The sequence below is a fragment of the Botryllus schlosseri genome, chromosome 14, assembly GCF_051294905.1.
Source record: "Botryllus schlosseri isolate E-star chromosome 14, Bs_hap1, whole genome shotgun sequence".
Taxonomy (NCBI): Eukaryota; Metazoa; Chordata; class Ascidiacea; order Stolidobranchia; family Styelidae; genus Botryllus; species Botryllus schlosseri.
In genome coordinates, this window is record NC_137249.1 from 9,106,475 (window position 1) to 9,248,677 (window position 142,203).

Genomic DNA, 142,203 nt, shown 5'->3' on the forward strand with positions numbered 1-142,203 from the left:
CCCCAATAAATTGTAATCCGTGATTAGTAATCTAGTAATCAAACAACTGAAGCAACCGTGTTTACGACTTCGATTTCGACACGCTTGCGCTGAGGAAGAGCAGCATATTCCATCTCGACCAGACGAGCGAATTCCCATTCTCCTCTTAATTAAATTGTATTTGCGCCCATATTCGTTTACAAAATAATTTTTCAGTTAATTCCGTGATAGTCTCTTTAATTAAAGGCTTGGAGCGCGAAATAGGACAATGTGTTTGTGCATGCCTGCGAATTGAAAGTCTGCACATATGCACATATTACTCTGACAAGGCTTTGCCAACTCTTCTCGGGAAATGCAGCAATGCAGCTCAAACGTCGTTATAATGAGCAAACAATTGTCGCAATGTCAGACTTGGAACCCCATTGTGCTGTACGCAAGTTGAGTTAAGGAATTAGCCTACTGATTAGATGCGCGCTTTCTCGTTTGCTATCATCTGTAGGCTACTAGCTATAGTCTGCTTTATACACTCGTATTCCCTCGGTGTCACTTGTCAGTGTTTGCTTTGTTATTAATGCTGCGCATTGTGCAGTGCACGGCGTTGAACTACGTTGTCAAATATTGATGCAGCACGAGATTCTCGGTGGCGCAAATTCTGAATTTACTCGATTAGTTTGAACGGGAACCTTCTATGTTCCAATAAACGTCATTGCTGGACGGACTCTATCGAGCGCAACCATATCGCGGATCGAATTTCAAACCTTTGGGATATGTATTTTTATTGATAAGGTCGCGGCATGCGCCCATATTGCTCTTACTGGCTGATCGGGGGCTGATATTAACCAGCGCGTTGTCGGCATTAAAACCTCAGGTGCGTGTGCGTAACTAGGGAGTTCCTCATTTATATCTAGAAATCCCGTTCTTTTGAAATGCCGATGCTGCGTACTGCAAATTAGCGAGAATCATTTGTATGCGAAATGGGTTATCGATATCTCCATGTGCACTATCGGCGGTAGTTTTGATTTAGCGCGTCTGCATGCAGGGCTGCTACCGTTCCTAGAAACACTTTCGCCAAACAGTAACAATCTCTGTGTGTAATATTGTTTGTATTTATCTATCATTTTGATTAAAACTTATGCCGCGTCTGAAGAAATTGTGCTCGATGCCATTGCCGAATCTGAATATTCAGTTCTGACTATAGCGCACCCTGTAATTGTAATTATTGCAGGTTTGCGGCATGTCTGCAATTTCGTTATCAGCGCAACCTTGCCGGCTGATTGTGTACAGTCCGATAAAATTGGTCACTACTATGTATTTCGCACAGCGTACTGAGGCTGATTTCAGCAAACTAACGATCCTTATTAGATGTACAAATTCGACCTCATCGTTAGAAACGCAGATTTCATCGCGCGCTCTGAGAAACACCATCTTCTATCGCGATTTGACGAGCAAATATACGATCACCTTCTAAAAATTAAAGTGCATCATTTGCATCGATGAGGGCCGCAAGCCGCGTTTAAACTATTTTGTGAACCATTTTTGTGATGAATATTCTCGGAGCTCGGAGCGCAAAGTTGAACAGTGTGTTATCGCGTGTGCCTGCTAGTTGGAATTTATTCCAGTGCCCATAATATTAATCCAATTATGCTTTGCGAACGTAAATCGGGAAATGCAGCAATATAGTCAAAATCGATATTTTAATCAGCAACCAATTGTCGCGATGCGAGCTACCCAATACTAAGTAAAAACCCATTGCGTTGACGGTAAGGTAATAACTGATTGGCCGCGCCTTGTCTGTCTTTCGTGTTCCAGAATTGTCGCGCCGTGTCACTATAGAAATTAAACATGGAACGGCAACGACCGATTTTGCAGCTTCGTTCCGCTCTGCCGAGGCTGGAGTGGAGAGTGGTTTTGCGTAAGCGACTGTAGGATTTCTGGCAATCCAAAAGCTATCTTCCCGAGCACAGAAATTATTGAATATGGTCTTGATCGAAAGCCACTGTTGCACCGATTCCGAAAATATAAATTAAAATAATGATCAGGCACTGATCCACCTAGAATCCGTCCTCCAAGTCGAAATATCGGCATTGTTCGAACAATCGGAGAGTCGCAACGGGTCATTGTTATGGTCATTGTGTTGCGGTTACCCGATTGTTCTGAACAATGCCGATATTTCAGACTTGGAGGACAGATTCTAGGTGGATCAGTGCCTGATCATTATTTAAATTTATATTTTCGGAATCGGTGCAACAGTAACTTTCGATCAAGACCAGATTCAATAATTTCTGGGCTCGGGAAGATAGCTTTTGGATTGCCAGAAATCCTACAGTCGCTTACGCAAAACAATTCTCCTCTCCAGCCTCTGCGAAGCGGAACGAAGCTGCAAAATCGGTCGTTGCCGTTCCATGTTTAATTTCTATAGTGTCACTGCTCAGTCCAGCGACGAATGCCGAGTACGCGGCAATCAATTACCTAATTTAGCAATCACATCAGCGGGTGATCGCGTCGCGTTACATTGTACGATGCGATATGCGTGCACTGCACAGACGAATCTCGCTAATTATAGTCGCGGTCCCGCATAACAGTGATAATACGACTTGTTGAATTGCAACTGAATATTAGCGTCAGAATGGTCATTTCAAAAGGGCGGGGTTTTGCGTTGTAAAAGGAGGGGGTTTTGACACCCCCTGGCTACGCGCCTGCCGCCACCCCATGCAAGAATAAAAGAAGGCGTCTAAATGCAGATACGAATTTTCGGACCAGCTGTTGGTAGTCGGGTGCTTTGTGATAATCTAAAAAGTTTTATTTACTACATCTTGAGAGAAATTCCATGCAGTGACCTCCTTACTAATATGAAAATGAAATAGCAATCTTTCATCGGTATTAGAATCTGAAATCTATCAAAAATACCAGATTTAAGCTTCTCGTTTGATAGGGTTACTAGCTATACCCACTTTGTTGACTCGGCGGAAAATTATCAATTTACAAGTCAAAAGAATTGAGACGCATGAGTATTGTAGTTGAGCTTTTCAAGGATAACTTTTATAGCTTTATACCCCTTTGTAATCTTGGTAAAATGACCAATTGATACAGGAGAATATGTATTTCCGTTGTGAAAAAGTATAATTTTTAGGCTTGATAAACTGCTTTTTTGACAAACAAATATTTCGCATCAGGTCATGTTAATATTGATAGAATGACTGAGAACGACATGAGGGTTCTTCATAGTCAATTATCTATTTATGCGCAGCATAAAATCATAAAAAAATACGATTTTTCCCTACCAAGTGAAATATTTAGGGGTAAATACAGTAATTTTAGGCCTTTTATGGGTATAATTATCTTCTAAACAAGAGCCAGTCTGGCAAAACTAATGTGATATTCGTAATCAGCAACATCAAAAACCCCCGGTTACGGCTTTCAGATGTTCTGCCAAAAATTTCTTTTCTCATTTGGTTGACCAGGAACAGGTAAGATTGAGATTAGAACAGGGTATCGTACGGCCCGCGAGTCAAATCCGACGCGCGACGCGATTAAACCGACCCGCTAAAAGTGGCTTGGATTGTTGGACATAAAACCCAAAAACATAAAACCAATGGTTGCTGGTTCGCGTCCCGGTTCGGCAAAGTTTCTATGTGTCGGAGGTTTATCCTGGCTTCTCATCGCCGAACCTGCTGTAAACACAGCTTCTTAAAAAGCCCAGGGAAAGCGGCATCCGAAACTGGACGCAAGAAAGCGAGAGTGACTGAAAATTGTGAGTGAGCGAGCATGGAAAGGTAGGGACGGTGTGAACCTCTGAAAGGTTCAGGTTCGTGTGAACGCGAACCTTTTTGAAAGGTTCTGTGTGAACGCGAACGTGAACCTCATGACACCACGTGACGTCATATTGATAATTCCAACCTTGCAATTCAGTGAAGATATATATATATTAATGTTCACGACGACTCTGGTCAAATAATGTCACGATGCTGAAGTACATACTGACTTTTTTAACGTCGCCAAATGCATCGACAGGAGCAGTCAAATGATACAAATATTCCTATAAAATCAATATCTTCCGTCGCTTTGCCAACAATTTCGACGAGGCTTGCAAGCAATGTTCCCTCTAATTCCTCATGAGTCTGCGCGCGCGGTCCTCACTTCGGATTTTTTGTGCGCAGCTTAGATTTTCTGTGCACAGCTTAGATTTTCTGTGCACAGAGACCATTCAGCACTGCACAATTGCGCACGCACGGAGCTTAGTGGGGACATTTCTTGCAAGGGATTATAAGCTTACGCCTAACGGTCTAGACCAGACCTAATATTGTATTCGGCGGTTGAGTGTTGCTACGTTGCTATTGAGCAGAGTGTAAAACTTTTTTACCCATTAACAAGTTATACAGCAGTAGTCAACACCCCAATTGCACGCTTGGTAGATTTTTTTGCATCAGACAACGATATCAATTTTATTGATTGGTTGAATAAGTTTCATTCGCTGACTAACTATACCTACATGTAGCGTATTTCGCTCTTGATGTTGTGTGATTGCGGGTCAATCTCACAGCAGAGAGTCACTAAATAGAAATCTGGATATTTCGAGCAAAATTTTGTAACAAAGCAGGTAAAATTTTTGAGATTGTCAAGGCTCATGCTCGTTTAGTGTTGATTGTTTATGCTGTCCGCACCATGCGTAGAGTGGCCCGCAGTTGAAAATCAATAAATTTCAACCAAAGATGTTATAATGGCGTAAAAATTTTAATATATGAAAAAGGTTCACAGTGCAGAACCTACCAAGGTTCATTTGTGAACGTGAACCTCTAAATTTCCGAGGTTCACACACGGAACGCGAACGTGAACCTCATGTTCACACCATCCATAATTGAAAGTCCACAAGACCAAAAAGCAAAGACACTGAACTTCATAAAAATGCATTGCCGTGGCGCACAGGGCCTGGCCTGCACAGGCGATAAGCACCACTGTCGTTGTTGTGCTACAATACTACAAATAAAAAATGAATACTGCGTGAACTGAAATCAAATTCTGTATAAACTGAAGCCTGTTTATTTATGTACCATGATTACGTATGCGGTAAAAACAAAGAACCAATCACTGTTTTCATATATTTTAGTTCAAACCTTTTTTGTTGACATTGTTACATTGCGAATCACATGTTCTGTGTTCAAGTTGCAACTTGATACTTTTCCAAATCCTCGATTCGTAGGACAAGTCAATCGGTACTCGTGATTAGCAGTCAGCATCATCCATGGCCAAATTCGCCAATGGCCATAAACGATGAACGGGACAACGCGCAGTGGGCCTATAAAAAGGAAACCCGCGGGGACAGAAGCTCGACTGACGCTGAGGGAGGGCGAATTTCGGAAGACCTTCTGTTGAAGCAATAACATTTTTTTTAAATTAACAGTCACGTTCTCATCACTAAGGCGATTTTTTAACCTAAAAAACGGAAGGTTTTGACCTAAAAAAATCAAAATATTGACATTTTTTTACATTGAAAAACTTAATTTTGAGCAAATTTTGACCTTACGTATGCAAATTAACATAATGTTAGAATTGTACTACTTATCTTCCTTTCTGGTTTAAACTGTCTGTCCTCACGAAGTAGTTTGGCCCTAAAAAAACGTTTTTCAATCAAAAACTGACATATTTTTACATGAAAAAACTTTATTTTAACGAAATCTAGCCCTATGAAGAATTCCAGTAGTTAGATCACGTAGGGTTACCAAATTTTGGAATAGGGAAAGGGGGACACTTTTATCAAATCAGAAAAGTTAGTTGATCAAAACTGAGGGTCAATTTCGCTATTTTTGCTGAAAATTTTGAGGGATTGACTAAAATAAAAACAAAAAAGGTTGCCATTTCCGATCGAATCGATTTCGGATCGCCAGAAGTAAGAGATATCGGTATAGTCTTTGATTTCACAAATACTTTGGAATCATAGTTATGTGTAATGAAACTCAGAAACTGTAAGTGGCGTTATCGTTATTTTACGGATGAAACAGAGTTTGCGGCTCTTGATTAATTTTATGTAATGGCAAATGGGTTCAAATGCGGGTATTTTGATGCGGAAGGATGCCGACCCCGGTCTATACGAATCGAAGCTGAGTGCCGACCTCCGTACTACACAGTCTGCCGAGCGCTGAATAGACTTAATCGAGGACCTGCACAATTTAGCCTACAAGTATTTGTATTTTGTAATTATAGCTCTTTAATATTAGCATTCGAATCGCGCAATATGTCCTCGTGAATTGCCTTCCACGAAGATTTATTGAACTAGTGACTCTGTGTACCACGTGCGAGCCAACAATTGTCTGCTGCTTTAAATCACGTTTCCGTCCAATGATGATCGTTCAATCGCTCACCCCTGTCGTCACAGACTTCGAAACCCCGGTGCCAAAATAATCGATATTCATATCAACAATTGTAGATTTCTAATCGACGAAGCGTAACAATCTGGAATGAATCGGACTGACAAATGTCACTATTAAATTTGCCATACATAATAGTTACTCATATCTTGTTATAATTATCTTTAACACTCATTGTAAAAATGACATTTATTTTATGTTCATCCGTAACACCCATTTTCACGATGTCATATACATTGTACTCTATGTAATCAAAACCGTTCGGTCCACAGCACTTGTGTGTCTATATTGCTCATAATTACGGAATCGGGGCGGGTGGATATCTCGTAAAATAGTAATAATTGTTGGAAGTAGCACTTTGTTCGTAACCTATTCGCTGCGAGCTATATGACGGAGAAAGACCGGTTTCTTCTGCCACATACGACTATATAAAGCCATCCGAAATCGATTTGTAATGGATAATATATTATTTGGTCGGAGAAGCAGCATGGTAAGGTTGATTGATACCATTGTAATTAGGGTTGCATTTAAAACAAACGGTTGTTTAAAACACTTAGTTTAAAACATGTTTTAAACATTGTTTTAAACAATTGCCAATTAGAAAAAAACAAAATTGTGTTTTTTTTTCCAAAAGTTTTATAATTATATCGTAACCTGTCATGATATTTTCAAAAATCATATAGCACGAACCCTCGGACGATTTGCACACAAAATCGTCGACGCATACAATATGGTAGGAATGCCAATTACAGCCAATTACATTGAGCCACACCAATTCGTGTCGTGGATTTTGGATCCAAGAGCGCGGGAATGCGGCTTAAATCGGTCAGGGAGTCGAAAGATAAGAGACCTTGCGCTTCAACTATTCAATGATTTGTATCCTTTGCGATCGACTTCTCACGAATTTGTCAAGCAATGGATGGCCTATGATATGAAAACAGGTGTCTTTCATAGAGATAGCTCAGTTTGGGCACCCTGCATTACAGCAAACCCCATGATCTTTTGGAGTGACGTACATGAGGATGCACCGGGCATTTATATGTTAGCCAAGACCTTACTACCATGCTCACCGCACGTGGCCTCGTGTGAACGACTATGGTCAGCAGCAGCTGCCACCGTTACCAAGTCAAGACATATGCTAAGTTGCGGAAGACTAGAAATGATTCTGAAGAATAAAAGTCACCATTCGCTTGGAGAGTCTGACTGTCAGAAATCGAAAGACTTATTAAGGAAGTTTAATAGAATACTTGCGGAGGAAGAAGAATCTGAGAAGGTTATCGATGAAATCAGCGAAGCCGAGGAAGTAAGCAGCGGAACTGACGATGATGATACACACCCTACGACTCTTTTGAGTCGTGTAAATGGTATATTCAGTCGACTTGAAGGGCGGGACGATTTCATAACTCCGTCCATGATGCAGGATGACTTATTTATGGACAATATTGACGATGATGTCGTAAAAGTAAAGCAGTTGTGGCTCTATGCTACTCAGTGTGCCGTGGAAGTCACTCAGTAATTTTTTTTCAATAAAATATTCGTTTAATACAAGAATTTTCTTCGAGCATTCCATGCCGTGCAGTCGCAGTAATCACTGTATCGTCATTTTAGAAGGCATTCGTCATCATTAGGATATCATGGGTAGAAAAAAACAAATAAAACAATAAAAAACATGTTTTAAACATGTGTGTTTTAAATTGATTTTTGTTTTAAACACAACCCTAATTGTAATAGCCCTGGCAGTGACAATATGCTTCGCAAGAGCTGGAATTGTCAAACGAGAAGCAGGATAACACTGTAAAACTCTACCAATTCAATAATTTAAGACAGATCAAATATTTATTTCTAAACATAGCCGTGGTTTAAAACATGTTATATATATTATTTAGTTATGGTGTCACGAATTTTCAATTGTGACGTCACCAGATATTGACGTTGATGTATTGCTCCTTATCACGTACAATTGATAATATAGCAGTGGTCGGGAACCTTTTTCCATATTGCCATATTGACCCAATATTTCCAATTGAAACTCACAAAGAGCCATACAGGTCAATCGGCTGTTACGTCACAATTGAAAATTCGTGACGTATTGGTAGCACTAATATATAGGATTCGCAATGTGTGCCATATTTTCTGCCTATATGCGACATGCGTAGGTGGAGCCAAACTACAGCAGTATACCCACTGCAAGCTGTGATACGTCAGTGACGTGGGGTTAGTGGAGGAAAGTGAGGCAGTGCCTGACATGTCGTCAGGGATGAGCGAGGGATAATTGCGAAACCTTCAATGATTATTAGCATTTTTTATCGATGTTTATGAATAATTAGATTTTAAACATTTCTATTCCCAAAATCGTGGAATTTTCATATTTATTGCTCGAAAATAAAGCGAGAAAGGAGAGTTGACACACAGATGAGGCACACACGTGCCAAGCCGCACCTGTGATAGCGCAACTCATCGTAAATACCTTAGCATTTATCATCACTGATAGAATTCAAGTAAAATTGTCGCGCAGATTCCGAAAATCCAAATATTGATCGACTTCTAAATTATTCGGTGTGACATAACGCTACACACCTATGTTATCAATCAAGAACTTGGATAGCTATGGCGTTGTTTTTAATTTGAATTTGTGATTGTTAATGTCACTTCCAAGAAAGTTTATTTATCGGCGTAGACCAGGAAGACAATGTGTATTTGAAAACTACATTGTCCTGCAAGCGTCGCCATGTTAAGGTAGCGTGCAATCCAATTTAGAGGCGCGCGATGACGGGTAGATCGATTTTGCCAGTGGTGTTAGTCGCCGGCGCGACAACATCTTAAATTTAAGCATTTTGAAATGGGGGTACGAACCCCTAACCCAGGCCACCCCACTGTCTTGACCTCTCAAAAACATGTTTATGCTGCAACGAGAATAATTATTCGGGTCAGCATAAAAAATTACAAACAAATTTCTGCAATATTGATAAATTCAGTACAAAGTTGAAAATTTGTCAAAGAGTCATATCTTATACCCAAAAGAGCCCTATCTGGCTCGCGAGCCACAGGTTCCCGACCACTGTAAGATAGGGTGAACATGACTCCTTTGCCAAAAAAGGTTTCTGGACCGTCTTATACGGACCGAAAAATCTCCTTGACCAGAACTACATCGTCATGCAGCATTTTTACGGTCGGCGATCATCATCATCAGAACATCCATTGCGTTCAAGTGATATATCTACATTCTATACCAGGGGTGTCAAACATCCGGCCCGCCAGACGATTTCATCCGGCCGCGGAGCACTTCTGAGTAAATTGAATAATTCTTCTATTATCCAGCACATTTGTACACGGGTAGTTTTGCAGGAAATACTTTCATCAAATATTCCTTCAAGACAGCAAATGTAGAGCATATGGTCATTGGTCATATTGACTACATTGCTATACTATAACCAGGGATATCTAAAACTAGGGGAGTTTTAGATATCCCTGACTATAACTATGCGTGCACCGAGTCCGGCGTTGTGGATTCGCTCTCTTTAATTCGAGAAGGTAAAAAGTGCACACTGAGTTCAGAGCGTTTTGAAAAAATGGACCAAAATGTAGCTATTCACCGAAGCGAAAGCGCCAATGCGTAAATGCGCAAATATATAATTCAAATATATATGATCGCACTGATGTGCCACTCCAAACCAAAAGGTCCACAGACTTGCGAATAGGGCTGGGTACAATGATTCGATTACTCAAATCTGAATCGAGTATTAATTTCATTGATTCGAGTCGAGTAGTTCGATATTTTCGAGTACAGTATAATTATACGCTTCTCGCAACTGAAAGTTAATTTACTAACGAGAATTATAGTTTTCATGCTATTCTCCACCGAGGAAGCCTTGAAACCTTGATTGGCCGTGTCGCAGCATATACGAGACATAGTACAAATCTTCGAACGTTACTGGAAATAACATATTTCCGAAGTAATGATCATTTCACAATATTGTCAAGAAGTGCAATGAAATCGGTATGGTCGAAAACAAACCATAGTATCTTTAATGTGACGGATAACAGGCATTAGATTCTTTGCGGTCGCATGAAAGGTACATATTTGAACTTTCGCATAATATATATTATGTTATGACGTCATATTAAGTGATACTCAAATACTCGACTCGAGGCGTAATACGTGATTCAGAATCGAATCACTCAGGTACTCGATTTTGCCCAGCCCTACTTGCGAAGAGAAACCCGACTTGCGATTTAATAATAATAAACCAAATTCCAACGTACTCTTTTACATTTAAATATATTGTGTTCCCTACAACGCATACGCTGGGCTGACGGCAGATTACGACTACAGCAAAGGTAGCATATATAAATGTCATTGTAAACATATATCGTCATTAGCGCCACTGTTTTATCGGTATTCAATAATTGTTCTTTAGCCAATTCCACTGTCCGCGATTAAAGGTGTTTCGTCTTGCTTGATTAAAACCCCTGTGATCCGTGTATATATGCTTGATAAGAAAGTATTTTAATGTAAAGCAAGGGCACAAGGCGACATTTTGGAACCAGTTGACTGGTCCGGCCCGCGGGCGATTTGAAGGCTTGAATCCGGCCCGCGACGTAATTTGAGTTTGACACCCCTGTTCTATACATATATAGAGCTACGTGCTATAACTGTTCAACCGACGACGATTTCGAGGGTACCCACCATTGCATAGCGTATACGTTGACTATATCTAGTGCAAGTCGTCCGAAGGTTCACACTATACATGTTTTTTCGGAAAGTATTAACACAATAACGACATAATTATACAACTTTTGAAAAAAATATTTGTGTTTGTTGCAATGTCATTTGTTTACACCTCTTGTTTTAAATGCAACCCAATTATATATGTGAATATCATAGCCAAAAACTTTATTATAGATGTTTCCGTGGAAATACCGCCGAGAATATGTTACCATGGATCAGATACAAATACTACAGTATCGGCATGTCCCTACAGTGAAGTATGTTATTGGGACTTGTGAAGCGACATGCAGCTATATTTAGCAATTTTGTTCGTATTCCATAGAGAATGTGCCAAACTGTAATACGAATCAATGATGGTGAAACAACTGTCGACGCGATGTGCAAGCAGGATGTTGCCTGCATTAACAACCAGGATCAAAACACAGAAAATTGCATCGGTTCAAAGGCATTATCAAACGCGGTAAGAAAAGTCAGATATTTGTAGTTTTTCATATTATACATATATATACTATAAGTTCTTAATAAAACGCAGGCCTACTGTAAAATCCGCCATCCTATTCGTTGAATTGAGTATTACGAATCATACAATTTCACCATCAGTTCCTTTCTTTTATAATGGAACAAAAATGCCGCCAATTTCTTCAGGTACAATTGTGTCACTTTTGCTGTGAAGATGATCTGTGCAACAATGAATACAGTTTGGAGACTCTACTTCTGCGCGCTGGTCACGAATTTGAACCTTCTGTCATTAATTGATTTCGGAAATATATTGTTACAATCTCAGCAATTGCTTGATGCAGTGGTCGGCAGTCGCTGGTCCGCGGACCTGTGTCAATCCTTAGAGAGTTCGTTAACCCTTTTAATGGGGGGTCAGATTTTGCAGAACTGACTATCACTTTTCAAATTCATACCGTGACCTCACCAAGAGTCAGTGGTGGCCCTACGAACGGGGGGGGGGGGGTCTGGGCGAGACTTACCGGATTGCCCCCTATAAGTATCTATCCGCCCCCAGACCCCCCTTCCGCATCGGTTATTATTATCTATCTTTCACCGCCGCAAAAGGTTTGCCCAGGTCTTGGATTCGGCCATGTCTGTTTTGCATGTGTGCAAGGATCGACTACGTCAAAACTAAGTAATTCTACCGCATGCGGAGACGTGATGATTATCGGGATACGGGACTTTTCTAACAAATGCAGTGATTTGATGATGATTGACACATCTGTACGGAATCACATTCTTGCTTGGTACACGGATTTCCATGTTTATTCGTCATTCTCCTTGAAAAAAGCGCAAAATCCAAATAGGGGGCCCCCTTCGACCAGGGGGGACCCCGGGCGACCGTCCACCTCGCCCACCCCAAAAGCCACCACTGCCAAGAGTTTAATCTGAGCTCTTCCAGTTTTAAAGTGGGCGGAGTATAGCCTTCTACCGTTTCCGCCCTCGATCGACACTCCTTGACATGTCTAGAGTTTTTTATGAGACTGAATAAACAACCTTTTTCTCTGAAAAATCTCTCTCTCTCTCATTTTTCCAGACAGGCCCCCAGGATAGCGTCAGAGCATAGTGTCCTATATGGTGTCGACACAGGCAAATCTCACGCCTCAGTGAAATTGTATCACGTCACAATTTCCATTTGGCTACAGGCAATTTGACGGTCATTTTTGACCGGCTTGCCGAGCATTAATTTTGGTAAAACGGGTATCAATCGAAAGCTGACTCAGCACTGATTACGAAAATGTAAATTTTATTCCGCTCGCGGCCCTGGAACTTCCATAATCAGCCTCAAATTTTTCATTGTTATGGAGATTGGCATTGGGACGCAACAATGCTGTCTGGCGAAACGAGAGAGTAGCTCAAGAGAAAAAGAGCCAGACAGCATTGTTATGCATTGTTGCGTCCCAATGCCAATCTCCATAACAATGAAAAATTCGAGGCTGATTGTGGGAGTTCCAGGGCCACGAGCGGAATAAAATTTATATTTTCGTAATCAGTGCAGAGTCAGCTTTCGATTGATACCCGTTTCACCAAATTTAATGCTCGACAAGCCAGTCAAAAATGACCGTCAAATTGCCTGTAGCCAAATGGAAATTGTGAAGTGATACATCTTCACTGAGACGTGAGATTTGCTTGTGTCGACACCATATTCGACACCATATAGGACACTATGGTCAGAGAGTCAAAAATGATGCCTCAGTGTGTAGCCACCGTTGCCTGGTTTCAAACAAGCCGTCAACCATGACCGTAACCCGCCCGGCTCGCCAGATACCGTAAAATCAAAAATACATGAAAAATTTACACATGGGCGTGGTCAGTGAGTGGTCATAATGGTCAAGTTCAAGATCAATACCGAATTGGACCCCTACCGCCCAGTTAATGGCATGAAACAACGTGGTATACGTTCTCTTGTCATACACAACCATTTGCAGGCATAGTAAACCAGTTTGTTACTCATATTCCGTCACGAACTTGGACTTGAACTTGATTATGTTCTTGAAAATCACCGAAGCGTGACCAAAATTACCAAACCCACTCAGAAAACCCCCAAGAACAAAGTCTGATGTTTGAAACGATGGAAAATTCCACAGAATACCGTACAAGCCGACTTCTGATGTTCTGGCAGAATTTCCGACTATATTTTGTACTCGGAAAATATCTGGAAATTTTTGGCATGCGTATTTTTGGCCGAACTCCTTATGTCAGATCGTCGGCATTCGAAAATTGTCATGCCCTATACCTTCAAATTAGGTATCATATAAATCAGAAGATAGCTGGCTTTCCATAGAAACCAAAAGCAATCCGCTACGACATATATCTTTAGAGAATTTGAGAGATGAACTTGAACTTGGGTCACCAGTGACCCCCCCCCCATTAAAAGGGTCCGGGAAAAGCTCTTATACTTTTACAACCTTAATAAAGGTTCATAATTATAGTGGTCAATATCACTGATATATATTTTTGAAATTCAAGCTGATGTCTTTAATCGAAACATGAGTTGTCGTTGTATACGTTCTTGTTTGTGGTATTCATGGTGTTTGTCGACTACTATGGTCTGGTCATTTACACCAGGCCAATCAATGTTCTTCATTCTTATTCCGCAGCTGCCGGACTTGTAGCAAGGCCCACTTCTAGGCTTTTGTAAGACACGGCTTGCACGGATGAGATGGCCAGGAGGAGCCTAGATAATCCTCCAACACTTCGGTATAAATTTTCTAGTCGACCTCGGTCGGACTCGAACCCGCAACCCATCGATGTTGCAATCGTGGATTAAACCACCATGCTATCTCGCTAGCCATGCGTAAATCGTGTGTTTCGTTTGCCTCAAATTCCGTCTCTGTGTCAAAAGCACAGTCGCACACCTGTATCTATGTCGAGGAAGTGAATTGCCTTACCACCGCAATAACCGTGAAATCATGACAATGGAACTTAATAACGTTGTGACTAAACTAAGTTTAAACCTGAAATATGATGTTGTGATGTTATGATGGCTGCTGTGCAATGTGGATTCGCAATATAAGTCAACACATGTTGGAAGACTAAAAGATGGATGCTGCATTCAGGGATATCTAGGAGTTTCAAAATATCCCTGGCTGCATTGCTGCCGAACAAAAGCGACCAAGACGGAAGCCTGTGTCCGATTGAAAGAACAAGTAGCATAGGCTACTTTTAGTTGCTATCATGCTGCGTTTTGATAGCTGTAGGCTGGGCCATACTAATAAGTGTGCTAATTGGGTTGCTTTGTTTTGTAATGTAATGTTTATTGATTATTATTTTTATAAAATAGATGTGTAAATGGCAAACTACAGCGCTGGTATATTCTGTGAGGATTAAAACCCCGATCGTGCCATGATTAACTTCCTGGTGCAAAGTGGCGAGTGATACAGAAATTTATCACGTCAGAGATTACGCTTGAAAAAGCTTTACACAGTTTGATCACAAGTACCGTACGCTTTAGTTCCTGTATTTCGGCTTGAATTGTACAGTACGATTCTAGTTAGGATATGAGTTGATAACCAACTTTGGCAATGTCGGATGAACTTGTCGCCATAGACATTGATGAATGAATGGAGATTGCGTGAAACATATTGTTCTCTGTGCTAAGCCTAATATAGTATAAGTAATTGGTATACAGCAGGCAAGCTATTGCATATGCGAAACGAAACCAGAAAATTGTTAAACAAATTATATCCTCCCTGTCGCTTTTGCTATCATTACCAAGAAGGATGCGTAGTCGGTATATAGTAGACATTACTTCTTGTTATAAATTGTTTGGCGTTACTAGACCAGTGGGAGCGGAAGAGACACTGAAAAGCTATTCCGTGCTTTCAATGAAGCCCACATTTCTTGCGTTTGTCGGCATCTTTTATGTCACTGGTCTACTGCAGCCGGCTTTCTGTCAACGGTCTTCGAATGGTAAGAGATATATTACCTCATTTACGTGGAATAATAATCCAGGTGTTTGATCAACATTAGGTACTGTTAACTGCACGCTTAACAAGAACATCACTGACTCTAACTCGTGTACTGCCAAATTGCTGGATGCGTTTAAATCAGGTACCGTACATATATCGTTATCTATTTCCGTCTCTTCTTTGTTCCAGTGTGATTGTTGAAATAGCATAAGACTGAATTTATTTGATTCAGTTGGTGAAATTGAGGTTATCAAGTGCTTGATCGACAATTAGTGCAATATCGAAACTAGAGTTGATTACGATTGTAACTTACAGCGGCAGCATTACCATCAATCAGCGTATAAAAAGTTAAATATAACTGTATGTAATGCAAGAGAGTCAAATGTTTATTTTTATGAGAGCCAAACACGTTGAAGTACGCCCCGGATACAGATATATAGATGGCATATCGACTATGATGCCTATGCATAGGCTCTACCAGGAAGAAAACTTTGAGGCGAAAACCAGTGAAAACTTTCTTAACGTCGCCGGTCCATGGTGACGTAATGAACACAGTTGATTGACAATGTCAAAATGTAAAATAGAGGACAGAGGCTCCTAACTCACCCCGCTCTACGCTACCTGGGTTGTCACTTCCGCTTGTATCTGAATCGTCCTCATAGAAAAGTTTCTATTATATTGGTTCCGCTACCTGGAACGCTCTACCAGTAGACCTCGGAGATTTGCCCGATGACCTATTTAAAAAGCGTTATCGGAAATATATATCAGATAAGTATAGCCTACTGATTAAATGCCGATATTGCAATTACTATCTTGTGTTGTAAAGTACCGTGAAATCTGTACTATGGACTCAGTCCTGCACTGCAGTTTCGGAACTGTGATGTTTATAGCTCGTTGTATCCTTGTTAATTTTTTTTCTCTACATTTCCTGTAGTTTTTTTTATATATATTTTCATTTGTAATGCGCCATTGATTGCAATGTGTATGCTCCTACAGGTGGCGACTGTGTACTAAGGTCTTGCGGCCTCTCGTCGTCATCCTGGTCCGTACCGGATTTTCGCTGGTGTGACAAATACAATGATTGATTGATTGACCTGGGTATTTTAGAACCTGTCATTTCTAGTACCATGTGGAATCACAGGCTCCTTACCTAGCGTCTAAAATCGAAGGATATCACACCCTTCAAATCACTAATTCGCGCATATCGTTGCTCTGAAATCAAAGTAGCTGATGCCAATTTTACACATTTTTAGAAAATTTTCTTTCCTCTCTCCGATATCTCGGCCCTTGGTTAACTTTGAAACAATGTGTAAAACATAAACATGACCAATATATGGCCGAAAAAATATGAAAATTTTATCAGTCCACTAGCTACCTAATATCTTTCACGGTCCAACGGTCCTTAAGCGACCTTCACATATGTCTTGTTTCCCTGATGTTCCCTGATGCTGTGTTATATTGACGTGTTACTATCATGAGGTATATATCAAGATTGGAAGACGATCATTCGCGTACCATCGTCACAACCTCGTGATTTACGTCACGATATCAATCCATTGTGAACGCAAGTACAAACAGAGGCATTGCAATTGACCCGGCAATAACCCGAGCACTTCCCTGAAATATTTAACTGGAGAAATATGCCATAAACCAAGGGCGGGCAACATATACGGCCCGCGACTGGATTTTGAGCGACCCGCAAAGAGTTTCACCTCCAAGTGAAATTATAATCTGAAAGTACCGACAAATTTTCTGCATCACTGAATGAATTCAAGTTTGCCAACCTGAGAAAGATGAATATGAAACTACTTCTTCTGTTCGGGTCTGCGTACGCTTGCGAGCAAATTTTTCCGACCATGAACATTAACAAGACAAGGCTGTGTTTCAATAAAACTGATGTCCACTTGTCTACATCCGACATGCAGTTAGAGTTCAATGAACTTGTTGACAACTGATAGGCCGCAGATGTCTAATTGACTTCAATGCTATTGAAGTACATTCATTATAGGTTATTATATTCATAAAATACTGTTTTAGTCTCTATGCTTTAAACTTAATGTTTACATTGAATACGTTTTATTCCTTGTATAGCTGGATGAATACGAAAATAATGTATCGATTCTGTAATCCGGCCCGCCAGGTAATTAATTTTCCCCATATCAGGCCCGCCGAGCGGAGAAGTTGCGCGCCCCTATGCTATAATCACCATACAGATACATACAGCCCCGTGCCCTTGAAAGTGTTCTGTGGCGGCGTTCATACCAATTGGCAATATCCAATGGGTAGTCTAATACTCGCTAACTATACTGAAATCCTAATTCAACCCATATGATTTTCAGGAGCCAATTCGAGTGAAACACCATGCCAATGGTGTTACTGGAACTGGAACTTGACATTTCACAACGTCTCAGGTACTGGTCGTTGCATTTCGGGCAGCCTTATACACAGAGTTTCTTCAGCAGATGGATACATTTACAAGAAATCAATAATAAGCGAAATGCATATCAGAATGTTTACTCGCATATTCATACTGCGTCCACAAGGAATGGCTGCAATGATGCTATATATGCTGTATGTGTACTGTACGTACACTGTATAGGCGCGGACGGTATATTTCCGTTATACGATTTCAGTCCAATTGGCCTGTATATAGAGTTGCATTTAAACAATGTCCTTTTTTCAAAAAAAAACGTTTTTTTCAAGTTGTAAAATCATGCCATAATTGTGTAAATACTTTCCAAAAAACATGTTGTATGAGCATACGGACAATTACTACCCGATATATAGCCGACGGTGTGGGATGGTTGGAGCCCTCAAAATAGTCGGTTCAACAGCTATAGTACGTAGATATTTCGTCAAAGGAGCTATATTTACCCTGTTATTTCAATTGTCAATGTCATTCCACTATGACGTCACAATTGAATATTCGTAACGTCATGGATAAAAAACACAATAAAAACATGTTTTAAACAAGGGCCTTGTTTTAAGCATGTCTGTTTTAAATACAACCCTATCTGTATCAAATCGACGATTTTTGGCTACATCTGACACTTTGGAGGATGTGAATTTTCTCAATGCATATCGTTGTGATCATGACTCGGCAAGCCCACCGGGGGACCGATTATTCTGTTTGCGGGTATTGCTACGAATTTGAATGTGGGGAAAATCTATGTATTTCAGAAATAACCTGCGAATCGAATTGGATAGTGCATTACGTGTTCAGTGCAGCATCATTCCGAGGTAACTGACTGAATTATGCCCCTGAACAAAATCACAATCACCGCTTCTTTGTATACAACGGATAGATGTGGCTGAGTTCAAGTTGGAAAATGAGCAACAGCACATGAGAACGAAGTCGATCCTACAAGAGATCTCCGTTTCGAACATTTCGTCGTGTTATGAATCCGGATACGCAAACGAAGGCTGTGTTTTAACACCGAGGATGAGCGATTTCAGTGAGGCATCATCGTGGGTGAGAGTAAAATTTCGGCAGAAGGATCTCGATGATCAGCGAGCTGCTGTCGCTGCCGTCGGAACCGCGTCCAATAAAAAACGCGTGAGGATTATGAATTTCGCCAGCAATATTGGGAATGAATTTCGGTTCGGATGGAACGCGCCTATCGTGTTCGCTGTCGTGCACGGCCGCAATGAATCAACACCACAGGTCACTATTGAGATAGAGCAGGTCCACCCAATCGAATACATCGATTCGTCGATACGAATACTCAACGTGACGCCGGTGTGCGCTTTCTTCAACACGACCTACGACGCATGGGATTCATCAGTTTGTACTACGAAGGAAATATCGGCCGAGAGGATAGAATGCTCGTGTCATCACAACAGCGCATTCGCTGTTATATTCGCCCTGAAGACAATCGAAGTAGACAGTATTGTGACGCACATCTCTATGGTCTGCGAAATCGTGTCCGTTATCGCGTGTTTCGTCACTGTTGTTGTCTTGATACTATACCGTCGAAAAATGAGGAATTTCGACCGCGTGCTTGTTCAAATCAACCTATGCACATCACTGGCGATGGCCCATGTATTTTTAATGCTGTCCGGAGTGGCCCACGCCAGCAAAAATCTTCTGTTCTGCCAAGCTATCATCGTCGCATCTCACTTCTTCTTGATGACATCGGCAGTCTTCATGGTGATGGAAGGCGCACTCATGCTTATGAAGGTTTTAAGTAAGTTCTTTCATATACTTTAATTACGCGGTAGAAATCATAATTTTAGAAATCCATAGGTATATATATTCTCAGGCACTGAGATCCTGTTGCCTTCTTCCCTTACATGTTAAACCATGTTCGAGTAGGCAATACGATCGGGCGACTTCGGAGAGCTTTCGAGCATAGGATAATTTCCCCGTGTTATAGTGCTTAAATATAACTAATATGCCAATACCTAACATTGGCTAAGCAATTACATGCAATGTTCCTGTTTTGAGATGCATTCAATATATTCGGCCGCGCTCGTCAAAATTTAGATTTGATTACAACATTATTTAGCGACATTGTATACAGCTTGTGGAATAATTATAACATACTCGAACGTAAAGGAGAATAAGTTCCATTGCTATTATCAAGATCTACCTTTCGCTGACTTTTCGCATCGTAACCACTCATAAGCTGTCGCAAGAATTTTCAGTCGAATTTGAGTTGGCCTAATAAGCAATGTAGAGATGAATGGATACAGAGAGATTAAGTAAGGTTGTGATAGCGATTTCAATACACGAGTACTATAAGTAGAAGTATAGAAAAAGTGGTGACAGAAAACTACTCAAGAAAGTGGTGTGAACTATGAACTAGTAGATTGAGGCGAAGCTTCTCAGTCAGGCAATCGCCGGTGACGCAATTCAGTCTTGCAAGGTGTTGTTGTGAAAAACTACTTTCTGGTTGTCAACTTCTGTAAAATATAAATAGTTTGGCCTCAGACACTGATGAAGTTGAAGTAGAAACTATTTGAATATATAACTGCTTGGTTATGTAATGCAAGCAGAACCTATCTAAGTACTCCAAAAATACCTCGCTATTATATACTGGCCACATTCGCATGTATATAGCATATTGTATAGCATATTGTAATATATGTATACAATACATGAAGGGTGAGCATTTATTTGTTACTCTGCAGTTCCGAATTTCGGCGGATCGTTACATACCAAGAGGCGGCGTGTCCTTGGTTTTGTGATTGGATGGATATTACCCGCTGTATACGTTGCTGTATGTGCTGTAATCGGGTTCTACGATGGCAGCTACGGAAATTATGACGGCTACACCGGGAGATACGACGTGTGTTGGATTGTAGGCCATATGAATTTGGTCGTGATCGTTCCCATTTCTGTGGCGCTACTCATCAACATTTTTATTCTGATACGCCTCGCCGCAGTTGTCACAAATTTAAGCAGAAGAGCTGAGGAATTCAAACCGTCGAACGAACGCGATCACAACTCACTCACGCACGCTGGAACGGCCCTGAAAGCGGTGGCCATTCTTTCGCCGATTCTTGGAATCCCTTTCATATTGGGATACCTTATCAATACCGGGCCCCCTACCGATGCGGTGTTTGCGTCGATTCACGTGATTGTCAACGGATGTCAAGGGATATTTATATTCTTGCACTACGTAGTTTTCAACTCGGACATGAAGTCAAACATTAAAAGATCGTGGAACGTGGTGAAATCGGATGTTGTGATTTTGCAGCCGATTGCATATTTCGTGAGTTATGAGACGTTGATATCAGTTTCGAACTGCGTAATTTGTCGATACCCTCGTTGGCAATATTGCAGCTCTTTCCCAATTTAGTTCATATCCTACTATTATGATCATGCCAAGACGCATGGTCGGCAACCTACCGCGAACTGTTTGTTCGCTCTTGTCACAGACGTAAATTTTGTTTGGCTACATTAAAGAGGCTACATTAAAGAGGCGATGGGGAGCGAACATGTTAGGACGTCCAGTGAGATATATTTAATTAAAAAACGGCCAAAAATGCACGAGAATGCGGCTTATTCTGATTATGATGCGAAAAAGGTCAACTCCATGGAAAGTAGACGCAGAGACAGGTTTTCCTAGCACCTGCAACCTCGGAAAATGACCTTTTTTAATGGATTCACCACCGATCAGAGTTAAATGAATAAATTTCCCGTTTATATGTCCTCTTTTCGGAATCCGTGAATATGAGGGTAGAAAATTTGTCTCAAGTTTGATGGGGGGCGATGTGTCGAAAGAAGTTGGGAACCACTGGCGTACACACTCAGCTCAGAGATTGGTGGAAAATGTAACAAGTGGTGCGCACAGGCGAAAACGCCAATGCGAAACCGTTTTACGCAAATTACTTAGACAATATAATAGTCACACAAACAACCTAATGCAAATATGTGTGGTAAACTGGTTATACTGCTGAAGAATAACTTCCTGACTCAAACGGTCCCTGGCCTGCGTAGAAACCCGAATCGCGATTGCATTATATATAGAACCATATTCCAACGTCCGCGTTTACAGTTAAATCTCATGAAATAGAAATATAGTAACTTCTATCGTCGCAATCCACAAGTTAGAGCCACTGCGTCATCGCTTTATAGCTGTGTTCAATCGGCGAATCGTTGACTATTGACAATTCCATTGTTTTCAAATATATTTGTTGCTAGGATGGACCGTAATATTATGAATATAGGCTTGATAATGAAGCATTCCAGAGCTAAAGTAAGGTATACGTTTGAATGTATTATTTTGGCATCGTTTGGGTGGTCTGTTTCGCAAACGATCAATATCCGAAAGTCATGCTGTATCTAAACATTCACGCATTGTTGATTTATATATGCATCATATTCAGTAAATATTTGCGATCCTCTTCCCTTGTCAATATAATGACACACTAGTATCGAATGACTTCCTTATTTTAGCTAACTGGACTACGAATAGATATTATAGGCTATATATATTTATGTATTCAATATATGCGTTCTGTACGCAGTCTACATTTCTTATCCTGTCCATTCCTACACGATTCCGTAATATTTATTTCATCTTTGTATTTTTAGACCAATAGCAACCAAACTGATTCAACGAGCGACTTGAAGTTTGAGTGATGGAATTCTCAGTACTCGGAAAGCTTTTGCAATGACAATTGTGCACCTTTACAACGAATCCAGATTGGACGTGTATATAATTGTGAATTAGCCTACATTCAAACAATATTTATACTGAACTTCGAATGGTTTTCTCTTTATTGTATTATTTTGCACTGAATAATCACATGCGATCACCGTTAATATTAAGTAATTCTCTTGAACCATCATGCTTGAACGTCGAACGAATTAGAACAATACGTCTCTGATCAGCGAGAAGTGCGAACGAAATTTATATGTTTGCCATCAGCCTTCTCGGAGTCCGTGTTTTGAGATGTATCATATTGCAAGTTGTGATTGAAGATGTGTGCAGGTTTGTTTGTTATTATTATTGACACAACAACAGTGGCGCTTCTCGACTATTAACGTCATATGCACCACGACAGTAACTCGTGCAATATTTATTGCCATTGCTTTTCGTAATCTTCCCGGCGACTTTTCACACTGCCACTCTTTCATCATCGGCCTCCCTCGCTTGTCATGCGCCCGTATCTTCGTCTCTATACTGCCGACTTATTGGCTCGACTCACCTTCACTCTGGGCTTTTCACTGAGGGTAGCAATGAAGAGTCCAGATAAACCTCCGACACAAAAGAAGTTAGGCAAAACTGGGGTTCGAACCCACTTCAATTGGTGTCGGGGGGATGGCGGCACTCGCTTCCCAGGTGTCCAGGTAATTTCACACCTAAACTTAAATTGTCGGACTCAAACGTGTACGTACATCAAGGCACGAGGTATTATATCTGAATCGACTTGTGATGCATGCGGCGGAGTGTTCAAAAATAAATCTTTTTAGTCAAATTTGTGGCTACTTGTTAAAATTGTAAGGTTCCCAAAAAACGCTGCCTATACCAAACTTAATTCCAATCAGTGTTAGCATTGCTATGAGAGGAGAAACTATTGTATTCATTTAATAATAATAATAATAATAAAAATAAATTTCTTTCCAAATTTTACTGGCTATCAGTGTTATGGCATTAAGTCACTATACTTTCGATTCACAAATCATATCGAGACATTGAATATTTTGACCCCGGACAAGTCCTTGTCCAGCGGCATATGCCCATCATGAACTCATAGTACACATGCGCGCGTATACAGGCCTCTGTATGACTCGCACACACGTAGAACTGCTAACTACGTTGGAAACTGACATCCAAATAGGTGATAGTATACACTGGAAACATCAGAAAGTTGTAACATATATTGATATGATGCAATACTTAACCCATACCTACACATCCATGCGATACAATTTAAGCTTGCACCTATTGTTGACGAGTAATAAAAATGTATATCAGTCCGATTGATAGGAGCAGCTGAGCACTCTATAGCAGTGCTCTTCAACCGTTTTTCGTCGTGGTATACACCCTTTTAACGTTTACTCGAAACTCGTACATCCCTGACCACATGACACGTTACGTAGATAGCAGGAGCGGCCTACCCGATGCCCGAGAAAGTTTTGAGTGGCTCGCGGGTAATATTTCGAAATTACTCATATCATTGCCCAGGTGATCAACAGTGAAAAAATTCTCACCTTCACGCAGCTAGGTCACTCACATTAACTGTTATCTTGACATATGTTACCTATTTTAAAGCGTACTATAACAAGTTTTGTTTTTACCGTTACCTGTTTACCGGCCCGACCCTATAGGATGATTAAAAAATGTGTTACCGTTCAAGTGGCCCGCGCAATGTTTCGTAAATTTCATGTGGCTCTGTGACCGGAAAGGTTCGCCACTCCTGATATACGGTTACATTCCATACTTTGCCATAAGTTTCTAACTGTAGCAGCAGAACATTCCTGCACGCTTACTATATATGCACCATAATCGCGAGTACAAATGCTAGGAAAAGTTAACCAGATTCCTATTCTAGTCGCGCACAGGGAGAAACTTTTTTCACCTGGAAAATTAATTTCGTCGATAATATTGGATGTTTTATTACTGTCAAATATTTATCTTAGCTAATGGAGAGGGTGTCTTCGAAATTTTGGCACAAAATTAAAGATGATTAAGCTTCAGGTTTTTCTTCATCACTTTGTTGTAGACAAAATCACATATTTGGGGACCAATTCGATGATTAAAATTGCATGTTGGCGGCCGCCAACACATCACGCTAATTAAATTATGTGTGGAGGGTCGCACATTGGTTAACGGCTGCATGCGATCGTTTTCTTATGCAGGTTGACCACCGCAGGCCAGTTGAAATAAGTAAGAGTAAGGCAGCAACGTATTGGAAATGATAAATACTAATCAGCGCTCGAGGTCACCTGACCACCATCTAGCACAGTGAATTTCAAACTCGACCCTCGAGACCCTCTGACTACGCCCCTGCAATTATCTTGCCTATACACTGTGCTATTAAGCATCTCGGAGGAACTACCAATTCTAAACGTCTGAGCTCTCGCGTTGTTTTCCTCGTGAATCATTACAGACCGACCAGACATAGCAAGCTTAACACATGTCATCTCCATCCTGTTCTACTTCGAAATGAACCAGTCCTTTACCAACTTTTAAATCAATGGTCTCATCGGAACACGCGGCTCGCGAGAACATTTTGTGCGGCCCGCGAGTACGGCATTATAGATTTTCAAGTATTCGACAATATATTCAACTGCCACATATCTTTTTTAGTTAGTAAATAGTTCACAAAATATTTCGAAGTATAAGTAGAAGTAACGAAAAAATATCTGCTTGAGTAAGTACCAGAAGTAGAGGAAAACTACTCAAGTACTTCGAAAAAGTATAAGTACTTCGTTATAGTCCAACTCTGCTAGTTCACTACATCTCATCAGAGTCGGATGAAAAGTTTCATGTATAGCTTACATATAATTCGATAATATGAATATATATATATATTTTTGTGGCAGCTTACTAAGTTCTGTTTTGGTCGTGATGATACATATGCGTGGAATGTGTTTAGTCCCATATAGAATTAAATAGTATATTCATATTGAAATGAACCCGAATATTTTCGGCTGACACTCGTCAGGGGTAATCGTCAGCAACTAGTAGAGAATTGGAAAGAACATTGTATATCAACAATCGTATCACAAAATATGACGTCACCAGCATGAAATTTCGAATGAGAGAGCGTTCAATGTACTATTTTTAGGTGATACACGAACTCCTTTTGTTGACAGAGTTTTGGTTGGTGTATTTTGATAAAAGTTGATTCCAAGGCACACAAATGGAATTGTGAACGGCCTCGACCTACGATTCGAAATCGGTCGTCTCGATAATTATTCGCACAAATCGGATTATCCAACAGATGTTTGCCGATGGCAGAATTAATTGCCTTTGATCGATCAGCATCAATCTTAAGTGGATGAGTTAAGGGTGAGCTTTTCACATCGCGTGACGCACGTGTTCTGATAAATCTGGGGACATGTTGGTTTATGCGGTCCTGCAGACGTCTTGACGTTCTTCCCACGATAGCCACAATCACAGTGGCACCTATATTCGTACACTACATTACTTTGTTGAAGTGCAGGAAGCACGTCTTTGCGTGTTGAAGGGAGCAGTTGTGTTGTTGTAAAAATCACATTGGTTTTGACTGTATCGTAACATTTACCGACAGCAGAAATCAATTGTTTTTCAAAGCGGGTGGAAATGGGGCCAATCCAAGGTAGATGGATATAAACATCTTTTATTGTTCGTGCGGGGGGCTCTGTTCGTCAGGGCCGTAACAGCACTTCGTCAGGCCCCCCCAAAAAAACTTTGGTCTTGGGCCCCCGATAGGGTTATAGACTGAACTTCTGGGGGGCTTCGCCCCCCAGACCCCCCCTCCGGCGATACACTCTTTACCACTATTCATTTTAAACTTTGGGACTTTGTTTAGTGAATCAGTTTTTGTCGCCTAAGCGCGCGAAGCGCGGAAAATTTATGATTTCATCAGTCAGTATGATCGGGAATTGCGTATTTGGTATCAATTTTTATCTTCTCTCTGCTGACGTAATCAGATTTGCCGGTAGAGCTGAGTGAGGTGTGTTTGAAAAGGTAGGACCACTCAATAATAATTAAACAGCACCTCATCAGGCACCCATCACGTTGTTCGCGTTTGTCACGAAATTATCTGTACTGTATTGTGAGCCGAGCGAAAGCGAGGCGCGAAAATTTTCGATAATTTATGATAAAATCGGTTAATCAGATCGGTGATTGCATATATATATTATGCTATCAATTTATTGTCCTCTCTATTCACTTAATTAGATTTACCGGTTGAGCTGAGTGAAGTGTCTTGAAAACGGGAGGGCCCGTAAATATTGATTAAACATCTTCGGGCGGGCGGACCCGTTGATATGACTTCGTTATGGTGTTATTTCGTGACTTCCAGTCTGCTATATCAAAAAATATAGAATCGCCCAAACGTAGGCTTCTAAACTAAGAGACGCACACGATTTCAAATTGGTATTTCTTCACTGGCATAAAATTTTCCCCAGCGGGATGGTAATTGTCTCGTGAGGTTCAGATTGCAAAGACAGGAACATTCGGCGCCAGTCATTCAGGAGCCTATGGACAATTAAACCTATATGTATTTTGTATAGCCTATATAACGAAGTTTTCGGTCTGCATAAGGGCATAGACCTTTTCGGCCAAACTTTTCTCGCTACCGATCGTTCTGGCACACTTCTTGGAGTCGCATGTTATATGGCCTAAAACTTGATTGTATGTCTTGGTGGGCCGTGGCGCGGTAATGGCCCAATATCCAATAATATAGAAAAATGGCTGCTTGAATTCGCGCGCAGCGCGAAAAAACTTTGAAAAATTTGCATAAATTTTCAAAAAATACGCTATGATTTATGCTAATTCACGAAATAATTTTGGGCCCCCTTCGAGCTCGGCCCCCCCCCAATTGGGGGGTTTGGGGTGCGGCAGTTACGGTGCTGCTGTTCGTTTTTCTGCGTTGAATTGCGTTAATTTCCTCTCCATGCCGCGGCTGATGACGTGTTCAGGGTAACCGTTATCAAGTAAGATTTTTCGGATGTAGTCAAGTTCTAAACTCAGTTTGTTACCCGAACATATCATCAACGCTCTATGCACGAGTGTGCCTATGAGGTTAATTTTTCTGCGCCGAGGACTAAATGAATTCCAGCGAAGGTATTGGCCTGTGAATGTCGGTTTTCTGAAAACAGACGTTTCAAATTTGTTGGTATTGCGCTTTTCAACTAATACGTCCAGAAATGATAATGAGTTATTGCGTTCTTTTTCTATTGTGAATTGCAAGGCCGGGTGAAGCGAGTTTAAGCGAATGAGAAATTGGTCACACTCCGATTCATTCCTGAAAATGACAAATGTATCATCTACGTATCGGCGGTACAATAGTGGTACAATAGCGGTACAATAGTCCCCTGGGACCTATTTTGGCCAACATTTTCGTAGGGTACTACGAGGGCGAGCTTCTGTCCCAGCGTGAGTCCGCCAAACCACTATTGTACCGCCGATACGTAGATGATACATTTGTCATTTTCAGGAATGAATCGGAATGTGACCAATTTCTCATTCGCTTAAACTCGCTTCACCCGGCCTTGCAATTCACAATAGAAAAAGAACGCAATAACTCATTATCATTTCTGGACGTATTATAGTTGAAAAGCGCAATACCAACAAATTTGAAACGTCTGTTTTCAGAAAACCGACATTCACGGGCCAATACCTTCGCTGGAATTCATTTAGTCCTCGGCGCAGAAAAATTAACCTCATAGGCACACTCGTGCATAGAGCGTTGATGATATGTTCGGGTAACAAACTGAGTTTAGAACTTGACTACATCCGAAAAATCTTACTTGATAACGGTTACCCTGAACACGTCATCAGCCACGGCATGGAGAGGAAATTAACGCAATTCAACGCAGAAAAACGAACAGAGCCCACCGCACGAACAATAAAAGATGTTTATATCCATCTACCTTGGATTGGTTCCATTTCCACCCGCTTTGAAAAACAATTGATTTCTGCTGTCGGTAAATGTTACGATACAGTCAAAACCAATGATGTGATTTTTACAACAACACAACTAAATAGTATATTCATATTGAAATGAACCCGAATATTTTCGGCTGACACTCGTCAGGGGTAATCGTCAGCAACTAGTAGAGAATTGGAAAGAACATTGTATATCAACAATCGTATCACAAAATATGACGTCACCAGCATGAAATTTCGAATGCTGGTGACGTCATATTTTGTGATACGATTGTTGATATACAATGTTCTTTCCAATTCTCTACTAGTTGCTGACGATTACCCCTGACGAGTGTCAGCCGAAAATATTCGGGTTCATTTCAATATGAATATACTATTTAATTGTATATTGAAGTTCTGTACCTCCAAGAAGCTCTTCAAACAACACAACTGCTTCCTGCACTTCAACAAAGTAATGTAGTGTACGAATATAGGTGCCACTGTGATTGTGGCTACGTGGGAAGAACGTCAAGACGTCTGCAGGACCGCATAAACCAACATGTCCCCAGATTTATCAGAACACGTGCGTCACGCGATGTGAAAAGCTCACCCTTAACTCATCCACTTAAGATTGATGCTGATCGATCAAAGGCAATTAATTCTGCCATCGGCAAACATCTGTTGGATAATCCGATTTGTGCGAATAATTATCGAGACGACCGATTTCGAATCGTAGGTCGAGGCCGTTCACAATTCCATTTGTGTGCCTTGGAATCAACTTTTATCAAAATACACCAACCAAAACTCTGTCAACAAAAGGAGTTCGTGTATCACCTAAAAATAGTACATTGAACGCTCTCTCATTCGAAATTTCATGCTGGTGACGTCATATTTTGTGATACGATTGTTGATATACAATGTTCTTTCCAATTCTCTACTAGTTGCTGACGATTACCCCTGACGAGTGTCAGCCGAAAATATTCGGGTTTATTTCAATATGAATATACTATTTAATTGTATATTGAAGTTCTGTACCTCCAAGAAGCTCTTCCCATATAGAAACATAACTCTGCGATACATTCGTTTCATGTGGATAGCAAAATCAAGCACTTTAGTCGGCAGATTTCGATTTATTGCCGGAAGGAAGTATTTTGACCAACTTCGCAGAGGTGTTTGTTGGGTGCATTATCTCCCCTGCGATATATTTTGATCGAGGTTGATATAGTTGTCGCGAAAGGAGTTTGTAACCTTGGTAAGGATTCAGATCTATTGCGCAATCAAGCGCGAGTTGGAGTTGGACAAAAAAACACGTCAGTGTTTTAGTAATGTCGTTGATAAAAACTGTGGCACGAGTGTGTCAGATGACATGTGGCTATCGCCACAATTTTTATCGGGATGTACTCCTTGCGTCGTCCTACAATTTCACTCGATCTTCTCTATCACCGAACACTGTAAGTACTAATTTCTATATTTGGTAACTACGGTATATCATAAGCAACTATACTATGGAGATGGAATTAACGGTACCGGTATAGGTAGCCTATATGTTTAATAATATTTTCGTTTTCATATTGGGCCTTATGCACGGTATATAAGTTCTAGAATTGTACCAGGGTTGTAATGACTCGAGTTATGACTAGTCTCGAGTCGCAATTTTCTGATGACTCGACTTGACCCGAGTCATTTTCTTATAATACGGAAATGACTTGACTCCCTACTGGAATCTCGGTACGTTTTGCCTGATATCCACAGTGGAATTGGTGGCAACGTCACGTAGACTTTCTGTTTAATTACTTAATTATTCCATGCAGAAAAGCTCTCATCACGCAGGATTTATTTCAAAAAATGGACCGAGATTCCATAGGGGCCTGATATAACATGTGAGCAGCAATGATTTTCCGAGTTGAATTAATTTAATAAAGAATAATAGAAAAATGGAACAGTGTGACTACAGGACACTGATTCCATACAGGACTTGACTCGACATGGTTTCGGTCCAAGTCATGTGACTCGAGACTCAGACGGCCAAGACCGACATTTCATTGTAATTTTGAAAAATAGTAAAGTAACCACTATAACCACACTATCGGGATTTCGTCTATTGAATTTGGTACTTGAAAATGTGACAGAAACTGACCTGTTAAAAGTGAGGAAGATTACCGTTGTGTATTATAGAGTTAGAGTTATAAAAAGTGGGTTTAACAAGACTTTAATTGGAAACTGAGCAGTCGACACAATGACTTGGACTCTGACTCGAGTCATAATACCATGACTTGGACTCGACCCTCTGATCGCTGACTTGGACTCGGACTTGACTCTGTGGTGAATTGAAAAAGACTCGAGTCAAAACTATAAAAGTGAGATTGACTTGTGACTCGGAGCCTTGTGACTTGGTTACAACCCTGCATTGCAGGCTACATTGTGTGTCTTGAGTGGATTGAAGTACCGTATTACGTTAACCATTGATAACTGATTAATTTGATCATAATTATGAAACTTCCTCGTCAATATTGTTTTGAAATAGTATCAATATCCACGTGGTCTACTTGATTGTTTGGAATAGAGGTGCCTCTTCATATGTTAATTGCGCATGCCGCATGGTAGGAATTCTCCTCACGTGACAGCCGAATAGAAGAGTCAGCCAAGCGCCATCAAGACTACAAAACGATAGGCTATAAACTTACCTTCATGACAGTATTATAGCATTTGTTGTGATTACGTAAGCTGTACTTACCTGAAATCAATTTATAACATCTGTGGTAGGTTTGATGGCCTTTTTTATGGTCAGCTATGGTTGACGACGTTCATGTGATACTAGGCCTACCGCTACCGGTATGTGTAAACATCTTACACAGGTTGCCAGTAAACTCGCCCCAAAGTAAATTCGGCCCGTCGAATTCGGCCGTCGGTGAATTCGGCCGTCGGTGAATTCGGCCCTCGGTAAATTCGGCCCTCGGTAAATTCGGCCAGGGCCAGAGTAACAACAACAGTTACAATACCATTATCTAACCTGAACCCTAACCCTAATCCTAACCCTAACCCTAACCTAACCCTAATCCTAACCGTAATCCTAACCTAACCCTAATCCTAACCCTAACCTTAATCCTAACCCCAACGCTAATCCTAACCCTAAACCTAACCCCTAACCTCCAAATCACTTGATAATATTATAATTATGTAATATACTACACATTATTAGTTAGTAGTTATTAGTAGGTTTAGGGTTAGGATTAGCGTTAGGGTTAGGGTTAGGATTAGGGTTAGGTTAGGATTAGGGTTAGGTTAGGTTTAGGATTAGGCTAGAATTAGGGTTAGGATTAATGTTAGGGTTCAGGTTAGATAATATTATAATTATGTATTATAATACACATTATTAGTTCGTAATAAAATTTCACACAATGTTCTCCGAGGGCCGAATATACCGATTGAATTCGGCTGCCGGTAAATTCGGACCCGTAAACATCGGCATATATATATACATATATATATTTATACGCATACCCTGTTCTCCAAATCACTTGATAATAATATAATTATGAAATTAATTCACATTAATAGTTGGTAATACATTTTTATAAAAAATTCTCCGAGGGCAGAATTGACCGAGTAACCAGTGAATTGACCGGTGAATTCGGCCGTCGGTAAATTCGGTCCCCGTGAATATCCGCGCTATCTCCCGTGATTACGCGATCTACGCATACCCTGACATCCAAATCACTTAATAATAGTGTAATTATGTAATTAATTCATGTTAACGGTTGGTAATACGTTTTAATACAATATTCTCGGTGGGCCGAATTTACTGATGTAATGGCCGAATTTGCCTGGGCCGAATTTACTTTGGGGCGAGTTTACTGGCAACCCTTACACACTGCTCTTCCTTATACCTGGGATAGGCATTTCAAGCGAAAACTGACCAATATAGCTCTCCTCGGCCGTTTTAGTTCCTTGCGTGTCAATACTGGTACCACCGAAGTCTGGTTCTCTCTTTTTATCCGAAGGGTGTGACATAGGCTGTACCTCTGAAATATCTATGTTCTATCCTGTTCAATCTAGTCACTCCACGAGAACCGTACCATCCCTAGTTCTGGCTCTTTGCAAGAGAAGCTGTCTCCAACCCATACAACATATCTGGTCTATCCTTCCCTTCTATTTTCCCGTTATCCTTTTTGTGACTTTTGGCTGTTCCACGTGGCCTGTATCCTTCTCTGGATCTCTGCTTTCATCATGATATCGCTGCTATTGATTGATCATAAGTACTTGAACTGCTATGCGTGCTGCTCAAACGTCTATCAGACTAATAATGAGACTACCGGTATAGTGTTATAAGCTAAGTTGGAAATAGAGCTGGGCATGGACGGGAGCCAGATTGAATATCCGGCTGGATTTTCTCATTTTTTACCGGGGCCGGATCAGTGCTTTTTTACTAAAAATAGGAAAGCCTTACTCTTTTCCACCCTCGTATCAATAGTTGAAGTAAAACATTCATGGAAATATACCACATGCTAAGTCCAAATTCGCAGATAAGGGTTGGGCTTGTTCTTTGAGTTTTTAATTTCCAGTAACTTGCATTGTTTCAGTCAATATTCAATACCATCCTGTGAGTAGATAATTATTATCGGAGTTTTTCGACCAGATCACGGTCATTTCTAGAATCCGGCCTAGGAGTCTGACCACAGCTTTAAAATCAGGATCGGAGTACGACAGGGGAATTTGTCGATCCGCTCTGCACTAGTTGGAAAGCCATTCCAGGTGTCACACACCAGGTTGCACTGTGCACACCCCTGTCGTATATACGGAGATTTGGATGTACTCAGTAATGAAGTAGGCATACTACTTTTCAATGTACTTGAAGACGATTTTGCCTACTTGCCCAACTGTTATGATTTTAAACCACTTCTACTTCTACTTGATAGCTTTCAGTTTTTAGGCAAAACTTGGCCTAGAATACTTAAAACAGTGGATCCCAAAGTATAGTTTCGAACGATGTATGGTTAGCGAAGGGTATAAATATAGGTCGCAGCTGCACCATAGTGGCCCGTCAATGTAATTAATATTTTTCAGATTTCTAGCAAATAAAAAGTACGAAAACCTATCTTCTGTTTTGGGTACTACCAAATACGTGGCACATGCAGACAAGTCGTTTAGGCAATATGGCCCAATCATGAAAAGTGTGCCCATTCCTGTACTACACTTACACTAGCTGAACTTCAATTTGCGTCACTGCAATTCTTTTTGTAGATATGGAAGCGAAATCATTCTGCCATTATATCACCTTTCGAATTTGATGAAGTCCACGACATCCATGATGGTGACAGGGATGCTCCTCTAATATTACCAAGTAAATATGTATTAGAGCTGTTTTTTTTTATATAAATCTCTTTATTCTTCTTTTAACTTGTACCAGTAATTCCTATTGGAATAAATTTGATTTATGCATGTTATTTTTACTACTTATTGACTTTTCAACATTCATTATCCATGGCATTAGCTAATTTCGGTATCTTGTTTGACTTCTTGAGCTCTAACACTAATGAGTTCTTTCCACTCTATCCTGAAATATTTTTAGGTCAAGTCGGCCCTTGTCTTAGATAAATAAGTGTGTTTTTATAGGAATATTTATGACTCTTTGACTTTTTGTTTTGAATGTTCATGTTTAATTCACTGATCGTTATTCTGAATCTTTTTTAGACAATGAGGCTGAATTTGTGATAATCGGAGGCGGATTAATGGGTTTGTCTTTGGCTTTCCATCTTTGGAGAAACCTTGAAGAGCTCACTCCAATCAAAGCCTCCAAACACCTGGCTCCCGTTATCGCTGTTGTAGAAAGAGACCCATCTGTAACTATCTTATCATATGCATAAACACCTTGTTCTTTTTTTCTGATTTTATATTCCAGCTTTCAAAGGCTTCTTCATCATTATCATGCGGCGGTATACGCCAACAATTTTCTCATCCATGCAATATCAAACTCTCTATGAAGTCTACAGAGTATTTGAAGAATATCAAACTGGTCAGTTACTGTTGTTTTCCACTGGAATATATGCTATTTTCGTTTGACACTATTTTCCGATATTGGATGATCTGCACTATAAAAATGCTGTCTCTCACAATATATATATAGTATATTATGCTGGTAATATATTATTCTTTCAGCACCTGGCGACTGCTGGCCAGGATATCCCGGATGTTCAGTATAATCCTCAAGGATATTTGTTCCTTGCGACACAAAATGGAGCGGACCAGCTTATGACAAACTACACTACACAGATGTAAGTGAACCTGTTTAGTATTTGAATAACTGCGCAGTTCAAAATTATGTCGCTAAATTTGGCGTTTGATGGAATTTTGACAGTTGTGTCACTTTTAGTGAGAACGGTGCCAAAGTTATGCTGATGTCACAAAATAAGCTGAAGGAAGTCTTCCCCTGGATGAATGTAGATGGTATTGAGCTTGCCTGTTACGGCCTGGAAAATGAGGGATGGTATGATCCGTGGGCGCTAATGGAAGCACTCAAGGTACTACGGTACTAATTTTGTTTTGTAGCTTTGTATTGTTTGAATTATGCCTGTACTGCTTGATAGCATTATACCAATAAGAGCAACTGTTAATATATTATATTCCTGTTTTCACATTTTCCTCTAGAGCAGTTGCAGTGCTCTTCAAACTTTTTCGGTATGGTACACCCTTTTAACGTTTACTCAACCCTGTACACCCCAGTTCGAATAATACACAGAAACCTGTGTAATCCTAATTGGAATCAGGATAAATAAAGCTGGTACCAGTATAAGAAATGCTAGTACTAAATACTAATCATCGTCTGAGACTACTGGATGCCAATCTGGCACAGTGGTTCTCGATCGTCGGACCGCGAAGCATTTTCAGGGCCTCCGCGAAACCTTTATACTTGCAACATGATTATAAGCTAATTTGTTTTTTTGCAAGCTAGGGCAGATCATTTTACGTATCGCGATTTAATAACAACGACCCTAATTCTTATGTCCGCGTTTCCGTTGAAATCTCTTGTATTCCTCAAAGCGCATACGCAGGGCTAACGTCAGACCGTGACCAGAACAAAGGGAGCATAGGAATACGTCAACTAATATCGTCGTTAGAGCCACTGTTTTAGCGCTTTATAACTGTATTCAACCGGCCAATCATCGTATTTCTGTCAGTTTCGTTGCTTCCGAATAAAGGTGTTGCTAGAATAGAACCCTTATGACTCGTAATATAATGGAATATAGGCCTGATAACAACGCATTCATGTGAAAAACAATGGAATGAATGGGGAGGTGAACTTTTGGAATCATTTGACTTCTCCGGCCATCGTGTAATCCGAAGGTTTGAATCCGGCCCGCAATTCCAGTCAAGTTTGACACCCCTGCCCTAGGGTGTATGATACACCAGGCTGAAGAGCACTGCTCTAGAGAAAAGGTTATGAAACGCCGGTCCACAGACCAGTGCTGGTCCGAGGTAAGGTTTCTGCCGGTTCGCCAAATAGATCAGAATTTTATACCTCAATTCCAAAACGCAAGAAGTTGGACACTTTTCGATTATTGTAGAAATATGGCATCATTGTAGAAGTTATATCATATTTTTCTGCATGGTGTCGTAATAGGGAGTTCATGGTCTAATTTTGGCGTATGTCTCACATGACGTAAGTTTTGTTGGCTACGAAAGAGTTTAAAAGTAGCCCACAACTACAGAGACTTAACAAACAAACTTCGTTGAATTTCGCCTGCAATTGAGCAATCCTTGGCAGTTGGCAGTATAATAGAGGCTATAGCAAACACGCAAGTCGCATTTCTTTCAAAGGATGCTGAACAATCACCATGAAGTTAGTGGTCTTTAACAGGACTTCGCAAGCATCGCCATGCAGTCTAATGCAGAAACTTCAATAGAACTACATATAAATATCTTGTATCAAAAAGGTGGCATTGAATGATGTTTCCAATATTACATTTGCGTTCAAGTCATTTGATGAAATTTAATTTAGGGTTAGTTTTGTTTTAGAAGTTCAAACTTTAAACTTCAAAGTCAAAGTTGCAAATATTTTCCAGTATATTTATTTTCTTCATTTTCTCTGTTCCGATTCTGTGCTCCTGAAATTCTATGAGATCTCAGAGCAAAAGTTGCAGAGTTCCGTTTTACTCACAGATTAAGCTGAAAAGCTTTGGAGTCAGATTCGTAACGGGAGAGGTTGTCGGTTTCAAGAAGAAATATGCAAGTGAACAAAATCCTGCGGGCAGAGTTATTGCCTCGATGCCGGATGGGTCGCGTACGGAGATTGCAGAGTCGGTGCAAGGCACATATGTGAGTTATAGATGTCAAGCGTTCTTTGACATAAGTTTGCTCTAGTTACTGATTGCATGTCAGTGTATCATTGCACACAATGTTTGGTTAACTTCAAGTAATTACTGTTCACCACTACTTCTTTCAATGGTACAGTTCACGTTTCTGACTTATGCCTTCGTAGCCTTGCGTTTTACAGTCATTTATAGTAAGATATTGAGCGAGAATTCACATACTGGAGAAGTGTAGCTTATTCTTGGCCTGATGTCAAGATCAATAAGAAACAACTGTCCAGATGATTGAAGTGTGATACGCTTTTGGGCACTTTGCCAAATGTCTTGCTGGTGACGGGATTGGCTTCCTGAAATTGTTAAGCAATTAAGCACGAGTTTTGCTATATTAATTTCAATTTTGGTGGAAAAACTTTGAACATAAGCTCAACAGCTAGACGTAGGCACTGTTGGTTATAGTAATGAAATGTACTTTAGGTAGGTCTACCATATGCCCTCTTTTTTCCAAGAGATGTGAAATGCCCTCTGAGGACGTCCAAATGTCCTCGTTTTTCGCAATTCTGTACAAAGACAACTAAAAAATCTCATGAAGACGTGAAAACTGGGTTACGACGAAACTGAAGGAAATTTAGTTGAAAATCTATTGAACACCGGTAGGTCAACGTCAACCCCGACCGATTATATACGTGGGGACATGTCTTTCGGTAGTTGAGTCGGACACATGACCTTTTCGTATCTATATATAATGTTATGGTGCAGCCAGCAAAATTTGCAAAAAAATCTTTTTATTTAATATAACTTAACTTTCTCCTCCAGTAGCAATGCTTCTACTGGCTTTAATTGACCCAAATTTGGTGTGCTGGTGTGCAGCTTTTTTCTTGGTACCGGTAACCTAACGATTCCATCATGTATTCAGAAAAGTAGGAACAAATTTATTTCTGAACATCTGTATTGTACATGTGCTGTACATCCCCCCCCCCCCCCCCCACCCCCCCACCCCCCCCCCCCCCACCCGACCTTTGTATCTCAGCATTAGTTTTTGTAGATTCTGAATTTCTATTTACCAGTTGCCGAATTTAACACTGACATTTCAGATTAAAGTCCAAGATATCGATAAACCGGTTCTTGTAAAATCGCGGGGTGTGTGCAACTGCGCTGGTGCGTCGTCCAAAACGATTGCTGAAATGGTGGGTGTGGGCGTGGAGAATCCAAGTTGCGACCACCCGAGTGTAAAAGCTCCGGTAAGGATGTGGTTTTTCATGTTGCCTCGGTGACCTTATCGATTTAGGCTGACCCTGTATGCTTTATTTTAGTTGCCGGTGGAACCTCGTAAACGATATGTCTACACAGTTCACTGTCCCGATGGACCTATATTTGATTGCCCGATGGTAGTTGACCCATCCGGACTTTACATACGACGGGAGGGTTTTGGCGGGCATTATATTTGTGGCATGTCTCCGGAAGACGATGTAAATTTATGGTTGCAATAATAGAATGGTTTTGGTTGGACGTTTGTTTATGCTGTTTCAGAATTCCGTAGATCACTCCAATCTTGATGTGGACTACGACTTTTTTCACGAAGAAGTCTGGCCCAGATTGGCTCATAGAATTCCAGCTATGGAAAAGTTAAAGGTAGCAATTATGGAAGCGACGCTCTTTTCTTACAGTTGCATATTATTGAACAGAACCTGCCTTGCGTGCGAGGTCTTTCTGGTCACTAGAAATCTCTTCACAGGCCAGTAGCGGGATCAATGCATTTCGAGTCGCAGGAAATTTGTAATCAAGCCAAGTCAAATCATTTCATTTCATTATTTGTCAAGTCACACATTTTTACAGTGACTCAAGTAATCTAAAATTACATGATGTCGTGTCAATTTCAGTTATATTTAGTTTGTGTGATTTGATGTACGGATGCATATATACGGCATAAATTATTTCATAGAGAGGATAAACCATGCCGAAATATTGAAACTTGGTGCCATGCCATTTCTGAGCTACGGAAACGATATGTGTCACCTCTATTATTTTTAATGTAAATCGATGAGAATGCTCAAGACTGATTTGGAATTGACCCGATTGATGACAGCCTAGCTGCATTGGCGTGCACTTAGTCTACTGCTTCCATATTTTCAGTTGAAATCGGCATGGGCTGGATACTATGACTACAACACTTTTGATCAGAACGGTGTTATCGGTAAACATCCTTACTACTGGAATTTCAGTTTTCTAACGGGATTCAGGTGCGTGGTGGTGACTGTGAATTGTTATTGTTATATTTTTCCCCGGGCTCGCAGTTACAGTTTAAAATCTATTTTATATCTACATCCTATTCTTCTAGTGGACACGGCGTTCAAATGGCAATGGGAGCGGCGGCGTGTCTGGCTGAAAAACTGGTTACGGGACCCGGGGAGCTGTCCAAGGAAATTGATGTGACGCCCTTGGGCTTTGAACGTTTCATCATCAATAGGCCGGTCGTTGAGGCAAATATTGTGTAAAATTATTTTTTATAAACATAGCAACGAGTACTGAGTAACGGGATGCGATCTTTACTGCGGGCATCTTGGCACGGACCTTTCGATGTGATAATTTAAATACAGCATCGTACCGATGCTTGGATTTTTGTTTCTTCAATTTTTCTGCACACGTGCCCTTTGTTTTTACCCAGTTCAATTACTATAAAGTTTATCATGTCGGAACTTTTGTAAGATTTACATTGTAAGTGAATACTCACCTTTGATAGCACTAGTGGAGCAATATTGTACTATACAACCATGTTGTCCGTTTCAGCGTATATGAATTATACTTGTTATAGTCATTTATTTATGCTTTACCAAGTGATGTCAGTTGTCCAAGCTGCCGGCCACATGCCACGTTTCATGTTTTCACTAGGCAGCATATATATAAGTATGTGTCAGGCTATTTATTATTGACCGATCCCACCATAGATACGAGGGATGTGTGCGCACTGCACACTATTGCAAGCTCGTGTATGACAAAATATGCGTTTTCCTTTGCTTGGCAATATGTTATCTCCATATTTATCACACAACAGTTGATATTTCGTATTTCTTTGCTCGGCTTTTTGAACCTTGTCAAATTGCAAATTATGTTCCCCAGTTCGGCGTCAGCATTCTGTAGGCAGACGAGTTGTGTAACATACTTGATTTATCCACTTCGGAAACATACTTTTATCCGTTACCTGTGTGTTGAATGCGTTTACTTGATGGATTATACTTGTTGCTTTGTATCCACAATGGAGCAAGGAAAAAATTTGCTCTTATCGTTTCTAGTCTGAATGCCGATGACTTTTTGTGAGGAATATCCTGTATTTTAAATATGGTAATCGTTTTCCATGATGACATGGAAAGAGAGTACAAATCATTCGGTATTGGTTGGTTGTGACTTCTGAGAACGCTTGTTCTTGTATCGTACATTTTATAAGATGGTTATTTTCATTTGTTTAGTCAGTTAGAATGGGTTACTGGCATGTGAATCAATGATGATGTCGGTGTGTGTGACGGATGACGGTGTACATTTATACATTCTTTTGGATATGAATCAACTTCTCATACGTCGTATGCCATTAGTGTATGTTTGCTTCAATTGTATGGTATTTTATTATTGCTATATCAGGAGGTAATTTTCCAAAATGTTTGTTTTGCTACTATAACTGTGACAATATTACATACATGCCATGCACCAAACGACCCGAATTAACTTATTTGCGTCTGTGCCCTGTTTTCTCAGTTATTTCGAGATGCATTTATTGGAGTACGAAAACCAGATATTTTTAGAATTATATGAAGAAAACGCTCTTCTGGTCTTGTGCGAAGGTCTTGGTCTGGATCGTATATTGCTGAATTTGATTCGGCTTTACAGCGATTTAAAAGAGCTCGTGTTAGTCCTGAACACGGATGAAATCCAACAAAAATATTACACCCAGGAGCTTGGTAAGCTCGGAATTTCAAATTTACCGGTTGTCGTGACCTCCGATGTTTCGATACAAGAAAGACAAAGGATGTATGCGAAGGGCGGCGTGTATTTCATATCCTCCCGCATACTAGTGATGGACCTGTTGATGGAGCGGATCCCGATTGATCTAATAAGCGGCATAATTGTAGACAAGGCACATAAGATGATTGACGCGTGTCAAGAAGCGTTCATACTGAGACTTTACAGAGAAAAAAATAAGAATGGATTTATAAAAGGTGTGACTGATCATCCGACTATGTTTCTGGGAGAGTACGCCAAGTTGGAGAAAACGATGAAGAGTTTGTTCGTCGGTAAAGTAATGCTGTGGCCTCGTTTTCATGCTAGTATCCTGTCATGCTTGAAAAAACGCGAACCTGAAGTTGTAGAAATCAACGTCTCCATCACACAATCGATGAGCGCAATTCAGAACTGTCTGCTCGAAATCATTTCAGCATGTTTGCAAGAAATCAAGGCTTACAACCCGGGCATCGATACCGAGGTGTTATCCTTGGAAAAAAGTCTCGGAGCGTCGTTCGACCGAAGCGTGCGGGCCCAGTTGGATCCCGTGTGGAATCAAATCGGCAGCAAGACCAAGAATTTGGTCAAAGATTTACGGGCTTTGAGATCGCTCTTGCGCGGGCTGTGCCAATACGATTGCGCGACGTTTCTGAAAACGGTCGAAAATTTATGCGCCAACGAAAAGTCGTTCGGTAAGAATTCCGGCTGGATGTTCCTAGACGCGACCGATAAGTTGTTCTCGCACGCGAGATATCGCGTTTATGGTGACAAAAAGAAAGACGAGACACCCAAATACGAACCTTTATTGGAAAAACCACCGAAGTGGAAAGTTTTGTCTGAGGTTTTGGAGGATATTGCGAAAACAAATGAAAAGACGGCAGTTACAGGTCTTGGCACTGGACCTACTCTAATTTGCGCATCTGACCTCCGCACCATTGACGTCCTAAACCATTATTTGAAACACGGGGGCAGAGCAACGATGATTGAAAGGTACAGCAGACTCTACCAGAAACACCTTTTCCCTGTCAATTCCGGTAGCTCTACAGAACCAACAGCGTCTACAAGTGACAATGACGAAGAAGAATCTGACAGCTTGGTAAAGTGCCCGACTATTCCGGATACTTACTTACACGCGCTATTCGGAAACGCCGACAGATACAGCCTTACCAAAGCTTTAGAAACATTAACGCCGCGATACGTAGTATTATACAACAACAGTCTAAATTTCGTGAGACAACTCGAGGTATACAAGGCTTGTAAACCTGGAGTTCCACTCAGAGTGTATGTCGTAACTTACGAAATGTCGACGGAAGAGCAGGTCTACCTGTCGTCGGTGAAGCACGAAAAGGAAGCGTTTCATTCGCTGATACGGGAGAAGTCGACAATGGTCATTCCGAAGGAGATAGAAGGGAAAACGGAGCATGCGCCTCAATTGAGCCGGGATCCAACACCCGCATACCAAGACCCTAACGACACACGCAAAGCGGGCGGTCAGTCCACGAGTAACGAAGAACACAAAATTATCATCGACATGAGAGAATTTCGCAGCGAACTGCCCGGGCTTTTGTATAAAAGAGGCATCGGCATCGACCCGTTGACTCTGGAAGTCGGGGATTATATCGTGACTCCCGAAATTTGCGTGGAGAGAAAGAGCTTGTCCGACCTGGTCGGTTCGCTGCAAAGCGGACGCCTGTACACGCAATGCACCTCGATGTGTCGGCATTACGAAAAGCCGATGCTGATGATAGAGTTTGACGCGAACAAAGCGTTTTCTTTCAAAGTCAGGGGAATATTGGCCAACAGCTCGGTGAAAGAGCTCAACCAAAAACTCGCCCTTTTGCTGATTCACTTTCCGAAATTGCGTTTAGCATGGTGCCCGTCGCCGAATATAGCGGCCGAGTTCTTCCACGAAATTAAATCCGGCCGTAAGCAACCCGATGCCGCGATCGCTGTTTCTAAAGGCGCTGGCTCCGTGGAAGACGGGGCCGCTCATTCTGGTAGCTACAATTCGGGACCGTACGATTTTCTTCTCAAGATGCCCGGTATCGATTCGATAAACTGTAACCGCGTTCTCAACCACGTTAAAAATTTGAAACAGCTGACAGCTCTTACGGAGGAACAGCTGTCTACCATTTTGGACAGTAAATCAAACGCGCGTTCGCTATACGAGTTTTTACACCAAGACTACACGTATCGAGCCGTTCAGCCGGCGCCCAAGACCAGTAATTATAAGCGCGCCGGTAAGGCGAAATTCGCGCAGCAAGCGTCGAATTCAAACAATAAAAAACAGAGAGGGAAACACTAGCGTGTGTGCGGGTGGGATGACTTGCACGTCTTATCCCCAAGATTGGCGTTCCTTTTTGTTCTTCCTGTAACGTGTTAATTCCAAAAAACATGTCTGAATGGTCTTGAGTGATCGTGAATTTCAATGTTTGCTTGCGAGTCTAATTGTTGGCCGCGATTTATGATACGCTTCTTCCATTCCTTATATTTGTTGCTTTTCTTGTACACTGTGAAATGAGAGCTTGATATTTCCTGCCTATACGGAGGTCGGGGTACGAGGTCGACACCGGTAAAGCGAACTACTTTGATGAACTCGTCTGTTCGGGGTAAGTTGACCGCATTGCACGATCAAACTGCATGCACACCAAAATAAATGTGAAATAAATACAATCATTTTTGGTTACAAAGTCCATTAATTTGTGACATGTCTCCTGAATTTGCCATCGTTTGGCAGGGAAGTTGAGCGTGTGAAATCAGGGCTTGAGAGTCGTAGCCGCACTTCTGAATTTTACTAAAGTCGTGAAGTACGATATGAAGGCAGAATCTGGCTCTTTCCGTATAACTTGAGTAGACACTATTTTCTATGACATTTTGCAGATTATATTCGATCAAGATTCCGCGAAGTCGACTTAGAATAGCCATGAAATATCGTATTTAACCAGCGTTGTGATTTTATTTTAATTCTAAACCTCACTCAACCAGTATGATACTGCAACGAATGAATCGTCCCCCACCTATGGAGACCCTAACTTACGTATTTCGCATTTGTTATTTTTCAGTTGATTAGAAAAGAACTAGGTAAAATTATCAACGGAGTATGTGGTGTACATCACAACGATCAACGCGTTGCGAGACCGTACTATTCCAGGAAATAGTTCAATATACTACTTGGTAGGGATGGTGTGTACTTCTGAAAGGTTCAGGTTCGTGTGAACGCGGACGTGAACTTCATGATGTCACGTGACGTCATATTAGTAATTCTAACCCTAGGCCTACATTTCAGTGAAGTGATAGCTTATATTAATGTGAATTGTACACGACGACTTGGGTCACAATGCTGAAATACATATTGGCGTTATGAACGTCAAATGTATCAGTTGGGGCAATCAAATTAAATTAATAATCCTTCAAAATCAATATCTTCCGTTGCTTTGCTAACAATTTCGACAAGGACTTGCAAGGGGATATATATCATCATTTTCATCATTGGTTTATTAGCAATTTTATCAGTTCAAAACACCACAAAAAATGCGATATAATGAAAAGACAGGAAGATGTCGAAGCGACTTGGAGTTGTCTATGGCAGTGCTCTTCAACCGGGGTTGTCGTACACCCTAGGGTGTACCACTCGGATGGGGTGTACAGGGGTGTACCAGATCCGAATTACAATGAGCCGATGGCTAGCTATCACAAAGGCAGGTTTATGGGCCGGTACAGGTTGACGAACAGGTTAATGAGCAATACGGTACTATAGAGACTGTAGTACAGGGGTTCTCAACCCGCGGCCCGCGACATCATTCAATATAATCACTACTGGCCCTGTATTGTTATAGAAGACCGATGTGTCACATTTGTCGAAGAACGGTTGTTGTAACAAAGCCTAGAAGCCTGAAATGATAGCACGATAGTTTCATCTGGAGTTATACATATCAAACGTTGCTAGCTTGGTTTCAAGCCCAGCAATCCATATTTCGAATCATTTTAAAAATTGCCGACGACGTGACAGACGCATTGTTCAAAATTGCTTGGAATATCGCTAAACCCAAGAATCTGCTAGAGAAGGTATGACTTTAATAAAACATTCACGCACTGTGCGAATATTCGCTGTTTCCGGAACATAGCAGCAAGTGCTACATCACCTGACAAATTTCGAAGCTACAGTTGTCTGATTCAACACTCACCAGAAGAGTAACAGCGATCTCAGTCAATCTTTTATCGCATGTTCTGTAACACGTTGCCGCGTAGACTACTTTAGCCTAGCATTGGACCTATCCATCGATGCACACAGTGCACACACATTGCATAGCTAATTATCCAGGTGCTTTTTATCAGAGTGGGCATGGGCATATTTCCAGAGGAAATGCTGACGGGGCAAACGTGAGACGGGGACCAGGACACCAATTTGACAATGCTGACTTCTGTAACTATTGGTGTAGGGCTCCTGCCATGGAAGGAAAGGAGAAGACTTGATTGATTTGCTCAGAAATGACCCCTAACGTCTCAATTCTTCTCATATCACTGAGAGCTCAAAGTGATAATGACCTCAGTAACGAAAAAGTCACCTTAATTTTATAATTGCTTGCTCACGCATTGACACAGAGAGTTCGGTTCTCTGGTGGTGGAAGGGTTTGAAGGGTGCATATACTATACCGACATGGCAACGGATGGAATGTACGCTCCATGAAGGGATTTACTTGCGCCACTTGATGATCAATATTCTCACAAAAACAGCAACTGCAAGCTTACGAACGCTCTCCATTAAAGCTTTAGAATACATAGAAATGTGCTAAATGCCCGAATAAGACTGATAAATAGGCATAAATTTAATATTAGCCCACAAATACATGGTGATAATGTTCTGCGGCCCGCAGCGTCTTTTAGTGTGAAAATGCGGCCCGTTATACGAGGGAAGTTGAGAACCCCTGTTGTAGTACATCCTCTATAATGGTACGATGTTATCTCAAGTGTAATACTGTACACCGCTTGACTGTGATGTCATAAGCAAATATTCCTCCTATTCATTTAGCCGTCGGCAATAGTGTTGTAATGTGAATGATTGATGATTAATTGATTGTGCTAGACAGCAACCTTTAGTGTTGCCCCTTTTCGTTACTGTGCACGTGCTATTATGTAGTCTGGATTATTCCTTGTTTTCTGCTGCTGTGTGAGGAACTCGCGTTCCTGCCTTGACAATAAACCGGCTCACACTTGGTAGTTGTGGCGTGTCTGCTGTTAGAATTCAACAAATAGACCAATGGTTCCGTTTGGTGCTGGAAAGTATGCAGTTAACAAACACGTGTTCAGCTAGTCATTTGTCTTTTAGTGATTTTTTAGGGAACCGCCGCGATAGCTCAGACTTCTTGAATCGGTACTTCCTACCCGACGTTAATAAATACCGCAATGCACATAAATGAAGTGACGTAGCCAGCCTGGGTCGAAACAGCTTCCATGTTGAAATCAAAACCCTTTTGTTTTAAAATGCCGATTTTATGTCCAATATTTCGCCATACATTTGCAATCAAGTATTTTGTTATTAGTGATGCAAATTAGCGAAAAATAGACTGTGTATAGCGGCATACGATCTGAGGTTACTGACATCTCTTGCAGCCCAAGTGCTACTATCGACTGTGTGTGGTGTGGGGCAGGCCTGATACGTAGTAGGCTGGTGCGCCTGCTTTCATCGCTGATCTGAATTACCGCTTCTGCAGCAGTAACTTTACCTACTCTCTCCCCAATAGCCTACTGTTACATTTAGGTTGATTATCATTCGTAATGTCATGCTGCTTTTGGGCTGACACGAAATAAATTCCAATTTGCGTGGCGGGCGGCTTAACTGGCTGCGAATAGACTCTGTGACCAATACTATTTTATTCAAATCCAAATTTTTTGACGGCAATAACTCCGCTTCTACTGGTTGGAATTGAACCAAATTTGAAGAACATCATTTTCATGGACAACCTAATACTTTCATGGGTGAACAGAAAAATTTCAAATTTTTCGGTATTTATTTTATGTAATAAATAGAAACTTTCTTCTTCCGTAGCAATGCGACTACCGGTTGGAATTGAACCAAATTTGGTGTGTAGGCTTAAGTTAGGTAACCTAACAATTTTATCAAGTAGCCAGTACGATTTGAGAAAAAAAGTCACTTTTGAAGACCCCTAATGAACAGGGGTGTACGAGTTTTGAGCAAAAGGGTGTACCACGTCGAAAAAGGTTGAAGAGCACTGGTCTATGGAATCAGACACACACCTTGGCCTAGGCCAGGGGTGGGCAACATACGGCCCGCGGGCCGGATCCGGCCCGCGAAGGGATTTTGTCCGGCCCGCAGACAGTTTTCCATCTTACATGATCATGTGGCCCGCGGCCCCAGTCTGCCGAGATTCCCCACTACTTGTTTACTGCGTTTAATTTTAGTGTCTGTATGTAGCGTGCGATAGTAGAGCTAACGCGTAAGTTCGTCGTAGCGAGAAGACTTGCATTATCAGCATTTACGATGTACTCAACCCTAATGTCATTAGTGGTAATCGTGGTGTTCGTCGACTGCAATGGTCATTTACACCAGGCTGATATTTCTTAATTTTCATTCCGTAACAGCCGAATTGTAGCACGGCACACTTGGAGGCTTTTGTAAGGCACCGCTTATGTCAGGGGTCGCCGACTCAAAACGGCTCGCGGGACACTTTTCAAATATCGCGGAGGACGCGGGCCGCATGAATTCCATATCGAGATTAATCAGGCCACACAGTTGAACAACGACGCTATCTCGTCACCCACTCAACGCAAATCAATTGATAGCTTGGTAAATTTGGGGTATCGGGCCTATCGAACGCCTTGAAATCTTAATTAAGGATTGCACCGTGTGTTAATTGATCAGATAGTAGGGATGGTGTGAACCTCTGAAAGGTTCTGGTTCGTGTGAACGCGAACCTTTTTGAAAGGTTCTGCGTGAACACGAACGTGAACCTCGTGACGTCACGTGACGTCATTTCGCTAATTCCAACCCTTTCTTTCAATGAAGTGATAGCCTATGCCCTATATTAATGTACAGTGTACACGATACCTAGCGAAGATTCGGCCCACATAATGCCACAATGATGAAGTACATATCGGCGTTTTAAACGTCGCTAAATGTATCAATTGCGGTAATCAAAGGGTATAATAATTGCATAAAATCAGTACCTTCCGTCGCTTTGCCAACAATTTCGACGAGGACTTACCAAGGAATATAAGCTTACGCCTTAACGGTCCTAGCCAGACCGGACAATGTGTTCGGAGTCTGAGTATTGATTCATTGATATTGAGCAGAGTGTACAACTGGTTTCTATACTCGCTACCGATACCACAAACAACAAGTTATGCAGCAGTAGCAAGCACCTTAATCGCACGAATTTGGTTTCAATGATACAGTAAAGCAGTGCTTTTCAACCTGTGTGACGGTTCGCACTAGTGCGAATGAAAAAAATTTCAGTGCGAATGACGAGCGTGGTGCGAATGGTGCGAACGAAAAATCCGGATGAGTGCGAACGGCAAGCGTGGTGCGAATAGTGCGAATGAAAAATCCGGATGAGTGCGAATGAAAATTGTCCATGTTTCTCACATTTTCCGACGTGGAATAATTCAAAGAAACACGATATAAGTACAGTGAGCCCGTAAATTTTGTCGTTTGGAAGCAATTCTAAAAACTTGTTGGTAGCTAGGCTTTTCTAGTTCACAAGTGAGGAACGTTCCCGATGCGTGTATAATGCAAAGTTTGAGATAATATTTCCGCACGAGAGGATTACATCACTGCATGGAAAAAAGGAGTTGAATTGGTTTCAGTTGCTCACTTGCTCGGAAACGTCCACCGTGTATGGATATTGTATACGGGCCTTGTATGAATGTAGTAGGTAATAGTAGCTGATGCCAGTGTTGACATTTGGCATATTGGAATGCAAAATATTGGAATTTTGGCACACATTCATGTTGATTAACAGCAGAATTTAGCGTTTCTTCAACTATAACAATTAGCACATTAGATCTATAACAAGTGTTGTTTACTCGTGTACCTAACCAAGGATTAGAGGCCAGAGAGACCAGTGCCAAGGCCTGTTTGTAATGCGAACTCCACAATTTAGGCTTAGACACGCTTTCCTGTTCTTGGACTGATGATCTCAGGCCAAGTCTGGATCGTAAAGGCATAGGCCTATATATAACATATTTGTGATTCCCAGGCCGTGTTATTTTTGGCATATGCCAAAACTGCCAAAAATAACTTATTATTGGCATTTTTCCATTTTTATTTTGGCAGTTTTGGCATCGTCCTCTAAATAGATAGTTTCAGCCTCGAATTAGTCACAAAAACGCTTTATTTGGGCTAGTTTGTCAAAAGACACCACAAAATGTGCAGTATCCATCGGAATCGGTGCCAATAAGCAAAAAAAAAGAAAGAAAAGCCTAACAAACACGCTCAACAGCTGATTGTTACAGCTGTTGAATAGACTTAATCGTTTGCACTGTAACAGTGCTTCCAAACTCAGGTCAGCTAAGTTTCTCCTAAATTCATTTCTCGCCCAGCGAATCTGGGAAATATCGGCTTCAACAGTAGCCGTTGAGGGAAAGAATGTTGCCAGTCATCCACAAAAGGTTTTCAGAGCTTTAAAATCTTTGGAGGGCCGAACCGGCTTCCATGCATCATTAAAAGAGATCACTTCGCCAGTGCCATCGATCTCATCGTGTAAAGAATTTTCTTCTCGATCCTTTTCCAAGAGTTTCCTGTGTTGTCTCTCAACACATTCTATTTAGTAGCCCGACTATCATGTCTCCTTCAGTCTACCGATATATTTTCGGAGGACTTCTGTCACTTCAGGTGGCTTTAATATTACCAACTCGCATGGAAGAGTTCTGGGAAGGTTAGCTTGTTTAAGAACATTGACGCAACAAGACGGTCTGGCAAAACGAGACTATGCAGCTCAGAAATAGCCAGGCAGTTTGTTGCGTCACAATGTTCAACTCGATCACAATGCAAAAATCGTGGTTGATTTTGGGGGTTCCAGTTCCATGAGCAGAATATAATTTATATTTTAATAATCAGTACTGCGGCAGCTTCTCATCATTGATACCCGTTTTATCAAATTTAGTGCTCGACAAGCCGGTCAAAAATGGTCGTAAAATTGCCTTTGGACAAACGGAAGGTATGACGTAAACCAAATGCAGTCAGCCGTTCAATCTCGCTGTGCCCACACCATTTAGGACACCATGCTTTCACCCCTAATGGGTGGGCTGGACCCAGATTAAGAAGCCTGCCTTTCACAAACGCTCTTCTCGCTTGTAACGCGGTCCTGTTAACACAACACCATGAACGAAATACACTATTTGGCAGGCCGTGTTATTTTTGGCATATGCCAAAAATTGCTTATTTTTGGCATTTTCAAATTTTTATTTTTGGCAGTTTTGGCATCTGGCTCCTGAAATGCCAAAAATAACACGGCCTGGTGATTCCACTATAAGCTTGCCGATCCATAGGAAAAGTTTGCCTATAGTTCGTGTTCGTACCGCCTTTGTACTACAAACTTTGTAATACTCCGAACTCTACCCGTTTAACTTGCTGTATATCTTACGATATTTCTTATGCAGCCTAATTTAAGCTTAATTAGACTGTTGAACCTTATTAGTCTTTATGTATAAGGATATGTGGGAAAGTAGAGATAATTTGGCATTATTTCAGTCAGTTTTCCAATATTGTACGATTGACCTAAGAGCCATCCCGCCGTTGACTACCCGGGCCGATATAACTGTGTGTTAATCATGAATCTTATGTGAGTGATAATTATTCAAGGTGGTGAAAGTGTTGGCTTTGACAACACAAGGATCCCGAACGTTGTTATTAAAAGATATGTTGATTTGTGTACTGCATAGATAAGAAGTGACTGAAGCCTAAGCTTATCTATAAACAAGAGTCATCAATTACTCGGATTGTGTGGGTTTGTATAGCAATGCATTCCTGATTTTAACGCCCACCGTACCATCCAATAGTCTAACACAGGGGCGGCAACTTCACCAGTCGGCGGGCCGGATATAGGAAAATTAAATAGGCCTACTTGGCGGGCCGGATTGCTGAATCGATACAATATTCGCCCATTTATCCTCATATACAAGAAATAAATCGTATTTAATTAATGTATTTTAACGACAGCAATGTCACTTCAAAGCCATTTCTCGCCGATAAGTGACCAAGACAATGTGGATTTGAGAACAGCATTGTCATACAGCCGCCGCCATGTCTGCTTCTCTCTCATCAATGATCATTTAACACACGGTGCAATCCTTAATCAGATTTCAAGGCATTCGTTAAGCCCGGTACCCCAAATTACCCAATATATTACTTCATTGGGTTTGAGAACATCGTTAATGCCAATATTGCAAGTATCGCTTCGACGAACGCACGCAGCGCACACACGTATATAATAACATACAGTCACTAATACTTATTGACGTTAAGCAAGTATAAGTGCGGAATTTCGGCAGACTTGGGCCGCGGGCCACATTATCATATAAAACGGGAAACTGTCCGAGGGCCGGATCCGGCCCGCGGGCCGTATGTTGCCCGCCCCTGGTCTATCATTAGGGTTACCATATTTTGGAATCGGGAAAGAACGACACTATTTCAAAACTTTTGAACACAGAATATCAGTGGAAAATCGCGAAAAAGTGGTAAATTTCTACCACTTCGTAGTCGGTTGACTAAAATAATAAAAAAAGAAACGGTCAACTCTCGCTCAGCTCCCGAAATACCCACCGGAGCTTATTTACGGCATCTCAATCGAATTTTGATATAAATTTGACCAAAAGTCCTAAAAAAGAGGACAAAATCTCAAAAAGGAGGACATTTAGGCGTCATCGGAGGAATTTTTCAAAAACCGGAAAAAGGAGGACAAATCCTCCTAAAGGAGCACGTATGGTAACCCTATCTAACATACCTTAGTACGCGAAGCATCTTTTCGAATGTTGTCAGAACAATGAACCAAAGGTGCTAGTCGCAGCATTGATGCTACGAATCAAGTGCAGTTTCACTATTTTATAACATGTGGATTTAGTGGCAAAGTGATATGGTTGCGACTTGCGAGTGAATATTGTTCTTGGGTTGGCCCTTTAAGCTTCCAAGGAAATCACTGCACGATATTCCAGGAAATGAAACGAACTTCTCGAGAACAACGGGAGTGCGATATCTGTGATTTTTCTACTGCAGTGATTTTAGTGCTTGATTAGTCAATAATACGATACACTGAATGCAAAATAATGAAGCTCTGTACCTCCAAGAAGCTCTTCGCATACAAAAGTGATAAGTTTCTTCAATTTCTTTTCGTGTACTAAATTTTGGCTGACTGGTGCGAATGAAATTATTTTTCAAAAAAAAGTGCGAATGGAGCTCAAAAAGGTTGAAAAGCACTGCAGTAAAGATATGAAGTCAAGATTGACCCAGTACGACCGTTCGATTTTTTACATCAGAAGACGATATCAATGTCATTGATTGGTTGAATAAGCATCATTCGCTGACTACGTATATCGATTGCGGGTCAAGCTCACAGCAGAGAGTCACTAAACATTCACAAACGGAAAGCTGGATGTTCCGAGAAAATTTTGCAGCAAAGCAAGTAAAACTTTTAAGGTTGTCGAGGTGAATGGTGCATGCCCGTTTAGTGATGATTTTCTATGCTGCCAGCACCATGCATGGAGTGGCCCGCAGTTGAAATGCAATAAATCTGAGCCAAAGATCTTATAATGGAGTGAAAATTACAATTTACCAAAAGGTTCACAGTGCAGAACCTACCAAGGTTCTGTTGTGAACGCGAACCTCTAAATTTCCGAGGTTCACACACAGAACGCGAACGTGAACCTCACGTTCACACCATCCCTATCAGATAGTAGCAGACATGACGGCGCCTGTATGACAATGCTGTTCTCAAATCCACATTGTCTTCGTCATTATCGGCGTGAAATGGCTTTGAAGTAACATTGGTGTCGTTGAAATACATTCATTAAATACGATTTATTCCTGATATATGTGGATAAATGGGTCAATATCTTATAGATTCAGCAATCCGGCCCGCCAAGTACTTAATTTCCCCATATCCGTCCCGCCGACTGGAGAAGTTGCCCGCCCCTGGCCTAGGCGATGTAAAAAGGAGGCATGCACACTGAATGAAAGTAAAGAAGACAGTATAGAAAAAGAAAGCGACAAGAATAGGGCGGCATGTCATGTGAAGCGAGATCGATAGGTCAGTCGTGGTCCGGTAATCTTGAGGATGGACTGTATTTATTTAGTAGTAATTGCTTGTATTTCGACTTGAATGCGAACACCTCAACGGTCTATAGGCCAGACCGTTCAATGTATTCGGCGTCTGAGTATTGCTACGTTGATATTGAGCAAAGTGTAAAACGGTTTTCTACTAGCGCGGAGCATGGACCGGAGCCAGATTGGATATCCGGCCGGATTTTTACAATTTTGGCCGGACCGGATCGGAGCCGGATCAATACTTCATCTGTTACGGCCGGAGCCGGATCACTACTTTTTAGATACGGCCAGAATCGTTATGGATAAGCATGACTTTTATAACTAATTAGCTACCAACCAACCCCACGCAAGTAACCGTCAAGCCAGTGCGATCATAAACGAGGCATATTTATCAATTCACGGAGCCACCGTACCGTGTAGGGCCGGATTTCCTGGCCGGAATTTTTCATTTTTGGCCGGAGCCGGATTGGAGCCGGATCAGTGCTTTTCCTGATACGGCCGGAGCTGGATCGGAGTCGGACCAGAGAATTTGTCGATCCGCTCCGCACTAGTTTCTACTTGCAACCGATATTACCCCATTAGCAAGTTATACGACAGTAGCCAACACCCCAATCTCGAGGATTTGGTTTTTATGAAACAAAACATACGAAATCAAGATTAACCACGTAAGCCTGCTAGATTTTTTTACATCAGACAACGATATCAATTTTATCGATTGGTTGAATAAGCATCATTCGCTGACTACCTCAGTGTATTTCGCTCTTGATGTTGTGTCGTTACGGGTCAAGCTCACAGCTGAGAGTCACAAAATATTCGAGCAAACTTTTGTAACAAAGCAAGTAAAATTTTTGAGATTGTCAAGCTCGTTTAGTGTTGATTTTTTAATGCTGCCAGCGCCATGCATAGAGTGCCCCGCAGTTTAAAAGCAATAAATTTCAACCAAAGATGTTATAATGAAGTGAAAATTGTAATATCTTAAAAAGGTACACTGTACAGTACAGACTACAGAACCTATGAGAGTTCGTTTGTGAACGTTAACCTCTAAATTTCCAAGGTTCACACACAGAACGCGAACGTGAACCTCACGTTCACACCATAGTGTCCTATATGGTGTCGACACAAGCAAATCTCACGCCTCAGTGAAATTGTATCACGTCACAATTTCCATTTGGCTACAGGCAATTTGACGGTCATTTTTGACCAGCTACTCGAGCATTAAATTTGGTAAAACGGGTATCAATCGAAAGCTGACTCTGCACTGATGACGAAAATATAAATTTTATTCCGCTCGCGGCCCTGGAACTCCCACAATCAGCCTCGAATTTTTCATTGTTATGGAGATTGGCATTGGGACGCAACAATGCCAATCTCTCGTTTCGCCAGACAGCATTGTTGCGTCTCAATGCCGGCGAGCAGAGTACGTCTGCCGTTCGTCCGATGTATTGCGGCATCACGATGTGGTATATATTCAGTTCATTAATATTTTCATCATTTCAAAACAGTCCGATTTACATCGCGTTGGTGCAATAAACACTCTCTAATCGTGGAAAAGGTGTCTACAGCAGGGTTGTTATTACTCGAATTGCATTTTTTCAGTGATTCGACTTGAGTCACTTTTCGGATTGACTCGACTTGCATTCCAGTAACAGTGCAATGTGCATGACGCTACCGAGTCATGTAACTTGAAACCTCTTCGCGGGTGTCTCCTGTTCGAGCATCATCTCACAACCGACATTATTTATTAACATTTATATTTTGAGGAAATTTGGGCCACCCATGCCTGCAGTGATTATTTCAAATTCTTTGCGAATTGATAATATGAGTTTCGGGAATATTTTGAAGATTATATTGTAAGTAGGCCTACTCAAGTAGTTTTCCGCTACTTGCGATACTTACTCAAATAAATGCAATCTCTGACTGCTTCTGCTTCGTAATATTTTGTGATCTACTTACTTACTTTTCGCTATTTTCAGTTTGCCAAGTATAAGTAGTTTAATCCTCAGATCAGAAAGATAACCTGACGAATTTCGGGGCCGTTTTCACGGATTAGCAACATTTAATTTTCATAGTGAAGTGAATACAGAATTTTCGACGTGTTGCGCGCACATAGTTGATATGGAGTAAGGAATAATATGTTTTCGGTTGGATTTAGTAACAATTTTTATCAGTTCAATACACCACAAATTGCGATACAATGAAAAGATAGGAAGGAATGTGTCAAAACGACTTGGAATAGTCTTTGGAATCAGGCACCCACCCCGGCCTGGGTGATGTAAAGAGGAGGCATGCACATGGACATTGCACACTGAAGAAAGGTAGAAGGAGATCGTATAGAGAAGCAAGCAACAAAAATGGGGTGGCGTGTCACGGATGTATCACGGAATATAATTTAGGTAGCTGGTTGTGTGGTTCCGTTCACGCCGCATTGTTGCCCATATGAAATATTCCATCACAGTAAATATAGCCCAACGTAACGTTTGAAACGACTGTTTCGCAATAGCAGTTACCTACCTAATCAGTTTCATTCTTTTGTGTGGAGAACATACATATTGAAGTATAAAAGCGAGTGTATACTAATGCCTTTATTTTTCGACAATACAGCTACGCTATATGGCATTTTTACGATCCGTCATATTTTTATTAAGGTATACTAATCGCGCGCTAAGTGTTGACACCGTATCCGACACAACTTCGCCGTATTGCTCTTCGACTAAACTACGCCCTAATAATATGGCGCAGAGGGGCATGTCAGGATATTTTCTAAAACGGGGTGTTCGGGTAAAGAAAGGATTAGTATCGCATTTGCATATCCGGAATCTCATTTTCATCACATAATGCGGACGAATGCTTGTTCTGTCGAAAATTGATACCTCCGCTGGGATGCATCAATATGAATCAGGCTCTCTACATCTTCCGCACAGCTCAATTTGCAGCTTTTGACGGTCCATCCGAACGAATTACGACCGTTTTCACAACTATGCTCATTTACTCCAGTAGATTGAAAGTCAGTGAATTCTACTTCTACTTTAAATAGTTTTAGGTTATTGCTTTCAAAACTACTACTTCTACTCGTACTTATATTTTTAGTAGAATTTTGCGTCGCTACTTCTACTTCTACTTGAGTAGCTCTTTTGACTACTTTGACCACCTCTGATTGTGAGCTACACCTTTACCTCGTCGCCATTCAAAATTGCAATGCTTTACAAGATACCAGTAGACCAGTGGTTCCCAACCTGTGGTACGCGAAGGTCTGCCAGGTGGTGCGCGAGTAGAATCTGTTTTTTTTCGACCGAATGGAGTTATTAGTTCAGGTGGGGTTGATTTTGAGGTTTTTGAAGCCGTCTTTGTCGTGGATAAGTGCAATACCACCATTAACGACCTACAAGGGGAAGAGATCTGGTCGTAAAGCATTTGAATTCTTACCTAACAAAATTCCGTTTTGATATATTTGACCACAATAATTCCAAATCGATCCACTACAGAAATCATATACTACGTCTTAAAATGGGCAGTTTATTTTCTGTTTCGTTGCCTTCGGCAGCTCAGCACGGTTAAACGTTTTTGAGCGCTTTCGGCGCGAGTAACTTAGGTAGGTGGTACGTGACTGTGAGCACTGCATAAACCTCGAAATGGTATACGTGGGTGGAAAAAGGTTAGGAACCACTGCACTAGACACAGTATACAGGAAGTTTTCATTTACAGTAACGGGTGCATGGATTATATCATGCTTTCGGGAATAACATTCAATGATATGACAGATATAGTTTCAACAAAATAAACCAACACGGATCAAATTTTCACTAGGATTAGTAGACTAGTGACTGCATGAAGTCATCTGAGCCAAATTTTGAGTTCGTTGCAGTGCGTCGACTAATATTTGTTGTCTCTTGCTGTTTTGGGCTTTCATGCTAACTCTCTACGTACTGAGTCGACACCAGTATACGTGCATTTGTGATGTGAGGTCGATTTGAAAAAAAAAATGTTTTCGCGTCCCAAATTTTATTTTCTTCCGTAAACATATATGCATTCCTGTCTAACAGTCTCTCAAATTAAATCTCACACACGCGGCCCACGAGAACACATCGTGTGGTCCCCGTCGAAATTTTGAATTTTCAAGTGTTCGGCAAACAGATTTCTTGATTATGTAACTTTCTGGTAATTGATTAATGTTATGGTTCAGTGATTGGCTGGTGTGAGCTTTTTTCGGTGGAAGCTGATAGAATGTTCTCTACGTTTCTGGCTGCACGCGCAAAAATTAGATACTTCTACTTCGATATTCACCACCTCTGCCAATGTATATCTGCTCCGCGTGGTGCGAACATATACCATAATATGTATTTTTGTATTTTAAGCAAATATGTTTAAAATAAGGCCCCTGTTTAAAACATGTATTTTTTTAAATTTTTTTATCCATGACGTCGCAAATATCCAACTGTGACGTCATAGTTGATTGACTTTCACAATTGAAAATATAGGGTAAATATAGCTCCTTTCACGAAATATCTACGTACTGATAGCTGTTGAACCGACTACTTTGAGGTTTCCAACAATCCCATATCGTATACGTCGGCTATATGATGGCAGTCGTCCATAGGCTCATACATCATGTTTTTGGAAAGTATTTACACAATTGTGGCATACACATACACAACTTGAAAAAAACACAATTTTTAAAGGCATTTGTTTAAAACAGTACTGTTTAAAATGTGTGTTAAACAAAGCGTTTCAAACAACCATTTATTTCAAATGCAGCCCTAGTCTTGCGTTAATATAAGCGTTAAATATAGACCAGATGTCGCTTATATGGTCCGCCATTTTTTCTTAGTCACATGTCGTTGTTACGTACATGCCGATCAACTAAGGAGAAGGCTACTGTATCGATCGTAAATCAAATTTGCGTCACAATGTACACATCACTTATCGATACTTCTTCCTAGCCCCATCTTTGCAGTCAAATTTGTCTATCTATTTTCGAACTTATATAAACATAATCTAATGGAATGTCATGCGCAATGCTTTAAAGAGTTGTGGATTTATTTGGTTATCATCCCGTATAGTTACGTAGTAGATGATTCACAAAACTTCGGTTGACTATTTGACCGACACAAACTGGCGGACGAAGTCAAAAAGATTTCAAATTCGGACTATTGCATCACAGTCCCTGCATTTCTCGGTTCGCAGTGGAATTAGGCATCTCCACTATTAAGCGTCAATCAAATCTGAAATTGTTGTAATCAAAATTATATGTAAAAGCTAATTACTATATGGTAAAGCCACCAATGCCCTTAGTTAGATAATATAGTTTACTCTCGGGTTACTGGTATCACCGAAACGCACGTGTCGATTTATATTGGCGCGGGTCAATTCCTGGTACTATGTGGGGCAATTATTCAATGCTATGCACTAGTATTTACTCACGAGACCTTCTGTCGCAATTTTGGTATAGGTTGGTCGTCTTCGTCACTGCGACGCAATAAACATATTCTCTGTGACTTACGTACGGGTTAGGACATATCCCGAATGTTTGGCAATTTATATTCGTGACGAGCATACTATCTGTTGTTATAGAAGACTGCGTTTTGTATCTTTAAGGTGTGGTGAAAGCAAATAACACTCAACTTTATTTGCGACAGTGTATATTTATGGGCCCGTATATGTTTCGATGCATCCCAAGTTTTACTTATCTTTCGTCTCGATATCGCGACTGGCAGTTTGTACGGAGGATCATTGAAATCGTGTATCATTCGACAATATGAAGATAGTATTAACATCATTTGTTGCTTGCCTGTTTCTCTGTGAACTCGGTAAGTTTGTAATTGTACGAACAAATATGCTTGTCTGTACAGTTGTAACTTAAATGAACACCGTAAATGAGATATTGACTAGATTCTATAGATTTCTACTTCTAAATGCTTTCTGAGCACATCTTTTTTTCTAAAATATCATTGTTGGAGGGTAAGAAAAAATTGAATGTTTTGCACTTCGCGTAATAGTGCAGTCAAAACCTGTTAGATATGAGCGAATTATATCGTGAAAATTATTATTATTAGTATTAATCATGAGTTTTATGTGCTGGTGCGTATCGCCGTTTCCGGCCTTGTGCGCCGCGGACAAAATATGTTACCACATCATAAAAATAAAATCGGGAATACAGGGGTCTGGCGACTCATGTTATGTCATAATCTGTCAAACCATAAATTTTCTGTAATGAGCCTTTTAACCATTTCGGTGTGTAAATGCTAACGAATGTATGTATGTGCCCGTTGTACCTTCACCGTTCATGTTATGATAATTGCCGTGCTTTACAAATAATAGTTATGCAGCGACTTGTTACGCTTATGCTTCCAGTTTATCCATGAATGTCCCCTGCAATGTTTAAATCCATTTGGAAGTATCGGATACAGACCATAACAAATAAAGTTTACTGTGTTTTGACATATTACCTTTGGGTCGAATCGTCAGTCGTCACGACCGTCGGGTTCGATACGCTTTTATGTGTTTATAACGTTAATTTATGTATTCCATAGTATTGTGAAATCTTCCAAACGCTAAATAAAGAATAATTTCCACCATGGAATAGTTTGTTCCGACATCAGAGGTTTCGTGGTAGTTAGTGAGAATAATGCTCATCATCGTGTGATGAACTTTCTGGTATTATAAAGAGAAATATTGGTTGCTATAGAGATAGAAGCACTTTTCCGTCTTTTAAAATAATTGCTTTATTTCAATGTAATGTCATTAATGATCAGACATGGTGGGCGGTTATCCCTGCCCGATATTTTAACGACGCAAAATCTGCTATTGATTATTAGTAATTTCACCGGTTCAAAGTGTGTGCAAATTATGAAGGGTAGAACTGGAAGAACTTCGACAAAAAGATGATGTAGGGCGTCGTTACGACTGAGTCTGGCTATCGCATATTTCACTTTCTATTCAGCTCAGACATGGAGCAGTTTCGTTCCGGCGAAACTTGATTCCCAAGTCAATGAATAACTTATACACACGCACGTTCGCATCATTCAAACATATCTTAAGGGTGTGTTAGAAGTTTTGCGCAATAAGAATGAGAAATGCAGGGCTGACAATTTATGAGATTGTAAATTGAAAACTAACCCAATATTATTCGATGCGCATATTTACAAAACTATTCCCTTCTGCTTTCGTAATTTATGTGATGCTAGTTAATAGTATTTGCGTTGCTATAATATTAGAATCTGTGATTCTTCCTGGGAGACCTTCGTCCACAATTATACGACGTCGAGCTCATTTTCTGAGAAAAGTTGTAATATATACCTTCTATCCACCTACAATACATATATATAATATAATTATTTGTAGCCTGTTATGTATATCTGACATCTGGGTCAAGATTCGCTTTCTTTCAGCACGGCGTGTAATACGACCGCAATTTAATTATTAACCGAATTTATAAGTTGCCTCCAAATTGCGCTGTGGCATTATAAACAGGCCTATCAAACAGCACAAAAGTGTTATATTCTACAAGTTTATGGAACAGTAGTGATTTTCCAATAGGCTATTAATAGCGTTTAGTAGGGTTGCATTTAAAACAAAAGGTGTTTTATAACACTAGGTTTAAAAGCAGTGTTTTAAACAAATTCCATTTCAAAATAGATGATATCTTTTTTAAATTTGTATAAAAATGTCATAAGTGTGTGAATACTCTCGAAAAAAATATGCAGTATGAGCCTTCGGATGACTTTCACTATAGATGTAGTAGACGTATGCGACAACGAATGGTTGAACCTCGATATCGCTGTCGGTTCAACAGTTATAGCACGCGGTAGTTATGTATATCACTGGAACGGAATGGATCTTCTGATGATGATGATGACGATGATGACCGGCGACCGTAAACGTTCTGCATGACGATGTTGTCCAGGTCAACGATATTCTTTGGTCCGTTTAGGACAGGTCGGAAACTCTTTTCGTCAGAGGAGTCATTTTGGCCCCATATTTTCAATCGTTATTTCCAAGGAGCAATATGACGATCCACGTCACAATTGAAAATTAGTGACTTCATGGTTGAAAATAAATAAAAAAGCATGTTTTAAACAAGGACTACGTTTCAAACATGTTTGTTTTAAATGCAACTCTAACCTAGTATAGGCGAATATACTTGGACTATACTATTTAAATTGCCTGTTTAGGTAGTACTGAATTTCATATTTTTCTGCAGTTCATGCACAGGGAAACACTACGGCGTCAGGTATGAGCATTTCATTTGTGTCGATTTTGACTTTATGCGCTCGCAATTGAAATTGAACCTTGCATCATTTTGCGTGAACCTACTCAATATGCTTGTTGGATACTGTGAGCGCGTGGTAATTCAAACGTATTACTAGTTTTGAGAATATCTCAACATGCGATGCCGACACTGTGATAACGCACAGGGAAGCTAACTATTCCTCAGCATCAACTACTTATAGTTCAGAGCATAGACAATAAATGAATTAAAGGTGCGCACGACGTGAAATTAATCTTTATTGTTTTCTCCAAACAGACACCACCGGAAGCGGAGATGCAGAAACAGGTAAGATGAATTATTATTACACATATTAGTGGTGACTGGTGAGTAGGCCTGGCCTATGCACCCGTTAGCGTGAAGCTGGGTGAGGTAACTTGGAATTTTCCACAAGAATTACTGTGCTACCCAATGGTCGGATTTTTGAGATGAGAAACTTCGAAAACGATTAACTGAACAGGTTGTTATTGTAGGTAGGTAGGAACGAAACGACCAATAATATAGCCGCACATTTACAGCCTAGTGTATGTCGTCATAAACAGAAGATGATGATTCACTTATCTCTTCAGACAACTCTACGGCATCTCCAGCAACAAGTTCAACAGGTTAGATTTACTATTTGTGATATTAACATTGTTACGGCTGTACATGCGCACAAATACTCCACATACGGCCGGGAAATCTCTAGCGGGCCGCAGGTTGAGAACCACAGATCCCTCATTCCCTCAAGCTGCACCGTATCGGTTAATATAACCATAGTGTCCTACATGATCATGATGTCGACACAAGCAAATCTCACGGCTCAGTGAAATTGTATTTCCTTTTGGCTAAAGGCAATTTGACGGTCATTTTTGACCGGCTTGCCGAGCATTAAATTTCGTAAAACGGGTATCAATCGAAAGCTGATTCTGCACGTGAATCTGCACTCTGCACTCTGATAACGTAAATATAAATTCTATTCCGCTCGTGGTCCTGGAACTCCCACAATCAGCCTCTAATTTTCCATTGTTATGGATATTGACATTGGGACGCAACAATGCTGTCTGGCGAAAAGAGCCAGAGAAAAAGAGCCAGACAGCATTGTTGCGTCCCAATGCCAATCTCCATAACAATGAAAAATTCGAGGCTGATTGTGGGGGTTCCAGGGCCGCGAGCGGAATAAAATATATATTTATATTATATTATAGGTAGGTACGAACGAAACAAGCAATAATAACGCAACAACTTTACATCCTAGTATATCTTCATAAATAGACGTTGATAATTCACTTATCTCTTCAGGCTACTCTACGTTACCTCCAGCAACAAGTTCAACAGGTTAGATTTACTATTTGTGATATTAACATTGTTATGGCTGTGCACAAATACTCCGCACACGGTCGGGAAATCTCTCGCGGACCGCAGGTTGAGAACCATAGATCCCCCGAGCTGTACCGTATCGATTAATATAATCATTAAAAGCCTACAATTAGAACGAAAGCGCATTCCCCTAACCGGAAATTGGACTGTCGTCTAAGATAGCAATTTATAATAAGACAAAGTGTAATTTATTATTATTGAATAAATGGAGAATGTACGTTGCAGGCGACATGTATCGTTAATGTGGAATGGTGCAATAAGACCTGGTCTATCGCCCGACTTGTATACATTCGATGTACCATGCGTCAAAATTGCTGTATAGTTTCACGGATACCGTTAGATCAGGCTGTTGGAAAGGCCCTTTAGAATTAGATATACTGAGGTATCACTCAGGTATCGCGGGGATACTTGTGTCATACCTGAGTTATACCTGTAAAGGCTGCAATAACTGAGTGATACCTGAATGATACCAGCGATGCCTGAGTGATACCTGACCAGATTTATATCATTGATCTGACTACATCCATAGCGTCATTAGATGAGTACAGACTGCGTATTTACCGAGCTGGCTTTAAATCTGAAGTTTAATAGATGTGGCGTCAATGTTGTTATTGCTGTTCCTCAATTACTCAGAAACAGCGATTTCGAAATGTGCCAAAACTAGTAGCAGAGAACATAAGGTCTCAACGGTAACTAGATAGTTTCAACAAGCCAACGACGAAGCGTCACAGACTTTGGTTAGCCAATTGCTTGTGATAACTTCGCATAATCTGCAAAATTGTAGCATAAGCTGCGAAATTGATCTTCACTTCAAACGCTAGGTGACTACAGATTCCACATGCAAGCACAGTTTTAAGAAGTTTATTATGCTATGCCGTGATACTGTGACAACGTCGCCTGGTTATTATGACTTATATCTTATATCTCCAAACTACTTTTCTTCTTGACAAAATACTTAAAAAATTAAGTATTTTGGCTTCAAGAGCTCTTCAGGTTAAAATAGAAGAAGCGTTCAATAGCAACATTAGTGGAAGTCGACAAAATCTACTCGATTACTCTATATAATAATTAAAAGTACTTCGTTATACCGACCACTTCTCGAAATATGTATTGTGTGGAATAAATAGTAGGGATGGTGTGAACGTGACGTTATCGCTCGCGTTCTGTGTGTGAACCTTAGAAATTTCGAGGTTCTCGTTCACAAACGAACCTTGGTATAGGTTCTGCACTGTGAACCTTTTTCATATATTACAATTTTACCTTCATTATAACATCCTTGGTTGAAATTTATTGCGTTCCAATTGCGGGCCACTATATGCATGGCGCTGGCAGCATAAAAAAATCAACAATAAACGAGCATGCACCTTGACAATCTGAAAGATTTTGCTTGCTTCGTTACAAAAATTTTCTCGAATATTTCGTGACTCTCTGCTGTGAGCTTGCCCCGCAATCACACAACATCAAGAGCGAAATGCATTACATGTAGATAGCGAGTGATGCTTATTCAACCTATCAATGAAATTGATATCGTTGTCTGATGTAAAAATCTAGCAAATGTACGGAGTTAAGATGTTTATTGTATGATAAAAACTAAGTCCGTGCGATCAGGGTGTTGGCTACTGCTGTTCAACTTGTTAATGGGGGAGTATCGGTAGCAAGTATAGAAACCCGTATTACACTCTGCTCAATATCAATGTAGCAATATTCAGATGCAGGATACATTGTCCGGTCTGGCCTAGATCGTTCGGGCGTAAGCTTATATTCTCTTGCAAGTCCTCGTCGAAATTGTTGGCAAAGCGACGGAAGATATTGATTTCATGTGATTATTATATCATTTGGTTGCCCCAGTTGAAACATTTGGCGATATTTAAAACGTCAATATGTATTTCAGCATTGTGACATTATGTGGCCCGAGTCGTCGTTAGTTATCGTGTGCCACGCTATTACCTCAGTGAAATGTAGGATAGGAATTACCAATATGACGTCACGCGACGTCATCAGGGTCACGTTCGTGTACACACAAAGCCTTTCACAAAGGTTCGCGTTCACAGGAACCTGAACCTTCCAGAGGTTCACACCATCCCTAAAAATAGGATTCAACATCTATGTTGTCAAAACATACGCACATTTTCTTGTAAAAAGTCATAAATTTCCTGATTACGACATGCGATTGTTCATCAACAATTTCAATTGTTACTGTCTGGTAACGTTTCCCCGCAAAGACCGACAAAGCCCTACGAAAGATTGCAAATAAGCTCAGATGATATCGCGGCGACATTATCGCATTCATTCGTATCTGCCTCAAATGATATTTATTTGGGTCTTTAGACTAGGGTTACCATTAGTCCTCTTTTAAGAGGATTTGTCATCTTTTGTGATTTTTTTTGAAAGTGTTCTCGGAGGACGCCCAAATGTCCTCTTTTTTGATATTCTGTATTTTTTTAGGATTTTGGTTAAATATATGGCAAAATCGACTTGGATACAGTAAATCAGTACCGTAGTAACGCTCCGGCGGGTATTTCGGTAGCTGGGCCGGAAAGTTGACCTTTGTTTTAGTCAACCGACCACGAAGTGGGACAAATTTATCATTTTTCAGGATTTTTCTTCGGTTTAGCAAGTTTGAAATTTTGAAAAAGTGTCATCTTTTCAGATTTTCAAAATCTTGTAACCCCACTTTAGACTATAATAAGTAAGCGTTCGACCATAAATTATCTCTTTGTATACTTATTTATTTCAATATGAATATATTATTCAATTATATATTGAAGTTCTGTACTGCCAAGATTCTCTTCGTATTTGTTTATATTGCATCTTCAGGTAACTCTACTGTGCCTCCAGCGGCAAACTCGACAGGTAAAAATTTATCTTCTGGTATAGTGTCAGTGTCGCCTTGAATATATAGTTGACGACATAGCATTTGTAAAATAAATATTGTTATGTGTGCTGGCAGCTTTGTAGCGCAACCAGCAGCAAAACCTAACCACGGTCTTTCACAAACTAGTTTGACTCGTCGCCGTTTTATTGCACATCTTTTTGTGCAGTCCTATTTTGTGGATATATTCCGCCTGGTACATTGCAGGATTCGTCTACGAGTCAATGACTATAAAAATTAGTCCAAAGAATTCACCCATTTTCTTATGCAGACTGTGAGCACAATAGGTTGTACTGTTTTGGGTTTTAGGAATAACTTTTCAATGTTGGTTTGGATCATGACGTCCTATTACAGAGTTTCCAATGACCTGTAAATTCGGTTCGGTCATTTGACCAATTATTTTTAATAATCGATATAGTGTTATGCCGCATGCGCGAATCAGTTTGTGTGCAAAATTCTTAGGTCTTGTCTGAAAATGCCTAAAAAACATTTTTTTGCATAATAGGTTTCATTTATCCATGTGCTTCACTCAAATGATTTGTCTTATATAGGTACATCAGATAATGACACGGTGTCAGCCACGACCACCCCAGCAGCAACAGGTGATATTACTTGGAGTACGCGTATCAAATTGTTATTACTATTGATGTGCATGCGATGACAGGTGTTGAGTTGATTGCATCTCTGATAAATCATTGTCATTATATTTACAGTAACACACTTGTATTTCCAGTGAATCCATGCGCGGATAAGGATTGCCAAGAAAACGCGGAATGCTTTCCAATAGGAAATGGTCAATGCAGATGTAACGAAGGATTCGTGGAAGGCGAAGATGGAAGCTGTATTCGAAGTAATTATCATTTTGTATCATGTCGTTACAATTACTGATCAATAGATTACACGGGTATTGCATTACGATCATTCCAGTGTGCTGGTCAGCCAGAGTGAAAATTTATATACTTTTCTCTCAATATTCGTGCAGTGTGTGCAGAGTATTCTCGCAGCATAAACTATACGGATATATACTCCGAACCCTGCGACAATTCGACGAACGCTGCGACTGATGGCAGCACGATATCGGTTACCTTCCAGTCGAGTCAAGTGGGAACAACAGTTACGGCGAATGTGACTTGTTTACCGTCATGCGGTAAGACTTTTTGATAGATTGACATGTATAGCATTATCTCCGGAAATGTAAACAATCTCGGCATATACCATCCAAATATTATTTGAGAAACTAACTGATTTTCGCGGATGCGACAATTTATAGCCTACTTACGAAACCAAAACCGTTCATGTTATTGGTTGGTGAGAACTTATATCTTGGATTGAAGGAAGAAAATGTTTAGCCTAGGCGAGATGCGTCGTGGTGTTACACATCTAGATTACTAACCTAGCTATAGTTGCAGGTGCACACTGCACATGCACATAGAGAGAGAGGACTGTAGCTTTTAATTGAGTCAGCTTGGCTTGTCATATTTTTAGTTAGCTATCCTCCAATAAATCCAGGGATATTTCAAAAAATCGATGTTTAACATCCAAACTGGCAGCAATATTTTCATGTTCACAATTGAAACTATACTCTCGAACTGCAAAACACTTACGCATCCCTATGCAATATAGGGTTGTGGGCTATAAGGATACACACCCATGGCGCCGGACGCAATCATATGCTTGTACAGAACGGGTGCGTAGAGGAGACGTCGCGGATATATGTGAAATTCACAAGCGTAATGAGGTCACTCTGAATGTTCTCAGTTCTCACCTCTTAATGTGCGAAAGGCAGGAACGTCTACAATCGTCAATCGTCCGTCAAATATATCTATTAACTTCAGCCAAACAGAAAATTGGATAATAAAAATATAGAATCACTACTGTGATATCGATTCGCTCAGCCGCTAATGTTGCTTGGTACTATTCAACGAAGTCTTGCTTGTATGCCGTTCTTTTTGTTCAGTAAACAACGCAAATCGATCAATCGCGTACGTGGTGTGCCAATCTACCGGATCCTATTCGGATCCAACGTACATCGACTGCAGTGCAGATGGTAGTAGCAACGAAGAAATTTTAAATAATGCGATCGTGGATACCGCCAATCCAGACGAGATAACACAAGACACCGTCAATCAAACTGTTACAACGTTGGAAACTGTTTCGCAACAGCCTAATATAACTGCCGAGGTACGCATCGTCTGTGATTTCAACTTGGCCGTTGTATGGATATTTTATACTCCCCCGCCATCTCCGTTTTCGAGTGATGATGTAGCACTACAAGGTGAAAGGTGTCTTATATGCATTGGTCGGATTTATATTTTTGGTCAGGCACAAAAGTCAATTTTTTCAGCCGGTTCTGTTATGTAAAAATGATTAGCAGCAACCAAGAATTCTCACCGGTTCTCTGATTTTATAAATTTCGCGAGACGGTTTTATTGAACCACTGCGCACCGGCTGAATCCGACCACTGTATGGTATTGTCCAAATATACAGGAACTCTTTGAATGAATGCACTCTGTAAGTGGAATACTGATTACACAAATCAGTAATTGATTTCCATACGGCCCGCAGGCCGGATCCGACAGGGATTTTGTATAGCGCTAGTTAAGTTCCGTTCTGGAAGATTGTGACGCCACATGTTTTATTACGTCACAACGGATTTGAGTGGTCACGTCATGATGGAACTATACCTCCAGTGATCCAGCCTGTAAGTTCGTTCTTTATCCATGGCAAGCCCGCCGACTGGACAAGTAGGTAGACCCTATAACCCGTCCCTGCTATAGACTGTTGAAAGAATGCTATTTTGTCTTCCCGATCAGCCTGATAGTTTGAATGTGACATCTGTCCAACGCACGCCATTCTTGACTAAGAATATTCCTCCTTTTACAGAATGCAGATGATATCATGACAATCACAAATAATATACTTCTCGCAAATACAACCGGCGGACAGGCTGCCCTCGCAACCAATTCGGAAACGTCAGTATTTTAACCGGCTGAATATATTTCCAGATTACCCGGTCCAACTGATCTATCCTCGCGTAAATGGCTAGGCCTATATTTCTGCATTGGAAATACATAGGTGGTCAGTAACGAAGTATACTTCTACTTTTCGAAGTAGGAACACTTCAAGCAGATTTGGCCTTCTTGCACTGCTTCCTCAAGTAGTTATTATTTTAGACTACTTCTACTCCTACCTGTCAGTTTTCTAGACAAAACTAGGCCTTGAATACTTAGGTTTTAAATACTTGTAAACAGGGCTGTGGAGTCGGTCAATTTTACCACCGACTCCGACTCCACACGTTTTCAATGGACCGACTCCGACTCCTGGGTCTTTAAAACTACCGACTCCGACTCCAACAGTTTTACCAATTTACTTGGAAAATTATATGCCACAGTGACGGTTAAATGACTATCATATAACCATTAAACATATGCAAGCATATGATTAACGATGGCATGCCAAATTGTTTCATTGTTGCACAGCTCGAATTATTCACTATGTCAGAAAGATTGCCCTTCTAAATATTCTTCCATTTTCATATTTTATCAGTTTTTATAACATGGACTCTCTAATAACCTAATATGTATGAATCATTCAAACAAGACATATATCCCGTCCTGTATCAATAAAATGTAGATAAAACAATCGAAGTGTGACTCTTGTGTATGAGTCAGCAACTACTACAGAGATACATCTTATTAATTTTCTTATGACACACTGTACTGATTACAAGCACACACACTCTAACTACTAATAGGCATTGGTCATAAACGAAATTTAGGAAGTAGTCAAATAGCATATGTCTAGTCTACATGCACTTGATCAAGTATTCAAGGACTAGGACTTGCAGTCTTTCTTAATCATTTGTTCGACCCAAGCAGCTAAGCTACACTACAAATTTTTTTAATTTTGTCAAATTGGAAGGAGCGTTTCGATATCTTTACATCAATTTTACAACCAGACGATACATTTGCTCTGTCACAATATCACGTTATAATTCCAAAAATTGCATCAATTTGTGACTGCATCGCGAAGATGCATATTGCTTCTTTCTTCTTCGGTGCAACTGAATTGTAATTTGCAAATATTGTCTAATTTTATCTATGTCAGGGGTGGCCAACTATTTCGGCCAATGGGCCACGTGAGGTTTACGAACCATTGCGTGCGCAACTTGAATGTTGATAACCTTTTTTTAGTCGTCCGATATGAACGAACCGAATTAGGTAACATTGAAAACAAGACTTATATGACTACGCTTTAAAATTGATAACAATTTTGTCATGAAAACTCCGTGTGCAACTGTACTGGGCTGTTCAAAAATAGCTTTTTTTCGTGAATCTTGCTGGTTACGTGAATAAATCGTTAAGTTGCCTTAAAAAACGACGCACACCAAATTTTAATTCATTCCAATCAATAATCGCTGATTTCGTACAGTTTGAAAATTTTGAATTTATCCAAAGATGCAAAATATTTTTTTGTGAAATTTTTCTGTCAACCCCATGAAATTGTTGCGCTGTCTTCAAAGACGATGCAAAACAAATTTGACTCAATTCCAACCAGCAGAAGCGGAGTTATTTGAGTTTTTCGATGATAATTCTTGGTTTATCCACCGATCTAGGATAATCCCCGATTTATCGAAGAAAAATCAAATAGCTCCGCTTCTACTGGTTGGAATTGAGTCAAATTTGTTTTGCATCGTCTTTGAAGACAGCGCAACGATTTCATGGGGTTAACAGAAATATCTGACAAAAAAAAATTTTGGCATCTTTGGGTAAATTCAAAATTTTCAAACTGTACGAAATCAGCGATTATTGGTTAGAATGAATTAAAATTTGGTGTGCGTCGTTTTTTAAGGCAACCTAACGATTTAATCACGTAACCAGCAAGATTCAGGAAAAAAAGATTTTTTTGAACAGCCCTCAGTCATGCCCTGGTCGCGTAAGGCACGAAATTTTTTCAAAGGTAATGAATGAATTCGATCAATAAATATATATATATATGAAGTATGTATATATTGGAGGTGCCTCTGTATAGTAATGGGCTCATTTGGCAAGGACAGGATTATTTGGCGTTTCAGACATAGCAATATCGACGGTTTCGGTGAGCATGCCCCTGTCATTTTGTGCAAATGATTCATCGCCGACGATCTCGCTTCGAGCGCACAAGCGAAGTCGCATGTTGGACGACACGTTATCTCCTAATTGCGAGTATAGTTGGACTCAATTCTGTAAATTACGCTTATTTATAATTTCCGGGAGTGGCTCCAATACTAAACGCAAGAAATGTGACAATAAATCATGCAAAGTGCTAAGAAAAATTTCAAGTCAAATAAATCTGGTACGATGAATCTGGCTGGCACCTGGTTACGCCAATGCGCGAAACTGTTGTTTTAGTCATCATCAAATTTCGCAGTCAGGCTAATCAAACTTTGGTTGGCCTTGCCATTTTACCTGATATTATATCTAATTTCGAGAATTACGTCGCAGGCCACACAAAACCTTCTCGCGGGCCACATTTGGCCGTCCCTGATCTGTATCGTTACTAATAACAGTGATTGATGGTACATAAAAATCCTATTATAGATTAGTAAATTAAAGATGCCTTTGAAAGCAATTGTTTTCATGATAATCAAGTTGGAGTCGGAGTCGAAGTTAGGGTCATTTTCACAAAATCCGACTCCAGCCACCACAGTTTTCACGACTCCGACTCCATCAAGGGAAAATTAGCCAAACTCTGACTCCACAGCCCTGCTTGTAAATCGCGACTTCTACTTCTATTTGAGTCGAAATTTACGGCGATAGTACATCTTCTACTTTAGTACCTATGATAACTGCTTTGACCATCTCTGTGGAAATACGGGACAAGCTACAGCGATCTCGGTTACAAATTATTTGACTATATAGTTACAATTAATAAACTTCAACTATCGAGCGGTATATTTGATACAAATTAGATTCCCTTCCTTTCCACGATTATACTATAGTTAACTAGTATCTACTATGTACTGTATACAGCACCATTCTGTCGTGTTGGTATTAACGCAAGCACTTTAGCGCCCCTTTCATTTATAGTCGATCACCCAGCTGTCTTTCTAGACGTGTCTATATTCCAGGGGTCGTAAGGCTCCAATCTGTTTCCACTACGTCACAATTAGTCAAATGCTTCATACCACTGTTTTTCCGTTATTCCTCCCACTTCTCTATCGCACCATCTGATGTTCATCATGGCTAGGCCTATGACTTTATTGGATTGATTCGTGCATCAAAATACCACGAAATCGATCTAAGTATGCTATTCTCTCTCATTCATGATTGTGATATCATAAATGTATATGATATGCGACCCTATATGATCGAGATATATTACGGAGCTCAGCTAAGTGTTTGATGCGGTCTCCTTACTGTCCTTATTACTTTGACGACATATTTGACATGCTCCATGCCATTTCGTTCTATAAATAATAGCAAGCATTTTATGTTATGTTATCAACGATACGTCATAAAAATCATGCGTGTGTTATTAAAGGTATTTTTCGCCTATGTTACATCGATTTAGTAAAAGGTGATGAATGACTGATTTGATTAGTTGATCGTGTTGTGCGAATTTTTATGTGAATACTTCTTTACTCGTAGCATAACCACGTCCGTAAACAACATGGCGCAAAATGTGGAGTTGACGAACGACGGGAGTAATGATTACGGTTTCTATGACAACCAACAGCCCACTCTTGCTATGGCCGTTGTGGGACCTGCTACTAATACCGTAACGCGGTCGTTCACCGGTAATTGAACACATACGACTTCAATGACGCAGATAGCAGAAAACAGTCTTAACTCGCCTGTTTTAGGTGGTCAAACTTACCACTACGTTATTGCCGGAGAAGTCTCATCTAATCTGGTGCAATCGAATCCGACTTTGACTATCGTCACCCCGCCGACTGCCAGCTCATATATTTCAGCGACTTCAACGGGTTTGGATACACACGTTATTGTTACCGATTTGTATATACAGTAAAAATCACATTTCAGGCTCCAGTTCACAGAGAATAACGTTCACCATGTACAGTAATGTCCAGAGTTTGTTTCCGTACTCAGGCATCAACGTTATATCGCGAGATATAGTGTATTCAGTGAATGGAACTAATGTTGCGAATGGGTTCAAGATGAACTTTCCTATCACGTCTGTCATCGAGACACAGGTAAGGGATGACTGACTAGTGACTATTGATGCTTATACAATTGAAGTCACGGATTTATTTTCTTGGGTTACTTTGGTGCTATCTCGCACTCATTCTGAGAAATTGTATGTCGTATCTCGTATTTCTATACTTTGATTCTGCTGTGAGATCAAAATTACCACAGATGCTGACGTTAGACTTTTGAAGGGAAAGAGTGTGTCCCCTTGGGGCCTACGGTCCCCGTCTCTATCACATCCAAAGCTATTTATGAGTGAATAATGAATGATGATGCGAGTGGACGGTGAATTATTGTACATGCCATGTCAGCATTTACCAGTAGTTACATTAATAAACCGTACGGGGTCGTTTTGCTATCCCAGTATCTGTACTTTATTGCGGCGGATTGTGTCTTGTCGTGCGCATTTCATTGTATATTGTGTGTTCGGCGCTTATGAAAATAATAGAACCAATATTAACTATATGTTGGTCATTAAAAGACATCTCGCAATCTTGAATGATGTGGAGGGTTGCTGACAAATATATCATAAAATAATAGATATTCTATCTGTATTGAGAGTATACCATATAGCTTGTTAAAATGACGATAGGGCCTATATCGTAATATATTATGACAATCAATCCCAACATTACTTCTACTTTATGAGTGGTAACATAGTAGCTGCCTGTGCCTGTGCGTTGATTAGCCAGACATGTGACGCAGAAGTCGAATCCGACCGTGTACAGCAGGTGGCCGCATGCGGCCCGCCAAGTCATATTCTGCGGCCCGCGACCTGATTTGAGAAAACGGAAGAAAGCTAAGAAATCCAATTTCAAATGCTGAAATTGACTATAGTTTCAACATGTTGTTGTTGCTGTTTCAAAACAAGCTATTCTCCTGTGCCCAACATCACTATTCGTCACTAGCTATAACGGCTGTGGTGATGGCAACAGCATTCCATCGCGGGGGAATCTGCTGATATGAATGGGCAATTGGGCATATTGCCTTGACTTGCAATGGCCCAAAAACACTGCCAAGACCGAGACGCTTAGAAATGGCTTAGGGCAGTGGTTCCCAAACTGGGGAGCGCGAAAGCATCTGAGATGCGCTCAAATGCGGAGATACGCTCAAATGAAAAAATATGCACGCTCCGCGCGATTTACCTCATATTCATAGTTATTGCTCTGTGTATAGTCCGGAATTCATCTTATAGAATGCTCTCATCCACAGCCATAACCTTCTATGCCATCAAACCAGCCGTTGGGATTGCTAGCATTCTGGTTGCATTTTGTGATATGACGATTTTTCAGTATCATAAAGGGTGCATGTCTAAAAAAGGTTTGAGAACGACTGGATTAGGGCTTCCCCATAAGATCAAGCTTTACGTGGAGATGGTCTTTCAGCTAGTAACGTATCTCGCTGGTCCCAATATCGATTCCTTAGTCGCTGAAAGGCGTTCCTAGGTATCGTACACAGCTCACAGTTCAAAATAAAATAAAATTGATGATTATGATTTTTTGTTGTATTTGTATTCATTTAATAAAATATTATTTCTTTTGTGGTCAATATACCCATCGCCTATGTTAGGTAGCTCACCGTTTTACTAAAATAGAGTTTTAGAACGTGGCTGCCTATTTTACATCGATATCGAATTCATGCGGCCCGTGGCCTCTACGAAATTTGAAAAGTGGCCCGCGGTCCGTTTTGAGTTGGCGACCCCTGGTGTACAGTATAGGCCTACACTGTACACTGTATATTAATGGGTTGTATGTAACCTAGGCCGACCCCGAATGTTAGATATTGCGGTTTTATTTGAGGCCGAAAACTATGGTACAGATTTATATACTTTTGATTTTTCGGTTATTCGGATTGATTTAAGACAGAAATATATTTTGAACTCCTGCCGACCCGAAAGGCCCAACCTGACTTTCCACCTCTGCTGTAACAAGAGAGCCCAGAATGCGCAACTTAATTTTACGCCCTTCTTCATGTTGCAAAATAGCGTAGTGGTCTGCAACACCAATCAATGGGTGCGGGTTCGAGTCCGACCGGGGTCGACTCCAGAATTGCTACCCAAGTTATGGAGGTTTATCTAGGCTCCTCCTCGCCATCTCATCCGTGTAAGCGGTGTCTTATAAAATCGGAAGGGGGCCGTGCTACAAGTCGGCAACTATAGAATAAAGATGAATAAAATTGAGCTAGTGTAAATAGCCATTGCAGTCGACAATCACCATGAATACCACAAGCAACAACAGCAACTCCCTTCTTCATATCGATCGGAATCGGTTGTACTGATATTTTCAGAGCAATACTTTTGATGGGAATAATCAGTTAGACTGCATTCGATGGAGCGGTGATAGTTGGCAATCGACAGATGACTGCCACAGTTACTCTGCGAGTGGCGGCTACGCGTCTTGCACATGTACGCAATCTGGACAGTACACAGTCAGAGCGGTAAAATATAAATATCATGAATTGCTGATTTAGACTGAATCAAGCAAATATTTCACCTTCAGTTTCAGGTTGAGGTTGAAGTCACGGGCGACGAAAGTCTCAGTGGCGGAGCGATAGCCGGAATTGTGATCGGCTCCTTGGCTGGTGTCGCCATCATAGGAGGTCTCGTTTACTACTTTGCATTTAAAAGCAAAGAATACCACAGCACGGCTGACATGGGCTCTGCCAGTCAGTTGTAAATTAACATGCACCAGTCAATGGCTCGGTCGAATTGCGCTGGACAAAATGGAAGGAGTCAACTAAACTTTTTTTTACACCCAACCTATGTATACACACTCCGCTTTGTGATCCCGAAAATGGCACGAAAAAAATGGACGGACAACTGGACAGATTCTCACGAAAAATATCTTTGTGGTGTTATTTAACGAATTTCGGATACCGTCAGATTTTTGTGCTGGTAGGGTTTGATATATTTCTTGTTTGCATTCGATTTGAAAGTATATTTGCTTGATGACAAACGTATGCTACCTAATTAGCAACTTTACCGTACGCATTGTATTTGGTATATTATATAATCACGAAAATCTACATATAGGAGTTACGTTAACGAAATCACATTTATATGATAAGCGAAAAATTTAAATATAAGACTGTAATCGATGCAGCAACATTCATGTGATGTTATATGTGTCCAACATAAGTCTGATATTGCTTTTAAGGTTCGTGGGTTCTCAAAATTTCGGAAGGCTTGTTATGAAGTCGAACGCATACATGAAGTCACATTGCTAAACGATATATAACCATGTATTTTACTTAAGGTGACGCATTTATTGGTGATATTCCAGACATTGTTACTTCACGATTAAGAAATCGGTGCTTAGACGCCTTTGCATAAGACATATCATGAAAAGATAGGCCTTTGATTTACAGGGTAACTGATCACGAAGTCAGAGTCAAGCGTCGCGCTTTCAAATTTGTTGCATCAGTTTTAGATGCGCGAAATTCGATTTCAAGCATTTGGGATGCGGAGTCAGAGCCGCACTTTTTGACAGGAGATCATCGAGATCATGCAGACAGAGCATAATGACACTGAATTATTGCAATCGATTGCCATCACGGTTACATCTGCAATGTGCGATTACAGTTACAGCGAAATCTCGCCTGACCAATATAACAATTTTGTTATGGTGTCGATATACCAATGATACCGATTGACCGGTATTTTCTGCCGATATCAAAATGCGGCATATTCCAATCGAACTTCTGATATAGTGGCAGTAAATTGAAAACCACACCCCATATCTACTGCAAAAAACTAGCACTTCCACTCCGAAAGGCGTTATATAGTCGTTGAGGTAACACAGCTTTTCCTCATTTTCATCAAGAACTAAACTGTGCGGTCTATTTTTTATATCCTTTTTTTTTGTGGCCCCAGCGGGTGAAAATTTAGGTACAGTGATGCAATCGCCGCTTAATTTGTACGTACACTTTAGTTCCGGTCGCTTTTGGCCGACTTGAACGGAAAATCAATCGTTCGTTTCATTGTCACGAGAAAAAGCAGATAACGCTTTGAAAATACTATGCTGTTGCGTAATAAATGAATCACAGCTGCGCTAGACTACATGAGCAGTTGATCGCATAAAACGTAGCGTACAATAATTTTACTTACTGGTTTGTTGCATTGAACAGTATTTCGATATGAAACGATACAACAAATTCTGTTTACTGTCTAGCACAAATATGTTCGGGTTAAATGGTACAGTGATTCTTCAAGTTTTCCGATCTCGACTTCGCAACAAAATTACAGCGTATCTATAAAAGTGACGTGCGGTCAGCTTCATGCATGGTTTTGGTGAGGCGCTGAAGTAGTAGGGGTATCCTTAGTTGTTACGCACCCTGAGGCTATTTACGTTCATCGCTCACCGCTGGACTATCGCCATGTGTATTTGTGTTCATCGCTCGCCACTAGACTATCGCCGTGTCTATTTAGCACAGTGGTTCTTAACCTTTTTTCTTCCAACGCCCCCTTTCAAAAATAATCGTGCTCCAGCGCCCCCCACCTCATATAGTAACGACTGTAATTAAGACAATGGGCGAGAGGGAGGGCCGTTACAGCACTTCGCCAGTCCCCCTAAAAAACGATTGTCTTGGGCACCCACAACGTGATAAATCAAACTCATGAGGGCTTCGCCCTCTAGAATCCCGTCGCGTGATTTCGATGGTCAGCAAATTTTATGTGGCCTGGTCGCCCTATAGGAGTCAATATTTTCTATAATGCTTGAATGAAATAGGTTGTAATGGCATATATATGTAACTATTAAAATTTTATCCTCTCAGCCTACGTAATCAGATTTACCAGTAGCGGTGAGTGAGCTGTTGGATTGGAATATGAAGGTCACGTAATTAACAATTGAACATATTCGGGCGTGCCCGTTGGTACAATTAAATCGTTACATGGTTGTTACCTCTTGTCCGCTATACCGTCAAAAGATATTGAAACGCATACACGTATTAAACTAAATTAAGCACACGATTCAAAATTGGTATTTTGTCATTGGCAAATAATGTTTTCTCTTGGATGTTATTTGTCCTGTGGGGTGCGGTGCAGATTGCGACGACATGATAATTCAGCACGAGCGATTTAAGTACCTATGGACAATTAGACTTATATACATCGAAATTTACGCTCAACATATAGGGTAATCCTCTTCGGCCAAGGTTTTCTCGCTGACGGTCTTTTTGACACACTTCTCGGAGTCCCATATTCACTGGAACTTCATATGTCTTCGTGCATCGTGGCGTGGTATAATGGCCACCGCCGAAATGCTCATTTCTATATTCTATAATTATGCGTATTCTTCCGTGGGGGAGTCGTCAAAACATGATGTTTAATTTATGTTCATTCACCGAAATAATTTGGGGCACCCTTCGAGCTAACCGATTGGGGGTTCGGGTTGCAGCAGTTTCGATCTTGGTAAGAGGTCAAAGCTCAGTCGGTCTTTTTGGAACTTTGGTATTGGAAATATTTCGCGCTTTAAACGCGCTCGAGCACCATTCGACTATAATAAACCATATAATAATTGTGTGTGGTATATTCAGGGTCAAATCAAGGTTGTTATAACAACTTTTGGGTACGGTCTCACACCATGTGCTTCGAACCCTCCCGAATTCATATCGGCGATTGGCAACACGGGCAAATTAATGGTATTGGATTTTAGTGCTTTGTGTAACTATAAGTAAGTCAACTGAGAATGGGATGTATATATCTGCTCACATTGAATTTAGAGCTGTACCCAGTTCTTTATTTTAACATGAAGGTATTCCAAACAAAGCAACTAATATTATATAACGTTCATGTGAGGTTGTGAACCACAACACGAGATCATCCTTTATGATGCGATGAAGAAATATTCCGACAATTAAATTTTGTAGCTCTCAAAGTTATTCATTTCGTGTACAAAGCTTCAAAACTTATTTTATGTAAAAGGGGCTCTTACTATCAATCAAACGTGATTTACATCAGTGCCTCATTCTTCGATTTTCACACGCTGTGTGCTGCGGAATATATTACCCAATATAGGAAACATTTTGTTGAAAATAACCCTAGCAAGCGTGACGGCAGTGTTTTAAATAACGGGAAATTGGCGATCTAAAAGTAAGCGCAATTCGTTTTATCTGAATTATAATAACCCACTACATTTATGAAAACATATGTAGCAAACATCGTCGCGTATCGCGACCAAAATTTCGGGATTTGACATGTTTTGTGGAATGTTAATTTGTTCTGAATACTCATCAAGGATATGTCCTACTACTACATCATCTATGGCGAAGCCATTTTTCTTAAGCGCCCCCTTATCGCTCCCTGTGCCCAGCGCCCCCCCCCCATATCGCCCCCTGAGCGTTTCTGCCCCCTTCAAAATCGCTAGCGCCCCTTGGGGGGCGCTGAAGGCAAGGTCAAGAACCACTGATTTAGCACTATGTATTGATAATAACTTGCTTCCGAGAAATAAATAACATTCATCATACAAACGATAACTAACCTACACCTATACGGAATGGCTGTCTATAATGTTAATTGCATACAAGATCGAGTCTCGGTGATCTAAGCTCAAGATTTGAATTGCTGGTTATTGATATCTGGATACAAGAATGGAACTCGCGCAACCGACTTTCGAAATGTCCATCGCATGTGATTCCGAATACTACTATGCTTTCATTGATTGCGTGACTGAGTAAAACTCAATAAACTATAATATAATTGAATGTTTACGTTTTGGCGTCTTGCAATTGCGAAAGCGTACGCGTTAATATTACTAAGTCGCATTCGTCCTAAAGACACATAATAGAATATCTGAGGAAAGTATCATCTAACGTATAATGAATGTTTTTTATTTCTCGGAAGCAAGTTATTATCAATACATATAGTGCTAAATCAGTGGTTCTTAACCTTTTTTCCTCCAGCGCCACCTTTCAAAAATTATCGTGCTCCAGCGCCCCCCAACCTCATATTGTAAGGAATGTAATAAAGACAATGAGTAAGAGGGAGGGCCGTAACAGCGCTTCGTCAACCCCCCGTAAAACGATTGCCTTGCGCACCCATAGCGTGATAAACCAAACTTCTGAGGGCTTCACCCCCAAGAACCTGTAGCGTATTTCGATGGTCAGCAAAGTTTGTGTGGCCTGGTCGTCCTAGGTACCAAAATTTTCTATAATGCCTGAATGAATAGGTGGTATTTACATATATAAGTCGCTATAAACTCTTTATACTCTCGGCCCACGTAATCAGATTTACCAGTAGCGCTGAGTGAGCTGTTGAATGGGAAAATAAAAGGCACGTAATTAATAATTAAACATATTCGGGCGTGCCCGTAGGTACAATTAATTCGTTACCAGGGCCGTAACAGCACTTCATCCCCCATCGGATGATAAACCAAAATTCCGGGGGGCTTAGCCCCCAGACCCCATTCGGCTATCCGCTATTTGCTGATACTAGTCATCTAGATTAGCTGTCCATTTACTGAGGCAGCTATTCTCGGCTAGACGCGCGAAGCGCGAAAAATTTCACTAATCAATCATTGAATTGGTCAATATGATCGGTAATTGCATGTATATTGAGATCAATTTTTATCCTCTCTCTGCTCGCGTAAACAGATTTACCGGTAAAGCTGAGCGATGTGTGATTGAAAAGGTAGGACAACTCAATAATAATTATACATCTTCGGGCGTATACCCGTTGACAGGAACGAAACGGCACTTCGCCAGGCCCCCTAAAAACTTGGGTCTTGGGCTCCCATAGGGAGATAAACCGACCGCCCCCCATCACGTTGTTTGCTTTTGCCACGGAATCAGCCGTACTGTTTAGCGAGCCAGGGCGAAGCGCGAAAACTTTCGATAATTCATGATAAAATTGGTCAGTAAGATCGGGAATTGCATATATATTGCTATCAATTTCTTGTCCTCTCTTCTCACGTTACCAGATTTACCGGTAGAGGTGAGTGATGTGCAATGTTCCCTCTAAGCTGCGCACGTGTGCAGTGCCGACACGGTGTCTGCGCACAGAAAATCTACGTTGCGCACAACAAATCCTAAGTTATGGCCTTTTTTAGTCGTTACGCACTGTTGTCCAAGGGTCAGCGCAGTGAGTTGTTGAGTGTGCGCAGACTCATCAAAACTAAAGCGACCATTGTGAGATGTCTTGGAAACTGTAGGGCCCGAAACTAATAATTAAATATATTTAGGCTGGCGAACCCGTAGGTATGACTTCGCTGCATGATGTTATTTCGTGACCTCCTGTCTGCTATATTAAAAAATATAGAATCGCCAACAGGGATACCGCCCAACGAGAATATCTAGTTTTAGAAATCCCTGTCGCCCAATCGCACTAAACTAAAAGACGCACACGATTTCAAATTGGTATTTCTTCACTGGCATATAATTTTTCCCTGCCAGATGGAATTTGTCTTTTGGGGTTCAGATTGCCAAGACAGGAACATTCAATGCCAGTCATTTAGACGCCCATGGCAATTGAACCTATATGTATTTTGTAGGCTATATATAACGAAGTTTTCGGTGTTAATTAATTTGCTCTGAATACTCGTTAAGGGTATGTCCTACCACCACATCATCTACTGCGAAGCCATTTTTCTCCAGCGCCCCCCATACCGCCCCCCTGAGCCCAGCGCCCCCCATATCGCCCCCTAAGCGTTTCCGCCCCCTTCAAAATCGCCAGCGCCCCCTGGGGGGCGCTGGGGGCAAGGTTAAGAACCACTGTGCTAAATAAACACGGCGATAGTCCAGCGGCGAGCGATGAACACGAATACACAGGACGATAGTCTAGCGGTGAACGATGAACGTAAATAGCGTCAGGGTGCGTAACAACTAAGGATATCCCTACTTCGGCCTACTACTTACTGACCCTTTAGAGTCGGATTTACAATTTTAATCCCAATCTGGTGGTTGATTCACTTAGCGACTTCTTCCTTAACACGTCAGCACTCGTGACACCCAGCCTAGGCAACAAGGTACTACCATAGGGATGGTGTGAAAGTGAGGTTCACGTTCGTGTTCGTTGTGTGTGACTGTGAACATCAGAAATTAAGAGGTTCGCGTTCACAAACGAATCTTGGTAGGTTCTGCACTGTGAACATTTTTCGTATATAACAATTTTTCACGTCATCACAACAACTTTGGTTGAAATTCTTTGCATTTAGCCTACACTTCTGACAACTCTATGCGTGGCGCTGACAGCATAAAAATCAACACCAAACGAGCATGCAGTTTTCCAATCTCGAAAATGTCACTTGCCTTGTTACAAAAGTTTGCTCGTAACATTCAGCTTTCAGTTTGTGAATATTTAGTGACTCTCTGCTGTGAGCTTGACCCGTAATCACACAACATCAAGAACGAAATACACTAGATCAGTGGTTCCCAACCTTTTTCGACCCATCGCCCCTTTTTCAAGGTCAACACCGATCATCGCCCCCCAAATTTTGTGTACAGAAAATTGGGCATACAAACTGTAATCACCAGCGCGTTGACTAAAAAAAGGTCAAATTTTCGGCTCGATATCTAATTTGACACACTTTTGTAACTCAATTTCCGTGGGTTGACTAAAAAAAAGGTCAGCCGTTTTATCGCGTCATCGCCCCCTATCGCCCCATTCGCTATTTTGGCCCCCGTCACCCCCTTTGTCCATTTTCGCCCCCTGTCGCCCCTTCGTCATTTTTGCCCCCCTAGACCGCCAAATCGCGATATCGCCCACGTTGGGAACCACTGCACTATAGATGTAGGTAGTCAGCGAGTGATATTTTTTCAAGCAATCAATGAAAATTATATAAAAAAGACATCGCTGTCTAATGTAAAAAACAAGCTGGCGTGTATACGGGATCCATCTTGATTTAATATGTTTATTGTATCATAAAAACCAATTCCGTGTGATTGGGGTTTTGGTTACTGTATAACTTTGTTTATGAGGTAGTATCGGAAGCCAGTTTTACACTCCGCTCAATGTCAATGATAGCAGTCAGACGCCGAATACATTGCCTGGTCAGGCCTAGATTGTTAAGGCGTAAGCTCATATTCCCTGGCAAGTCCTCGTCGAAATTGTTGACAAAGCGACGGAAGATATTGATTTTATGGGATTATTATAGCATTTGATTGCTCCAGCAGTTGATACATTTGGTGACGTTTAGAAACGCAGCATGTACTTCATCTTTGTGGCCTGAGTCATCGCTAGGTATCGTTACATTAATATATCACTTCACGGAAATATAGAGCTGGAATTAGTAATATTGCGTCACGTGACGTTATAGATTAATGTTCGCGTTCACACAGAAACTTTCAAAAGTGAAGATGTATGCATGGAAAATACATAACATATACACAGATGTGGTCAGTAACGGAGTACTTCTACTTTTTTGAACTATCCAAGTAGTTTCCCTCTAATTTTAGTACTTAGCCTATACCCAAGTAGAACTAATTTTTCGCTATTTCTACTTACACTTCTCTCACACTCCATTGAGAGAGAGAGAGAGAGAGAATGAGACGGAGAAGTTTACGGACTTTTTTCGCGGAGTACCAAATATAATTTTAACTATCACAAAAGTCGAGGAAAGTACAGAATCTTCGTCGTTCTTCAAAGAAATAGTTATTGAGCGACAAGTACATTTTCACGAAAGTGTTGGTCAGTATCATTCAGGTAGCAGCCTTTCATACCGTATTGTCGCTCTAATGACATGTTTCTTCACGGTCGATATGGCCCAGAAAATATATTTGGAACTATCTAATCGTAATCAAGCATTCTAGCCGCATAGCGAGTGTTCAAATAGGGAAAAGTGGGACTTGACTTTTTAGCGTTAGACCGTTGATCGTAAACCACCGTTGAAATGAAACTGCCTGGACAAATAACATGAAGTATATTCCCCCTTTTAAATGTTGTGGTTGTATTTCTCTTTATGCACGGTATTATTACAGAGAGGTCTTGCAATTATTCTGAGTTCTTTTAAAGTAAAATTAAAAGTAAATGGCGTTTTACGAGCCACCATATTGTTGTTTCACGCAACAATCATCGCGCAAATCGGTAATGCGGTTCTCGATACAACTCCGTATTGCTTTTCAACTAGGGTTACCATACGTCCTCCTTTAGAAGGATTTGTACTCCTTTTTTGGACTTTTGAAAATGTTCTCTGAGGACGCCGAAATGTCCTCCATTTTGAGATTTTGTCCTCTTTTTTTGGAGAATTTTGTTAAGCATAGGGCAAATTCCGACTGGGATACAGTAAAACAGCACTAAACTAACGCTCCGGCGGGTATTTCAGAAGCTGAGCCGGAAAGTTGACCTTTTGTTAGTCAACCACCTCATAATGTATAGGAAAACACTATATTTTGGGCGCTGAGCGAGAAGTTGGGAAAAATTTACCATTTTTCAAGATTTTCCTCCGGTATTCTAAGTTTGAAAATTTTGAAAAAGTGTCATCCTTTCCCGATTCCAAAATATGTTAACCCATTTTCACCTAAAGTACGGGCCTTATTACATTATCAGAAATGGAGCTCTGGGGTAAACAAAAGTTAAGAGCCGCTTCTCCAAAGCAAATCTATCATTTGCATCCCACGATGCGGTCTAATTCTTATGTGTGTACCGTCCGAGGGGCTCAGTTTACGGCTTTCGACAGCCCACGAGAGCGTATCACAGGTGAGGCTTGATCAATCCATGCCCCACCTCTCCTTTCGCGCTATATTTTCGAACTATAGGCTATATATGTAAATTCCGTGATTTTGTATGTAATAATGTTTCAATATTAGCCCGGCCACCAATCGTCAATACGCAACTGCTACGTTTACACCCGAAGAATGTTACTCAAGATGTCATGAAAGCATGTTTCCACGACTATATGTTTGAATGCCACGACGGAGCTATCGAGATATATACAGATGGGTCCAAGACCTCAATAGCAACCGCTTACGCTTTCTATATCCCCTCTCGTTCGGTATCGGTTAGTAGAACTTGTCATGTTTATCATTCCGTATTCCATGTTGAACTTTTAGCGATTCTTCATGCACTGGCCTGGGTTTCCGATTATGGATGCAAAGAAGACAAATATGTGATTCTTTCAGACTCGCTTAGTGTGTTGAACACGATATCCAACCCTCTCACTGCGCCGACAGATATCTTCAACAAATTTTTCCCCTTGCTTGAGCGGGTTACTGGAAGAGGTATAGAGGTAGAATTTGGATGGATTCCCAGTCACAAAGGTATCCATGGCAACGAGATCGCCGACCGCGAAGCAACATCCGCGGCTTTGTCTGGCCAGAATCGTCAGGTCCCTGAGGTGACCATCGGAGAAGCTAAGTCACTTGTCCGCCAATATTCGCGAACTCTCTGGCAGGAACTGTACGCATGTGAAGATAAAGGGATGCATTATAAGCGTTTCCATAGTTGCATTTCAAATAAATTCCCGTCAATGCATGCATGTCGGCAATTCGAGGTGATCATGTTCCGTCTGCGCTCCGGCCATTGTAGGCTTAACGCTCATTCGTTCAAAATAGGATGTTCAGATACTCCGCTATGTCTCCATTGTAATGTCGCCGAAACCGTCGACCATTTTCTACTGAATTGTGCAAGATACGATTTTCAACGGTCCTTTCTCATTGAGTCTTGCCGTAATCATGACATCCCATTCACGACTTATAACCTATTAGTCCAGCCCGAGCTATTAACCCCTGTGGCTGAATTCGTGCTGTCATGTCGTAGAATCCTTTAAGATTTGATTCGTATATAGATTAGGTTGAAATACATTGCAAGGGTACTTATACCAGTAGGTAACTTCAGACCGTGGTGCACCAGACCCTTAAGGGAGATAAGCGCCACTACAACTTTTAACCATATTAATAATAATAATAATAATAATATGTAAATTCCGTGATTTTGTATGTAATAATGTTTCAATATTAGTCATTGATGAACATCAATTGAAAATGCACTGCACATGCACATAGTTTTTGGTATTATAATCATTGAAGATTTCTCAGAATTTATTGTACTCATCCTGACGTCAGTGGAGGCACAAGTCAATGGGTTGCAGTCAGTGATATCTAGAACTTCTACAGGGATATCTCTGGAACTTCTATAAATCTCTGGCTGCAGTTTAATTCCATTGTCAAATGCGTGAGCGTGGCGCGGTCATAAACAGTTCGAAGGCCAAATTCTTGATGTTATTCCGAGGCAGCGATAGCCTTTGGTCTTCAAGCTCATTCAAAATGATGCGGTTAAACCGATATATCAAATCTATAAGCAGCATTTCTTTTCCGGGATAGATAGCACTGTATTTCTATCTATTTAATACGTGATAGATTGCATCAATTTATAATCACTAATCAGGTAAAACCTTTCTAGCAAAAATACAAAAGGCCTGTGCTCACTTGCTCAGCAATCATTGGAGCAGCAATCAAAGGCTCAAAGAGCCGCATGCATCATGCGAGCCGCAGTTTGCCCACCCCTGATATATTCAGTAAAAAATTCGATATTAGATACGTTGCAGCTTATGAATGCCACGATTTTATGGTGTCCCAAACTCAAGATTGACTAAATCTGAGTAATTGGTTACACTCGCCCTGTTTAATCCGAGACAGTCTCCTTTTTTCTAAGTTAGGGTCGAAGTGCGGCACTTGTGTGTTACGGACCACCGGCTGCAGACACCTGCTTACAAGATACGAGTACGTGTCGTTTGCAGGATCGAATCAGCACTTCGCCAGCCAACCCAAATATATATATATATATATATATATAACGTTGGTCTGGGGCCCCCCATAGGGTGATAATCCGAACATAATTACACCACTATCACGATATGCTTTTTTTATTTCATTTTTCAATTTTTTCAATTCAATTTATTGCTACAATTTTCATCATTTCAATACATCACAATATACATCACTGCGATACAATAAAGATAGAAGGGTGTCGAAATAACTAGCAGATAGTCTTCGAAATCAGACACCCACCTGGTATAGGCGATTTAAAAAGGAGGCATGCACACTGAATGAAAAGTAAAAGAAGATAATATCAAAAGACAGGTGACAAAAAAGGCGGCATGTGTCGGAAGGCGAGATCGATATGTCAGATCGTTGCCGGTAAACTAGTATTTATTCAGATGAAATTGTTTGTATATTTCGACATGAGCAAGGCACTTGTTTATCTAGGAGGCTTTTCACCTCAAATCCCGTACAACGGCAGTTCGTGTCACGCTGATATAGTGAGCGGTTATGCCTGCAAACCTGGTCACGCAGAGCGATCATTGCGCAGAGCAATCTGCTTTATCGAAATGCACTGCACGTTTTGTCCCACTTAGAGATGACTCTTACACGTGTTATGAACTACAAATAAGATAAGTGACTTTGGTCCCGGACGAGTAAAATATAGCTGAGAAGAATGCATTGATATTCTGGTTAAATGTAACCAGAGGATGGTCAGTAAGTACTTCTACTTTTTGAAGTACTAGAAGTAGATTTTGCCTACTCGCACTACTTATTAAGTAGTTATGATTTTAGACTACTTCTACTTCTACTTAACAGTTTTCAGTTTTTTAGTCTCAAAGTCAAGTCACTACCTTCGAGTCACGAGTCATTTCGAGTCATTACACATTTTGACTCGGGTCAAGTCAAGTCAATCGATTTCACTGCTCTACCCGATTTTTGCGCCAGGACTTCTTTGAGTCAATTATAACTAATCTGGGGACATTGAATACGAATCTGACGTTATTTTTGCTCCATCACACCACGTTGTTGAGATATTATATATGTTAAATATTTCTACTTTTTTGTGGTAATCAAGCAGATTTGGGCTACTTGCAGTACTTACTGAAGTGGTACTGCTTTACAACTACTTCAAAATCCACCTGAACAGTATTCTGGATGAACTAATTACATTTGCAATTTGGTTTTTGTAAAGTAGAAAGTAGTTCAGAATAATATTCCACCACTATCATGAGTTACATTGTCATAAGAAACGCGTGAAATAGCCTCTGAATCACGGTAACTGAATATATTTTTCATAGATTCTACCCACGGGTGGTGTCATAGTAATTTTGTGTTAGCTACAACGATGTATCTTGCGATTTCGTATGTAACCGCCTCCGTCTAACTGTTGAATGTATACGACCACCCTCCCACCGACCAAAAATACTTGGATATTTACTGACTTCATCAGACCTTTCATTTCGTATTCCACTTGAAATAGTTTTCAGGTGTCTTGGAAATTATTACTTCTACTTGTAATTGGTAGAAGTGTAAGGCGATACTTGTGCTACACATGGTATTTGGTGTAGGCCATAAAATGTCGAGACGGATCGACGGTCCTAGAACCGATGCATATTTATTTCTATTGTGAAGTAACACGCACTTCAGGTTTCGTGTTGAGCTGTTAGTAAGCAGTCTCCATTGATCTGGTTGTCTATAAAAGACAATGCAAAAGAAGCCCTTTATACCATGGCAATAATCCAAAATAAATAAAGCGTTCGGAAACAGCTTTCCTCGATTCCGATAAAATGTAACAGAATATGAAAACTGGAGAAAAAGAATTAGCATGATAAGTACAGGCGTAGATTAATGATGATAAGTTATCACGATAAGCCCTTTTTTCTTTGCAAAAGCAGACATCCTGTTTCTTCTAATGTTTCAAAACAGGCTTAAGAGCCACATATTTGGGTCAATTACCGGAGTGAACAATTCTATTCTGCATAGTATACCAACAATACAATGTTTGTTGTTTGCAACCTTCTACGTTTTACGAAAGAGCAGAGTGCAGTCACAAAATGCATTGACCGATTAAGTCTGCAGGACAGATGTATAAAGACAAATTACGTAGGGAACTGACTTAGGTTACTAGCTACTAATCACAATCTTTAAATGAAGAGTGTTAGTTGTTAGTTGCTATATGCGTCACTAAAATTGCTTTTAAATATAATAATAATAATAATAATAATAAATGAAGAGTGGTATATAAAGATGATGACTAATACCGACTAAAATTAGTTGCATCCAAGTATAAACTTATTGGTCGAAAAGAGGTCCTGATCGAAAGAAGATAGAGAACCACTGGATTCAAGTTCACCGAAAACTCAGTCAATCTGTTCTACAACAACCCAGGTTTCATCATTATAGATGATTTCGATAACAATATTTGATTTGTTGCAGTTGTACACTCACCGTAATGTCACTAACGAAAGCCGAAATATGATTAATTTACTAATTGGGGAAAACTTCATATGGAAAAATTTTGACATATGATGGAGAAATTCTGAGCACAGAATCGGATTTAACTACCTTAAATTAGCCTAAATCAATCATTAAAATTTTTGGCGCAAAAATTTTTGCGAAGTTTGTATGGATCAGTGTTTTCGAAGTCAAGTCCCTCGATTTTTGGAGGTGGCTCGAGTCAAGTCGAGTCAAGTCAAGTCAAGTCAAGTCAAGTCAAGTCAAGTCACGAGTCAAGTCACAATTCAAGTCAAGTTTCCTTTTTGAAGTATGAGGATTGCTTACGTCATTGCATTTAGCTAACTGTCTGAAATACAGATTGAGTGGTCATTGATTCTAAACCGCTGAACGAATATAAAGTTAAATATACACGCAAGAAGGCGCTGTAACGCTCACATATAAGTAGAACTGGGAAATGCTAAACTACGTAAGTAATTGCATAGCCTCAGTAGTGACCAGCTAAATTGGAGAATATAGACACGAATTGATAAGATGCAATTCGAGCCTGCGCTAACAGTTGAGGACTATATAAACTATATTCTAATACAATTTCAATAAAATAAGAGGTTTGGTTAAGGTAGGAACGGAGAACAGAAATATACATTTTGGTATTAAATTACTTTAACATAGTTTACGACAACGTAAGCTGTCTGTTTGTTTGTTTGTTTGATGTATTCATGGTGGGTGTCGACTACTATGGTCATTTACACCACGCCGATATTGCTTATATTTGATTCCGTATCTGCCGACTTGTAGCATGACCCACTTCTAGGCTTTTTGTAAGACACAACTTACGCGGATGAGGTGGCAAGGAGGAGCCTAGATAAACCTCCAACACTTGGGTATAGGAATTCTGAAGTCTACCTCGGTCTAACTCGAACTTGCAACCCATTGGTGTTGCACTTGCATCCGCGGATTACACCACTGCGCTATCTCGCCCCAGCGTAAGCTGCATAAGCTTCGATCAATTCGTTTGCGGTCAATTTATTTGTACGGTTGAATAGTATATTCATATTGAAATGACATCCGAATATTTTCGGCTGACACTCGTCAGGGGTAGTCGTCAGCAACTAGTAGAGAATAAGTTGCTGACGATTACCTCTGACTAGTGTCAGCTGAAAATATTCGGGTTTCATTTCAATATGAATAATATACTGAATATGAATATACTGAAGTTCTGTACCTCCAATAATAGGCCTGGGCAAAGTGCGGTCCGCGGGACAAATCCGGCCCGCGGAGCGATTCTGTGCGGCCCGCCAAAGGTTGCTTGACATTTACGATATAAAGCCTACTTTTTAATGTTGCTGCGTGGACTAAAACCATAGGAAGTATAAACGGAACCGGAAATTCGTTTAACTATAAAGCCTGTTCATTAACATACCGTGTTGTCACATTTCGCATTACACGGTCTGTGTTTCAAATTGTTACGTGATGTGTTTCCAAATCCATAATTCGTAAAACAAGTGAATCAGTGCTCATCATTTCTATGAATATATCACCATCCATAAAGGATGTCCCAAAAACGTCGAAAGTTGATATTCTAAGATGGTTAATAACTGCAACCTTAGCTAAACAACGAGGCCATTTCGGCAAGCTGCACAGTGCACACGTCTTGGAAACCAGCTACCATGACAATACGCTATATATTGTTCTCAGGACCGTAACTCCCGCACCCCAAACCCCCCAATTGGGTGGCGAGCTCGACGTGCGCCCAAAATTATTTCGTGAATGAACATAAATTATAGGGTATTTTTTTGACAATTTATGCAATTTCATTCAAATTTTTCTCGCGCTCCGCGCGATTTAGAGATCAACAGTTTTTAGAATAGGGCATTTCGGCGTTAGCCATTACCACGCCACGACGCACCAAGATAAATGAACTTTATGCCAACACGGGATCCCGAGAAGGCACTGAAAATTGCAACTGCTGATCAAATTAACAAAGTAAAGGGGAAAAAAGCTCGACAGCGAGAAAACCTTGGCCAAAAAGGACTGCCCTTATGTTGACCGAAAACCACGGAGTCCAATTGTCCATAGGCAATATTTGCCAGTGAAGAAATACCAATCGGGAATCGGGTGCGTCTTTTTAGTTTGGTACGCTTTGGCGATTTCAATATCCTTTCACTCAGCAGACGAGAGGTCACAAAATACCAAACATGTAACGAAGTAATTATACCAACGGGCCCTCCCGAATATTTCCAAGACAGTATCTCGCTCAGCTCTAGCGGTAAAACTGAGTAGGCCACTACGTGGGCTGAGAGAGGTTAAAAAATAGCAATATATATGCAATTACCAATATTATTGACCGATTGAATCATGAATCAAGAAAAAATTCCGCGCTTTGCGCGATTAGGGCATAAACGTTGCCAATTAGTGTACACAAGACATCTCGTGCATCTCGATGGGGCTGATCTGGAGTCGAAGCCCCCTGGAGCTTGATTTAGAACTCTATGGGGCCCAAGACCAACGTTTGGGGGGATGAAGACGGGTTGTTTCGGACATTCCAAATACATTTTAATGTATTGATAGAAAAACGCGGATAGGGGTTTAAAGAGACTTTAAAATGTCTCATGCTTAACATTGTTTAAAAATATGATGGCAAATAAATTTTTTTGGGGTAATTAACCGTCACTTTTTCATTCCCCAATATCAACACATCCACTGAGCACCAATTCTTATAATTCACTGCTCCCAATTAAGAAATAAAATCGTTACGCTGTATAGTGTATCTTCTAAAATTTCTGACTCGGCCCGCCCACATATTTCTGTTTCTCATTTGAGGAGGGTTGGTGCGATGACATGCAAAATAAGGTCAATAACATGCAAAATAAGGACAGTCGCGACATGCAAAATAAGGTCAGTCACATGCAGAATAAGGTCAGTCCGCGCATAAATCCAAATCTATACTTCAATTACAAATCCAACTCTTTTTCTTATAAAAAATAAATTAAAAATATCTTTCCTATATTAGTAGCCTATACTTTCAACATTGAAATTCCGTATCTATATATCCTAAATCTTAAGATGTTTCAATCAAAAGATAACCAGACGATTATTTCGATTTCGAGGTCAGTCGCATGTGGAATATTATTATCAGTCCGCGCATAAATCCAAATCTATACTTCAATTACAAATCCAACTCTTTTTCTTATGAAAAATAAATTGAAAATATCTTTCCTATATAGTACTTTCATGATTAACATTCCTCATCTATATCCTAAATCTGAAGAAGTTTCAACATAACATAATCAGACGATTATTACGATTAGGCCTACGAGGTGAGTCGCATGCAGAATATTATCAGTCCGCGCACAAATCCAAATATTTTCTTCAAATCCAACTTTTTTCTTATGCCACTGACCTTATTCTGCAATCAGCATGTAGCGACTAACCGTATTTCACATGCGACTGACCTTATTTCGCATGTGACTGATCTTATTTTGCATGTAGTGACTAACCTTATTTTGCATGCGACTGACCTTATTTTGCATGCGACTGACTTTATTCTGCATGTAGCGACTTACCTTATTTTGCACGTGCTTTGTCTTATTTTGCATGTAGCGACTAACCTTATTTTGCATGTGACTGATCTTATTTTGCATGCGACTGACTTTATTCTGCATGTAGTGACTTACCTTATTTTGCATGTGACTGACCTTATTTTGCATGTGACTGACCTGCATGTAGCGACCGACCTTATTTTGCATGTGACTGACCTTATTTTGCATGTCGCATAAGGTCAGTCGCCAAATGTACAATAAGGTCAGTCACATGCAACATAAGGTCACTCGCACAGGAGAAACGTTGAAGTACAGATTCAGATTTATGCGCGGTCGCTGACATTTTTTATGTGACTCGATCTGCATGACTTACCTTATTTTGCATGTGACTGACCTGCATGTAGCGACCGACCTTATTTTGCATGTGACTGACCTTATTTTGCATGTCGCATAAGGTCAGTCGCCAAATGTACAATAAGGTCAGTCACATGCAACATAAGGTCACTCGCATGAAAAACGTTGAAGTACAGATTCAGATTTATGCGCGGTCTGACATTTTTTATGTGACTCGATCTGCATGTAATAGCGACTGATTTTATTGTGCACATCAACGCTGCTTATATTGAAACATCTTCAGATTTGGGATGTAAGTAAGGACTCTTACTCTAGTGTTGAAATCACTATAGGAAACATTTCACATTTGATTTTTCATAAGAGAATGGTTGGATTTGAAACTTGATTTTTCGTAGGCCTGATGTATATTTGAATTTATGCGCTGACCGACCTTTCTACATACGACTCACCTCGTAATCGTAATAATGGTCTGATTATATTTTGTTGAAACTTCTTCAGATTTGGGATGTAGATGAGGAATGTGAATCATGAAAGTACGATATAGGAAAGATATTTTAAATTTATTTTTCACCAGAAAAAGAATTGGATTTGTAATTGCTATGATTGAAGTATGGATTTAGATTTATGCGCGGACTGATAATAATATTCCATATGCGACTGACCTCGTAATCAAGTAATCGTATGGTTATCTTTTGATTGAAACATCTCAAGATTTACGATGTAGATAAGTAATTTCAATGTTGAAAGTAGGTTAACTATAGGAAAGATATTTTGAATATATTTTTCATGGGATAAGAGTTGGATTTGTAATTGAAGTATAGATTTGGATTTATGCATGGACTGACCTTATTTTGCATGTCGCGACTGACCTTATTTTGCATGTGACTGACTTTATTTTGCACGTCGCGACTGACCTTATTTTGCATGTTTTTGACCTTATTCTGCATGTCATCGCACCAACCCTGTAGTCTCATTTGACCCGCAGAGAAAAATAATTGCCCACCCCTGTCCAAGAAGCTCTTATTTGTAGAGAACAATGAAGGCTAAAACGGAAGATCATTGAACGATTGGTCGCTCTCATGAGATTACACCAGCGTTTCGCGAACAATTCGACCCAAGTCATGACTCGAGACTCGAGTTATCCCAACACTGCCTTGGATTGCAGATTTAGCGACATGTTTTAGCGCTTTTTTTCAATATTTAGCGACATCTAGCGATTTTTAATACCAGATTTAGCGATTTTCCTTCATCCGGAGTTGGCAACACTAGGTTCACCGTTTAGTGTTACTGAATACTGATTGATTACGCGGTCCGCCGCCGTTTAGAGTTGGCGATGGTGAGTGAGGTCTGAGGTGATGTGATTATTATAGATAAAAGATAACGAACATGGGGTTGGATATCTAACCTTATAACATGCGTAGGTTAGTTATGTATAATGTGATACTGCCTGCATGAAAGCTGTGCTCTACTGCGCGGGTTTTATAATTCTAAATCATCGTGAAGATTGAAGATAAACTCTTATATTAAAACAGACACGCAAAACCACAACATCAGGTCCTCCGTATTATAGCCAGTGCCCAAAGGAACCAGGATGTGTGTCCGACAAATCACTGCTCAGAAAAATTGGGTGTTCTAAACAAAAGATATGCAGAAACTAGAAAGTGCAAAGTTTATATATCAGTTCCACTGTGGCCACTGCCCCAAAAACTTCAACTTCTTCACCTCAGTATCAAAAGTGCATAAGTACGACACACGCGCGTCCACGTCGTCCAACTATCATATGGTTGACAAAAAAGATCATCGCTCTATCAAATATGCCGGACCTGAATTGTGGAACAGTATCTCGCCAGCTATCCGACAGTCGTCGAGCATGTCCTGTGTCCACATTCAAGTCGAAATACAAGCAATTTCTGCTGAATGAATACTAGTCCGCCCTCACCATTTACCGGACCACGACCTGACATATCGATCTCGCCTTACGTCACTTGCCACTTTATAATCTTCTTTTACTTTCATTCAGTGTGCATGCCTCCTCTTTACATCGCCTAGGTCCAGGTGGGTGTCTGATCTTAGGGCTACTCCTAGTCGTTTCGGCATCTTCCTATCATTCATTGAATTGCAGTCTTGTGACACTTTGAAGTGATGAAATTTTATAAATGAACTCGAACTTGAACTACGGTACTCCAGAGATGAGCGGATTTGGATTTTCTATGACCTAATCCAATCCAAAGCTTCAAATCCTAAGCCAGAACTTTTGAATATTCAAATCCATGTCCAATCCTAATCCTATCCAATGCAAATTTATGCAAGGCAGGAATTGGAAATTTTTCTTTTACAACCAACAATCATTTTGATTTGAGATAACTTAACATAGGGCTGCACCTCTCATGTTTATTGGCACCGAGTTTACCATAGTGTAGTGTAGGCTACCATAAGTACATTAATAACTTCTGAATAAAGGTTGTTGCCGACGACATATCGATCTCCCAGAAAATCGGTAAATGTGAAAATTCAAATCCGTTCAGAAAAAAGTCCAATCCAAATCTGACAAAATTTCACAAATCCGTTTTTTTCAAATACTAATCCATGCTCATCTCTGCCATACCTCCATCATGTTGATGTGCAACAACTGTCGTAGCGCAGCTGCGCAAAAATGCTTGGTTACGAGTTAGGACCATATATATTTTCAACTTATTGCATTGGATTGTATAGTCGTTCAGTTATAGATTTGTGTCTGCAATGAATTTGAAGATTACAAAATATTAGACAACAGAAGTATAGCAAATAACATCACTGAGACTTATTCTGGTGCTGATGGATAATGGCGAGCCCCAAGAAGACACAAATGAAGCAGAACTCAGTCAGGAACAAACTGAAAATCTGCTACATTTTCAGGTTTGTCTGTGAAATTGTTAACCTGATATCCTGTAGTAAGTATTGACACTATCAATAATCCAGTGACAATTCGCAAAAGCACTCTAGCCCATATTATACACTAGGTCCTTGCAAGTGATCATTTATAGTGCCAATATCACATAACACTAGCCATGAATGTCGGATGTATGTCATTAGTTATGTTGCAGAACTTACATTTTTGCTGTAGCTGCACATTGTGCCTTTCTGGCGCAATTTTGAATAGTTTTGAAGCAACTTCCATCTCAGCCACTGGAGATGGTGAAGGTTGCAGAGTGTCAAACACGATCACCAAGCTGATTTGATGCCTTTTCTTCAATCTCCAGCAAATCACAAACAACGATGACTTGGAACAGTGCAAGAGAATTATGAGGGCACATCATTGGAATGTTGAGTTGGCGGTACAGTCTACACTTCCTGGTTTTGCCGAAGCTCCGCGATCCTCTGCTCCTCCAGCTATTGTAAGTAACTTGAGTTTGAGTGCAATTTTCATGGATTTCATTTAAACTTAGTATTACCTGAAACGTTGATCTGTTTTCGATTGAAAATTTTGCAGCCATCTTTATCATCGAGTTCAGTTCACGGCCTGCGGCATAGAAATGTAGGCTTGCAGCCTCATATGCACCCTCTTCTCAACACGCGTTTTTATGAAGCGAGAAGTTCAACTAGTCTGGTTCGACCTCAAGGGGCAATTGGCTGGGGCTACTATCTATTGTCGGGGCCATTTCGGTGGGCCTGGATCACATTTTCTGGTATTGTAAAGTAAGTGTGACTTCTCTGTTTGGGTGATATCGGTATAGCTATTTTGTATTCCAATTGTAAGATAGAATGCTACGGTACATATCTAAACATATCTGCCGTACAATCTGAAGACTCAGATTTGAGAATATTTAATGATCATGGAGAGAGATAATACTCAGTTTCACCAAGATGCTTTGACGACAGAGATGTGATACAACAGTAAGGTGACCTAGTCTGTACCCCCATTTTTCTCTCCTCCGTGGATGCTGATCCTAGCAGGAAAGCTGCGGATACCAGTTTTCGAGTTCTGGGCTCCAACCCACGACTTGCCGATCAAGAAGCCGGACGTTTCAATATTATACTATCTCGCTCGGTCTCTTGCACGATCATGGTGCATAAATGCGAACATTAATTGTGTTCGTTTTGACAATATACAGGCAATATTTGTTTTGTCAATATGCAGGCATTAGTTATCTTTGAGGAGTTGGTACTCGACTAGCAAATTCTTTTTGCCTTTAAATTTACACTTAAGCGAATTCTGGCATTCACAATCTATTTTATTGCTATCGCCGCAGTCATTAAAAAAAATACAGTGACAGGTTGCTTGTTATGATCTTAATTAATCTTTGTGGATTCCGGTATTACAAATACTTTCGACTATTGTCTGTTCGTACTGTAGGTCTGTCTCACTGTTGTAAATGTATTATTGCTATTTACAGCCCACTCATTACGCTGTTCTTACACATGTCGAATAATTTCATTTAGATTTTTCATAAGGCTCTTCGTAACCGAACCTCGTATGGCAATAGTCAACCCCTTGGGAGACGTGCAAGATTTTATCAAAGAGTACGAAGAATCATTCGGATCAAGTCATCCAAAGTTTGTCCAGGTGGGAGAACTTTATCGCTATGCCAGGAAACACCAAACACTCATCCTACTGCACATATAGCTATGATTTAACAGTAAAACTATTGATTTTATTCCCAATTTCATTGATCTCAATTGTCCCTTGGCGATATGGCTGAAAGAATACAAAATATTGATTAGATATTGACGAATCTAGTTGACTATTTCAGTATGAGTTAAATCACCCGATTCATGCCAAATCAGTTGCAATGACCATTGACAATCCAACTTGAGTATTTTAATTCTGATTTCATACCTACGGTAATGAAAGCAAAATGATTTGGACAAGCATTTCACACTAAAATTTGAACATAAAAAGTTCCGTAGAACCCGATAGACTTGTAATCAGATGAACAATGAACATGATCGAGATCAATCCACTTTTTTTCGCGTAACGTAGTAGCAACCTACATGTAAAATAGATTGTGAATTCTTTCCTAAAATATATAGACGATGCTCTTTCAGCTCGCACTGAGACCCGAAATGCCCTCACTTGTACAAACATTGACTGTCTAGATCAGACCCAGGCATTGTGCGGCCCGTGAAAAGCTGCTTGCAATTTAGGCAATGAAATATATTTAATAATGTTAATGCTTGGAATAAAACTATAGGCTGTATAAACTGAACCGGAATAGCATTTGCTTTGAAGTGTAGTATATCCATGTACCGGTACCGTAATTACGAAACCTATGTGTGTCATATGAGTATTCCAGATTCAAAATAAAGCCTATATAGGCATATAGTAAAAGTATGCCATAGCAATTGAAGTTGCAAGTCGCTGTTTCCATATTCAAGCTCATATCTTTGTTGCCATTGGTACATTAGGAATTACGAGGTATTTTATTGAAACTGTTACGTCGTATGTTTCCAAATCCTAACTCATAAAATAATTATAGAGTGAACAATCATGACATGATCAGCGGTCATCGTCACTCATAAACGTTATCATATCAAGCAATGAAAGGTGCAGGCTCCAGGCCGACATTTAAAGATTTGGAGCACTAAAGATTTGTCAGCTGTCAACCCGTCTTTCTAGTTTATGATGAGCACATACCTGTGTTTAAGGAATATAATTTGAAAAAAATCCTGCAGCAAAATACATAACACTCGTCCAGGCGGAAAACCTGTAGCGACGCTAGCAAAACGGCAAGGCTATTTTGCCAAGCCACACAGAGCTCGGGATGCAGCCTTATGTTCGGACATCCGCATAGCAGCATGTGTTATCCATGTAATCAACTAATTTACGGATAGAGTATCAACTTATGTCTCGAACTCAACCACGACGGCCCGCCAACGTATCTTCTGCTTCACATTTGGCCCGAATGGAAAAATAATTGCCTACCCCTGGTCTAGGTTGAATTTCAACACCAAAACGGAACATACACTTTGTCATTAAAAATAGACTCATTGTTCTCAGGGAACGTACGCGGACGCACAAAACGAAGCTCGCAGGTCGTTGCGTTTTCTTCTTGTTTACTTGCACGACCCGGATCACAGGGATACAGAGAGCTTCTGCAGAAACACATTGTCGAACACGGACGTGATAGAATTGATTGACAGAAACTTTGTATTTTGGGCTTGCTCAACACGTAAACCAGAAGGATATAGAGGTGAGGCCGCTTTCATTTTTCCGCAGAAAGATTGCTCAGCCTAGATATCTCCACAACTAAGATTTTCTAAATTTGTTATTATCATTTTTTCAGTATCCAAGTCGATGCGAGAGAATACTCATCCGTTTCTGGCAGTTATATGCTCGATACGCGGAAAATTAACAATCGTAGGGAGATTGGAAGGTCCCCTGACCTCTCAGGTAGGCGACTGGGTGTCTACTTTGCTTGATTCAAAACTTTGCTTCATAGGAATTTCGCTATCGCTTTTAGGAATTTATGGAGCAAGCCAGCGCGCTCATCGATCATTTTGAACCTGCTCTAGAAGCGGCGAGGGCCGATAAAGCAGACCGGGACATGACTCAGATACTCAGAAATGAGCAGGACGCTGCTTACGAGCAATCTTTACAAGAGGACAAAGAAAAGGTAACGCAAATGGTGAAAGTGAAATGATAAGCTGTCAAAATCGGTTTTAGGAGGAAAAGCGGAAGAAAGACGAGGAAATGAAGTTGATCAAAGAGCAAGAGTTGGCGGAAAAAAATAGGATGAAAGCCGATGAGGAAGAACGACATTTGACGAGAAAAAAATCCTGCAAAGAAAGTACGCGATCCTATCCTGTAGAAATTCTGATACCGATCTCACAGTTACCATATGTTTTACTGCAGTGTTGCTGGAGGAACCGGAATCCAACCATCCTGACACCGTGAAACTGCTTATTAAACTGCCTGATGGATCTCGGCTGACACGTAATTTTCTATCCACACAACCGATCAAGGTATACTGGTTCTTGAATTTGAAAATCCTTCTGGAAAATAGCGAAAAAATATGATTTTCATTGGTTGGCACAGAACTTCAGTATCGAAGTCTATGCTATATAATATTCACACATAATCAAATATTTGGGTTCATTTCAATGTGAATATGTTATTCAATTGTACCCCTTTCTTGGTATAATGAAGATAATGTTGCTGGTATTTGGAAATTCAAATATTCTATACCAATGCTGGCTTGCGGCTCTGCTCCACATAATGATTTTGCATTGTTTTTCCAGGTAATCCATGACTACATATATTGTCAAGAAACAGCGCCTCGTCGATTTCAAGTTACCACCAACTTCCCCCGAAGAGTTATTCCGGGCTGTAGCACGACCGAAATTCTTGCCACAGAAGCCGACATGCCCATCAAATCTGACGGCCCGTCAATGTTTCAAGAAATCGACACATCAAACCGTTGTCACGATTGTGATTTGTCAATAGCGCAGAGCGGTCTAAAAAACTCGGAAATGATTTTCGTGCAAGCAATTGACGACTCCGATGACGAGGAGTCCTGAATGTTGGTGAAAGCCTGTGATATTCATAGATTATTATAAAGCAATGCAACCTCTTTTGGTGATCATATTCAGCCAAGAAGTCTGTTTGTTAAAGTGTTTTTGATGTTGTTCTTTTCCACCGAGGATTTAGGGGTCCCGTGTTATGGATATTGTGTGTCATTAGGGTGGACAAATGGACATGATGTATTCCCCATGTCATGTGAGCAATCTCTTCAAATAGTAGCCAATTGTTGGTTAATTGTTCGGTATGCTTAATTGCTTAATCCTAAATTTCTGATTGACAAAGCTTTATGATCATTTTGACCAACTCATATTCACGTGTGGTCCACATCTCCTAAGATACTGCACTGATGGTTGTTTGTAACAGGTCAGTTCGCTTAGCTGCTGCAAGATATAGTTACCCTTACCGCCAGGTCTTGACCGTACTTTCAAATGTATGGTTTTCTACTAATACATGTTTTATGACGGATGTTTGGTTTATCAGCTTAATTGTCGATCTACCATAAACGAGCGATATACTGAAATCCACAACCTAACTGATTTGGTTTGTTTGTCAACTATGATGTATTGAAATGCAATGTTCCCTCTAATTTTTGACGAGTCTGCGCACGCTCACCAACTCACTGCGCAGACCCTTGTAAAACAGTGCGTAACGACTAAAAAAAAGATCATCACTTCGGATTTTTTGTGCGCAACTTAGATTTCCTGTGCGCAGAGACCGTGAAAGCACTGCGCATTTGCGCACGTGCGCAGCTTAGAGGGAACATTGTTGAAATGTTTCATCAGCTTGACATCGTGCCGGCAATCGTGTTCATAATTCCTAATTTGTGTCATGGCCTGTCTTAGTTCAGACTTTTGTGGGACAATGCCTGCGCATGTCGGGCGATTCTAATAAAAATGTGGATGGGTAGTAGAAGCAGGGCCGTAACTGCTGCACCCCAAACCCCGCAATTTGGGGGGCCCGACCTCGAAGAGAGCCTAAAATTATTTCGTGAATCAGCATCAATTATAGAGTATTTTTTTAGAATTTAATCAACTTCAAAATTATTTCGCGCATGGCGCGATTTTAAATCGCCAATTATCTTGATTATTGGGTACCCTTCCCCCACGAAAAAATACGCAAGATTTATAGAAATGGGCGTATCCGCGTTGGCCATTACCGCACTACGACGCACCTAGCCATAATGTTTTACGCCATGTAACATGCGACTCCAAGAAGTGTGCCAGAACGAACGTCAGCGAGAAAACCTTGGCCGAAAAGGACTGCCCTTATGCTGACCGAAAACTTCGTTATATATACAACGTACGGTCTCGGCAATCTGAACCTCGCAAGACAAATACCAACCCGCAGGGAAAAATTATATGCCAGTGAAAAAATACCAATTTGAAATCGTGTGCGTCTTTTAGTTTAGTAGTAACCTCCGTTTGGGCGATTCTATATTTTTTTGATATTTCAGACAGGTCACAAAATAACATGTATTGGAGTCCGACGGGCCCTACAGTTTCCAAGACAACTCCTTCAGCTCTACTGGTAAATCTGATTACGTAAGCAGAGAGGACAAGAAGTTGCTAGCAATATACCGGTACGGTATATGCAATTCCCGATTTTATCATGAATTTTCGCGCTGGCTCGCTATACTGTACCAATACAACTAATTTCGTGGCAAAAGCGAACAAGGTGATGGGGGGAGGTTTATCACTCTATGGAAGCCCATGACCTACGTTTCTTTTGGGGCCTGACGAAGTGCTGTTTCGTTCCTGCCGACGGGTATACGCGCGAAGATGTGTAATTATTATTGAGGGGACATACCTTTTCAAACATCTCACTCAGCTGTACCTGTAAATCTGATTACATGAGCAGAGAGGATAACAATTAATAGCAATATATCTGCAATTCCCGATCATATTGATCGATTGAATCATGAATTACAGAAATTTTTCGCGCGTTCAGGCGAGAGAAGTTGACGCACTAAACGGCCCCTAATGTATAAGATAATTATCGGTAAACAGCGAATAGCCTGAGGGGGGTCTTGGGGGCCAAGCCCCCCAGAAGTTCGGTGTATCATCATATGGGGGGCCCAAGACCAACGTTTTAGGGGGGCTGGCGAAGTGCTGTTACGGCCCTGAGTAAAAAGGAAGTTCCTGCTGTCGACTTGGTCGGCGAGATTGTTATATTAACCTGCAAACCGCAAGCTACCATTGATGCGTTTCTTCCTATTACGTCCTTTCCACTTGATCAAACGCTTCTTACCAAGTTATATAGTTTTGAATGTCTATAACAGTAACCAAAAGTCAGAAGCCAATCCCACTTTTATGGTTTTGACTCGAGTCGAGTCATTTTCAATTCACTACCGAGTACAAGTCAGCTAGTAAAGGGTCGAGTCCTTGTCGGTTTTGACTCATGCCGAGTCCAAGTCATTATGTTCAGTTCCCTCCACTTTTTTCAACTCTACTCGAGTGATTAAGAATGATTCGAATTAGGAATATAGTAATTTTCCTCAGTCTTGACAGTTTTTGGTCCTACTTCCCAAGTATCAGGACTGACAGACGAAATGATACGATAACTTACTATTCTTCGAGGTTACAATGAGATGACTGTCTTGGCCGTTCTAGTCTCGAGTCCTACACAATGAGTCGAGGGATTTTACACATTTGAAAAAATGACACCGAGTCACCAAAAATCGCCAATCTGAGTCATTACAACCCTGCTTTATCAGTCTCCGGTGCGACATCAGGTAGTAGCCGTCGGTTAGTCTGCGATAAGTATACGGCAAGTCCGTGGTCAACGGATATCCGCTTACAGTTTATACTTAACTGGCACTTCCGCAGTAGCTGACACGAACGTCCTGTGTTCTGTGTAGTTCTTGACTGTAGTTCAATAGACACAAGCAATTGCCTTTTCCAGATATATTGTACGGGTTGATAGTAATTTGGATAGTTTAAGCAGTAAGTACAGCGTACATGAGTCTCGTATAAATCTCAGTCAATCTTTTATATGCACTGGGTTATAACTATGCGATAAGTCACGTGATATATCATTATACCATAACAGATATAGGAGAGAGAAGGGGCCAGAGCTCCACACCGGTCATAGCCTCTGTAAATGCGATGTTGCAGCAACATACTTATTAAAACTAATAGTTCAGTTCGGTATATATCGTTGAATTTTTATTCAATTTATACACCATTAGATTGCGATACAATGAAAAGTTGGGAAGGTGCCGAAACGACTTGGAGTAGTATCTGAATTAGACAATCACCTTGGCTTATGCCAGTGGTTCTCGACCGTTTTCAACAAGCATGGTTCAAAATTGTTCCGCAGTGGCAAGAAAGAAAGACAGAATGGGGTGGCATGTGACTGAAGATGAGGTCAGGTAAACTCAAGCTCTGAGCCTCTGACTAGTATTTATTCAATAGAGCCTGCTTGTATTTCGATTATAATGATGGCATGCTGGTCGACTGTCGGATAGCCGACAAGAGACTGTTCCACACCACAGGGCCGGCTTACTTGATTGATCGATGATCTTCGTAGAAACTATGGACTACTGCAAATAACACTTTATTGGACATCATTAGATCATAGCAACGCTGGAAATTGCTATGATTAGATCTTAGATTAGATCGTCTTTAAGGCGCCCATCATGCAAGCTCAATAACTAGTACAATAAGTACAATAATAACTATACACTCTTTCATATGATCAGCGCGAATAACGGTAGCACACGAAGCTCAATGGAGCTAACCGCGACCAATGATATATATACCGCGACCAATGCGGTCGTTGCCCCGAATATTTCAATGACTTCTTTACCTCGGAATCAAAAGCGCACAAGTACAACACACGCGCGTCCACGTCGTCCAAATATCATATGATCGACCGAAAAGATCATCGCTCTATCAAATATGCCGGACCTGATGTGTGGAACTATCGATAGTGGAACAGTATCCCGCCGGCCATCCGACAGTCGACGAGCATGTCCACATTCAAGTCGAAATACAAGCAATTACTACTAAATAAATACAGTCCATCCTCAAGATTACCGGACCACGACTGACCTATCGATCTCGCTTTCCATGACATGCCGCCCTATTTCTTGTCGCTTTCTTTTTCTATACTATCTTCTTTACTTTCATTCAGTGTGTATGCATCCCCTTTACATCGCCTAGGCCAAGGTGGGTGTCAGATTCCATAGACAACCTAGTCGCTTCGACATCTTCCTTTCTTTCATTGTATCGCATTTTTTGTGGTGTATTGAACTGATAAAATTGCTAATAAACCAATGATGATGATGATGTGGAACACTGGAACGGTAATAAAGTCAATGACTCGTAACGCAGCCTAATTCTCAATGGTCACTGAATGACCCGAGAAATCAACAAAATGTCGAGCTGACTAACTCTCGCCATCGAGTTGAGTGTTGTAGCTTGTAGTGAGTATGTTACTTCTTTCTCTGATACTAACGTCAGTAATTGCGGTTAATTCCCGGTACGTATCGAAGCATGTTGAGTTGAATCAGGTTAGAGTTGACGGCGGTATTACTATAGCCAATTTACTCTGCAAATCACTATCGTGAGAGGCTGGAGTTGGAATCGGTGGCAGGTGCTCACCTGACGGCTTGCCGGGTGCCTTGCTCACTGCTCACAATGTTCCTCATGAATCGGCGCCCCGTGCTCACCTGACAGGGAGGCTCTTGCTCACTGCTCACTGCTTGTCTTACCTACGCTATTCTCTCTATAGTTTTTCTTGAAGATCACTCTCGACAAAAAGAGATAGGGAGGATTTTCCTGCGAGTAAATCACTATTGTGTGGGTGGCCTATGTATTTCTTATTGGCAATGGTGATTTTCTCGCAGGAAAATCCTCGGTGTCTCACAGGGAACGAGATTGTCTCACAGCAGAATCACCTGTGTCGAGATAGTCTCACAGCAAAATCGTCAGTGTCTCACAGGTAACGAGATTGTCTCACACCAAAATCGTCTGTGCTCACAGAGGAATCTTCGATGCTCCCCTGATATATCAGGCAAAACGTACCGAGATTCCAATCAGATTCCAGTGGAGAGTTGACCACCTCGGTCCTACAGGGTTGGTTCGATTGGTTTGAAATAAGGATAGTCATGTTAGAAATGAGGACAGTCTCATGTTTGAAATGAGGACAGTCATGTCAGAAATAAGGATAGTCATGTTTGAAATAAGGATAGTCGCTATATTCACTATAAAGTCAGTTGCAGTACCAGGCAGGACTTTCCAGTGGGAACCCATAGTCCGAACACATCCCAGACATGATGTCCGAACACGCCCCAGACACGATGTCCTAGTGTCAACTCAGATCCGAAAACAACCCACACACCATGTTTGAATGACCGAACATGCCCCAGACACGATGTCTGATTGGCAGCACAGGCCGAACACACCCCAGACATGATGTCCAAACACGCCCCAGATACGATGTCCGGGTATCAACACAGGCCGAACACGCCCAAGACACCATGTCCGAATGGCAACACAGGCCGAACACACCCCAGACATGATGTCCAAACACGCCCCAGACGCAATGTCCGATTGGCAGCACAGGCCGAACACGCCCCAGACACGATGTCCGGGTATCAACACAGGCCGAACACGACCAGGACACCATGTCCGAATAACAACACAGGTCAGAACACACCCCAGACATGATGTCCAAACACGCCCCAGACACGATGTCCGAGTATCAACACAGGCCGAACACGCCCAAGACGCCATGTCCGAATGGCAACACAGACCGAACACAACCCAGATACCATGTTTGAATGGCCGAACACGCCCCAGACACGATGTCCGATTGGCAGCACAGGCCGAACACACCCCAGACATGATGTCCAAACACGCCTCAGACACGATGTCCGAGTATCAACACAGGCCGAACACGCCCAAGACACCATGTCAGAATGGCAACACAGACCGAACACGCCCCAGACACCACGTTTGAATGGCAATAGGACAGGCCGAACACGCCCCAGACATGATGTCCGAACTCGCCGCAGACACGATGTCCGAGTGTCAACACAGGCCGACACGCCCCAGACATAATGTCTGAATGGCCACACAGGCCGAACACAACCCAGACATGATGTCGGAACACGCCCCAGACACGATGTGCGATTGGCAACACAGTCCCAACACCCCACCAGACACGATGTTAATAAGGTTAGTCATGTTTGAAATAAGGTCAGTCTCGTGTTTGAAATAAGGATAGTGATGTTAGAAATAAGGATAGTCATGTTTGATATAAGGTTAGTCTCATGTTTGAAATGAGGATAGTCATGTTAGAAATGAGGATAGTCCTGTTTGAAATAAGGATAGTCGCTATATATTCACTATATGAGATCAGTTGTAGTACCAGGCACGATTTCCCAGTGGTAACCCAGTCCGAACACATTGCAGATCCAGTCCGAACACATCCCAGACATGATGTCCGAACTCGCCGCAGACACAATGTCCGAGTGTCAACTCAGTCCGAACACAACCCAGACACCATGTTTGAATGGCCGATCTCGACCAAGACATGATATCCGAACACGCGCCAGACACGATGTCCGAGTATCAACACAGGCCGAACACGCCCAAAGACACCATGTCCGAATGACAACACAGACCGAACACGCCCCAGACACGATGTCTGATTGGCAACACAGGCCGAACACACCCCGGTCATGATGTCCGAACACGCTCCAGACACGATGTCCGAGTTTCAACACAGGCCTAACACGCCCAAGACACCATGTCTGAATGGCAACACAGACCGAACACGTCCCAGACACGATGTCCGATGAGTGTCAACTTAGTCCGAACACAACCCAGACACCATGTTTGAATGGCCGATCTCACCCCTGACATAATGTAAGAACACGCGCCAGACACGATGTCCGAGTATCAACACAGGCCGAACACGCCCAAGACACCATGTCTGAATGGCAGCACAGGCCGAACACCCCCCAGACATGATGTCCGAACACTCCCAAGGCACGATGTCCGAACACGCGCCAGACAGGTGTCAACACAGGCCTAACACGCCCAAGACACCATGCTGAATGGCAACACAGACCGAACACGCCCCAGACACGGTGCCCGACTGTCATCTCAGTCTGAACACACCCCAGACACCATGTTTGAATGGCCGAACACACCCCAGACATGATGTTCGGACATCGTGTCTAGGATGTGTTCGGACTGGATCTGGGATGTGTTAGGACTGGGTTACCACTGGGAAATCGTGCCTGGTACTACAACTGACCTCATAGTGAATATAATAGCGACTATCCTTATTTCAAGCATGACTATCCTCATTTCTAACATGACTATCCTCATTTCAAACATGAGACTAACCTTATATCAAACATGACTATCCTTATTTCTAACACGACTATCCTTATTTCAAACACGAGACTGACCTTATTTCAAACATGACTAACCTTATTAACATCGTGTCTGGGGGGAGGGGGTGTTGGGACTGCGTTGCCAATCGCACATCGTGTCTTGGGCGTGGTCCGTCATCATGTCTGGGTTGTGTTCGGCCTGTGCTGCCATTCAGACATTATGTCTGGAGCGTGTCGGCCTGTGTTGACACTCGGACATCGTGTCTGCGGCGAGTTCGGACATCATGTCTGGGGCGTGTTCGGCCTGTGCCATTGCCATTCAAACATGGTGTCTGGGGCGTGTTCGGTCTGTGTTGATACTCGGACATCGTGTCTGGGGCGTGTTCGGTCTGTGTTGCCATTCGGACATGGTGTCTTGGGCGTGTTTGGTCTGTGTTGATACTCGGACATCGTGTCTTGGGGGTGTTTGGACATCATGTCTGGGGTGTGTTCGGCCTGTGCTGCCAATCGGACATCGTGTCTGGGGCATGTTCGGCCATTCAAACATGGGTGTCTGGGTTGTTTTCGGATCTGAGTTGACACTAGGACATCGTGTCTGGGGCGTGTTCGGTCTGTGTTGCCATTCAGACATGGTGTCTTGGGCATGTTAGGCCTGTATTGACACTCGTACATCGTTTCTGGCGCATGTTTGAACATAATGTCTGGGGTGTGTTCGGCCTGTGCTGCCAATCGGACATCGTGTCTGGGGCGTGTTCGGACATCATGTCTGGGGTGTGTTAGGACTGTGTTGACGCTAGGACATCGTGTCTGGGGCGTGTTCGGACATCATGTCCGGGATGTGTTCGGACTGGGTTACCACTGGGAAGTCGTGCCTGGTACTGCAACTGACTTCATAGTTAATATAGCGACTATCCTTATTTCAAACATGACTATCCTTATTTCTGACATGACTATCCTCATTTCAAACATGAGACTGTCCTCATTTCAAACAAATCTGACCTTATTTCAAACCAATCGAACCAACCTTCCTCCCTCGGTCAGATATTGCGGGATCCGGATGAATACGCTGAATGGCACGGCGTTAATTTACAGGAGAGATAGTTTGACAGTACTTAGAGTCACATTTTGAACCTTAACTTCGCACTTTGACCGTACGGCTAGGCCATATTCATTCGATACATACATTAATGATATATAATTCAATGTTGTTGAGGTTGAGTTGAATTTGGAAATATCCATTGATCGGCCACTGTCATTGTAACCATTCACGCCAAGTGTCTGCCTGGCACAACTCAGAGTACGCCTACCCATCTACCGACCTTTCTGCATCTTGGTTACGGTAGTTACTGAGCGTTATTAAGTTTGGACGTACCATTTAGTCATTCACAACATTTAGAATGAAGTTGAGATCTGCAAATATGAAGTAAATATAGACGACAATCATACCATACTTTGGCCGTTAGGTTTGTTATACAGTATAACTTATACTCATGGAACTAGAACTATATATCCCTGGTTAGAACTAGCATATGTCCCTGATTATACTATTACCTTTAAAAGTCAAGAAATGATTTTTTAATAGATGATACTATCAGTTTAATATCCTTAACCGCCGCAAGCACAATTACAATATTTGAAGAGCTTCTTGGAGGTACAGAACTTCAATATAGAATTGAATATTCACATTGAAATGAACCCTAATATTTTTGGCTGAAACATGTTAGGGATAATCGTCAGCAACTAGTAGAGAATTGAAATAATGTACAATGTTCTTTCCAATTATCCACTATAGTTGCTGACAATTACCCCTGACGAGTTTCAGCCGAAAATATTCGGGTTCATTTCAATATGAATAAACTATTCAACTATACAATCGTTGTGTTCTTTCCATTAAATTCTATCAATAAATCACATATTACAGATTTTATACTTCCATATCCATTTGACTAATGAGCCAATAATTTGATGAAATTACTCTTGCGTGTCATTGGAATCAGTCAAAATGAATCCGTCTTATAGTCCGCTCAGCACTGAGGAGGTGGGCACACCCGAGTCTCCCCAGGATGCAAACGGTTTGAATCTGCAGCCCGGTACTTCTGCTGTCCAAGTTTATCCATCAGTGTTGTCAAGTCCCCCACCAGTATACGACGGGCAAGGCTGGTCCTATGCGCCTGAAACGGCCGAAACACGAATGAGCTCTAGTACAGAAGCTCTTCCGTCTTACGATGCTGTCACTAAGCTGCCTACTTATGATGATGTAGAGAAGCAGAAATTGGAGGAGGCTCGTATGGAAATAATTGATGCTTTCTTTGGATCCCCTGCTGAGGATACTCAAGATGATGAGCCACGACTTGATGGAATCCTTGTTGGAACGGATTGCATGTTTTTCTTTGCATTTATTGTCGCCTTCTTTTTCAATTGGGTCGGCCTCTTCATTGGATACTTTTTCATGTTCAACCTCGCCGGACGTTACGGAGCTTTAGCTGGTTTCGGTACGTCGATGATAAAATGGCTTGTTTATTTGAGATATTCCAATTGCTGCCAGGATATATCGTTCAAGGATAATGTTTACATTTATATGGCACTAAATTTTCTGGCTTTCTTCATCATTTTCAAAGGAGTTCATTCCTGGCTTAGAGTGCGACCTTACATGAACCAGTCTAACGGCATCACCAGCCGGCGATCTACATCTTTCCAATAAGCATGAAAATTTGGCAGTAGATCTCAAATGACTAAGTGACTCATGGGAAAATCAAGTTTCTCTTTTTGGATTTATGTATACGTTAAAATGTAAAATTAAATCCCACTTTTTAATGAACTGCAATGTTTTCAAAGACCTGAGCTAGTACAATGAATATTAATAGGATGTATTTTATGCCTATATCTGCGATTTTGAAGCATCCTCTTGGTGCCATGAATATTTTTGTAAATATTTCTGCTGGTTCATTTATATTCATACTCGCGATTTCTGGTGACTATCACAAATTCAGCACTGCACCCTGCTGGCTTAGACCTAAATACCAACCATTCCAATTCATCTTGAAAAAATACATTAGCAAAGCTACTGGTAAGTAGGCTATGCCTACTTTGTACCATGACTGGTTGGAGTCCATTGATGAACCGTTTGAGTGGTGCAAACAGGTTATGAGCGCCCCTATTGACGTGGGATACGAATGATTTTTCTACGTTCAGTGTCTTTGAAATAGTTTGTTTCTGTGTTTATTGATAAAAATATTGTGTAATACAGCCTTTGTAGTTTGTGCTGCCTTATTATTTGTAAAGTATATAGCATAACCTACTATAGAAGTCTTTATGTTCTCATTACTTATGAAAATCTTACTATTTCTTGAAATTGTTGTGTAGATTTGATTCACATTGCGATCCATTGAATAGACTCTTCTTAGTAGGCTCTATAAGTGTCCTGTTGTTTACTGAGCATGATAAAGTCAAAAAAGCTACTTTGGATTTGCGAATCTGATACAAGTGAGATGATGTATCTTTGTGTGGATTGGATATACCAGGTTGTTTGGTCTATGTTGGTTTTAATGCCTATCTACAATGCGCTACTGGATTTATTGATAATCCTAATCTCTGAGAAGATTTTGTTTTTCGATATCTCATGACGGATATGATGTATATACAGCAAAACTGTAAATATTGAAGTACCTATGATGTGATATTATATCTTCAGATATGGTTTGTTGATTTTGTTTGGTTACGTTACTCATAATTAGTGCAGGGATAGATAGGCAAAACAGTCAGCTGTCATTCAATTCTTAGTCATAATAGGGTTGATGAGTAGGGTGTAGGGGTGCTCTGCTTATACTATTGTACTGATCTCTGATAAAATGGCTGTGGCATTTTGCAACTTCATTACGGTATGTTACTGCCGATATTGCCGCAATCGGTAGACAGAGAGACAGGGTCTGATGTATTTTCTTCTTCAGCATCGAGATGCTTTAGCAATGGAGATGCGACACAACCTGTCTGTGCTGTGTGGCGGGGGAGTTGAGATGATTATGCGGTACTTTCGATTTGTGCATCCGATCTGACTGCGGAAATGCTACGGATGTGAGTTGGGCGTAGCCGAAGCAGTATTGGGATCAAGTCACTTCCTTATCTTTGAGCAATTTAATTGTTGAGTGTATGTTTCATCTGGTAACGTGTCACCGGCGGGGACCAATGATTCATTCAAGCAACAGTTCTTACACGATCATAAATAATTCTGGAGAATGCGAATTTTATCAAGGTGAGTAACACTTGGACCAATGCGTTGATGGCGACCCTCGCCTGAAAGCTCGTCTCCAGTGAACATTTTTTCTTTCGATGAACCTACTATATGTCCTTCGAGAATTTGCATATTTACACCAAAATCCCGGACGTGAACACTATAGTCAACCCTCAAGTGTACTGGACCACGAACTTACATAGCGATCTCGCCTCTCGTCCCGTGCCACCTCGTTTTGTCGCTTGTCCATTTGCATTATCTTATTTTTCATTCAGTGTGCAATGTGCATGCATGCCCCCTCTTTATTACATCGCCTAAAGACCCACGTGGGTGTCAGATTTCAAAGACTAGCCTGCTTCGCGTCGTTTCTAGAGCTGGGCAAAATCGAGTACCTGAGTGATTCGATTCTGAATCATGTAAAATGCGTCGAGTCGAGTATTCGAGTATCACCCATTTTGACGTCACAACAGAATGTACTATGTCAAAATTCGAATATGTACATTTTATGCCACCACGAAGAACATAATGCCTGTTACCCGTCACATTAATGATAATTTGGTATTTTTTCGACCATTCTGACTTCATTGCACTTCTTGAACGATCATGGCTTCGGAAATATGCTATTTTCAGTGACGTTCGTAGCTTTGTACTATGTCTATTATGCTGCGAAACGGCCAATCAAGGCTTCAAGGCTTTCTCATTGGAAAATAGTATCAACACTATAATTCTCGTTTGTCAATTAACTTTCATAGTTGCAAGGAGCGTATAATTTCAGTACTCGAAAAAATCGTCTTTTACTACTCAACTCGAATCATTAAAATTCAGATTCCAGTACCCGAATCATTGTGCCCAGCCCTAGTCGTTTCGACAGCTTCCTATCTTTTAATTGCATCGCGGTCTTATGATGTTTTGAAATCATGAAATCCTTGATAAAAACTAATAGGCCTACTGATACGTGTTGGTAACCCTATTTCAGTTAGCTAATTGTCAAAAACTCGCACATGCGATTGGCTAACAGAAAGGTGTGTTTATAGCATAACAACATAACATCGTTGGGTTATATTTTTCATCTGAACAAGTCACACACAATGTACAATGCGATAAGACACAATGCGTGTGTCATTAGAACCGCTCACATTTGTAGTTATCCGATTATAATTTTGCGGTAGGCTATTACTTGTAGACAATGTTCCCTCTAATTTGTGACGACGAGTCTACGCACAGCACACTCACTGCGCAGACTCTTGAATAACGGCGCGTAACGACTAAAAATGGTCATCACTTCGGATATTTTGTGCGCAACTTGGATTTTCTGTGCGCAGAGACCGTGTCAGTATATAATGATGATGATCACATTTGGTTACCCAACTCTTCGATGTCCTCGTGAGTTAAAATACACCATTGATATAACCGCGGTTTCCCCCAACTAATCATATGGTGCCATCAAGGCCAAAACATCACTTTGTCAGCCTCCCATCAAACGCGCTAATCTTGTCACCCGCCACAGGATGATGAACGCCATAACACCATTCTTCTTCGGTTATTTCCACTAACCGTTCTGTATCCGAATTAAACTCACGAATTCTAGTGACACTAAATCGTACGAGGCGTGAAGAAAGACTTCAAGTTGAATCAATCTGATCGCAACTACATAACGAAAAAATGTTCGAGTCCCCCTTCAAGGGTGGGATGCAACAGGTACGATCCTGGATGCGATGGTTCTCAACATTTTCGACCTTCAAAGAGATACCCATCACCTCATCAAAGAGGTAAAAACCCACCCAAGCACTGGATCCACTTCATAGCGTTTCAACATTTCAAAGAACGGTATAGCATGGGATAAGTAAAGTAGGCTAGGCCTATATCTAATTTCCGTGTTAAATTTGTGCAAATTACAACATCAAAGATTGTTACCATAGAAATGGTAATTTGCTAAACTCTATCGGACTATCCCAAAACCCTTTTACGTATATCAGATCAAGGACGAATTCAAGGAAGAAAACGAAAAGATCGAGGAAGCCTAAAAAGATTGGATGAGAGACCGGTCTTGCCCGTTTCGGCATCCACCTATATCTGTTCATTACATATCATTTGTATCTTTTTGTATGGCATGATTGTGTTTTGAGCGGATAGAAATAATAGTGCCGTCGATTGATTGTTTGGTTGATTGATGTGTACTGTGTAGTCCGATCCGGCACCCCCGCTGAGAACCTCGCATAGCCTATCCACATTATCCAGTGGTTCCCAACATTCTTGTCGCATGTAGCCGCATTTCAAGCTTCATAATTCAGAGTATACTGGTATTGAGCCACATGAAAGTACTCAAGTATAGGCTCCTTATTTCGACCATTTTGAAGCTTGTACCTCACCAACATTCCGATCCGGTAATTCAAAAGCATGCACAGTAGGGCTGTTCAAAAATAACTTTTTTTTCCCGATTCAAGCCGGTCACCTCTTAAATCGTCAGGTTGCAGTAGAAAACCTTGCTCACCAAATTTCACTCGATTCCACCCAGTAAAGGCCTCCGCAGATCCAATTAAAATTTTTAATTTATTATGGAAAATTGAAAAAAAAATTTTCCAAATTTTTCTGCCAACCCCATGAAATTGTTGAGCTGTCTTCAGAGACGTTGCAAAACAAATTTGAGTCAATTCTGACCAGTAGAAGCGGAGTTATGTGAGTTTTTCGATGATAAATCGCGGATAATCCTTGATCGGTGGATAATTGCACAGCACATTGCACCTTGCATATATACAGGCCTTTCTATTTTAGCATTGATAGACGCAAATTGGCGAGTGCTATTCATTTGAAACACGCTGAAAATGCATATCATTATTAGAGCGTGTCGTTACGTGATAGGTCTTATTGAACTCTCACATAGGCTACACTGTATACTTATTGAACAAGTTTTGGGGAATATAGGCTGAGTAGTATAGGACTTGACTATTAGCACTTATTTTGATGTTAGTAAAATTGTATGTGCTCGAGACAATCTAAAACGGTCCTATCACTAGTAGAACTCAAGATCAATCCTAATGTGGCGGCCGGATATTCATCCTTGCGTTTGACGCTATCTGCAGGAATTCTCTTCTCGATTTTCAGAAGCGGCTTAAAAATAACTAATATCCATTCTCTTAGCATTCATATGCGGAAATGGACGAGGACTATTATTAGAAACAAACAACAACTGTCTATTATACTTAGGATTGCATTTAAAACAAAAATCAATTTGAAACAAAATCATGTTTAAAACATGGACCTTGTTTAAAACATGATTTGATTGCGTTTTTATTTAGCCCGTACGTCACGAACCTTTAATTGTGACGTCACAGTGGATATAACTTGACGATTGAAATATAGTATAGATAACTAACCTACGGATAGATGGGCAACACGTGATTCACGGTCGAGAGCCCAGATGCCGTCAGATTTGTTGTCGCTTCATAGCATGAAGCGGCAGGTTTTTGGCCAGATTGATGTTTGGTGCAGATAGGATATAGGGCAATCACAACAGGTTATTTAGTGATACAGCACACAGGCACTGGCGCGGCTATCATTGCATTAATATCAGGAGGATATTTCATGAGCAAAATAAGTCATGATATTCACTTTATTATTAATTGGTTTCAATATTGATTTCGGCTGAGATTTCCTTGAACTATTTTGGTTTGTATAATCATTAGAGCGGCCATGTTTTGATATGTCAAAATCGTAGTAGTACAAAAGTTGCCTATTTCTGAGCCAAAAACGTTTTTTGATGCTTAACTACTTCGTTAGGACAGCTATAGTTCCTACCAGAAATGAAGATCCAAGAAGTTGGCTACAATTTTAACATTATGTGGTCAAAAAAAACGCCCTAATAATCAGAGATAGGTTTTAGTATGTATTGCTAAATAAAGACAATATGTTTTCATAATCCAGTCATAATTGATATTGAATAATTATATTTCGAATTACTGACTGAGGATATCATGTGTGCGTAGGGCTTGGCACAATGATTCTCGAATCTGAACATAATATGATTGCGGTGGAGGATACATCAACGAGTCACGACTGGAGCTATTTCACTTCAAAGTCAGCTGTCATAAAATAATCCAGTTTTTGGGCAACATAGTCTTCTTGCTTTGCATGTTGATACTGCCTAGCCATGCAAAGATTCCTCCTATGTAAAAAAGAGGTAAACCAACACTATGGCTGAAACCTTGACGTTGGTGTGTTGGCTTTTGTCCAATATCAGCTGGCAGTCCACTTCGCAATGGTGACATATCAAACTGACACATATATCCTCAGTATTTATTATTTTCAATATTTAATATTATATTATGTATATTATTCAATCGACTTTCGCTTGGGTATTGGGGATGCATCGTAGGGCTTTGCCGATCTTTTCATTGCCTTTGATTGGGTGACATGATGGATGTCGTACGCTAGCTGTGAAATATCCGGATTTGTCCGTCTTCTCCCCATTTGTCTCTGCAATCACAATCCCAGTCAATAATCTAACGCAGGGGTGGGCAAACTACGGCCCACGGGCCGCATGCTGCCCGCAACACCGTTCTGTGCGGCCCGCGAGAGTCTAAATAAACTTTTTAATAATATTGATACAATGCGTACTAAAAATCGAATTAATGCAGGGACTTGATCAACTTTTTCTTAGTGTATTTCACCTTGATAATTCTTAGACAGTGCATCTGAAGAGGCGCGCGCAGCTGAGCTCGACTGAAAAATGCCTCTAGCACATCTTGCGTGAACGTTCCAAGGGCCAACTTGGGCATTTCATCGATGAGACGATCGCATATACCCACCATATTCCGTGACGTGAAAATTAGGCCTTCCATTGTGGGTTTTGCCATCATTCGTTTTGGCTCACCACGACTTGAAGCATATTTCTAAATTACATGATGACCCGAAAATACCTCGAATAATAACTATGAGGAACTTACCTTCCAACTCAATAATCGATCCGCAAATTCACCCAGCCATGCAATTCTTTCATCGTCCAGGCTGCATATCGGATAACTAATGCGGCATGTGACGACATTGATTATTGAACCATCTGTTTTAGGTCATAAAATCAAGCCCCTTGTTATATAAGTGAAAATTCGTTACTCATACCTTTCCATCATCAGAACAAAATCAGATGTACCGGTTGCTCCCATCCCTTTCAAACAATCTCCAACTTTGTGACTCAATACACCCGTAGCCAAACTGACATTCATCTGGCATGAAAAACGGTCACATTTCAGCCCAGTGAATGATTGCAAGCGCATCATCTATACCAGTGCTTCTCAACCTATTTCAGTTCGCGTCCCACTTTCCATCTAAATTTCATTGCGTGGCCCACCACACACCCTTTCGCGACAAACGTTCAAACCACTACAGACAATAGAGCGAATAGCTGTGGGACTCATGCACTTTGGGACCAAAAACACATTTTCTCCATAAGGCTGTATTGAGTTTAGTCCGAAAGTGCACGAGCCCCGCAGGCCCGTCAATTACATGTTCCAGAATCATCATCCAAAAGTGGAAGAAAACGTTGAAAATATTGACATTTTTCGACTTGGTCTTCGTGGTAGAGAACAGATCTACAAATTGGGATCTATCATCGTTTCTTAAAATGTCTTCGCGGCCCAAGTGGGCCGCAGCCAACCGGTTGAAAAGCACTGATCTAGACCAGAGGTGTCAAACATATTTTTTGCCTACTTTAGATCGTGGATTTAAATTAACATGGGCCAATGTAAATCCGGACTGGTAAAGTGACAGGCTGCGCGACTCCACGACAGACAGTTTTTGGATATCCGTCCATAATATATCTTGCCCTCTCCCATTCATGTTCATGTATCGAGATCCCTCTGCTTTCGATGAATAGAGAGTTCCGTGTGGCTGTTAGGATATAAGAATATATCGGGTATGGAATTTCGGGACTGTTTTCACATGGTAGGCCTACTAACATTTAATTTTCATAAGTCAAGTAATACCCAAAATTTTCGTTGCGCTTCGCGCGCAGTAGATACGGCGTGACAAATATGTTTAAACGAAAGTATCACAGTAAGTATACCCCCCCCCACCATAACATTTGATACTATCGTTTCGCAATCTAGCAGTAACATGACGTGTCCAAATCCGGAAAAGTGAACCTTTACTTTTTTTAACGTTAGACTTAGACCTGTTCTAGCAGACCACCGTTGAAACTTTCTGGACAAACGACACATTATATATTACCGCTTTTTTTGTATTTTTCTTCAAATTACGGGCATTATTGTAATTGTTTCAGTTATTGTGTAAACATTTTGAAAACATACGAACTGCCATATTTTTAATTAACGTTTACTAATCGCGCAAAGTGTTGAAGCCGTATCCGACACAACTTGTCACCAATGCTCATTGACTAAACTAGGCGCCTTATAATATGAGGGAGGGCACCATGCCATGATATTCTCTAAAACGGGGTGTTCAAGTAAACAAAGAATTAGTAGCACGTTCCATATCAATACTATCATTTACATCCCATGATATGGACGACTGCCTATTCTGTCAAAAATTGACCCCGCCTGGGATGCATCAATATGAATCAAGCTCTTTACTCCTTCCTCATAGCTTTTGGCAGTCCATGCGAACGAATTACGATAGTTTTCAAAACTACTTACTTGAGTAGCTTTAAAGTCAGTCAATTCTAATTCTACTCCAAGTAGTTTTAGGTTGCTTATGGAAGAAGTACTTCTACTCCTACTTGAGTAGATTTTTTCATCGCTACTTGTACTTCTACTTGAGTAGCTTTCTTGACTACTTTGACCACCTCTGGTAGTGCTCACCGTACTACAATATAATATGATCTAAAATTATCAGGTAAAGCTACCTTGAGGAGATGCTGAGGATCGGAGCATAGAAAAATTGGCCTTTCAGGAGCCTACGGATTTGGATCAGTAATGAGTCCATCTAATGGAATCTTCTTTGTCCCAGCAATAACCTGGGCCTAATTTTCACGTCACGGAATATGGTGGGTCTATGCGATCGTCTCATCGAAGAAATGCCCAAGTTGGCCCTTGGAACGTTCACGCAAGATGTGCTAGAGGCATTTTTTGGAAATTTAGTAAGATACTTAAACGTAATAAGGCATTAGATTATTGACTGGGATTGTGATTGCAGAGACAAATGGGGAGAAGACGGGCAAATCCGGATATTCCACAGCTAGCGTACGACATCCATCATGTCACCCAATCAAAGGCAATGAAAAGATCGGCAAAGCCCTACGATGCATCCCCAATACCCAAGCGAAAGTCGATTGAATAATATATATAAGATAATATTAAATATTGAAAATAATAAATACTGAGGATATATGTGTCAGTTTGATATGTCACCATTGCGAAGTGGACTGCCAGCTGATATTGGACAAAAGCCAACACACCAACGTCAAGGTTTCACCCATAGTGTTGGTTTACCTCTTTTTTACATAGGAGGAATCTTTGCATGGCTAGGCAGTATCAACATGCAAAGCAAGAAGACTATGTTGCCCAAAAACTGGATTATTTTATGACAGCTGACTTCGAAGAGAAATAGCTCCAGTTGTGACTCGTTGATGCATCCTCCACCGCAATCATATTATGTTCAGATTCGAGAATCATTGTGCCAAGCCCTACGCACACATGATATCCTCAGTCAGTAATTCGAAATAAAATTATTCCATATTAATTATGCCTGGATTATGAAAACATATTCTCTTTATTTAGCAATACATACTAAAACCTATCTCTGATTATTAGGGCGTGTTTTTGACCACATAATGTTAAAATTGTAGCCAACTTCTTATCTTCATTTCTGGTATAGGAACTATAGCTGTCCTAACGAAGTAGTTTAGCATCGAAAAACGTTTTTGGCTCAGAAATAGGCAACTTTTTACCACTACGATTTTGACAAATTTTGACATGTCAAAAAATGGCCGCTCTAATGATTATACAAACCAAAATAGTTCAAGGAAATCTCAGCCGAAGTCAATATTGAAACCAATTAATAATGGAGTGAATATCATGACTTATTTTGCTCATGAAATATCCTCCTGATATTAATGCAATGATAGCCGCGCCAGTGCCTGTGTACTGTATCACTAAATAACCTGTTGTGATTGCCCTATATCCTATCTGCACCAAACATCAATCTGGCCAATAACCTGCCGCTTCATGCTATGAAGCGACAACAAATCTGACGGCATCTGGGCTCTCGACCGTGAATCACGTGTTGCCCATCTATCCGTAGGTTAGTTATCTATAAATATAGGGTCGACGACAAAGTCTTCTGAGCCTGTCGTAAACTGTCCAAAATCTATCTTTGACCACCACTACATCGTCTTGCAGAATTTTACGGTCGGTCGGCCGCCCGCCATCATCATCCTCCCAATCCTAGGGTTGCGTTGCCACACGTCCGGAATTTCCCCGACATGTCTGGAATTGCGTCCGGGAATAAATTCGAAAATATGCCTAAATGTCCGGAATTTGAAGGCTTCAAGTAGGCTCATAATTTTTTCATAAATCAACATAAACAATATTATTTTGGGGCCACGTGAAACTTTTCTTCGCGCCGCGCGCGATTTAATATCACATTTATTTATCGAATGTGACTATGGAACGGAAACTCCCGTTTTCCCATTGTTAAGTCACGCTCGACTGAATCTAGCGACTTTGGTCAATCGCAGCGCAACAATCGGACAATTTGCCTTAGGTTAAATGGCATATCACGCTTGTAGATAATCGACTTTGATAACGAAATTACTAGACTAATCAATCAGTGGTAATCTTGAAACTTTCTACAGTGTTAGATGACATCATCAAGATATACAATTCAGAAGCTAGTCGCTCATCTGGGTATGCAACACAATCAAAATCAACATAGACCGATAGCGGCTTTTGCGAAAAATCCGTTACGCGCTAGGCTGCGCGCACCTATATACTCGACTGCGATAACGAAATTACCACCCTAATCAGTTAGTGGTCATCTTGAAATTTGCTACAGTGTTAGATGACATCATCAATATATATAATTCGAAAGCTAGTCGCTCATCTGGGTATGCAACACAATCAAAATTAACATCGACCGATAGCGGCTTTTGTGAAAACTCCGTTACGCGCTAGGCTGCGCGCACCTATACATACTTATACTCGACTTCGATAACTAAATTACCACCCTATTCAGTTAGTGGCAATCTGGAAAGTTGCTGCAGTGTTACATGACATCATCAAGATATACAACGCGAAAGCTAGTCGCTCATCTCGGTATTCAACACACACCGATACCGGCTTTTGCGAAAAATCCGTTATTGGCTAGGCTGTGCGCATTGCGCACAGTGCGCAGCTAGTACATACTCTACTTCGGTAACGAAATTACTGATTCAACTGTGTAAGAAGAGCCTTTAAATTTCGCACAGAGTTAGAACGCATAATCCGAACAATAGATACGAAATCTCGTCATCTCTCCCGCTATGGAAACACCTTCAAAATATATAGAGCAACACAGGTTTTTGCGTAAAATCTGTTCCGCAGGCAGCCCTGTAGGCTGGACGCAGGACCGTAACAGCACTTCGTCAGGCCCCCCAAAACGTTGGTCTTGGGCCCTACATAGGGTGATAAATAATGGCCGACGCCGAAATGCTTATTTGAAGTTGCCTGTATTTGTATATTGCATATGTTTGCGCAAAGTAAACTATCGCACAATAGATTTTACACGAGTGTATAGGTGCGCGCAGCCTAGCGCGTAACGTATTTTTAGCAAAAGCCGGTATCGGTCTATGTTGATTTTGATTGTGTTGCATACCCAGATGAGCGACTATCTTCAGAATTGTATATCTTGATGATGTCATCTAACACTGTTGCAAGTTTCAAGATTGCCACTGACTGATTAGTCTAGTAATTTCGTTATCAAAGTCGAGTATCTATAAGTGTGATATGCCATTTAACCTAAGGCAAATTGTTCGATTGTTGTGCTGCGATTGACCAAAGTCGCTAGATTCAGTCGAGCGTGACTTAACAATGGAAAACGGGAGTTTCCGTTCCATAGTCACATTCGATACATTTATTGATTTTAATATGGGAACTACCGCCCTCGCAGAAACTGCATTCAAAAATAAATAAAAATAATCTTCACTTAGTGAAATAAGTCCAATTTTGATCGCATGAGAACGGTATATTCCTAGATCGGTTAAGGCCGTTTAAATGCTTTATTCAAAGATAGTGGTTCTAAACATGGGGGTCGTTTGCCTTTATTCTGGGGTTCGCGAAGATGTTGAACGTAATCCGCTTCTAAAATAGGCCGCGTGTAAGTCTGGGCAAAGGTGCTGACCTTTTTTTAGTAATCAGCTTATCATATGCTGAGCTGGGCCACGGAACATTTTCAAATTGACAACCCGTGCGGATGAAAAAAATGCAGTGCAGATGGCAAACGTGGTGCGGATGAAAATTCGGATGGATGCGACTGAAAATCGTAAATAATAATTGATACTTTTTTGACGTGGAGTAATTCCAATAAACCGAATAGGAAATTCAAGTGCAGTGGCTGTCAAACTTTTGCCTGCGACGCACTTGTAAAAACTTGTTTGATCGACTTATTACCACTTAGCACACACCACTAATCGTAGATTTTGTAAAATCTTTGCATCACACCAGTCTTAGTGAATTAATATTTGAGCACTATGATTCGAAAGCGGGTGTAGTGCCAGTCATACAGTGAATCAGCCGTCTGAGCCTGCGACACGCGGAAAAATGACGTAAAATATACTTTCGGCTTTCTTTCTCTGAACAATCATCATAATTATTTCCGTAAAAACGGTTCGATTAGCACGACGCACGAAAATAGTAGTAAATACCATCATTACAAAGTCACATTGGCAATTAACTGCGAATCCAATTTTCCCCTTTAAGGGTTCTTAAAGTATGGGTCGCAAAGGTAACAATTTGGAGTCGCCACGGCACCAGAGCGATTTCTTAATATGTATGCAATATTCCTATTTGTTTAGTGCAAAATATTTCTTCGCGCACAGGATATTTTCAAATAGTTGAATAAAATTGTTTTTGTGCTGGGCATAATTTGTCAAAATAATGAGTTGTAGACACCAAGCGGAGGACAAATGTATCGTAAAAGCTGTCGCGTTATAATAGAGCATCTAGTGAGCATGTGACGTGCCACAATTATAGGTTAGAATTTACCAAAGATTAATTCGGCTCTGCCATGTTTCTATGTGTCGGAGGTTTATCTGGGCTCCTCATCGCCGATCCCGCTGTAATACAGCGCATTGAAAAGCCCAGACGAAGAGAGAGCCGAACTCGTGAAAGGAGGCAGCAAATGACCCGAAAAAAGACTGAAGTTCATGGAGACATGCCATTATGCGATTATGAAATTTACTGTGTGGGCGCAAATAACCACGAGTTGCAAGCGCCAATTATATGCGTTAATAAAAACAACAACAACAACCAAAGATTAATCTGATATCAGAGCATTTGAGCAGTGTAGCCTAATCCGGGTTTCTGGTATACTCCTGACAAGTAGGGTATTGATCACGTCAGAGAGGGATAGAGAGAGAGAGAGAAATGCTTTGTCGACGGAGATGCGATACGGCCTTTATAGTACGGTCATCTAGTCTGCACCAGTGTTGGGATGACTATGACTTGACCCGAGTCAGACTCGATTCACCTATTTCGTATGACTCGAGTCACTTTGCTAAAATGACTTGACTTAACTTGACTCGGCGTATCAGAAATGTGAATTGACTCGTGACTCGGAGCAATATTCACGAGTCAATTTCAAGTCATCAAGTAATCGGTGTCGAAAACAATCACTGTATCTTGCATATGTTCGGATATTTCGCGAAACGCTGGTGTAAACCGTGAGAGCGACCAATTATTCAATGATCGTACATTTCACTGAGCCTCCATTGTTCTCTCACAAATAATTGATCGGAAACGAAGTGATCGATGCTTACAGCGTACGCTGTCATAAACTAGTAGTAAAGTAATTTAGTACCAAAATGTATATTTCTGTTCTCTGTTCTTACCTCAACCAAACCTCTTATTTTATTGAAATTGAATCCGAATATAGTTCATATAGTCGTCAACCACTAGCGCAGGCTCGAATTGTGTCATATCAATTTGTCAATGGGTAATGTATTGCATCTTATCAATTCGTTTTTCTATTCTCTATTTAGGCTGGTAACTATAGACTGATGCTATATGCAATTACTCACGTAGTTTAGCAGTGTGTATATGTGAACGATACAGTGCTTCTTGCGTGTACTGTACGATTAACTCTTTATTTGTTCATCGGTTCGGTTTCAATGACTAATCAATGTGTATTTCAGAAAGGTCGCATAATCAATGACGTAATCATGCCACATACTTCGATAAGGCAACTTGACTTGAACTGTGACTTGACTCGAGTCAAAATGCGCAATGACTCGAAATGACTCGTGACTCGAAGGTAGTGACTTGATCCCAGCACTCGTGTGCACCCACGTTTTTTTTTCAAAATGCTATCCGTAATCGCTGACCGCCAAGCGGGATAGCCGCGGATGCCAGTTTTCGAGTCTTTGGTCTGACCCGGCCGGGGATCGAACCCACAACCTACCGATCAAGAAGCCGGACGCATCACCATTACACCATCTCGCTCGGTCGTTACCGAAGTCTAATCACATCGCCGTGCGATTTGCCTTTAATTAGAGCTGAACAATACCAATTTAAATATAATGGTTGTGTCATGGCAATAGCAGTGGTTCTTAACCTTGTTAGCGATCGTACCCCTTGTGACTCCAATAAGATGCTTCGTATACCCCCTGTCCATTTTCAACATAATTTCTGATGGTACCTATATCAAAATCAAAAAGCCTATCCACTTAGCGCAAATAATTTTTAGTTGAATAAATTAGCCCATAAAATATTCCACTTTTTGCTGGTTTGCAAAATATTTTCAAGCTCTAGATAGCATAGGCCTAATTCCACAATGCATCTCGTACCCCGTGATGTGGTGCTTCGTAATCCGAAGTGGTCTACGGACGCCTGATTAAGAACCCTTAGAATAGAAGTGTCCAATCTCCAAATAATCCGTTGTTGTTACAGCTGTGGAGCGTATACCACTACCTTATACCCGCCACCAGCGATAAAAACATGGATAAAGAGATCAAGATTACCTCACCCACATAATGCCAATAGTTTCCATACTCACCTGATTAGATGGCAATATACTCTATAGACACGTATACGCAACGCAAGCTACGGTCTTATGATGTATTGCTATTCGCCATGACAGTTTGATAGTTTGTTACGTCAATGGTCGTACCAAGTCACGGCGTTCCGAGTCACAAGTCCTTCTCTGATTTTACCGTTTGACCCGACTCCTTTTATTAAATAACCGAATTCCGAAGTCCGAATTCGAGTAATTTTACGAAGGGTCGCGCACAAGCCCAAATCACAATTTTGAGACATAAATCATCAACGGGTCATCATGTTTTATGACCATGAATTGGTATTTTGACACAATAGCTGATCTTCCACTGCATGGGGCCCTTAGAAAGTGATGTGAATACGTGATAGTGAAATTTGATGAGATTTCAGGTTTCTGGAGTACTTCTAGAGCGAACTTCAAGTTCTCAAATCTAAAAAAAGATATATGGCAGTTGAATATATTGCCGAATATTTGAAAATCCAAATTGCCGTCGCGGGCCGTACAAAATGTTCTGAGCCCTGGCCTAAACCGTATAGTAGCCTACTTGTTGCACATCTGAACAAAATATTGTTACATATTTTCATTTTCTTTTAGTGTAACAATTTTCGGTATAGGTTTGTGCGGATGAAATTTTTTATGCAAAAAAGTGCGGATGGTACTCAACAAGGTTGAAAGCACTGAACTATGTGATAAGAATAATTTATTCAAAATCGCATATAAGCCGTCTAATGAATGGTAATTGTATTTTTCTATATTCAGTCTGTAGGCCTACTATAATTAATATTGTTCTGAACAGAGGTGGTCAGTAACGAAGTACTTCTACTTTTTGAAGTACTTAAAGTAGATTTTTCCGACTCACACTACTTTTTAAGTAGTTATGATTTTAGACTACTTCTACTTCTACTTGACAGTTTTCAGTTTTGTAGGCAAAAATAAGCGTAGAATACCTACTTACTTACTTACTTGTGATCCAACACATCTACTTCTACTTGAGTAGAAATTCAGGCGTTACTTCTACTTCTACTTGAGTAGCGACGGTGACTACTTTGACCACCTCTGGTTCTGAAACACCACCTCTTTGGTCGCCCAGTTCTCGGAAGCGAAGAGCGAGATTCGAAAGATCATCCATTCCCGATGCTTCACAGAATATAGAAACAATGCGAAAGGAAGTCGAAATTTCCAAACAACCGTATTCGATCAAATATCGCCAATGCAAATATTGCGCCGACCTGAAAATATTTTGTTTTGCCTTCGTTCCGGTCATTGCCGCCTAAAAGTGCATCTATTACAAGTTGAGTGTATTGATTCTCCTTTCTGCAATATCTGTTTTGTACCTGACACTGTCGACCATTTTCTTTTATCATGTTGTAAATGCGCGCATCATGGTCAGATAGTAAAGCAGTATTGTGAGTGACTAAATCGCTCGTGCACAACTTATAACCTGTTAGTTGACCCGCTACTTCTTTCCGCCACCACTTCATTTTTACCATCTAATATTAATCTACTTCATTAATTTCTTACATTAAATTTTTTATTTCAATTTAAAGTAGTTTTTATGGATCTTTAAAATCATTAAGCTATGCTAAGGTTACCTGTGCCTGTGACGCAAAACGACATCGCGGCGATTTTTCAGATGCAAGAATATCCTGTACTGTATAGCTAGCTTGTTAATGTTTATACATGGTGATATGTAAAACTTCTCCAAATCAGTCATAAACGCGGCACAATTGGATTCTTTCCCGTTTAATTACTGCAGATGATATCCAATATTTTTCGGAAGGGTTGGACAACCCGTGGCCGGGAGGTTTTGAGTGGGCCAACACGGTAATTTTTTGAAATTAGTTACATAATCAAAAATTGAATTGCCAATACGTGATTTATTGTGAAATTTCAAAGTAGACCGGAACTTTGATCAGCCTGATCGCGAAATGTGGGATGTTGATGCCTTAAAATGCAATTTCGACGCATTGGCGTAGGGTTAGCGAAAGGGGTCATGCCCTACATTTTCGCAAATCTTTGTAAATTAACATGAATGAAGTAGAGTATTTTGCAGCCGATTGATTCCACTTTATTGTTTTTCGCGCTTCGAGCGAATATGTCCCTCTGGATTTCTTCATTTTCGCAACCCTCCCGAAAAATTTAAAGATACGCCTAACTCTAACATACACGAGTCTGACTGTATTTGTAATTATTAGAGAACGAAATATCCCTTGGATCACTTGAGAGGCCTTTGGGAGACTTCCGTCTATTGGTGTGCAACCCGCGGTCAAATACTCTTGTCATTGCAATTTGAGCCCCGCGATACAAATGTGACCCGCAATACATGCAGTATATGTAAGTCAGGAATTTGGAGCAGCCGTAAATTTTAAACTGCTCCAGCTCCAGCTCCAGAGCTCTCTTCTATGATGAATTAGCTCCAGCTTAAAGCTCCTGAGCTCATTGATACCACTACTCCGATCCGGCAACTATGGTTCGGTTGTAGCCGTCGCAATGAACCATCAATTTGTGGGGGCGTACAAAGTCCTGTGACGTGATAATTACTTCGTGTCGTCTATCGATGTGGTCATATCCGTACGAGAACGCAATTTACTCCATGCCATTGCATGTACATTTTACACATGATGCAGCATTATAACAGTGTCGTGTTGCTTCAATACCAGCACTGCGCTCGTTAATATCAAGCCATAAAATCTAATTTAATCTTGAAAAGGTGCGATTTGTTCAGATATAACTGCAGAAATGAGCGCATGTCGCGACCTTATCAGCAGAAATCCACTATTTACCGAATATACCCAATGGCTTCAAATTCTATATTGGTGCGCTCGTTACCAGTCCGTCCGTCGTTGATCAAGTTCAGTGGAGTGTAGAAGGTTCCCCTTCAAACGAATCGAATAAACTCAAGATTAGTGTCACTGGCAATCTGGTGGTGCATCAACATTTGAGAACTTAATTCAACGTCATGCACTGTACAAGTCAGTAACTAATTATAATGCAAGCTCGCCAGTGACATTGCGAGACTATTCAAGAATACGACAAGCAGACAAGCATGAATACACAAAATTGGAAAGCGCGCATCCGATCACTAATTGCCGTCTTATATTCAACACCGATGAGGATGAATTCGCAAATCGTTACTGGAGTAAACGATCGTGCGCTTGAATGAATTTCAATTCATAGGTAAAAACGATGACACACTATCCAATTTGGCGCTACAATTAAAAACTATCAACGAAGAATTTGCTCGTCCAAGTCAGAAAGGAGACAATGTTTCTCGGCGTGTGACATGCGCGCCTCTAAATCAACATGTGCCGCAAGGTCGTGTTCATATCCAGAGGTGGTCAAAGTAGCCAAGAAAGCTACTCCAGTAGCAGCAGAAGTAGCTACGAATAAATCTACTCATGTACGATTAGAAGTACTTCCTACATAAGCAACCTAAAACTACGTTGAGTAGAAGTAGAATTGATTGACTTTAAATCTACTCAAGTAAGTAAGTAGTTGTGAAAACGATCGTAATTCGTTCGCATGAACTGTCAAAAGCTGCAAATGAAGCTATGCGGAAGATGTAGAGAGCTTGATTCCAATTGATGCATCCCAGGAGGTGTCATATTTTGGCGGAATAAGCAGTCGTCCACATCATGGGATGTAAATGATAGTATTGATATGGAAATACTACTACCCTTTGTTTACTCGAACACCACGTTTTAGAGAATATCATGCCATGGCGCCCCTCCCCCGTATTATAAGGCCGCTAGTTCAGTCGAAGGGCAATACGAAGAAGTTGTGTCGGGTACGGCTTTGCGCGATTGGCATACGTTAATTAAAAATATGGCAGATCGTAAGAATGCCATATAGTGTACAGCTGTTTTTCGGAAAATATAAGGCATTGCTGCACTTGCTTGTATACTTCAACATGTATGTTCTCCAGACAAAAGAATCAAAACTATAATTAGAACTCAACGTTTAAAACTCGTAATTGAAAGAAAAATACAAGTACTACTTCTAAAAAGCGGAAAATATATTTCATGTCTTTTGCCCAGAAAGTTTCAACGGTGGTCTGCTAAAACAGGTCTAACGTTTTAAAATGTCAAATTCCACTTTTCCATGTTAGGATACGTCACGGGCTGCTATAAGTTTATTAGGTATTTGCTAGATTGCGAAACGGTAGTTTCAAACGTTATGGGGGCCATACTTACTGTGATGAAATATTTGATATAGGCGACAATGCGGTGTGAAGGGAACCACGAAACCCGTCATCTAAATTGTATTCAGCGATACTTTCGTTAAAACAAATTTGTCACTCCATACCTACTGTGCGCGAAGCGAAACGAAAATTCTGGGTAATACATGACTTTTATGAAAATTAAATGTTGGTACTATACGTGAAAACAGCCCCGAAATTCCTTAGTTTGACTGCTTCTACTTGACAAACTGAAAATCGCGAAAAGTAAGTAAGTATTTCACAAACTATTACGAAGTAAAAACAGAAGTAACGAAAAAAATATCTACTTGAGTAAGTACCAGAAGTAGAGGAACGCTACTTTAGTACTTCGAACAAGTAGAAGTACTTCGTTACTGACCACCTTTGGACTTACATCCTACGGAGTCGCTTATATATTCGTCTCATTACTAATTAGGTATATTGCTCATCTCACATAAGCATCAATCCCGTTTTGTGACATGCATGGTTTTCATTATTTTTCGAACCACACAATTGGCCACCGAATTCACATAATTTTACGACATTCGTCCGAAAGATTAAGAATTATTGCCTCGTTGACACCACATTTTCTAACTAGCCAGTAACCATGTTCATGTTCACACATAGGTTCCAAACCTGGGTAGGCTGGATTTGTCGCGCTTACTCTGTAATTACTGTATTATAGGTATACCCGCAAATTCGTAATCAGCACAACACCGATGGCCAATTGTCTGGTTCAAAAGTAATGGAAACCATGCATGTCACAAAACGGGATTGATGCTTATGTGAGATAAGCAATATACCTAATAAGTAATGAGACGAATGTACAAGCGACGCCATAGGATAATAACCATGACATTGCAGCCCAGATCTCTATTATAGTCCGCACAGCCTACAATTGCCGCGATGCGAGCGAGTCAATGCGGTGTCATTTAGACTACTCCTTGTCGCTTCGACATCTTCCTGTCTTTTCATTGTATCGCATTTTTGTGGTGTATGGAACTGATAAAATTGCTAATAAACCAATGATGATGATGATGTCCCAACCTTGCTATGGTGTTGAATATAAAAGGGCAATTAGTGATTGGATGCGTGCTTTCCAATTCCTAATCATCAATTTTGTGTATGCATTCTTGTCTGCTTGATACACTCGTTTTCTTGAATTGTCGCGCAATGTCACTTGCGAGCTTCCTGTATAGGTGGTTACTGACTGACTCGTACAGTGCAGTGAGTGCAAGATATTGAATTACGTTCTAAAACATTGATGCGCCACCAGATTGTCAGTGACACTAATTTCGAGTTTATTTGATTCGTTTGAAGGGGAACCTTCTATACTCCACTAAACTTGATCGACGACGGACAGACTGGTAACGAGCGCACCAATATCGAATTTGAAGTCATTGGGTATATTTGGTCAAAAGTGGATTTCTGGTGATAAAGTCGCGACATGCGCTCATTTCTGAACATCTGAACAAATCGCACCATTTCAAGATTAAAGTGGACTGGATGGCTTGGTATTAAGGAGCGCTGTACTGGTATTAAAACATCACCTTACTGTTCTAATGCTGTATCATTTGTACAATGTACATGCAATGGCATGGAGTAAATTGCGCTATCGTGCGTATATGACGTCATCGACAGACGACATGAAGTAATTATTACGTCACAGGACTTTGCATACCCCCATAAAATGATGGTTCCTTGCAATGGCCACAACCGAACCGTAGGTGGCGGAGCCGGACTTGGAGCCGGAGCAGTGGTATCAATGAGTTCCGGAGCTTGGAGCCAGAGCTAGTTCATCATAGAAGAGTGCTCCGGAGCCGGAGCTGGAGCACTTTAATATTTACGACTGCTCCAAAGCCCTGTATAGAACCGACTTCAGATCAGGCTCCGACTCCGGCTGCTCTTGAATTTTATGTAGAGCTCCGGTTCCAGCTCCTGATCCGCTGAAAATGCACGGCTCCGGCTCCAAAGCCCTGATGCAAGTACCGATATTATTGACCGAATTCATTCGTAAACTTTGAAATACGCACACTGATTCTTCAGAACATTATCAGCGATTTTGGTACATAGTAAGATAAGCCTTACCTTCCCTAATCTCTCTCTCGCTAAACAAAAGGTCATCCGTGGCCCAGACAGTGGTTTGCAAAATCGAGAGTATCCCGTTGGCCAAAAAGGTTGGCCACCCCTGATCTACATGGTCAAAACGGCATTACTACTTGCGGTCCACTATCAATACAAACGCAATCAGTTTCAATATACGCGATCTCGATACTATAGCTTACGTTAAAGAACATCGGACTACGTTTTTCATGTACCGGCCTATAACTGGTCGCAAACAACATATTGCCTCATTTTTCATTGCTTGTCCGTTTACATACTGTCGTTCTAGATTTATGAACTGAACCCTCTCAGACGCGGTGCTACATTAAAAAATCCGATCGTGAAATAACCCGGAAATCACCACGGATCAAGATATTCGGGTATAATCTCCTTATTCGGATATTAGACACAAGAAAAGGGCAAAAAATATACTAAGGACATATTCTGCTATATGTAATTTTATTCGACATTCGACACAGGTGCGCAAACTAATGCGAGGAACAGATTTCCTATATATTTGGTTGTATTTCAACGAAGTAAATGATATCGGCAGTTTCTTATATGATTGACATATTCCAATACCATCTATCTTTTCTACCAAGATTCATCAAACAAAGCAGACAAAAAACGTGATGGATGAATTCGGCCTCTATAAGTCTCATAGTCGACACGGGTCAAACTATCCGCATGCGGTAGCTCAAAATATCATCATTCTCATCCTAATGTTTTGAATTCGCTTTCTGTTCTGGCGTCGATCGCAACATGGGACATCTCTCTTTTTTCAATGCTCGACGGAAGAAAACTTAACAAACTAGGGTGACAAACCGGATTGAAATGCGTTTTATGGTTAACAAGGGTCGGCGACGAGCTTGGAGATCTTGATAGGTTTTGGGGGTGCAATGGAAATATCGACGGAAGCACCGGCCGCGACCTGGGTGCGTAATTCAATCCACGTTCATTTAGATCCCTCGATCTCTGCCACGCTAGCGATGCTGCCGCGAGAGCAAGCGGGTTCCAACATAGTCTAAACGGGAAATGGGATGCGTGTGGGCTTGCAAAAGGTTGTTGCGTCGAGTATTTTTCTGTTCTTGGTTGAATCGGATTTCTTTCTGTTTGTTTCAAGATACGGTCACGGTGGGCGACAGTTGTCGGATTCCATAGGGAGGACACAGCGGGATACAAGCCCATTAGACGCTCGTAGGGACTGAGGACGTCCGGATCGATATATCCGGCTCCGAACGCCCCTTGTTTTTCTCTTTTTCGCCATTTGGCTCTTCTATTCTGGAACCAAACCTGTCACGGAAACAGTTGCAAATGAAGAAGTCACGTATTAAAATATGTATTTCTTTGTATAACGCTACTGGCGCATGGCGATATATGTAATGAAAAGATGTACGCGGCGTGTTTGTGACAAGCCAAGATGGATGCGAATTGACTGCGGTATGGATCATGCATGGGTCAGTGCGAAACAAATAAGCGAGTTCAGGACACTGATGAGTTGGAAAAAGATTTTGCTCCGTATAGCCTGCATGCAAAATACGCCATCTCCGCCTTCCGGAACATTGCGTCGTTGTGTGTATTCAATATGTTTCTATGCATTAATTGACGTCACATCATTGTTGAAAAATTTCGCCCTTCCGAAATGTTTAATTTAACTACGGCCACGGATGCACGGAAACTGCGTACAGGGGTACAGGCTACAACTTGTAGCTTAAGTACTTAGCATGAATTTTGACAGCCTACCTGTACTCTTGCCTCCGTAAGATCAATCCTCATTGCAAGTTCTTCCCTGTAAAGATGTACACAAAAAGAGTTAATAACGTTTATAAAGAGTCAATTCCAGCGAATACATTTAATCATGCAACAAACTAGCAAGATATCTGAGCATATTAAATGATGTTTAAAGTATGATTTTTATCGAGAGTTCCTTCCAGAGTGTTGCCTTATGCGTGCTGCCATGAGGTAACAGCACTTAATTTACCATTTTTTATTCGCCTGTTGTTGATTTCGTAATTTCATGCAAAGTTTTTCCTAATATCCAAAGTGCATGGCAGACGTGGTGTAATCGGCATTTGTGAAAGTGCTCAGTCGATTGTGATTATGATGACGATGATCAGAGCATTTCGACTATTCGTAATCGATTACATTGGAAACAATTTCAGAGCAATCGTAATAGAATATTTTGCATAAAGAATCGATTGCATTGTAAAGGTATGAATTGCTCAATTTATAGTTTTACGGTGACTATGACGTGTGCAAACAATAGTGCGATATGTATCATGTTGTTATACTGACAATAGGATGTCGGATTTGTGAACCTCACTTGCAATTATTGCATCACACAATGGCGTCGTAACGAATTTGTCCGCGCGTAGTCAGTGGCGAACTGGCCATTCGTATGTATTCGATGTGCTAGCATGGTGGAGGGAACCACCGGTGTGCCGTATATTGAAAGTACCCCGAGCTCGTGGAAGGAGAATGACAATGCTTGGATTCAAAGCTTTATAGAATTATACATGTTGCGTCGACATTGTCACACTGTGAATAGCGAAATTGATGTTTGGCTATAGACAGGCATGGTTATGCGGCAATGCGACAATTTGCTGTAATCCTAATCATAAAAGTAATGCCACGCTTTTCAGAAGTTATCGTAATCGCAATCGTTTATATTGAAGCAATAATCGCTCGATATCTGGCGCGTGCTGCACCAAAAGCTCAGCACCAGCTATGTCGTTTTCCCAATAAAAACCCGTAATCACACCTATGCCATTCTCGTACCTTATAAATACATCCGGATAATGGGTCTTTTGAAACGCACGCTCGAGTTCTTCCAATTGATACGCTGAAAACGTTGTTCGATATCTTCTCTGTTTGCGCTTTTCTGGCGATTTCGTGACTGCATCGCTAGACGCAGCTGAGCAGCTCTCACTCGGACGACGGCTATTGTATTGATATTCGGCCCTGGGGTAATCGTCTCCAATTTCCACACTGTCTAGCTCGTGTTCTTCATCAATTTCACGTGCATTTATTTCGATTATTGACTCTTCACCCAGTTTTAAATCTTGCTGCGTGTCTCTGTTGTCAGAAGGCGACCTCTCGTTATCTTTGGGTGCTCTTTTCATGCTTGCTAGCCTTCCAGAATGGTCGAAAACTTTGCCACCGTTCCGTGCGACGGAATGAGCGGTTTTGTTGCAATCCGTTGTTTTCACGTCGGGTAACACCGCCTCTTCAGTGAACTTCTTTTGAACTTCTTCCGAATTCGTGACACCGCCATTTTGTTTCGAGGTTACGTCGAGCCGCGTTTCCCCTTTCATTCGAATGCTCCAATCACCCGCCCTTGTGAATGGTGTATCACAGGTCGGCGTGTCTGAAACTGTACATGAGTCGGCCGAATTACGGGAGATCAAATGAACACTGTGACCTATAAAGACAACATGACGTCACAAAGGGATAAATGGCACATGGTTATACACCATTCGCTACGCGTTGAATTTATATCACACCAAATCCGACGTATAATGATGTCTATATTTCGAATTTGATTAACTACATTTACTGACGACCGTTTCTGATGGGAGTCAGTGGGAAATCTTGGATGGTATCAATTTGGCGGTATGAATGTATTCCTTGCAGTGATATTTAATTTAAGTGGCTCTTGAAGAAACTATCTCTTCTAACTAGACATCCATGCTTAAAAGTGTAGGCGGTACATTTTCCAGTATGAAGATGGCGCTTGCGTATATACGGTGAACTTTAAAAACATACACTGTACAAATTAAAATTTCTGAGGGGATGATTATAGACAGACAATCAAATTACAATATACTCTCCGAAAAATGAATTTCCAGATTTAAAACAAAGTATAGGCAGAAGCATACTATAATTCCTAACAAACCCATATCATATTATAGTACAAAACTGGATAAAAAATTAGTTTTCTCCGTCTATTTGTTCAAAACACAATTCCTATAACCTTATTCAACCAGTTTCGAGTGCTACAATATACCTTGAGAGTTGCAAATAAACAATGAAGTATTATCTTCATTTTTCGTGAGGGTCTTTGAATCTTCGACTTCGTACGGCTTTGAAGTGGCATTTAGCAGATGATCGATGGAATGTACGGTAGTTGAAATATTAGCCATTATTCTTATCTGAATGGAACATGGAAACATTTGAATACGATATATGTATCGAGCTAATCTGTAACACGCGATCGGTAAACAACACGCTCTCCTGCGAGTGAATTATCCTACCTGACTGATATTCTTTCAGTAAATGTATAGTTTTCAATTGTAAGGCTATAATCTTTACTTTGTAAGCTTCCTTCTCGGGCCACACTGGATGCGGATGACTCAAAAATGGCTTCGCAAAGCAAGCTCGGCTGAATTTTGAATGAATTCTCTCTAATCCCCATCGAGTACCCAAGTCATATCACGAGAGCGTGTTCTCGTTTATAGACCCAGCGGAATTTCATCACGACTCTATACAAAATACTTTTTCATACATGAAAATTGGTATTGGATGATCGTACCAATGAAGTCTAGTTGATAAGCTTTAAGAAAAAATAGCCTGCATAAACTATTACATAAATTAAACATATAATCGAACCTTGAACATTATGTCGGGTATGCCAACAATACAATTCTTGGGTTGGTTAGGCCTAAGATACGTTTCTGAAATAGCAAGTTGAAATATGCATTCCTGTGTCGATATTCTGGCAAGAAAGCCAAGAGCATTAATGATCATCGTTCATATCTATAGTAGTTCAGAATATTGCACGAATTGAAATTATGATAAAGTCTAAAAAGGATCAGGGTCCCAAAACCAACTTAAATTTAGCGCGTCAGAACGACAAAGAACCCACATAAGAAGCATTATTGCGTCTGCAATGATGGAGAATGCTTGCGCACGTTTATTTACCTGACCGGATAGAAAAGGCGAAAATCCAGAAAATCCGTGACGAAATTCACTGTAATATATTGTCGCGCATTCATAACGGAGATCATGAAATTATGGAATAAGATATAATATTGTACTGGGAATTTGGAACAAACAAACGCACGTATTCACAATGACATTGCCTTCATTGCAAATATGAATTTATAACAAGCGTGGATATAATAAAAACTATTAATTATTGATGTGTAATAGTGTCGCTGGCCTTCACGACTGAAATTACCCAGTCAGCATATTGGATGACGAAATTTGCTGTAGCGGGAAATTGCATTCCAGTCAATCTGCTCAATTCGATTGGCACCCAATCAACCGTGATAAATATTTTGTATTAGTTGTTACGATGGAACCGTGTTATGGGATCTGTACATCTCATATTCCTATGAGACTGCTCCAGCCGCTGATTTTCCTACCATATTATATGCAGATTTGAGCAGCGTTGATTTGATTTTCTAAAATCCTTTTCAGGGATCAACATGCTCTGGCGCGGTCATGTAACTAGTTAATGTTCTGAAGATTCCATCTAGTAACTGGTAATTTAGGTGCTACTGCTTTACGTGCATGCATGTCAACGAGACAAACTGTAAATTGGAAAGTGAACGGTGTTACGTCATAAATAACGAATTAATGGAAGTGATCATGTTGAACGATAAATTACTAACCAGCGTTTAGTTCTTTGCTGTTTTAAGGTTCGTGGATTGTTTCTCTTTCTTGCGCTCTTCCACTCTTCATTCACTCTTTTTTTAGCCCGTCCGCATTTTGATCGCAGCTACACCGCCATTGTTTGAGTTCAGCTCACTCCGCCTCAGCACTTTTCAAGACGCTGTATGTGAAAATCGGAATCGGCAACGAGAACCACAGATAAACCCCGAGACGGTCGCAGATCCGAGGCTCGAACCAGCTCCCATTGGTGTTGTGACTGCGTCGTTTTTCTAGTCTGACAATTAATCTCTTACAATCGATATATTGTCATCTGGTCAGGCAAGTTTAGCTCACTTCCTTACCTTGAAATGTGCTGCGTATGTGTAGGCCTCGTCCTGCCTACAAGCCTATACATTAGGGGTCTTCAAAAATGAATTTTTTTCTCAAATCGTACTGGCTACTTGCTAAAATAGTTAGGTTACCTAATTTAAGTCTACACACCAAATTTGGTTCAATTCCAACCAGTGGAAGCGGAGTTATTGCCATCGTAAAATTTGGATTATGAATAAAATAGTATTTACGGTGACCAATTATTCAATTATTATTTATTATAGTGGTGTCCACCGTAAATACTATTTTATTCTAATCCAAATTTTTCGACTGCAATATCTCCGCTTCCACTAGTTGGAATTGAACCAAATTTGGTGAACATCGTTTGTATAGACAACCTAACACTTTCATGGGGTGAGCAGAAAGTTTTCAAATTTTTTGTTATTTATTTTTATATAATAAATAGAAACTTTCTTCTCCTGTAGCAATGCGGCTACCGGTTGGAATTGAACCAAATTTGGTGTGTAGGCTTAAATTAGGTAACCAAACAATTTTATCAAGTAGCCAGTACGATTTTAGAAAAATATGTCATTTTTGAAGACCCCTACTACTATACATATAGGATCAGGGATTTCGAAACTGGGAGATGGGACATTGCCGGCGGCGGGTAGCCTATAGCATTGTAATTAGGGTTGTGTTTAAAACAAAAATAATTTGAAACAAACAAGTTCAATACAAAGCCCTTGTTTAAAACATGTTTTTATATTGTTATTTTTTTTCAAGCCATCACGCCACGCATATTAAATTGTGACGTCATAGTTGATTGATATTCACAATTGAAAATGTAGGGTAAATATAGCTTTTTTGACGAAATAGGCTTCCAACCCTTGTCATATACGGACCAAAAATATCTTTAACGAGGACTACATCGTCTTGCGGTATTTTTACGGTCATCATCATCAGAACATTCATTCCGTAGCGATGATTTATATCTACGTACTTTAGATGTTGAACCGACTATTTCGAGGGTTCCAACCATCCCATGGGTGGTAATCGTCGTCCGTAGGCTCACACAACATGTTTTTTGAAAGTTTTTACACAGTTATGGCATACTACTTCACCTCGGAGACAAAAGCGCACAACGCGCGTCAACGAAGAACAACTACCATATGATCAGGACTGAATACAAGAAAACGCTTTGCTCTATCAAGCGTGCCGGACCCCAATTGTGGAACAGCATCTCGCCGGCTATCCGACAGTCGTCGAGCATGTCCGCATTCAAGTCGAAATGCAAGCAATTTGTTCTAAATGAATACTAGCCAGTCTTCAGGATTACCGGACCACGACCTAACATCGACCTCGCCCTCCGCCACATGACACCTCATTTTGTCGTTGGCGTCGTATATTCTCTGCATTACTTTTCATTCAGTGTGCATGCCTCTTATTTACTTCGCCTAGGCCAGGGGCGGGCAACTTCTCCAAGTCGGCGGGCCGGATATAGGAAAATTAAGTACGTGGCGGGCCGGATCGCTGAATCGATACATTATTCGCCCATTTATCCACGTATACAAGGAAGAAATCGTATTTAATGAATGTATTTTAACGACAGCATTGCAACTTCAAAGCCATTTCTCGCCAATAATGACGAAGACAATGTGGATTTGAGAACAGCACTCTCATACAGCAGGGGTGGCCAATCTTTTTGCCAATCACGGCCGCATTTCGACTACTCATGTAGCCTACGGCCGCATTCCAGGGAATAGTCGTAATGAACTAGCAGGACGCCAAATACTCATGTTAAAGTGTCTGTGTCCAACTGTCCATTTGCGGCGAACTCCGTACTAATCTATTAAATAATGTAGGCTGTTCATAGTCGCGCCAAGCGCGAAAATTTTTTAAGATTCATTCACGAATTTCGTCATGAGAATTAGTAGTTCTACATATTATTTCTCATCCCATGTGATCAGATTCACCGGTAGAGTTGGTGGAGGGTTGGTCAGGGCAGGCCAATTATTATTAGTCACTTTGTTGCATGCTGCTCTTTGCATGTCTTGACCTCCCGTCAGGATTGTCGGTATAGTGAGGAGAACACGATTCCGAGTTGGTATTTCTATATGTGCCGCATCTGTTCGCAACTGTACTGTGGGGCTCTGATTGCAAAGTGCGCAACTATATTAAAATCGAAAAATAAAGTCGCATTGAATCGCGCGCTGCGCGAAGAAACTTTCAAGAATAATTAAAATCTTTCAAGAAATCGGGAGTCAATTCGTAAATTCAAATTCCACGTCGACGGCCGCCAACACCTACTAATTGAATTACGTGTCCACGGCCGCACAAATTTGCTTCTACGACCGCAGGTTGGCCACCCCTATCATACAGGTACCACCCCTGTCATACAGGTACAACCATGTTTGCTTCTCTCTGATCAATCAACACACGGTGCAATCCTTCATCAAGATTTCCAGGCGTTCAATAATCCCGGTACCCCAAATTTACCAAGATATCAATGCATTAGGATTAAGTAGGTGACGAGATAGCGTGGTTGTTAAACTGTGCGGCCTGTCTATCTCGATATTGAATTCATGCGGGCCGCGGCCTCGAAATTTGAAATTGGCCCGCGACCCGTTTTCAGTTGGCGACACCTGGCATAATCGGTGTCTTACAAAAGCCTATAAGTGTGCGCCGTGCTACACGTCGACGGTTACGAAATCAATTATAAGAAATATCGGCTTGGTGTAAATGACCATTGTCGTCGACAAACACCATTATTACCACAAATGACATTAGGTTTCAGTACATCGTAAATGCCGATAATGCAAGTCTTCTCGCTTCGACGAACTTACGCGTAAGCTCCACCCTCGCTCGCTGTGCAATGTGCATACATGTGTATAAAAACATACAATCACTAAAATGTATGTCAGCAAGTAGTGGGGAATCTCAGAAGACTGGGGCCGCGGGCCACATTATCATGTAAGACGAAAAACTGTCCGCGGGCCGGACAAAATCCCTTCACGGGCCGGATCCGGCCCGCGGGCCGTATGTTGCCCACCCCTGGCCTAGGCTATAAGGTGGGTGTCTGATTCTAAAGGCTACTCCAAGTTGTTTCGACACCTTCCTATCTTTTCATTGTATCGCAGTCTTGTGATGTTTTGAAACGATGAAAATATTAATAAACCTGATTGATTGATTGATTGATGGATTATACAACTTGAAAAACACATTTTTTAAATGCCTTTGTTTAAGACACTGTTTAAATCATGTTTTAAACAAAGTGTTTTCTGCAAACATTTGTTTTAAATAGAACCCTGTTGCAACTATAGGGCTGAGCAAATCGAGTGCCTGAGCGAGATTCTATTCTGCATCGAGTTAGCATTCGAGTTGAGTCGTGTATCCGAGTTGCCTACCACTCATTGTTGCGTCATATAACAATATGGATGGCGTAGAAAGCTCCGATATATGTACCTTTTATGCGACCACGAATAAAATAATGCCAGTCCTACGTCACATGAAAGATAATTTGGTATTTTCCCGGCTATGCGTATATCATTGCACTTTGTGATAATGCTGTGGGTTGGTCGCGACTTCGCAGTTAAGTCATTTCCACTGACGGAGTTGTGCTACATGTTTCGTAAGTTATGATGCGAACCATGGGGGTTTCAAGGCATCCACAGTACAAAATAGTATCGAAGCTATAATTTTCGTTCATACATTTTTTCTTAGCGGTAAAAGAGCGTAATTTCAGTACTTGAAAAAATCATACTCTCATGACTCGACTCGACTCATTGGGGCCAGCTCTAGCCCATAATCAGAAAAAAATAATGATTTTGTTCATAATTGTATATGAAAATATGTATTATTTGTTTTACGCGTGATTTGAGGAATGATGACGTATTGAAAAATCTATTCGTAGAACTCGTAAAATGCAGGACGAAGATAATACAAACGCATCCGCATATTGAGAGCATTGAGAGCATGGACGCTGACCGAAACCGGAATCGGTGGAATGTATATTATTTTTTAATTCATAGCGACCACTGCGCATCTGAAATTCCCAGAGGATATATTTTGCGAATGAATTTTCGATTTCGGTGATTCTGGCTCAGTGAACTCTAATAAGATGTGGAGTATTTCATGAAATCATATTTAAATAACTCCAAATCTTGTTCACCGCGCTGCAACAGCTGTCTCCTAAATCCCGTTTAACCATTGTAAACTATGAAATGAGTAGCCTATTCCATGACGAAATTATTCTGTATTCTGCAATAACAAAAGCAATCAACAGGAAATGAAGTTTTAAGGGTGCGCAACTACGCGTAACGTATATCAACTGTGAAAGTTGATTTGGCGAGTTACAATCCGATCCGCAAGTTGAAAGGAACGGATTACACGATAATCGTCCATAATCGGATGAAGGGGAAGAGTAAATTATCTTAACTATTTACACAAAGAGATGTATTCGGACACTTGCTGTCAATAGTCGAAGCGCGCTTTGTTGTGTCGGTCAGATTTGCGTAATCGCATTGTGCCGAAGTAGCGACCCGCCAAACGCTCGCGACTGGACTCCAGCAGATTAGTGGATTATTATTAATTTCGCTCTTGTCAGTTCCTGGGTGGCAATTTTACGATCCACAAGTATATATCGACGAGTCCGCAATGCTCGAGACAACGCTAATTAAATTGATTGTAAGGTGTTTTATTTTGTAATATTTCAAAGTTTCTTTCTTTGCTGACATCACATCCTATCATTATGTCTTCATGAGATAAAAACTTAAACATACAGCCAGGGTCGAAACAGTACTTCGTCAGCCTCCCTAAACGTTGACCTTGGGACTCCCATAGGGTAATAAACCAGAATTCTGGGACTCCGCCTCCACACACCCCTTCACGA

The 142,203-nt window shown here is 40.8% G+C and overlaps 8 protein-coding genes and 3 long non-coding RNA genes across 17 annotated transcripts; 8 read left to right on the forward strand and 3 right to left on the reverse strand.

Moving 5' to 3' along the window:
- Nucleotides 1-8,068: 8,068 nt before the first annotated feature.
- Nucleotides 8,069-11,853, forward strand: LOC145456394 (uncharacterized). Its single transcript, XM_080334510.1, has 4 exons — nt 8,069-8,124; nt 11,243-11,327; nt 11,393-11,530; nt 11,716-11,853. The coding sequence occupies exons 3-4, from the start codon at nt 11,396-11,398 to the stop codon at nt 11,824-11,826; spliced, it is 246 nt and encodes an 81-aa protein (XP_080190636.1). The 5' UTR covers nt 8,069-8,124; nt 11,243-11,327; nt 11,393-11,395; the 3' UTR covers nt 11,827-11,853.
- Nucleotides 11,854-14,748: 2,895 nt separating this feature from the next.
- Nucleotides 14,749-22,778, forward strand: LOC145454918 (latrophilin-like protein LAT-2). Its single transcript, XM_080332851.1, has 7 exons — nt 14,749-15,480; nt 15,541-15,621; nt 17,819-17,890; nt 18,660-18,719; nt 18,785-19,666; nt 20,613-21,196; nt 22,522-22,778. The coding sequence occupies exons 1-7, from the start codon at nt 15,291-15,293 to the stop codon at nt 22,567-22,569; spliced, it is 1,917 nt and encodes a 638-aa protein (XP_080188977.1). The 5' UTR covers nt 14,749-15,290; the 3' UTR covers nt 22,570-22,778.
- Nucleotides 22,779-29,656: 6,878 nt separating this feature from the next.
- Nucleotides 29,657-40,563, forward strand: LOC145454920 (FAD-dependent oxidoreductase domain-containing protein 1-like). Of its 2 annotated transcripts, XM_080332853.1 has the most exons (12): nt 29,658-29,964; nt 33,755-33,854; nt 34,205-34,353; nt 34,413-34,526; nt 34,670-34,785; nt 34,884-35,031; nt 36,671-36,826; nt 37,911-38,057; nt 38,130-38,285; nt 38,347-38,448; nt 38,950-39,056; nt 39,155-40,563. In XM_080332853.1, exons 1-12 carry the CDS (start codon nt 29,839-29,841, stop codon nt 39,309-39,311), a joined length of 1,578 nt encoding a protein of 525 aa, XP_080188979.1. In that variant the 5' UTR covers nt 29,658-29,838; the 3' UTR covers nt 39,312-40,563. The 2 variants fall into 2 exon arrangements, with proteins under 2 accessions (XP_080188980.1, XP_080188979.1); XM_080332854.1 differs by lacking the exon at nt 37,911-38,057 and having other exon boundaries at nt 29,657-29,964.
- LOC145454919 (DNA repair endonuclease XPF-like) lies at nt 40,511-43,501 on the forward strand. Its single transcript, XM_080332852.1, has one exon. The coding sequence runs from the start codon at nt 40,511-40,513 to the stop codon at nt 43,109-43,111; it is 2,601 nt and encodes an 866-aa protein (XP_080188978.1). The 3' UTR covers nt 43,112-43,501.
- A 15,209-nt stretch (nt 43,502-58,710) lies between these two features.
- LOC145455208 (uncharacterized) lies at nt 58,711-75,903 on the forward strand. 3 transcript variants are annotated; one of them, XM_080333160.1, is made up of 16 exons: nt 58,711-58,887; nt 61,281-61,310; nt 61,605-61,634; nt 61,916-61,951; nt 62,628-62,663; nt 65,523-65,558; nt 66,129-66,179; nt 66,311-66,427; nt 66,560-66,724; nt 67,535-67,758; nt 68,461-68,549; nt 72,207-72,355; nt 72,422-72,544; nt 72,603-72,772; nt 75,054-75,203; nt 75,272-75,903. In XM_080333160.1, the coding sequence occupies exons 1-16, from the start codon at nt 58,836-58,838 to the stop codon at nt 75,440-75,442; spliced, it is 1,629 nt and encodes a 542-aa protein (XP_080189286.1). In that variant the 5' UTR covers nt 58,711-58,835; the 3' UTR covers nt 75,443-75,903. The 3 variants fall into 3 exon arrangements, with proteins under 3 accessions (XP_080189286.1, XP_080189285.1, XP_080189287.1); XM_080333159.1 differs by having other exon boundaries at nt 58,714-58,887; nt 75,266-75,903; XM_080333161.1 differs by lacking the exon at nt 62,628-62,663 and having other exon boundaries at nt 58,714-58,887; nt 75,266-75,903.
- LOC145455209 (uncharacterized) lies at nt 66,718-71,831 on the reverse strand. Its single transcript, XR_013920299.1, has 3 exons — nt 71,744-71,831; nt 67,969-68,086; nt 66,718-67,369 (listed from the first exon to the last, which is right to left on the reverse strand). It is a non-coding gene; the product is annotated as an uncharacterized LOC145455209 (long non-coding RNA).
- A 19,592-nt stretch (nt 75,904-95,495) lies between the features above and the next one.
- Nucleotides 95,496-100,402, forward strand: LOC145455185 (FAS-associated factor 2-like). Its single transcript, XM_080333143.1, has 10 exons — nt 95,496-95,704; nt 96,049-96,183; nt 96,279-96,484; nt 97,229-97,352; nt 98,787-98,979; nt 99,073-99,179; nt 99,250-99,402; nt 99,453-99,576; nt 99,642-99,751; nt 100,028-100,402. Exons 1-10 carry the CDS (start codon nt 95,624-95,626, stop codon nt 100,304-100,306), a joined length of 1,512 nt encoding a protein of 503 aa, XP_080189269.1. The 5' UTR covers nt 95,496-95,623; the 3' UTR covers nt 100,307-100,402.
- A 9,149-nt stretch (nt 100,403-109,551) lies between these two features.
- On the forward strand, nt 109,552-111,366 carry LOC145455186 (NEDD4 family-interacting protein 1-like). Its single transcript, XM_080333144.1, has one exon. It carries the CDS (start codon nt 109,664-109,666, stop codon nt 110,360-110,362), a length of 699 nt encoding a protein of 232 aa, XP_080189270.1. The 5' UTR covers nt 109,552-109,663; the 3' UTR covers nt 110,363-111,366.
- Nucleotides 111,367-116,168: 4,802 nt separating this feature from the next.
- LOC145455576 (uncharacterized) lies at nt 116,169-118,137 on the reverse strand. Of its 4 annotated transcripts, XR_013920367.1 has the most exons (4): nt 117,593-118,137; nt 117,085-117,108; nt 116,557-117,041; nt 116,169-116,362 (listed from the first exon to the last, which is right to left on the reverse strand). It is a non-coding gene; the product is annotated as an uncharacterized LOC145455576 (long non-coding RNA). The 4 variants fall into 4 exon arrangements; XR_013920365.1 differs by having other exon boundaries at nt 117,085-118,135; XR_013920366.1 differs by lacking the exons at nt 117,085-117,108; nt 117,593-118,137 and having other exon boundaries at nt 116,557-116,778; nt 116,833-117,071.
- Nucleotides 118,138-118,623: 486 nt separating this feature from the next.
- LOC145455578 (uncharacterized) lies at nt 118,624-119,236 on the forward strand. Its single transcript, XR_013920369.1, has 2 exons — nt 118,624-118,979; nt 119,036-119,236. It is a non-coding gene; the product is annotated as an uncharacterized LOC145455578 (long non-coding RNA).
- Nucleotides 119,237-131,832: 12,596 nt separating this feature from the next.
- Nucleotides 131,833-135,569, reverse strand: LOC145456322 (uncharacterized). The gene is made up of 4 exons (XM_080334398.1): nt 135,397-135,569; nt 134,169-134,763; nt 133,134-133,179; nt 131,833-132,683 (listed from the first exon to the last, which is right to left on the reverse strand). Exons 1-4 carry the CDS (start codon nt 135,560-135,562, stop codon nt 132,105-132,107), a joined length of 1,386 nt encoding a protein of 461 aa, XP_080190524.1. The 5' UTR covers nt 135,563-135,569; the 3' UTR covers nt 131,833-132,104.
- Nucleotides 135,570-142,203: the final 6,634 nt, after the last annotated feature.

Excerpts from the sequence above, each read along its gene's own strand:
- LOC145455208 (XM_080333159.1), top strand. The coding sequence starts at position 58,836 with ATGAAGATAGTATTAACATCATTTGTTGCTTGCCTGTTTCTCTGTGAA. Across the intron at positions 62,664-65,522 it reads TCCAGCAACAAGTTCAACAG|GTAACTCTACTGTGCCTCCA; the intron begins GTTAGATTTACT and ends TTGCATCTTCAG. Across the intron at positions 72,773-75,053 it reads CGTCTGTCATCGAGACACAG|AGCAATACTTTTGATGGGAA; the intron begins GTAAGGGATGAC and ends TGATATTTTCAG.
- LOC145454920 (XM_080332853.1), top strand. The coding sequence starts at position 29,839 with ATGTCGTTGATAAAAACTGTGGCACGAGTGTGTCAGATGACATGTGGC. Across the intron at positions 33,855-34,204 it reads TGCTCCTCTAATATTACCAA|ACAATGAGGCTGAATTTGTG; the intron begins GTAAATATGTAT and ends AATCTTTTTTAG. Across the intron at positions 34,527-34,669 it reads ATTTGAAGAATATCAAACTG|CACCTGGCGACTGCTGGCCA; the intron begins GTCAGTTACTGT and ends TTATTCTTTCAG.
- LOC145455186 (XM_080333144.1), top strand. The coding sequence starts at position 109,664 with ATGAATCCGTCTTATAGTCCGCTCAGCACTGAGGAGGTGGGCACACCC.
- LOC145456394 (XM_080334510.1), top strand. The coding sequence starts at position 11,396 with ATGTGCCAAACTGTAATACGAATCAATGATGGTGAAACAACTGTCGAC. Across the intron at positions 11,531-11,715 it reads CAAAGGCATTATCAAACGCG|GTACAATTGTGTCACTTTTG; the intron begins GTAAGAAAAGTC and ends CAATTTCTTCAG.
- LOC145456322 (XM_080334398.1), bottom strand. The coding sequence starts at position 135,562 with ATGTTTCCATGTTCCATTCAGATAAGAATAATGGCTAATATTTCAACT. Across the intron at positions 133,180-134,168 it reads TATCCGGATGTATTTATAAG|GGAAGAACTTGCAATGAGGA; the intron begins GTACGAGAATGG and ends ACATCTTTACAG. Across the intron at positions 132,684-133,133 it reads TTACGGAGGCAAGAGTACAG|GTTTGGTTCCAGAATAGAAG; the intron begins GTAGGCTGTCAA and ends TTTCCGTGACAG.
- LOC145455185 (XM_080333143.1), top strand. The coding sequence starts at position 95,624 with ATGGATAATGGCGAGCCCCAAGAAGACACAAATGAAGCAGAACTCAGT. Across the intron at positions 96,184-96,278 it reads CCTCTGCTCCTCCAGCTATT|CCATCTTTATCATCGAGTTC; the intron begins GTAAGTAACTTG and ends AAAATTTTGCAG. Across the intron at positions 99,403-99,452 it reads TACAAGAGGACAAAGAAAAG|GAGGAAAAGCGGAAGAAAGA; the intron begins GTAACGCAAATG and ends AATCGGTTTTAG.
- LOC145454919 (XM_080332852.1), top strand. The coding sequence starts at position 40,511 with ATGCACCAAACGACCCGAATTAACTTATTTGCGTCTGTGCCCTGTTTT.
- LOC145454918 (XM_080332851.1), top strand. The coding sequence starts at position 15,291 with ATGCGTAGTCGGTATATAGTAGACATTACTTCTTGTTATAAATTGTTT. Across the intron at positions 17,891-18,659 it reads GACATTTCACAACGTCTCAG|AAATAACCTGCGAATCGAAT; the intron begins GTACTGGTCGTT and ends TATGTATTTCAG. Across the intron at positions 19,667-20,612 it reads CATGCTTATGAAGGTTTTAA|TTCCGAATTTCGGCGGATCG; the intron begins GTAAGTTCTTTC and ends GTTACTCTGCAG.